The sequence below is a fragment of the Vanellus vanellus genome, assembly GCF_965231255.1.
Source record: "Vanellus vanellus genome assembly, chromosome: 13".
Lineage (NCBI taxonomy): Eukaryota > Metazoa > Chordata > Aves > Charadriiformes > Charadriidae > Vanellus > Vanellus vanellus.
In genome coordinates this window covers 20876480-20990074 of record NC_138918.1, presented here as the reverse complement: position 1 = coordinate 20990074, position 113595 = coordinate 20876480, and the positions used below count along the sequence as shown (strand labels likewise).

Here is a 113595-nt window from a genome sequence, read left to right as displayed (position 1 = left end):
CTTCTCCTTGTAATGATCTGGAGGTGGGCCTCCGTATCTGATAGTGTGTGGAAGATCACATCTGTTATATTTGTCTGACTGTCCCATATGTGCTTTCCATGTTTACAGCTGTAATGGGAAAGACTGTCATAGACTTGTTTCCTTAAAAAGTTACTGGAAGAAAATCTCTTGCTTGTCACATATACATGGTAAGAAGTCAAATATGATTCACAGTAAGGAGAAGTTGTGTGTGCAGCTTTCCTTCGGATGGAGTCTGTCTGCTAATTTGGAAGATCCTTGAGAATGCTGGGGGCTGTGAAGGGACAGTTTTGGTGGTGCTGTGTGTGACATTGGATGTGTTTTTTTGATGTCCAGGGTTTATTGCTGTCCTTCTGAAAATGAGTCTGAAAGGTTTTTAAATTTTGAATTTGTGAGTTTGTCAGTTTGCTTTTCTATTACATGTTTTTCCCGACCCAAGATGGGACCGACAGATGCTCTCTGCTACCCCTCTTCAAAGGCAGAGGAGGAAAAAGAGACTTAGGAGTTTAGAAGGAACTAAAGTAATGAAATACTAATAATAAAATAAAAAGAAATAATGAAATATATACAAAACCGTATCAAGCTCCCGAGATGACAATCAGGACACCGGCTGGGGCATTCCCAGCCTGGACTCAGTGATGGACGGGAACTGGATTCCGGATCTGCATTCAGGATCGGGATCACAGGCCGACGTCTGAGAGTCCTCCTCAAACGTTGGCCATTGAAGGAAGAGAGAGCTGACCCTTTGATCCCTCAGCTTTTATACTGAGCATGAGGCAGATGGGATGCAATACCCTGTTGGTCAGTTTTGGGTCACCTGTCCTGTCCGCTCCTCCCTGCAGGTGGGACCCCACTATGCTTTTTGCTTCTGACCCTCCAACGGGGCAAATAACAAAGTTGGTTGGCCTTGGGGGTTATAGCAATAAGTATAAGCAAGAGCCTCTCTGCATACCATGCCTGGGCATCAGCTATAAACAATTGGTCTTACCCCTCTGAGCAAGTGAACACTGTCTGCACAATATGCTGTTAGTTTCAGTAGTTAGAAGAGGCCCAGCTAAGAAGTGAAGTTACTGAACAAAATTGGTTGTGTTTTACCTCAAACCAGGACACATGGTTAGAATTCAATGCAGATCCACGGGAGATTGGTCTTGAAGCAGAAAAAGAGGGTTGTATGCTCCGTTTGGCTGGGTGTGCTTTACTATTGTGCCTGGTGCCAAGGCCTCTGTCAGTTCTACCAAGTGCCCTTTTCCTCCATTCCTAGTAATTACTGTGTGAAAGGTCATTTTTCCAGCTGGATCACAGAATCACAGAATAGTCAGGGTTGGAAGGGCCCTCTGGAGATCATCTAGTCGACCTCCCCTGCCAGAGCAGGGTCACCTACAACAGGTTGCACAGGACAGCGTCCAGGCGGGTTTTGAATGTCTCCAGAGTGGGACACTGCACAACCTCTCTGGGCATCCTGTTCCAGTGCTCCACTACCCTCAAAGTGAAGAAGTTCCTCCTCATGTTAAGGTGTAACTTCCTATACTCAAGCTTGTGCCCATTAGCTCTCATCCTATCAATGGGCACCACTGAAAAAAGACTCCTCCCATCCCTCTGGCATCCTCCCTTTAAGTATTTGAAAGCATTAATAAGATCCCCCCTCATTCTTCTTTTCTCTAGACTAAAGAGACCCAAGTTCCTCAGCCTTTCCTTGTATGAAAGATGTCCTAATCCCCTAATCATCTTCGTAGCCCTTTGCTGGACCCTCTCCAGCAGTTCCTTCTCCTTCTTGAGCTGAGGAGCCCAGAACTGGACACAGTACTCCAGATGCGGCCTCACCAGGGCGGAGTAGAGGGGGAGGATGACCTTCCTCGAACTGCTGGCCACACTCTTTTTGATGCACCCCAGGATGCCATTGGCCCTCTTGGCCGCCAGGGCACATTGCTGGCTCATGGTCATCCTGTTGTCCACCAGGACTCCCAGGTCCCTTTCCACAGAGCTGCTCTCCAGGAGGTCAGCTCCCAACCTGTACTGCTGCGTGGGGTTATTCTTCCCCAGATGCAGTACCCTACATTTACCCTTGTTGAATTTCATTAGGTTCCTCTCTGCCCAACTCTCCAGCCTGTCCAGGTCCCTCTGTATGGCGGCACAGCCTTCTGGCGTGTCAGCCACTCCTCCTAGTTTAGTGTCATCAGCAAACTTGCTGATGGTACACTCTATCCCTTCATCCAGATCATCGTTGAATATATTGAACAGGACTGGACCCAGTACTGGCCCTTGAGGGACACCAATTGTTACTGACCTCCAACTAGACTCTGCACCACTAACCACAACCCTCTGAGCTCTATCTGTCAGCCAGTTCTCAATCCACCCCACTGTCTACTCATCTAGCCCGCACTTCCTAAGCTTGCATGTGAGGATGATGTGGGAGACAGTGTCGAAAGCCTTGCCAAAGTCAAGGTAGACAACATCCACTGCCCTCCCCTCATCCACCCATCTAGTCACTTCATCATAGAATGCTATCAGATTAGTCAGACATGACTTCCCCTTAGTGAATCCATGTTGACTACTTCTGATAACCTTCTTTTCATCCAGGTGCTTTGAGATGATACCCAGCACAAGCTGTTCCATCATCTTTCCAGAATGGAGGTGAGGCTGAATGGCCTGTAGTTTCCCGGGTCATCCTTCTTGCCCTTTTCGAAGACTGGAGTGACATTAGCTTTCCTCCAGTCCTCAGGCACCTCACCTGTCCTCCAGGACCTTTCAAAGATGATGGAGAGCGGCCCAGCAATGACTTCCTCCAGCTCCCTCAGCAGTCTAGGGTACATCCCATCAGGCCCCATGGATTTGTGGATATCCAGTTTATCTAACTGATCTCTAACTTGCTCCTCGTCAACCAAAGGAAAGTCTTGCTCCCTCCAGACTTTCTCTGTTACCTGTAAAGTCTGGGTTTCCTGAGGACTGGCCCAAACAGTGAAGACAGAAGCGAAGAATGCATTTAGCAACTCCGCCTTCTCTGCATCATCTGTCACCACAGCACCTGTCTCGTTCAACAGAGGGCCCACATTTTCCCTAGTTTTCCTTTTGTCTCCTATATACTTAAAGAAACCCTTCCTGTTGGCCTTGACATCCCTCGCCAGGTTCAATTCCAAGGCTGCCTTGGCTTTCCTTGTTTCCTCCCTGCATACCCTGACAGCATTCTTGTATTCCTCCCAAGCAGTCAGCCCCTTCTTCCACCTGTTGTAAACTCCCTTCTTCCACCTGAGCTTTTTCAGAAGCTCCCTGCTCAGCCGTGCAGGTCTCCTTCTTCCCTTGCCTGATTTCTTTCTCTTTGGGATGCAAAGAGATGGATGTCCTTCTAAGACAGTGATGTAGAATTTCATTGTGGTTATGTGAAGTTTTCCCAGCCTTGACGAACCTTCAGATGGTATTGCTGGCTCTTGCTCTTATTTTGTTGACATTAAACTTGTTTTGAAAGTAGAGGATGGGAGGGTATTTTTGTCAGGGATTTCTGTCATGTCCAGTACATCTTTTCCTGTGAATTGTAGTTATTGGATGTAGATGTAAAGCTTGCATTAATGGTAGCAGAGTCATGTATCTTCCAAATTGTCCCTGTGCTGGGGAAGAATGATGGTGCCTTTAAACTGATACTGATGACTAAGTCTTTAACTGGGCATATTGCTTATGCTTTTTTGAACATTTCATGTTTCTTCAAATGAGTGTGATTGGCAGAGAAGTCTCTATGCATGTGCTTCTGTTGTGATCCTTCTTCTCCATGAGTAAAAGAATTTATTTCAGTGATGTCTGTCTGTAAAGTTAGCTTTGCCTTTGTGTGATGTTTGAGCATGTTGAAGCATTCTGCCTGCGCAGAGACAGGGCAGGTGGAAGAGTTCACTGTGGTATGTCTAACAGGTAGGTGTAAATGTTAAGTTTCTCCTAGTTGTTCTGTGGTTCCATATATGCGTTCCTGTGTATTTTCTTTTTCTTATTGTTCAAAGAGTTTACTCGGAGAACTATTTGCGCTTGGTGAGAACTCCTTCATGATCCTGCTGTGTACATTTCAGCAGCTAGATCCTCTTCTTGTATACTTACTGCAGTTGACATAATCTTAAGCTTAATGCCTTCACTTCTGTAGATTTCCCATTGCTTTCTTGTTCCCTCTTGTGTTTTAAAACAGCCTCAGTTTGGCTGATAGTCTTGAAAGTAGAAATCTGTTAACAAACATGAGGCTGGGGGAGCAGGTTCCATCCATATCTTGAAGGTGTTCAGCTGCCAAGAAAAAGACTTTGAAATACTTCTATTTCCCTAAAACGTTGCTGAATGAAATGCTCTTTTGCGTGTGGCTGATACATGCCTAAAAGTTGGATTTTACCCTTAGTGCAACTAAAGTCAGCAAATGCAGAGCATGGAGAGTGAGAGACTGTCTGCCAAACATGAAAACAGGTGGGTCAATGTGTTTTTGGCTGGGCAATGGTTTGATTTCATGCCTGGTACCAGGGACTGTACCACTGATGATATATACCTACCTTTGCTGTGCATAAAGGCCAATGTGATCCTCTGATAATAAAGTATTTGAGCATAAGTGTGTACCTAGAATGATGATGCATGGGTAGAACAGCTTATAATTCCTGTGTGGAACTTCCTTTATGTACCTCTTTGTCCCTGGAGCTTTGCAATGTAGAGCTTCTTCACAGTTGTAGTTAGACTTTTATCCAGGCCTTTTTTCCTGGAAGGTCATGGTTTATTTTCCCCGTTTCTGGGTTCTGCTTCTGTATTTGGAACTGTGAGTATTGTTTTGCAGCAAATACTTCCTTCAACCAGCTAAGAGAGAATTTAATGTGTGAGGAGAGAATTTAATGTGTGAGGACAATGAAGCAGGAGCTGAACCAGAATCTCTTCTCTTTTTTCGTTGCTTGAGAAAGAAGCTCATGGTGAAATGCTTACACTTAGAGCATTTTATTAGTAGGGATATTAACAGCTGATATAAAAAAAATCAGATGAGATCTGATGACTCTTTTGTGAAAGGAAACCCCCTACTATGTATTCCAGAGTAAGGCTTTTAAGGTTCACTTGGTGCTTGAGACCTCAGTGACTTCCAAATGTCAGAATTTCAATGCCTGTAGTGAAGATGGAAATGTCCTCTCATTGGCTTTCTTCTGCCAACATTTTATCTTTTGAGCCTTCCTTGTGTTGATTGCCAGTTTTGAGTTTTGGGTTTGGTTTTTTTTTTTTTTTCTTTTTCGGGGCTCCTATGTATGTATGTTGAGAGATATTATTTGTTTAGCCTAGGTAAGTAAGTTTTAATTCAAATAAATTACTTCGGGTTATACTATGGTGTGATTTATGCCATTTGCCTAGCTTTACTTGCCATGAGTAGCTAGATTTGCTGAAGCCATTAGGCCACAATTTTCTTAGTCATTTTCCTGGGAGCTGGTCCAGTGCTGTGATTAGTCTTTTAGTCTGAGGAACATGTTGATAGCACAGTGATGTTTTGGTAGTGTTTACCCTAGGTTTGCTGTGTTATAGCTGGGAATGTCTAAAAGACAGACATAAAAGTTCAGTTTTTCCTAGTTGCTCTATGAGGCCAAGTGTTGTTGTTCCATGCATTTTCATCTTTTTTATTGCCCAGAGAAATTACTTTGAGGAATTTTGGCCTTAGGTGTGACCCCTGTGTAGGCCTCCTGTGGACTTTTTACCAAGTAGATACCTCTCTTCTGTACCTATTGCAGTTGTTCTCAGATAAGAAGTTGTTTTGTGTGCAACTTTTCCTCCAACAGTGTCTTTCTGCAAAGGTCACTTTCATGTTGCATGATGTTTGGTCAGGGTGGAAAATTTTGTCTGTCCAGAGACAGGGCAGGCAGAGAATTTTTTTGTGGTATAATTTGAAGTGTCTGAAAGATGGCATTAAATGTTAAGTTTGTCCTGGTTGTTATTTGGGGCCCACAGTTGTGGTTCCATGCATTTTCCTCTTGTTTATCATCCAAAGAAATTACCTTGAGGAACTGTGGTTCTGGTCTTTGGTGAGGGCTCCTGTGTGTGTGAACGTCCTGTGAACCTTTTTGCAACCAGACCCCCTTCCTGTGTACCTTCTAATCTGACATACTTGGCACATAACCTGCGTACCTGACATAATCTGACATTTAAAGCCCTGATTCTTTCACTTCTGCAGGATTTCCGTTGTTGACTTAGTGGTTTTGGGGTGGGTTTTTTTTGTGGTTGGTTTTTTTTTGGCCTTCTAAAGCTAGTCCTCATTTTAGCTGCTAACTAAAACACTAAAAGATGTCATATAATTACTGGTCTTGGGAGAGCCTGGGGGAGCAGTTCCCATCCAAAACTTGAAAGTGTACAGATGTCAAGACAAAGACTTTCATGTAGTTCTATATCCTTAAAATGAAATGCACTTTTGTCAGTCACTGACATGACTGTTGCCAAGGCCTGTGCATTTTTTTTCTTTCCTAGTTTTCCTGTCCTGAAAGGCAATGATACTCCTCCAGCAATGAGGTATTTGCACAATAAGAGGGTATATAGAACAATGCCAACTGGTAGAACAGCTTATAATTCTTATATGAAACTTTCTTTATCCCTCTGAATCTCCCTGTAACATAGTGATGTAGAGATTCTTCATATTTCTTCATAATTCTTCATAACTATGAGAGGGTTAGAAGTAAACCTTCCAGTTGTGAAGGGCTGTAGAGGACAGGGGAGCTCTGGAGCAGCTGAGGTTCTTCAGCCTGGAGATCAGAAGGCTCTGGGCAGGCCTTATTGCACCCTTTCAATATATAAAGGGGGGTTAAAAGAAAAACAGAGAGACGTTTTACTAGGGCCTGTCATGACAGGAAAAGGGACAATGGTTTTAAACTGAAAGAGGGTAGTAGAGTGGTTATGAGAAAGAAATGTTTTATGTGGAGGGTACTGAGACGTTGAAAAAGGTTTCCCAGAGAAGTTGTGGATGTTCCATCATTGGAAGGATTAAAGGTCAGGTTTGATGGGGCTTTGATGAACCTGATCTAGTGAAGGTTGTCCCTGTCTTCCATCATCTTTAAAGGTCCCTTGCAACCCAAATAATTTTGTTGTGGCTTTGCACCTCCCTGTTGTCAGTCCCCAAGGTATGGAAATGCAAAAGAAGGAACTTTTGTGAATCATAATCAAAATAGTAAATGTTGTTCTGCTGTCTTAGCATAGAGCTATACACACTTTCTGTATGGTTATACCTCTCCCAGTGCGATACTTCCTCTCCATAAAAGAAAAATCAACAGTGGGATAAATGTCAGAGACATCCATGAGGAAACAGAAGAAATGCAGGGAAGATGGAAACCCTTTGCTGGCCAATCATGAAAGCATAGAAGTGAGTTTTCTTCATTCTGTTTCTCATTACTTATCGATTACTCCAACATCAGTTCTTCCTTCCTGGTAGTCATAACATGTAAGGAAAGCAGAATTGAAAATACCTGTCAGAGTGATAAAAAGCAGCTAATGTTGTCCCTAGTTATAGCACGGTTTCTCGCTCTTGTAGTTTTGTCTTGATCTTGTGAAGAGCAGCTGAATTCTTTTACTTATTGCTCTGACATGAATAATTAGTACCGGTTATTCATTGAGACTCAAGGAGATAACCTAAAATTACCCAAAATCTTATCTCAGTTCTAAAAGCCTTTGGAGTCGCAGCAAGCAAGTGCTCCCGCGCTTCCTGATTTTAAGAAATGGGAGACTCCAAAGCTGTTGGAAGCCAATAAACAGGCGACAGAAGCCCCGGCCTCGGTAAGCGTGGCCACCTGGCGGCTGCAGTGGCGTGGCGGCACCTCCGGGTGCCGCTGTTGGCCAAGGTCGAGCGGCTCTAGAGCCGCAGCCGGAGCCGGAGCCGCTGCAGCGTCCTGCCCCCGCGGGCTGCTGACTCGCCCGGCGGCGGCCAGAGCGGCAGCGGCCCGGGCAGCAGAGGCGAGAGGCGGCGCGGCGCGGGGAGCAGCGGCGTCCGAGTCCGCGCCGAGATCGCTGCCGTCCGGCGTCCCCTGCGCTCGCTGCCGAGCGGGTCCGGAAGGGAGCGAGGGCGGCGGCAGGAGGCAGGAACGCGGCGAGCGGTGCGAGAATGGCGGGCAGGCAGAGTCAGAGGTGCGGGCGATCCGCCGGGCGAGTGCTGCTGCTGGGCGCCTTGCTGCTGTGCTTGTGCTGCCGGGCGGCGCCGGAGCGCATCCGCTACGCCATCGCCGAGGAGCTGGGCAGAGGCTCGCTGGTGGGGCCGCTGGCGCGGGACCTGGGGCTGAGCCCGGCGGAGCTGCCGGCTCGCAAGCTGCGGCTCAGCGCGGAGAAGCAATACTTCACGGTGAGCGGGGAGAGCGGGAACCTGTACGTAAGCGAGCGGCTGGACCGGGAGGAGTTGTGCGGCGAGTCGACGTCCTGCTCCGTCAGCTTCGAGGCGCTGGTGCAGAACCCGCTCAACGTTTTCCACGTCGAGGTGGCCATCCAGGACGTCAACGACAACGCGCCGCGCTTCCTGCAAGACGTTTTCCATCTGGAGATCAACGAGTTGACTTCTCCTGGCGCTCGTTTTGCCGTGGGAGCCGCGGAGGACGCGGACGTGGGCAGCAACTCGCTGCAGGGCTACGAGCTGGAGGCCAACGGGTACTTCGCGGTGGAGGTGAAGGAGAGCCAGGACGGCAGCAAGTTCGCGGAGCTGGTGCTGCGCCGGGCGCTGGACCGGGAGAGCGAGCAGAGCCTGCGGCTGGTGCTGACGGCGCTGGACGGCGGCGATCCGCCGCGCAGCGGCACCGCCCAGCTCTGCATCAACGTCACCGACGCCAACGACAACCCACCCGTGTTCGCGCAGGACCAGTACCGCGTTAGCCTGCGAGAGGACGCGCCGCCGGGCTCGAAGGTTCTGAACGTCTCGGCCTCCGACGCCGACGCCGGCAGCAACGCCCACATCACCTACGGTTTCGGGAAAATGCCGGCCAAGGTGCTTCAGAAGTTCGTGGTGGACGCGGAGAGCGGGACGATCACGCTGCAGGAGGCGTTGGACTTCGAGGACACGCGAGGTTACACGCTGCTGGTGGAGGCGAGGGACGGGGGCGGTCTGGTGGCGCACTGCAAGGTAGAGGTGGAGGTGCTGGACGTGAACGACAACGCGCCCGAAATCACGCTGACGTCGGTGTCGAGCCCGGTGCCCGAAGACGCGCCGGCCGGCACGGTGGTGGCCCTGCTGAAAGTGCGGGACCGGGACTCCGGGGAGAACGGTCAGGTGTCGTGCGAGCTGTCGGGCGAGTCGCCGCTGTCGATCGTGGCGTCGTCGGGCGGGTCGTACAAGGTGGTGACGGCGAGCGCGCTGGACCGTGAGCAGGCGTCCGAGCACCGTGTGACGGTGGTGGCCAGGGACCGGGGCAGCCCGGCGCTGTCGAGCCGCGCGGCGCTGGTGCTGGAGGTGTCGGACGTGAACGACAACGCGCCGGTGTTCGAGGAGGCCGCCTACAGCGCGTACGTGGCGGAGAACAACGCGGCGGGCGCGGAGGTGGTGCGCGTGCGCGCGCGGGACGCGGACGCGGGCGCCAACGGGCGCGTGAGCTACTGGCTGGCGGGCGGCAGCGCGGGCGCGGCGTCGTCCGTGTCGGTGGAGGCGCGGAGCGGCGCGGTGTACGCGCAGCGCTCCTTCGACTACGAGCAGTGCCGCGAGTTCGCGGTGGCGGTGCGGGCGCAGGACGGCGGGGCGCCGGCGCGCAGCTCGACGGCGACGGTGCGCGTCTTCGTGCTGGACCGCAACGACAACGCGCCGCGGGTGCTGTGGCCGGCGGCGGGCGCGGCGGCGGGGGCGTCGGAGGGGGCGGGGGCGGCGCCGCCGTTCGAGGTGGTGCCGCGGTCGGCCGAGGCCGGGTACCTGGTGGCCAAGGTGGTGGCGGTGGACGCGGACGCGGGGCGCAACGCGTGGCTGTCGTACGAGCTGGTGCAGGCGGCGGAGCCGGCGCTGTTCGGCGTGGGGCTGCACAGCGGCGAGGTGCGGACGGCGCGGGCCGTGTCGGAGAGGGACGCGGCGAAGCAGCGGCTGGTGGCCGTGGTGAAGGACCACGGGCAGCCGGCGCTGTCGGCCACGGCCACTCTGCACGTGGTGCTGGCGGAGAGCTTGCAGGAGGCGCTGCCGGAGCTGAGCGAGCGGGCGGCGGGCGCCGAGTCGGCGGCGGAGCTGCAGTTCTACCTGGTGCTGGCGCTGGCGCTGCTCTCCGCCCTGTTCCTGCTGAGCGTGGCGCTGGCCGTGCTGGCGCGGGTGCGGCGGGCCGGGCCGCCCGCCGTGCTGCGCTGCCTGGGCGCGCAGCGCTTCTCCGTGGCCGGCGCCGCCTTCCCGGCCGACTTCTGCGAGGGCACCTTGCCCTACTCCTACAACCTGTGCGTGGCGCCGGCCCGCGCCGTGGCCGAGGGCGCTTGGCTGCCGCCGCCGCCGCTGCCCATCGTGCCCGCGGAGGAGCTGCTCGGCGGGGAGCCCTGCGGGAAGCGGAGCCCGAGCAGCAGCGCCGGCGCGGGAGAGCCGCCCGCCGTCGCCGACGCCCCTCAGGTGTGTAAGCCCGCTTGCTCTCGCTGTTTTCCTTGACCTCTTCTGAACCTCCCTCCCGATTTCGCTGGGTTTTCGCCGGGTGGTGTGCATGGGCAGTGCTGCTCCGTGTCGTAGTTTGTGGGTGCTCACAGGGTCAGGTTCCGCTGTGTGGTTTTGCCTACATCTCTTGTGTTTGTCTAAAATCGTATGAGTTAGTAAAGGTGGAGGCGAACCCTTACTGTGCAGAATGACTTCTGCTGTTTTTGCATGATGGGATCGTGTTTGACACTTGGTATTGGCGATGTTTCCTTTCTGATCTATTTTTCCTGAAGCTCTGTACTTGACTTGGTTGATAGCTGGACAGAAACCTGTTCGTTATAGCGCTTGCGATGTTGACTCCCAAAGGAAACATGCTTGCAGCTCCATCAATGGAAATGTGGCATATTCTTCATTCCTAGTGAAAGGAGAGAGTGTCGCCCATCTGTTTTGGGAATGCTGCTGCAGAAATGTTAATAATAGCAGGAAGGGTGGGGAGTGCTGATCCGTGTGTCCGTGAAGGAAGGAATGGGGTATCCTCCTTCCCCTCACAGCAGGAGAGAAGAGGCAGCGCATCTTGGTTCTTCGGTGCTCACAGGATCAGATTCAGGGGAGAGGTTTTGACTAGAACCCTCGAATGAGTTGGTCATGATGAACACCGCAATTTCAGGATTCTGTACGACGGAAAATGAGTGGGGAAAACGTGATGAACGTTTGGTTTTAGAGCTTTTCCCTTCCTGATGGCTTTTTCTGGAACTGCTTTTACAAATTCTTCCTCCCTAGTGAATGTTCCCCCTTCTTCCGCCGTGTTCCCTCTTATCTTTTGGAGGAAGGCAGGTGCAGCAATGGCTGCATGAACGGGAAGGATAAATTTTGTCCAGGCATGACTTTTTCGAGTTCTTTGTGCAGTTATTTCTCATTTTTTTCTTCCATGCTGGGTGGGAGTTCCCTCTTTCTTACTGTTCCTGCTCTGCCTGAAAGAGAGAGGTGAAGACGTAGAATGGGATCTCAAAAAAAAAAAAAAATCGCGTTTCGTATTTGAAAGCCTGACTTCTTTACCTCTCCCCTTTTCGCAAAGAGAGGGGCTTTAACCTGCTCGAGGCCATTGAGAGGGGAACACTAGTCTCTCAGACACGTTTTCCAGCAGTTGTTGTGTCTGCTTGTTTACCTAGCCTGAGGACATATGCAAAACAACAGTGAAGTACTCAAAACGACAGCAATTAGGCACTTGAATAAAGTCCATTTGCACATTTAGAAATGGCCCGTATAGGTTAGGGTGATCAGCTGTACTTGTCTTCTGCCGTCCTACACTTCAAAAGGGAACCCCCACATTAAAGTCCTTCACCTTTCCTTTTCTAGTAGGAGCTGTCTCTGGAGGTGTACCAACATTTTGGTGTAATTCAACTTCTCTCATCCAGTTCAAAAATAGTGTTGAGAACGGATGCATATCCGTAAACCAGAGGCGCAGGCAGAATTTCCAGCAAATCCGTGCAGCCATATGGCTGCTAACCTCTGCAGGTTACAACAACAACAACAAAACCCAACTTTCCGTCTATCGCCATTAATATTCTACAGGTCATATTACGAAAAAAAAATTATCTTTACATCTATTTTAATCAGCAAGTAGTTTTTTTCGTACGCGGCAGAAATACGGATTGTTAAAGAAAAGAATGGCTTAGAGAAAAGCTAATGAGGGAAGTCCCCGGTCTCCACGTGAGGGAGGATCTTCGTTGTTGGTTTGTTCTCTTGATTGGGATGCGGGGAATGAATGTGGCTGTATGCAGCCCTGTTGACCTGCAAAAAGGGTGAGGGAACGTCATTGAAGCCCGACTGATTCAAAACGCTGTGGAATTCGTTGTGGTGATTGTGCTTTCGGACTAATGGGATAAAGTCATAGTAATTTACACGTCAAAAATTAATAGTTATATTATTATAATATTATATTTTACATATAATATATTATAATATTATGATATATTATAATACATTGTAATATTATATTTTATTATAGTTATTATATATTATAATATTTGGGAATCAATGTGGCTGTATGATGCCCTTTTGATCTGCGGAATGATGTTTGGGAAGGATGAAGAATTCTGGTTGCAAGAAGACAAGGCAGGTGTAAGAGTTTGCTGTGTTATAGTTGGAAATGTCTAAAAGAGAGATGTAAATCTTTTTTATTTTCCAGAGAAATTACTTTGAGGAACTGTGGCTATGGGCTCTAGTGCAACCACTTTTTAAGCCTCCTGTGGACTATTTACCAAGTACTTAGCTTTCGTGTGTACCTACTACTGTTGTTCTCAGACAAGGAGAAGTTGTGTGTGCAACTTTACTTTCAATGGTGTCTGCCTGCAAAGGTTGTTTTCATGTTGTGTGATGTTTGGTTGGGGTGGAAAATTCTGTCTGTCCGGAGACAGGGTGGGTAGAAAAGTTTGTTGTGGTATAATTTGAAATGTCTGAAAGACAAGTTATGTTTCTCCTAGTTGTTAGATGAGGCTCACACTTGTGTGGTTCTATGTGGTTCCATGCATTATCTTCTTTTTATTTTCCAAAGAAATTCCCTTGAGGAACCTTGGCTTTGGTCTTTGGTGTGAGCTCCTATGTGAGCCTCCTGTGGACTTTTTACAGCCAGACACCCTTCTTGTGTGTACCTTCTAATCTGACATGCCTGGCACATAATGTGTGTACTTGACGTAAGCTGAAGTGGAAAACTATGATTCCTTCACTTCTGTAGGTTTCCCAGTCTTGCCTTGCTTGTTGTCCAGGTGTAAAGCTGGGCCTCTTTGTGGCTGGTAACCCTCAAAACATTAAAAGAACTCATATAATTGTTGGGCTGGGGAAGCAGTTTCCTTCTATACCTCGAAGGTGTACAGCTGTCAAGGCAAAGGCTTTGATATAGCTCAGTTTCCCTGAAGTGAAATGCTCTTTTGACTGTGGCTGACAGATGGCCAAAATATGGGATATTGTCCGTGGTGCAAGTAAAGGCTGTGAATGCAGCGCAAGGAAGGCAACAGGCTGGCTTCAAACCAGGGAAAGTGGTGGGTTAATGTGGATGAGCAATGGTTTGATTTCATGCCTGGTGCCAAGGCCTGTGCCATTTTAGTTTGTTGTTATCCTGGTTTCCCTGTCCTTAAAGGCAATGGTAGTCCTCCAGTAATAAAATGTTTGTGCTATATATGTGCATGTGGAATGATAATGTATGGATAGAGTGGTTTCTAATTCCTGTGTGAAACTTCCTTTATCCCTCTGTGTCTCCCTGTAATATGTGATGTATAGTTTCTTCACAGTTGTATTCACACTTTCTTTCAGGCTTCTGTTTCCTGGAAGGTCGTGGTTCATTTTCCCCATTTCTGGGTACTGCTATTGCATTGGAAACTGAGTGTTGTTTTGCAGCAAATACTTACTTCAGCCACGTGAGATAGAAATGTATGTGTGAGGAAAATGAAGCAGAAGCTAAAAGAGAATCTGCTGTGGTTTCTCAGGATTCTGAGCTTGAGAAAGGGCTCCCACAGGTGTGTAAGCCTCTGCGCTCTCGCTGTTTTCCTTGACCTCTTCTGAACCCCCCTCCCGATTTCGCTGGGTTTTCGCCGCGTGGTGTGGATGGTACCCATCCACGTCTTGGTCTATGGGTATGTCCTGGTTCCGGCAAGGATGGGGTTAATTTCCCCAAGGAGCCGGCAGGGGAGGCAAGTATTCCATACCACGTGACCCATGCCCCGCTGTAAAAGGAGCTAGCCGAGGAGGGGGAGTCAGTCGCCACTCGCGGGTGGGCTGTGGCGGTGCGGGTCTGGTCGGTGTGCTTCGCGGTGGTACTGTAATTGCGTTCTTATATTCCTTTACCAGTGTTATTGTTTTTCTTTTTTTTTTTTTTCTTTCCTTTGTCTCTTCTGTTAAATTATAATATTTCAACCCACGAGTTTTGCCCTTTTCTGCTGATTTTTCCCACGGCTGTGGGAGTCGAGCAAGCAGCTGCGTGGTTCTCTGTTGCTGGCTGAGGCCAAACCATGACAGGTACTCACAGGTTGACGTTCACCTGAAACATTTTGTTTACATCTCTTGTGTTGTCTCAAATCGTATGAGTTAGTAATGATGAAAGCGAATCCTTACTGTGTAAAATGAGATCCACTGATTCTGCATGACAAGGTCGTGATTGACACTTGTTGCAGGTGTTTCCTTTCTCATCCATTTTTCCTAAATATGTGTGCTTGGATGTGGTTGATTGCTGGAGAAAACCTGTTGGTTAATGCTTTTTTGATATTGAACTCCCAAAGGAAACATGCTTGCACCTCCGTCAATGGAAATGTGACATATTCTTCATCATCATGTGTCACATTCTTCATCATCAAGAGGAAGACTTCCCCTGGGTTGAGGAGGATCAAGTGAGGGACTAGTTAGGTCAATTAGATATTCACAAGTCCATGGGCCCTGATGGGATGCACCCGAGAGTGCTGGCAGAGGTCATTGCTGGGCCACTCACCATCATCTTTGAAAGGTCCTGGAGAACAGGTGAGGTGCCTGAGGACTGGAGGAAAGTCACTGTCACTCCGGTCTTCAGAAAGGGCAAGAAGGAGGACCCGGGGAACTACAGGCCGGTCAGCCTCACCTCCATCCCTGGAAAGATGATGGAACAGTTTGTTCTGGGTGTCATCTCAAGGCACGTGGAGGAAAAGAAGGCTATCAGAAGTACTCAGCATGGATTCACTAAGGGGAAATCATGCCTGACTAATATGATAGCCTTCTATGATGGTGTGACTGGATGGATAGATGAGGGAAGAGGGGTAGATGTGGTCTACCTTGACTTCAGCAAGGCGTTCGACAGAGTCTCCCACAGCATCCTCATAGGGAAGCTTAGGAAGAGTGGGTTAGATGAATGGACAGTAAGGTGGATACAGAGCTGGTTGCAAGACATTGCTCAGAGGGTTGTGGTTAGGGGCGCAGAGTCTAGTTGGAGGTCAGTGATGAGTGGTGTTCCCCAGGGGTCAGTACTGGGTCCAGTCCTGTTCAATATATTCATCAACGACTTGCATGAGGGGATAGAGTGCACCCTCAGCAAGTTTGCTGATGATAGAAAGCTGGGAGGGGTGGTTGACACACCAGAAGGCTGTGCTGCCATACAGAGGGACCTGGACAGCCTGGAGAGTTGGGCGGAGAGGAATCTTATGAAATTCAATAAGGGCAAGTGTAGGGTGCTGCACCTGGGGAGGAATAACCCCATGCAGCAGTACAGGTTGGGGGCTGACCTGCTGGAGAGCAGCTCTGTAGAAAGAGACCTGGGAGTCCTGGTGGACAACAGGATGACCATGAGCCAGCAATGTGCCCTGGTGGCCAAGAAGACCAATGGTATTGTGAGGTATATCAAGAATAGTGTGGCCAGCAGTTCGAGGGAGGTCATCCTCCCCCTCTACTCTGCCTTGGTGATGCTGCATCTGGAGTATTGTGTCCAGATCTGGGCTCCCCAGTTCAAGAAAGACAGGGAACTGCTGGAGAGGGTCCAGCAAAGGGCTACGAAGATGATTAGGGCATTAGAACATTTCTCTTGTGAGGAAAGGCTGAGGGACTTGGGCCTTTTTAGTCTAGAGAAAAGAAGACTGAGGGGGGATCATATCAATGCTTATAAATACTCAAAGGGAGGGTGCCAGGGGGATGGGAACAGTCTTTTTTTCAGTGGTGCCCAGTGACAGGACAAGAGGTAACGGGTACAAAATTGAGTATAGGAAGTTCCACCTAAAGATGAGGAGGAACTTCTTTACCTTGAGGGTGGCAGAGCACTGGAACAGGATGCCCAGAGAGGTGGTGAAGTCTCCATCTCTGGAGACATTCAAAACCCGCCTGGACGCGTTCCTGTGCAACCTGCTCTAAGGTGGCCCTGCTCTTGCAGGGGGCTTGGACTAGATGATCTCCAGAGGTCCCTTCCAAACCTATGATTATATGATTCTATGATCCCTAGTGAAAGAAGAAAGTGTTGCCCATCTGTTAGGGGAATGCTGCTGCCGAGATGGCAGAAATGGTAGCAGTAGTGGGACAGGTTAACTGTGTGTGAATGGGGAGTACTATCCCTGAGTCGTCACAGGAATCACGCAGTGGTATTTATTGGTTTTTCACTGGTCACAGGTTCAGGTTCAGCTGAGAGCTTTTGGCTACATCTGTCGTATGTGTTAGTAATGGTGACAAAATGTAAAATAATGGTTCTACATGATGGAGTCGAAAATTTTGGGAACGTTTGGTGTTAGATACTTCCTTCTTTTTTTCTGAATCCATTTATATGTTGGTTAATGCTGTTTCATGAAGGAAACATACGTGTGGCTCCATGAATGGAGAAGTTACAGCTTGTTCCTCCCTCCTGAATGTTCCCTTCTTCTGCCGTGTGCCCTGTCATATTTTTGGGGAACGCTGCTGCAGGAACGACAGCATCAATGGGACGGATGAATTTGGTCCAGGCATGATTTTTCAGAGTTCTTTGTGCAGTTATTTCACTTTTTCTTCTTCTCTGCCGGATGGTAATTCCGTCCTGTTTACCGTTCTTGATAGGTCCTTCTTACTCAGGTGAAGGTGTAGAATAGGGTCTCAAAGAAGAAAAAAAAAAAAAAAAAAACAAAACACAAAAGAAAAGAAAGCAAACGAACAACAACAACAAAAAGCAGACAAACGCGTTTAGTATTTCAGACCCTGTCTTCTTTTCCTCTCCCTTTTGCCCAAAGAGAGGTGATTAGACGTGATTGATGACGTTAACAGGAGAATGCTAAACTGAGAAATTTAGTCTCTCAGTCACTTTTTGCAGCAGTGGTTGTGTCTGCCTGTTTAGAAGAGGAGGGCTGTAGTCAGCCTAAGAACATGTGTAAAACGAGCAGAAGATACTCAAAACGATAGCAATTAGGTACTTGACTAAAGTCCACGTGCGCATCTACGCATAGTTTAGGGTGTGCAGCTATCCTTGTCTTCTGCCGTCCTACAGTATTTTGTTGAAAAGGTGTCCCACCAACATGAATATTCAAGACTTACGTGAATGCATTGCTGATAAGCGTCAATCTCTTACACCGAGCTTTCTGAGAAAATCAAAGCTCCTGTAAATGAACCTGATACCTCTCGTTCTCCAGGGCGGGGTGGGTCTGAATATATCCTTTTCCAGAGCAGAGCCTGTTATCTTTCTCTCCTGTTGTACCAGTGTTTCAACCATGACTGCTGCAATAGTTTCTATGTAGGCTGTGCTTTTGGACAAATGGGATAAGACTCGTAATATTCTACAAGTCACATTATGAAAAATTATAAAACTTTACATCTCTTGCCATTAGCAAATAATTTTTTCGCGAGCGGCAGAAATAACGCGGGTCGTTAAAGAAAAGAAAGGCTTAGAGAAAAGCCAATGAATGAAATCCCGGTCTCCATTTGAGGGAGGATCATTGTGGGTTTGTTTTATTGGTTGGCTGCGGGGAGTTAATGTTGTTGTAACAACGCACTTCTATCTGTAGAAAGAGTGAAGAAAACGTTATTCATACACTACTGTTACAAAACGCTGTGGAATATGTGGTGGAGATTGTACTTTCGAACCAATGGGATAAGACTGGTAGTATTATATACGTCATATTAAGAAAAACGAATAGATCTATCAGCATGACAAAAACAAGTTTCCCCTGCGGTATAAATACCAGGACCGCGGGAGGCGTGTTATTTCTCTCTGGTCGAGCCCGGCTGGAGATCACAGGTGGACGGGAAGCGATGTCTCCGGGGCGACTGCCCCTTCCCCGCGAGCTGCCCGTGGGAAAGGCAGGCGGGCAGCGCTGTGTGGCTGCAGTGCCGGGAGGAGGCTGCGGGCGCCGCTGTTGACCGAGGAGGAGCGAGAGGAAGGCCGGAACGCTGCCGGCAGCCCCGCCCGCTGCGGCCCGTTTCTCTCGCTCGCTGGCAGGCTGCTGCCTGGGCGGCCGGGCGGTCTGCGAGCGTCCCCGCGGTGCGGAGCCGTGCTGCAGCGAGGCGGAGGGGACAGCGGCAGCGGCGAGCCTGTAGCCGCACCGGGAGGCGAATCTGCGGGGAGCTGCTGGCGGTGGTGTGGTTCCGGCGGTGCCACGAGGAAGATGTGTGCGGCGGGGAGGCTTTGGGTCCGGCGGGAACGAGCCCTGCTGTGGTGCGTGGTGGTGGCGGCGTGGGAGGCGGCGTGGGGGCAGCTGCGCTACTCGGTTCCCGAGGAGCTGCCGAAGGGCTCGTTCGTGGGCGATGTGGCCAAGGATCTGGGGCTGGAGCTACCGGCGCTCCACGACACGGGCGTACATATCATAGACAGAGGTAGGACGCAGTATTTCGCTCTGCACGGGAAGACGGGACATTTAGTGACGGCGGAGAGGATAGACAGAGAGCAGCTGTGCGAGAGTGTGCAGCAATGCGTGCTGCGCTGTGAGGTGATCGTGGCGGGGGAAATGCAAGTTTACGGAATCGATGTGGAAATCACGGACATTAACGACAACGCCCCCAGCTTCAAAGATGATGAACTGGATGAGAGAATAAGCGAGATGACCGCCCCGGGGTGGCGGTTTCCCCTGGCCGAGGCTCACGATCCGGACATGGGAGCGAATTCCGTGCAGAACTACATGCTGAGCGGCGACGAGCACTTCTCGCTGGCCGTGCAGGCGGGCCCCGGCGGGGCTCAGCGTCCCGAGCTGGTGCTGGCGAAGGCGCTGGACCGGGAGGAGGCAGCGTTTCACGAGCTGGTGCTGAGGGCGATGGACGGCGGAGAGCCGTCGCGGACGGGCACGGCGCGAATCCACGTGTCGGTGCTGGACGCGAACGACAATGCACCCGTGTTCAGCCAGGCGGAGTATGCGGTGCGTGTGCCAGAGGACATGCCAGTGGGCTCCGTCATAGTCACCGTTACGGCCACTGACGCCGACGAGGGTCTGTACGGGGACGTGAAATACTCGCTGAAGAAAATCACAGAGAAAGCTTCGCATATTTTCCAGCTGGACGCCGAAAACGGAGCGATCTTGCTGCTGCGGAGCCCGGATTTCGAGGAAGGCGACTCGTACGAAGTGGAGGTGCAGGCAAGGGATGGCGGGGGCTTTTCCGACACGGCGAAAGTCGCAATCACGGTGACAGACGTGAACGACAACGCGCCCGAACTGACAGTTTCGTCGACGCTGAGAGCGATCTCGGAGGACGCCCCACGGGGTACGGTGGTGGCCCTGCTGCATGTGCAGGACCGGGACTCGGGGGCCAACGGAGACGTGCGGTGCTCCCTGGATGGCGGCGTCCCGTTCGTTCTGGAGAAGTCGTTTGAGGACTACTACCGCGTGGTGACGTCGAGGGAGTTAGACCGGGAGGAGGTGTCGGAGTACAACGTGACGGTGCGGGCGTCGGACGGCGGGTCGCCGTCGCTGTGGAGCAGCGCGGTGCTGGCGCTGCGCGTGCTGGACGTGAACGACAACGCGCCGGTGTTCGCGGAGGCGCGCTACAGCGCCCGTCTGCCCGAGAACAACGCGGCGGGCGCGCTGGTGCTGAGGGTGCGGGCGACGGACGCGGACTGGGGTCAGAACGCGCGCGTGCGGTACCGGCTGTGGGAGGGTCGGTTGCGCGGCGCGCCGCTGTCGTCGTACGTGTCGGTGCAGGCGGAGACGGGCGCGCTGTACGCGCTGCGGTCCTTCGACTACGAGGAGGTGCGCGAGGTGGGGCTGTGGGTGGGGGCGGAGGACGGCGGCGCGCCGGCGCTGAGCAGCAACGTGTCGGTGCGGCTGGTGATCGTGGACGAGAACGACAACGCGCCGCAGGTGCTGTACCCGCCGGCGTCGCCGCCGCCGGGGTCGGTCGGGGGCTGGGCGGGCGTGGAGCTGGCGCCGCGGTCGGCGGAGCCCGGGGCGCTGGTGGCCAAGGTGGTGGCGGTGGACGCGGACGCGGGTCAGAACGCGTGGCTGTCGTACGAGCTGGCCAAGGCGACGGAGCCGGGGCTGTTCCGCGTGGGGCTGCACAGCGGCGAGGTGCGCACGGCGCGCTTGCCGCTGGCCCGCGACGCGGCGCGGCAGAGCCTGGTGGTGGTGGTGAAGGACCACGGGCGGCCGGCGCTGTCGGCCACGGCCACGCTGACGGTGGTGCTGGCCGAGAGCGTGGGCGAGCTGCTGTGGGAGCTGGGCAGCGCGGCGGCGGCGGCCGGGGGCGAGGCGGCCGGCAGCCTGACGCGGTGGCTGGTGGTGGCCGTGGCGGCCGTGTCCTGCCTCTTCCTCGCCTTCCTGCTGCTGCTGCTGGCGCTGCGCCTGCGGCGCTGGCGGCGCTCGCAGCTGCTGGCGGCGGGCAGCGGCGCCTTGCGCGGCGTGCCGGCCTCGCACTTCGTGGGCATCGACGGCGTCCGTGCCTTCCTGCACTCCTACTCGCACGAGGTGTCGCTCACGGCCGACTCGCGCAAGAGCCAGCTCCGCTTCTCGGGCGGCAGCTGCTGCGACACCCTCCCGGCCCGCCCGCCGCCCGACGAGCCCGCGCCGCTGCTCGGGGAGGACCCTGCCGCCGCTCGCCGCGCGGACCCCGCCGCTGCCCCGGTGAGTTCCTCGGACCACGCGTGCTCCAAGACGCTTTCCTCTCCTGCTTCTCTGCCCTTTCCCACTCGCTGTCTTCCGTGTCCTGCGTAGGGAGGTTTAGTGACAAGGAAGGGAAAGCTTCGGTGTGCACCGCGCTGTGTGCTGGTGCCTCTCGCTCCAGGGAGATGAAGGTGGACTCGTTGCTCAGCGTTGCACTTGGTGCGGGAGTCGGGAGAAGCGCGGCTGCCGTTGGTTTGAGCTTGGTTAGAGTGGGGTATGTGTTCTTATCACGCGGCAGGTCGTTTCTCATTTTGCCCCCTGACATGTGTAATACCCACTTTCCCGTCGGTATTAGCTTTTCTGAACGGATGTATTTCAGTATTATCAAATGGAAGTTTAGTTTTCGTTATTAGCAGGGTCAGGTATCTTCCTGACTGCACATGTGCTTGATTAGGAGTATACAGTCTTGAAACGTAGTGTTAACGGCACTGTGTCTAACATAGCTGCTCATCGTTTCTAACTCTTGTCATCCTTTCTGGTTCTCCACCATAACGGGGTGAGCAACGAAACGTCCAAGCTTTGATCTTCATGCACCGGGTGGAGGAATGGGCTGGGCAGCAACTGGTCCCGTGTCGATTTCTGTCTGACTGTTGTGCAGATGAAAGTGAATTGTAAAATATTGTGACTATTATCTAGATTGTGTGGGTGGCTGCCAATGAAGGGCTACTGGAGGAAACGGGATATGTGTTTTGCCGATTCCATGTCTTTTAAGGTTCACGTATTTAAAGTGCATCTGGATGTGTCTTGGCTTGAAAATACATTCTGTTCTATACATACAAGGGCGGGATGGAGAAGTAAACGTAAGGACGGGGATCTTGCCCCTCTGCAGTTGTTCACTGACCCAGTGTCTCCTGCAGGACCGCTGCCCTTCTACTTTAAGACTCTCGATGATTCTTCTCTGAAGTGTACTGGGCAGAGAAATGTATCTTCCTTCTTAGGACCGAGATGTGAAGATATCTATGTGAAATTCGTGGCGTGTCCTGATGAATGCTGGAGAGAAGTAATCTGACCAACCGGCCCTTTGATGTCATGTGCTTGCAAATTTTAAGGCTTGAAGAACACCGTGCAAGTTGTGAAGGGTGAGAGATGAGAGTTGTGGGAGCAGTGTGTGGGGGCCACAACAGATATGTCTGCTCCTTTCCCTGTTCAGTGGCCAGCTGTAGTGTCATGCAATGGAAGTTTCATCTTCCCAAAGAACTGTGTCTAAAAGACATGTTATTCCAGCTGTTTTGGGAGCCCTGGGTGGTTCTTCCTCTGTTTTTGCAGGTTGTCTTCAATTCTTAACGGACAGTGAATTACGTGCTTGAAACAAGTACCGTAATGGTAGTTTTGGTAAGATCAAAGTGAGTATTTGCTACCTACTAAGTTATGTGCCTATTGTAAGTGCCCTAATCTAGTAGTATGTCCCATACATGTCTTTCATGTCGACGGCTATAAATAGAGAGACTTTCATAGTCATGATTCCTTAAAATGTTACCTGGAGAAATGCTCTTGCTTGTCTCACCACGCCTGGTGAGAAGACAAATATTATCCATGGTAAGGAGAATATGGCTGTGCAACTTTTCTGTGGGTGGAGCCTGTCTGCAAATTGTGAAGATCCGTAGCAATTACGTGAGCTGTGGTGCGTTTGATGAGAGTCTTGGGGTCCTGTGTGTGAGGAGGTACTGGTAGAAGACAAGGCATGTGTTTTGTTAATTCCCAGGGTTCATTGCTGGACTACATAACATGAGTCTGAGAGCGTCTTATTTTTGGATATCTCACGGATCAGATTCCAACTGGCCAAGCCGTGGGTTCATCAGTTAGCTTTCCTGTTACATGATGTTTCCCGTGACTGGCAGTTATTGAGCATAAACGTACACTTTAGGTTAAGGTTTGAGCATTCTTTGGTGGAGCCTGTCTGTAAATTGTGAAGATCCACGGCAATGATGCCAGCTGTGGTGGGTTTGAGGACAGTCTTGAGGTGATGTGTGTGAGCAGCTTGCTTTCCTGCTGCATGATGGTTCCCATGAAGGGCAGTTATTGAACATAGATGTACACTTTAGGTTAAGGTTTGAGCATTATTTATCTTCCAAGTTGCCCATGTGCTGGAGTAGGATGATGGTGTCTTTAAGGTGATACTTAGAGAAGTGAGTCTTTATTGGAGCTGCATATCGCTTATGGACTTGACAACATTTTACATTTCCTTGAGTTAGTGTGATGAGCAAAGAAATCTCTTTGCATGTGTCTGTCTTGTGATCCTTGTTCTCCGTAAGAAGTTGTGTACACAATATTTCTGTCAGAGATTTGATGTCTATCTGCAAAGTTATCTTCACTGTTCTGTGATGTTTGGGAAGGGTGAAGAAGTCTGGTTGCACGAAGACAAGGCAGGTGTAAGAGTTTGCTATAGTTGGAAATGTCTAAAAGGGATGTAAAAGTTCAGTTCCTCCAAGTTGTCACATGAGGCCCACTGTTTGGGTTCCATGTGTTTTCATGTTTTTTATTGTCCAGTTTTACTGTCCTAGTTGTTAGATGAGACCCACACTTGTGTGGTCCTATGTGGTTCCATGCATTATCGTCTTTCAATTTTTCAAAGAAATTCCCTTGAGGAACCGTGGTTTTGGTCTTTACTGTGAGCTCCTGTGTGAGCCTCCTGTGGACTTTTTACAGCCAGACACCCTTCTTGTGTGTACTTTCTAATCTGACGTGCCTGGCACATAATGTGTGTACTTGACATAAGCTGAAATGGAAAGCTGTGATTCCTTCACTTCTGTAGGTTTCCCACTCTTGCCTTGCTTGTCGTCCAGATCTAAAAGCTGGGCATGATTGTGGCTGGTAACCCTCAGAACATTAAAAGATCTCATATAATTGTTGGGCTGGGGAAGCAGTTTCCTTCTATACCTTGAAGGTGTACAGCTGTCAAGGCAAAGGCTTTGATATAGCTCAGCTCCCTGAAGTGAAAAGCTCTTTTGCCAAAAATATGGCCAAAATATGGGATATTGTCCGTGGTGCAAGGAAAGGCTGTGAATGCAGAGCAAGGAAGGCAACAGGCTGTCTTCAAACCAGGGAAAGCAGTAGGTTAATGTGGATGAGCAATGGTTTGATTTCATGCCTGGTGCCAAGGCCTATGCCATTTTTTTTTTTTTTTTGTTATCCTTCTTTCCTGGTCCTAAAGACAATGGCAGTCCTGCAGTAATAGAGTATATGCACAATATACGTGCATGTGGAATGTTAATGCATGGGTAGAGTGGTTTCTAATTCCTGTGTGAAACTTCCTTTATCCCTCTGTGTCTCCCTGTAATAATGTGATGTATAGTTTCTTCACAGTTGTATTCACACTTTCTTTCAGGCTTCTGTTTCCTGGAAGGTCGTGGTTCATTTTCCCCATTTCTGGGTACTGCTATTGCATTGGAAACTGAGTGTTGTTTTGCAGCAAATACTTGCTTCAGCCACGTGAGTTAGAAATGTACGTGTGAGGAAAATGAAGCAGAAGCTAAGAGAGAATCTGTCGTAGTTTCTCAGAAGACTGAGCTTGAGAAAGAGGCGTGTGATAAGGTGTTTACACTTATGGCTTCATATTTGTTGGAGACGAGCAGGCCACACAGTAGAAAAAAATAGCTGAGAGCTGATGACTATTTCTTAAAAGGAAACCCCCTTCTGTGGAGTCCAGAGTAAGGCTTTAGGGCTGCACTTGCAGCTTCAGATATGCATGACTTCCAGGTGCTCTCAGGGACGAATTTCAACAGCTGCAGTGAAGACCAAGACAACTTCCTGGTGAGTTTCTGTGCTATCATTGTTGGAAGGGAGAGATGTATGCTGACCTTAGTAGATGTCTCATCTCCTTGGAACAGTGTGTGTGATGAAAAAAGGGGAAGGATATACCCACTAAGCCATTAGTTTGATGACCCATTCTCTCTTGGATGACCGCTCCTCCTTTATTTTGGCCATTTGTCATTCATGTGCTTTAGAATCCTTCTGTTTCTTTTAATAGTGGTGAGCAGAAAAATGTACTTTCCTTCTTGGTGTGTTATAGTCATAGTGTATTATCCTCTCATGAGCTGTTTTTGCTAATTATGAGAGGGTCAGAAGTAAACCTGCCAGTTGTGCAGGGCTGTAGAGAAGACAAGTGAGGGCTGAAGGAGTTGAGGTTCTTCAGCCTGGAGATTGGAAGGCTCTGGGGAGACCTTATTGCACTCTGTCAGTATATAAAGGTAGCTTAAAAGAAGGATGAAGAGAGACGTTTTACCAGGGCCTATATTCTGGGTATGTCTCCTAGGTAAGGAAACGGAATTAAAAAACCCGGAGAGACTGCTAAAAAGCTCTTAAAGAATGCTGTAGTTGTAACATCGTTTCTTGATCTCATAATTCCGTCTTTTTTTATTATTATTTATTTTATGAAGAGCAGCTGCATTCCTCTATTGCTCTGCCACAAATATTTCTTCAGATAATAGTAACTGCTACTCAAGGAGATGACCTAAAAGGTATTTGACAGCTTATCTCAGCCTTTTGCGTCGCAGCAAGTAAGTGCCCCTGCGCTTTCTGCTTCTAATAAAAGGCAGAACCCAAAGCTGGGGGCAACCCCTAAACACGGCCCGACAGCCCGTTCCCCCGGGAGCGCGGCCGTCGAGCGGCTGCAGTGGCGTGGCGGCGCCTCCGGGTGCCGCTGTTGGCCGAGGTCGAGCGGCTCTAGAGCCGCAGCCGCGGCCTGAGCCGGAGCCGCCGCAGCGTCCTGCCCCCGCGGGCTGCTGACTCGCCCGGCGGCGGCCAGAGCGGCAGCGGCCCGGGCAGCAGAGGCGAGAGGCGGCGCGGCGCGGGGAGCAGCGGCGTCCGAGTCCGCGCCGAGATCGCTGCCGTCCGGCGTCCCCTGCGCTCGCTGCCGAGCGGGTCCGGAAGGGAGCGAGGGCGGCGGCAGGAGGCAGGAACGCGGCGAGCGGTGCCGAGAATGGCGGGCAGGCAGAGTCAGAGGTGCGGGCGATCAGCCGGGCGAGTGGTGCTGCTGGGCGCCTTGCTGCTGTGCTTGTGCTGCCGGGCGGCGCCGGAGCGCATCCGCTACGCCATCGCCGAGGAGCTGGGCAGAGGCTCGCTGGTGGGGCCGCTGGCGCGGGACCTGGGGCTGAGCCCGGCGGAGCTGCCGGCTCGCAAGCTGCGGCTCAGCGCGGAGAAGCAATACTTCACGGTGAGCGGGGAGAGCGGGAACCTGTACGTGAGCGAGCGGCTGGACCGGGAGGAGCTGTGCGGCGAGTCGGCGTCCTGCTCCGTCAGCTTCGAGGCGCTGGTGCAGAACCCGCTCAACGTTTTCCACGTCGAGGTGGCCATCCAGGACGTCAACGACAACGCACCGGCCTTCAGCAAGGCTACTATGGACCTCGAGATCAACGAGTTCACTTCTCCCGGTACTCGTTTTCCGCTGGAGATGGCCCGAGACGCGGACGTCGGGAGCAACTCGCAGCTGACTTACCAGCTCACTACCAACCCGTCCTTCAGTCTGGCCCTCAGGGAGAGCTCGGATGGAAGCAAGCAGCCGGAATTAGTGCTGGAGAAAGAGTTGGACCGGGAGAAGCAGAGCTCCTTTCAGCTGGTGCTGACGGCGTTAGATGGCGGGGATCCCGTGAGGTCCGGGACTGTCCAGATTCGCGTCAACGTGACGGACGCCAACGACAACGCGCCAGTGTTCGGTAAAAGCGTGTACGAGGCGCGAGTGCGAGAGAATCTGCCGGTCGGGTCGCTGGTGCTGCGGGTGCGAGCCACGGATGCGGACGCGGGGTCCAACGGGCGGGTCTCGTACTCCTTCGGCAACGTCCCGGACGACGTCCGCACGTTGTTCATTGTGGAGGGCGACAGCGGCGAGGTGAGGACGGCGGGACCGCTCGATTTCGAGGAGAAGAGCAAATACAGCTTCGGTCTGGAGGCGAGGGACGGTGGCGGGCTGACGGCTCACTGCAAGGTGCAGATAGACATCAGCGACGAGAACGACAACCCTCCCGAAATCACACTGCTGTCGGTGTCGAGCCCGGTGCCCGAGGACGCGCCGGCCGGCACGGTGGTGGCCCTGCTGAAAGTGCGGGACCGGGACTCCGGGGAGAACGGTCAGGTGTCATGCGAGCTGTCGGGCGAGTCGCCGCTGTCGATCGTGGCGTCGTCGGGCGGGTCGTACAAGGTGGTGACGGCGAGCGCGCTGGACCGTGAGCAGGCGTCCGAGCACCGTGTGACGGTGGTGGCCAGGGACCGGGGCAGCCCGGCGCTGTCGAGCCGCGCGGCGCTGGTGCTGGAGGTGTCGGACGTGAACGACAACGCGCCGGTGTTCGAGGAGGCCGCCTACAGCGCGTACGTGGCGGAGAACAACGCGGCGGGCGCGGAGGTGGTGCGCGTGCGCGCGCGGGACGCGGACGCGGGCGCCAACGGGCGCGTGAGCTACTGGCTGGCGGGCGGCAGCGCGGGCGCGGCGTCGTCCGTGTCGGTGGAGGCGCGGAGCGGCGCGGTGTACGCGCAGCGCTCCTTCGACTACGAGCAGTGCCGCGAGTTCGCGGTGGCGGTGCGGGCGCAGGACGGCGGGGCGCCGGCGCGCAGCTCGACGGCGACGGTGCGCGTCTTCGTGCTGGACCGCAACGACAACGCGCCGCGGGTGCTGTGGCCGGCGGCGGGCGCGGCGGCGGGGGCGTCGGAGGGGGCGGGGGCGGCGCCGCCGTTCGAGGTGGTGCCGCGGTCGGCCGAGGCCGGGTACCTGGTGGCCAAGGTGGTGGCGGTGGACGCGGACGCGGGGCGCAACGCGTGGCTGTCGTACGAGCTGGTGCAGGCGGCGGAGCCGGCGCTGTTCGGCGTGGGGCTGCACAGCGGCGAGGTGCGGACGGCGCGGGCCGTGTCGGAGAGGGACGCGGCGAAGCAGCGGCTGGTGGCCGTGGTGAAGGACCACGGGCAGCCGGCGCTGTCGGCCACGGCCACGCTGCACGTGGTGCTGGCGGAGAGCTTGCAGGAGGCGCTGCCGGAGCTGAGCGAGCGGGCGGCGGGCGCCGAGTCGGCGGCGGAGCTGCAGTTCTACCTGGTGCTGGCGCTGGCGCTGCTCTCCGCCCTGTTCCTGCTGAGCGTGGCGCTGGCCGTGCTGGCGCGGGTGCGGCGGGCCGGGCCGCCCGCCGTGCTGCGCTGCCTGGGCGCGCAGCGCTTCTCCGTGGCCGGCGCCGCCTTCCCGGCCGACTTCTGCGAGGGCACCTTGCCCTACTCCTACAACCTGTGCGTGGCGCCGGCCCGCGCCGTGGCCGAGGGCGCTTGGCTGCCGCCGCCGCCGCTGCCCATCGTGCCCGCGGAGGAGCTGCTCGGCGGGGAGCCCTGCGGGAAGCGGAGCCCGAGCAGCAGCGCCGGCGCGGGAGAGCCGCCCGCCGTCGCCGACGCCCCTCAGGTGTGTAAGCCCGCTTGCTCTCGCTGTTTTCCTTGACCTCTTTTGAACCTCCCTCCCGATTTCGCTGGGTTTTCGCCGGGTGGTTTGCACGGGCAGTGCTGCTCCGTGTCTCCGTGAAGAAAAAAGACATCCGGGTAAGTCTCGTTTAGAGTAGGCCTTTAGCTGCGGTACTGCCATGTTTTTCGGTGGTTACAATTTCAGGTTCAGCTGATAGGCTTTGTCTACATCTCTTGTGTCCTCTCAAATGGTATGAATTAGTAACGGTGAAGGTGAACCCTTACTGTGTAGAATGAGATCGTATGATTCTGCACTTCAGATTCTGGATTGACACTTGGTGTCAGAGATGTTTCCCATCTGATTGATTTCTTACGAAACTCTGTACTTGACCTGGTGGATAGCTGGACAGAAACCCGTTCTTTAATGCGTTTGAGATGTTGGACTCCCAAAGGATACATGCTTTCTGGTCCTTGAATGGAAAAGAGACGTATTCTTCTATAGGGAGAGTGTCGTTCATCTCTTTGGGGAATGCTGCTGCAGAGATAGCAGAAATGGTAGCAATAGTGGGAAGGGTGTTGAGTCCTGATCTGTGTGTCCGTGAAAGAAGGAATGGGGTATCCCCCTTCCACTCACAGCAGGAATTCAGTGGCGGCACATCTTGGTTGTTCGGTGCTCACGGGATCATGTTCAGCTGAGAGGTTTTTCACTATGAATCTCGAATTAATTGGTCATGATGAACACCGCAATTTCAGGATTCTGCATGACGGAAAATGAGTGGGGAAAAAGTGATGGACGTTTGGTTTTAGAGCTTTTCCCTTCCTGATGGCTTTTCTGAAACTGCTGTTACAAATTGTTCTTCCCTAGTGAATGTTCCCCCTTCTTCCGCCATGTTCCCTCTCGTCTTTTGGAGGAAGGCAGGTGCAGCAACGGCTGCATGAACGGGAAGGATAAATATTGTCCAGGCATGACTTCTTCGAGTTCATTGTGCAGTTGATTCTCATTTTCTTCTTCCGTGCTGGGTGGTAGGTCCCGCTTTTTTACCATTCCCAATCTGTCTTTCATACAGAGGTGAAGACGTAGAATGGGATCTCAAAAAAAAAAAAAAATCGCGTTTCGTATTTGAAAGCCTGACTTCTTTACCTCTCCCCTTTTCGCAAAGAGAGGGGCTTTAACCTGCTCGAGGCCATTGACAGGGGAACACTAGTCTCTCAGACACGTTTTCCAGCAGTTGTTGTCTGCTTGTTTACCTAGCCTGAGGACATATGCAAAACAACAGTGAAGTACTCAAAATGACAGCAATTAGGCACTTGAATAAAGTCCATTTGCACATTTAGAAATGGCCCGTATAGCTTAGGGTGATCAGCTGTACTTGTCTTCTGCCGTCCTACACTTCAAAAGGGAACCCCCACATTAAAGTCCTTCACCTTTCCTTTTCTAGTAGGAGCTGTCTCTGGAGGTGTACCAACATTTTGGTGTAATTCAACTTCTCTCATCCAGTTCAAAAATAGTGTTGAGAACGGATGCATATCCGTAAACCAGAGGCGCAGGCAGAATTTCCAGCAAATCCGTGCAGCCATATGGCTGCTAACCTCTGCAGGTTACAACAACAACAACAAAAAACAACTTTAGTGTTTAACTTTCCGTCTATCGCCATTAATATTCTACAGGTCATATTACGAAAAAAAAATTATCTTTACATCTATTTTAATTAGCAAGTAGTTTTTTTCGAACGCGGCAGAAATACGGATTGTTAAAGAAAAGAATGGCTTAGAGAAAAGCTAATGAGGGAAGTCCCCGGTCTCCACGTGAGGGAGGATCTTCGTTGTTGGTTTGTTCTCTTGATTAGGATGCGGGGAATGAATGTGGCTGTATGCAGCCCTGTTGACCTGCAAAAAGGGTGAGGGAACGTCATTGAAGCCCGACTGATTCAAAACGCTGTGGAATTCGTTGTGGTGATTGTGCTTTCGGACTAATGGGATAAAGTCATAGTAATTTACACGTCAAAAATTAATAGTTATAATATATCAGGATGACAAAACCATGTTTCCTATCCGGAAGAAATCAGACACCCACGAGCGGCATGTTATTTCTTTCTGTTCTTGATCACCTCGTTGGCACAAAGGAGAGATCGGCTGGAGAAAAGGCATGCAGGAGAGCACCGGTGGACGGGAAGCGATGTCTCCGGGGCGAGTGTCCCTTCCCTACGAGCTGGCCGTGGGAGAGACAGGCGGGCAGCGCTGTGTGGCTGCAGTGCCGGGAGGAGGCTGCGGGCGCCGCTGTTGACCGAGGAGGAGCGAGAGGAAGGCCGGAGCGCTGCCGGCAGCCCCGCCCGCTGCGGCCCGTCTCTCTCGCTCGCTGGCAGGCTGCTGTCTGGGCGGCCGGGCGGTCTGCGAGCGTCCCCGCGGTGCGGAGCCGTGCTGCAACGAAGCGGGGGGGATCACGGCGGCGGCGACCCAGGGCGGGAGCGAGAGCCGGATCCGCACCGGGAGGCGGATCTGCGGGGAGCCGCTGGCGGTTCCGGCGGTGCGGCGCCGGAGATGTACGCGGCGGGGGGGAGATGCCAGGGCCGTTTGGAGGGAGCCCTGCTGTGGTGCGTGGTGTTAGCGGCGTGGGAGGCGGCGAGGGGGCAGCTGCGCTACTCGATTCCCGAGGAGCTGCCGAAGGGCTCGTTCGTGGGCGATGTGGCCAAGGACCTGGGGCTGGAGCTGCCGGCGCTCCACGACCGCGGTTTCCGTGTTGTCTCCGAAGGTAGGACGCAGTATTTCGCTCTGCACGGGAAGACCGGACATTTAGTGACAGCGGAGAGGATAGACAGAGAGCAGCTGTGCCGGCAGATGGAGAAATGCGTGCTGCGCTGTGAGGTGATCGTGGAAGGAGAAATGAAGGTGTACGAAGTCGAAGTGGTAATCTCCGACATTAACGACAACGCACCCAGTTTCCAAGAGGCAGAAACGGAGCTGAGAGTGAGCGAGATGACAGCCCCGGGGTCGCGGTTTCCCCTGCGGGACGCGCAAGACCCAGACGTGGGTCTGAATTCCCTGCAGAGCTACGAGCTGAGCGGCGACGAGCACTTCTCGCTGGCCGTGCAGGCGGGCCCCGGCGGGGCTCAGCGTCCCGAGCTGGTGCTGGCGAAGGCGCTGGACCGGGAGGACGCGACGTTTCACCAGTTGGTGCTGAGGGCGATGGACGGCGGAGAGCCATCGCGGACGGGCACGGCGCGGATCCGCGTGTCGGTACTGGACGCGAACGACAACGCGCCTGTGTTCAGCCAGGCGGAGTACACGGCGCGTGTGCCAGAGAACTTTCTTGTGGGCTCCGCCCTCGTCACTATCACGGCCAATGATCCCGACGAGGGTCTGAACGGACACGTGAAATACAGTTTCCATAAAATTACAGAGCGGGCGTCGGAACTTTTTTACCTAGACTCGGAGACTGGAGAAATAAACCTGAAGGACGATTTGGACTTCGAGGAAATCTCTTCACATGAACTGGAAGTCCAGGCACACGACGGAGGAGAGCTTTTCGATACAGCGAAGGTCGAGATCACAGTGACAGACGTGAACGACAACGCCCCCCAGATTTCTGTGCGGTCGGCGCTGAGCGAGATCTCTGAAAGCGCCCCGCCGGGGACGGTGGTAGCCCTGCTGCACGTGCAGGACCGGGACTCGGGGGCTAACGGCGACGTGCGGTGCTCCCTAGACGGCGGCGTCCCGTTTCGCCTGCAGAGCTCCCGGGGCAGTTACTACAGCGTGGTGACGTCGAGGGAGTTAGACCGGGAGGAGGTGTCGGAGTACAACGTGACGGTGCGGGCGTCGGACGGCGGGTCGCCGTCGCTGTGGAGCAGCGCGGTGCTGGCGCTGCGCGTGCTGGACGTGAACGACAACGCGCCGGTGTTCGCGGAGGCGCGCTACAGCGCCCGTCTGCCCGAGAACAACGCGGCGGGCGCGCTGGTGCTGAGGGTGCGGGCGACGGACGCGGACTGGGGTCAGAACGCGCGCGTGCGGTACCGGCTGTGGGAGGGTCGGTTGCGCGGCGCGCCGCTGTCGTCGTACGTGTCGGTGCAGGCGGAGACGGGCGCGCTGTACGCGCTGCGGTCCTTCGACTACGAGGAGGTGCGCGAGGTGGGGCTGTGGGTGGGGGCGGAGGACGGCGGCGCGCCGGCGCTGAGCAGCAACGTGTCGGTGCGGCTGGTGATCGTGGACGAGAACGACAACGCGCCGCAGGTGCTGTACCCGCCGGCGTCGCCGCCGCCGGGGTCGGTCGGGGGCTGGGCGGGCGTGGAGCTGGCGCCGCGCTCGGCGGAGCCCGGGGCGCTGGTGGCCAAGGTGGTGGCGGTGGACGCGGACGCGGGTCAGAACGCGTGGCTGTCGTACGAGCTGGCCAAGGCGACGGAGCCGGGGCTGTTCCGCGTGGGGCTGCACAGCGGCGAGGTGCGCACGGCGCGCTTGCCGCTGGCCCGCGACGCGGCGCGGCAGAGCCTGGTGGTGGTGGTGAAGGACCACGGGCGGCCGGCGCTGTCGGCCACGGCCACGCTGACGGTGGTGCTGGCCGAGAGCGTGGGCGAGCTGCTGTGGGAGCTGGGCAGCGCGGCGGCGGCGGCGGCCGGGGGCGAGGCGGCCGGCAGCCTGACGCGGTGGCTGGTGGTGGCCGTGGCGGCCGTGTCCTGCCTCTTCCTCGCCTTCCTGCTGCTGCTGCTGGCGCTGCGCCTGCGGCGCTGGCGGCGCTCGCAGCTGCTGGCGGCGGGCAGCGGCGCCTTGCGCGGCGTGCCGGCCTCGCACTTCGTGGGCATCGACGGCGTCCGCGCCTTCCTGCACTCCTACTCGCACGAGGTGTCGCTCACGGCCGACTCGCGCAAGAGCCAGCTCCGCTTCTCGGGCGGCAGCTGCTGCGACACCCTCCCGGCCCGCCCGCCGCCCGACGAGCCCGCGCCGCTGCTCGGGGAGGACCCTGCCGCTGCTCGCCGCGCGGACCCCGCCGCTGCCCCGGTGAGTTCCTCGGGCCACAAGTGCTCCAAGACGCTTCTCTCTCCTGCATCTCTGCCTTTTCCCACTCGCTGTCTTCCGTGTCCTGCGTAGGGAGGTTTAGTGACAAGGAAGGGAAAGCTTCGGTGTGCACCGCGCTGTGTGCTGGTGCTTCTCGCTCCAGGGAGATGAAGGTGGACTCGTTGCTCAGCGTTGCACTTGGTGCGGGAGTCGGGAGAAGCGCGGCTGCCGTTGGTTTGAGCTTGGTTAGAGTGGGGTATGTGTCCTGCGTAGGTAGGTTTAGTTACAAAGAAGGCAAAGTTTCGGTGTGCACCGCGCTGTGTAGTGGTGCCTCTCGCTCCGAGGAGGTGAACTTGGTTGACTTGGTGTGAGAGTCGGGACAAGTGGGGCTGCTGATGGCTTGAGCTTCGTTAGAGTGGGGCTTTCTGTTCGTATCACATGCCAGGTCGATACTGATTGTGTCCCTCTTCGACTGTAGTACCGACTTTCTTGTCAATTTTATCTGTTCTGAACGGATGTATTTAATTATTAGGAAATGGATATTTAGTTTTCGTTATTAGCAGGGTCAGGTATCTTCCCGAGAGCACATGCTTGAGTAGGATGAGTGTCTTGAAACGAACTGTTAACGGCCTCTTGTGTCATTTTCCGTGACAGGTTAATGATTTGTACTTTTTATGCAGTCGTATTCCTTCTTTTTGTGTCATTACCTGCTCACGCGTGTAGGTGCACTTGATTTTATATTTTTTATTATTTATTTATTATTATCTATTATCGTTGAAAGCAGAGCGTGAGAAACAAAGTACTATGTATTCTTAGTACTATGTATTCTTAGCGTGAGAAACTTAGTACTATGTATTCTTACTTATAAGATGGGACTGTAACAAATACAAAATTATTTTTATAATGAATGGCATGTTGAGGTATTTTTCTCAAGTTCGTCTTAAATTCACTTAATTATCACTCTTCCCCTGTCACACATCGTTTTCACTTAACAGCCATTGTTTAGGAAGAATGTAAGCCTTTATTGGAAATGAAAGCAGAGCCATTTGGTCCTGCTTTGGGGCGGGTCTTAAACTTGTCTCACATATGAAAGTTCTTCACGCAGTGTGTTCCTCAGCCAGTAGTGACAGCAGTGTCAGTTCCGTGTACCAGAATACAGTGTGTTTTCCACGCTGGAGGTACTTCTTTCTCAACTGGGAGACCATTCCTGGTGTTCCTGCGAATTCTTTCTTGCTTGCGGGATTTTCATTGATTGGGTTAAAAATTGATCTCCATGCCCCGGATTGTGGAAGAGGGTGGAAGAGGAGTGCAACTACTTGTTGATAAGAGTTAAATTCTAAAATACATGTGTGTACGTGAGCACTGCTTGGTCGCCTTGGTAGTGAGCCACTGCTATGCTCTTGCAAAGACGGAGTGGAGTTGAAGAACCGCGTGTTTTGAGAATGAATGTGCTTATAGACTTTGAAAGCCTCTTCTTAGGCCTTTAAACTATGGGTGAAATGCTATAAAGTAGAGAATATTTATGCGGCTTCTGCTGGGGTGCTTTGCAGACAGCATGAACATTCAAGAACATTCAAGAAACGTCAAGATACTCTTGCTGTGAAGGGTCTTTCAATTGTGGTTTTTATGTCTCCTTACAGCTTGTTTCGTATCGTTATGGCTCCTGTAGCAGTGTTGATCTTTCAATGCTAAGTATTTACAATCGATGCAAACTGTGTGAGGAACAGAGTAGCATGAGTTCTTAGTAGCGTTACTGGTTAGAAGGGTTGTTTTCTCCTTCTATTTTGTGCGAATGACCTTGCTGACTGCGAGAAGCCTGTTCACACAGCAACATTGTGGACTCTTCTGCCAATTAATTCCCATAGGCTCGTTACAGTGCTAGAGGCACTTTTCATCTACTTTTCATCTCTTACAGAGAGGTGTAGGTAGAGGTAGCGGTGTATCTGCGGGTATAGTGACAGTATGTCCTAATGTCGTTATAATGTTTATTTCTTGCTCGGCAGTTACTCACAGGATTGGACTATTAGACATACAAAGGTATTTTCATTGTGAACAGCTTATTAGTAGAAGGTTTTTCTAAAAGTCTGTCGTTCGTTGCTTTATTTATCACTATTGACTTACAACACAAGATATTAATTTAACGTTAGTTATTTGAAATGCACATAAGCTGTACCTCAGTAATGCAATCACAACCATTGAGGACAGGTAAACACCTGCTCAGCAAGGGTAGCTTACTCTCTTGTATGTGTCGCTCCATCTGAAATATAGTGCGTCTACTTCTTTGTGAGAAAGGCAAGGAAAAGCCTGTTCTCACAGGGATGTTGTGGCCGAGCGGTCGTTTGCTGGTAACGGCTACAGGGGAAGAAGTTTGTGAAGGGGAAACTGAGTCCTGTAGTCTGTGTCTTTGTATCTTTTGAGGGAACAGAGAGGGTGGGATAATCGGGAACTGAATGATCACCAGGACCCTGTGAATAGACACAACAGTCATCCATGGAGTTATCTCTTGTTTGGAACAATAGGAGTTTTAGGAAAGTCTGCTGTACCTGTAGTTTCCAAACTCGTGAGCTGTGTAGCACTTGAAATGATTCAGCTGGTCATAATGTGCTCTCTCCCTGGTCATGAACAAAGCACTTTTTTTTTTTTTTTTTCTTGATTTGCTTTGAGTGTTGCTGAGAGGTGGTGTTATCATACAAACAGGCACTGAGGAGGATCAAGTACTTTTTCATAGGCATCGCACTCAAGAGGGTTTTATCCTTTCCATTTCCAGATCCCCCCACGTTTTGTGTAGTGTCGGTGCAAAGCTGTGTTTGCGTAAACTGCCTTCTTCAGTACTGCCGTTCTGAGTTTTCTTCTTGTCACTTTTTTTTTTTTTCGCTGTCTTTTTTTCTACAAGTCTCTGGCTGTCCTGGGAAAACTAGCTGATGTCGCATACACCTCAGGAATCACCACGGAGTAGTATACCACTCCTCTTTACAATTCTCGGAATACCACACTGGTAATTGAAGTATCCTGGGAGCATGGGTACCTTTTTGCTGCCCGTCCGTGTTATTATATCTATTTACTCACCCGTTCACTGAAAGAAGTAATTTTGGAGAAATGTATAAACAGGTCTGTCTTCCCAGTTCCAGAGCAAGAAGTTGGGATGATCTCCGTGATTTGTAAAATTGGGAGCATGTACCAATACTGCTGCTGTAGAGAATAATGCTTGCCATGTTCTCCTCAGTCACTCTGAGAGGTATAGAAAATAAAAAGGATATAATCAAGAATCTCCTCAAGGAAAACGGCGGGTGTGGTGCTTCTTTTCTGCCACAGCTTCTCCTCTGAAGTACTTTATAGCTGCTGCTTCTCAGAGCTCGTAGAAGTTAAATAAAAAACCCGGGGAAAGACAACCCACAGCAATAGCAGAAGCTGTTGGAATATCAGACATTTGCTGTACTTACCTGTACTCGCCTGTGCTCTGCTTCTCTGCGCTCTCCTCCACCACTCGATGGCGCGTTCCTCAGCAGCTTCTTCAACTCCACTACTGAACAGTGCTGCTTGGCTCGCCTTTCCGCGGTATGAGAAAACTCGCCAACCCGAATGCTGAATCGCGCTTTTTGGTAGCCGATGACGCCGACTCCCGGTAGCTGTTGACAGTGCGCCTCGGAGCGCAGAGACCGAAGCGGCGCACGGCATCGGGTGGCTGCGATGGCGTGGCGGCGCCTCCGGGTGCCGCTGTTGGCCGAGGCCGAGAGGCGCTGGAGCCGCAGCCGGAGCAGGAGCCGCCGCAGCGTCCTGCCCCCGCAGGCTGTTGACTTGCCCGGTGGCGGCCAGAGCGGCAGCGGCCCGGGCAGCAGAGGCGAGAGGCGGCGCGGCGCGGGGAGCAGCGGCGTCCGAGTCCGCGCCGAGATCGCTGCCGTCCGGCGTCCCCTGCGCTCGCTGCCGAGCGGGTCCGGAAGGGAGCGAGGGCGGCGGCAGGAGGCAGGAACGCGGCGAGCGGTGCCGAGAATGGCGGGCAGGCAGAGTCAGAGGTGCGGGCGATCAGCCGGGCGAGTGGTGCTGCTGGGCGCCTTGCTGCTGTGCTTGTGCTGCCGGGCGGCGCCGGAGCGCATCCGCTACGCCATCGCCGAGGAGCTGGGCAGAGGCTCGCTGGTGGGGCCGCTGGCGCGGGACCTGGGGCTGAGCCCGGCGGAGCTGCCGGCTCGCAAGCTGCGGGTGGCGTCTGCCGCTAAAAAGCAGCTGAAATACTTCGCGGTGAGCGGGGAGAGCGGGAACCTGTACGTGAGCGAGCGGCTGGACCGGGAGGAGCTGTGCGGCGAGTCGGCGTCCTGCTCCGTCAGCTTCGAGGCGCTGGTGCAGAACCCGCTCAACGTTTTCCACGTCGAGGTGGCCATCCAGGACGTCAACGACAACGCGCCGCGCTTCTTGCGAGACAATTTCCATCTGGAGATCAACGAGTTTACTTCTCCTGGCGCTCGTTTTGCCGTGGGAGCCGCGGAGGACGCGGACGTGGGCAGCAACTCGCTGCAGGGCTACGAGCTGGAGGCCAACGGGTACTTCGCGGTGGAGGTGAAGGAGAGCCAGGACGGCAGCAAGTTCACGGAGCTGGTGCTGCGCCGGGCGCTGGACCGGGAGAGCGAGCAGAGCCTGCGGCTGGTGCTGACGGCTCTGGACGGCGGCGATCCGCCCCGCAGCGGCACCGCCCAGCTCTGCATCAACGTCACCGACGCCAACGACAACCCACCCGTGTTCGCGCAGGACCGCTACCGCGTTAGCCTGCGAGAGGACGCGCCGCCGGGCTGGAGGGTGCTGAACGTCTCGGCCTCCGACGCCGACGCCGGCAGCAACGCCCACATCACCTACGGGTTCGGGGAAACTTCCTCCAAGGTGCTTCAGATGTTCGTGGTGGACGCGGAGAGTGGGACAATCACGCTGCAGGAGGCGTTGGACTTCGAGGACACGCGAGGTTACACGCTGCTGGTGGAGGCGAGGGACGGGGGCGGTCTGGTGGCGCACTGCAAGGTAGAGGTGGAGGTGCTGGACGTGAACGACAACGCGCCCGAAATCACGCTGCTGTCGGTGTCGAGCCCGGTGCCCGAGGACGCGCCGGCCGGCACGGTGGTGGCTCTGCTGAACGTGAACGACCCGGACTCCGGGGAGAACGGTCAAGTGTCGTGCGAGCTGTCGGGCGAGTCGCCGCTGTCGATCGTGGCGTCGTCGGGCGGCTCGTACAAGGTGGTGACGGCGAGCGCGCTGGACCGTGAGCAGGCGTCCGAGCACCGTGTGACGGTGGTGGCCAGGGACCGGGGCAGCCCGGCGCTGTCGAGCCGCGCGGCGCTGGTGCTGGAGGTGTCGGACGTGAACGACAACGCGCCGGTGTTCGAGGAGGCCGCCTACAGCGCGTACGTGGCGGAGAACAACGCGGCGGGCGCGGAGGTGGTGCGCGTGCGCGCGCGGGACGCGGACGCGGGCGCCAACGGGCGCGTGAGCTACTGGCTGGCGGGCGGCAGCGCGGGCGCGGCGTCGTCCGTGTCGGTGGAGGCGCGGAGCGGCGCGGTGTACGCGCAGCGCTCCTTCGACTACGAGCAGTGCCGCGAGTTCGCGGTGGCGGTGCGGGCGCAGGACGGCGGGGCGCCGGCGCGCAGCTCGACGGCGACGGTGCGCGTCTTCGTGCTGGACCGCAACGACAACGCGCCGCGGGTGCTGTGGCCGGCGGCGGGCGCGGCGTCGGGGGCGTCGGAGGGGGCGGGGGCGGCGCCGCCGTTCGAGGTGGTGCCGCGGTCGGCCGAGGCCGGGTACCTGGTGGCCAAGGTGGTGGCGGTGGACGCGGACGCGGGGCGCAACGCGTGGCTGTCGTACGAGCTGGTGCAGGCGGCGGAGCCGGCGCTGTTCGGCGTGGGGCTGCACAGCGGCGAGGTGCGGACGGCGCGGGCCGTGTCGGAGAGGGACGCGGCGAAGCAGCGGCTGGTGGCCGTGGTGAAGGACCACGGGCAGCCGGCGCTGTCGGCCACGGCCACGCTGCACGTGGTGCTGGCGGAGAGCTTGCAGGAGGCGCTGCCGGAGCTAAGCAACAGAGGCGCCGTGTCTGAGCTGACGTCTGATCTAAACTTCATTCTTGTCGTGGCCCTCGCCCTTGTGTCCTTGCTATTCATTTTGACAGTAATTTTGATATTTTTCTTTAAATGTCGTCGCTCGAGAAGCACTCCCGTTTTCATAACTTCTGATAAGGAACTTTATTCCAGCCTGGGCTCAAAAGCAGCATACAACTATTGCAGCAGCACGCTGCCCTTGCCTTACTCCTATGAGGTGTGTTTAGCCTCCGAGTCGGGCCAGAAGGACTTCACATTTGTCAGACCAGGGACGGTAGTGCTCTCTGACCGTCTCCTGGCTGGGGAACCTGGCTCAGGCACTCACACCCCGAAGGAACCTCCTAGCCCCGAGAGGTCGGCACAGGTGAGCTTCTGTCCTGGCATCCCTTTTTGTGGACCTGTGTGAATCTTCTCTTTCCCCTGTTCTGCTGTGGGAGATCAGTGGGCAACCATCAGAGCTCGGCGTCACCTCCCAGTGCACTGCTCAATAGCTCCGGAGTGAGGGGTGTCTGTGTGAGCGTGGGGGTATTTGTGTGTTCTTGACTCTTCCTTTTCACGTGCCCTGTCTTATCCACAAATTGTTGGTTGTGCCCCTTGAGGACCAAGGATGCTTGTTGAGTATTTTGTCAGTATTGCTCTCTGTCTGTCCTACTCCGGGTGCAAGTTTCACCGACTTGGTGTTGTGGTGTGGACATGGGATGGAAGAGGGGGCAAAAGGGTCGTGGGGTCTGAAGCTGAGACAACCGTTTTGTCTTGGCCTAGTGACTGCTTCATTTGTTGTCCCTGCAAGATTTAAGCACTTTCCGTGGTAACAATGTGTGATCTGTCCCGGCCTGTTCTCTCAGTGGGGGCAGGAACTCTGTAGTCCTCTGTTTTCCATTTCACCTGGGTTCTTTTTGTACTCTGAGCCCCTCAAAAGAAAGATGTTGTATACACCCGTGACCAAACATGTCTTCTTCATCTGGGAAGCCGGGGCTGGTGCCTCACTGTAGATCCAAGCCTGGAGCCTAGCTTTTGGCCAGCTGCTGCCACAGGTTCCTCTGGAGCCCCTGGCAGAGCCGGGAACAGCACCAGAGTGAGTGGCTCTCGCTGGGGTTTGGCTTGAACCCACCCCCGAAGGAATCCTTGGTGCAGGGAAAGGCTCCTTTCCCTTTAGCTGTTACATTTTTTCACTCCACTCCCTCCAAGTGGTGCTTTCAGAAGCTTCGAGGTGTCACCTTCAGTATTCGGGCTTCCCATTAAAGTGGAGGAGATGTAATATCTTCAGATCAGTTGAAATATGGGAGATTTAAATTTTCAGTCTTCCATGCCTTTCCTGAGATCTCTTTTCTGTACTTAGCTCTCTACTGCTTGGCCGTCCTACTGCTGCTGGGATTAAGCGGACAAGGTAATCTGAATACGGGTCGTGTGTGCACTCATATCAAGAGAAACTCCTTCAGAATTGTGTCATGCACGCTAGATAAGTTGCTTAGTAAACAGAGTTTAGGAAAGACACGACATGGAAGGTCGTTAGAAAAAAGATTCAGAGCTTAATTCAGAAAAAAAAAAAAGAGTGGCTGAAGACTGTTTTAAGATTTGTCTCGGAACGAGCTGTGGATTTTCTTCTTTTTAGATTATATGTAAGAGAGGTAATTGGGATTTGGTTGCGAAAGCACCTATGAGAAAAGAAATCTGCTTTCAGCACTGTGAGCCTGTAGACACGGTTTGTTACAGAAGCGCTCCAAAATGGACAGAGATGCGTAACTGTTCCTACTTACGCGATAATGCACCTGTGGTGGGTAAAGCATATTGTTTTCTTTCTCAGCCTTTAAATTGCTCTAGAACTAAATGCTATTAAAATCCAGCGTTGGATGACTAACTTTGGATTTTATCGGTGTGAAGCCCATACTTTTATCACTTTCTGTGGACTGGTGATAAGAACAGTAAGTAGCAATGGTATCTTTTGGCAACGATTATTCGGTAGGAAAGGAAATAGCTGTGCATGCAGAGAGAAAAGACTAGGCTGACCCGTTTTATACTGTTGACTCTTTTCATATTATCCTTCTGGGTGGATCCCGTGTGCTCACGGCAGTTGACAGGACTGTGCAGGGCGAGGAGACGTACCCAGATTCGAGGTCCCTGTCGCTGTGGTGTGTGTCGTGTCTCCCACCTTGGTGCGGGTGATTTGCAGCCCTTCCACAAGGCGCTCAGCCACGACAAGCAGCAGGGTAACAGATAACCAGCCGCAACATTTTCGAACCAGTTCTGTAGGGTGCGGAGAGCCTCGACGTTTCTTTCGATAAGCAAATCTGGCTCGGCTGTGGGAACACACCTGGTATCGCAGAACACCGTGTTTCTCGGCCACAGCCGAGTTTTGACAGGGCTCCCTTCCCATTGCACAGCGATGTCGGAAAACCCGACGTATGGCCAGTTGTTGGTGACAGCAACAAGCCCAAACGCAGCAGGCAGCCCGGGAATTGGCTGTTTCTCGCCCAGGCGCTGTCGGTGCCGTGGTGTACGCGGCGCCGTGACCTGCCGGGCTGTTGCTGAACGGCAACGGGAACCGCTCCTACCCCCGGTGAACCAGCACCTCGCAGACCGTGATTTCCCTGCGTCTGGCTGGTGGAAACAGGTATCGGGGAATAAGCTGGGAGGTGGCGAGAGCAGGAGGGCGTGTTAAACCGAGATTTCTACTATTTGTCGGGGAAGATGCCTGTTGGGACAGTGGTGGCGGTGGGAGGAGATGGAGGAGCGATGCTCCTGGGAATCCCGCAGCAGGAGCTCCCCCGTGGGGCGACTGTGTGCTGCGGCCAGAGGAGCTGCTCGTAACTCGGCAGCACGAAATCTGCGTCGTTTTGCCGGTGACGCTGCTTTGGTGGCACACCGAGGCGCGACGTCGCGGCGCCGTGGGATGTCAAGAAGGGGCTGACCAACCACATGGGTGGGAGGACCGGCATCCTGAAGGTCCCGAGGGACGCTCGGAGCTGGCGCGTTGTGCCGGGGTTGGATTTCCCCGGCGCCCTACGTTTCCCGGCCGACTGTCCCCACCCCTCGTCCCGCCCGCTCCATCTTGCTCCCGCTGCCTCTTTCCAACGAGATTTTCCCGGGGGACAGCCCCCCCCGCTCCCCTGTTTCCATATCGCCCCTTTTGGCGTCAACTCTACACCTTCCTGGCACGCTGTCCCCTGTCCCCCTGCCCGCCCTACGCTGCCTCTGTCAGCGTTCTCCCGGCACCGTTGTCCTTATTAGCTGGGTTTCTCGCAGGGCCGCGTTCTCCCTTCAGGGTCAGCCGGTTTGAGTCCCGCTGCCCTCTGGCCGGGGCCGCCGCGCTCCCTCCCGACGGTGCTCGGCGGGCGGCTGCCCCGCGGCGGGGCTCCGGCAGCACTGCTCTCTGTGCAGTTATTGACCGTGACTCTGTGTGCCGCTGTCGGCCAATGATGGAGCGGGGGGGATCTGGCGGCCCGGCCCCGTTCGGAGCCGGGATGAGGCGCAGACGGGCTCAGAGAGAGCCTGGGAGTGAGTCACGGCGGAGCCTGCACAGCGATGCCCGTCTCCCCCGCCGGCCGCCGGTTCCCGGGGCGCTTTGGGCAGCGGCATGACGGGGAGAGCTGAGGACTTCTAGCCGGGGCGGGGGGACGAAGCGGGGAGCGCGGCCGTCCTGTGCGATGAACGGCGTTGCTGTAAGGAGCCGCGGGGTGACGACGGGGCAGGTACTGAGCCTCTTGTTTTTGTTCGGCGTTTCCGACTGGGTTTCCGCCGCGATTCGCTATGCGATTCCCGAGGAGGCGCGGAGAGGCTCCGCGGTGGGGAACGTGGTAGCCGACCTGGCGCTGGACCTCGGGCGGCTGCCGGGACGCCGGTTGCGGGTGGTGTCCGGCGGCAGCAAGAAGTACTTCGGGGTGGATCTGACGAGCGGCGCGCTGCTGGTGAGCGAGCGGATAGACCGGGAGGAGCTCTGCGGCGCGCTCTCTCCTTGCTCCCTCAGCTTTGAGATCGTGGTGGAAAACCCGCTGGAGCTGTACAGCGGCGCCGTGGAGATCCAGGACATCAATGACAACGACCCGGTTTTTCCCAGCAGCCAGGCGCGGCTGGAAATCAGCGAGTCTGTGGCAGCCGGAGCGCGCTTCCCGCTAGAGAGCGCGCAAGATGCCGATGTGGGGGTTAACTCTTTGCAGACCTACCAGCTCAGCGCCAACCCGCATTTTGCCCTCGACGTGCAGACGAGGGTGGATGGCAGCAAGTATGCAGAGTTGGTGCTAGAGAAGGAACTGGACAGGGAGGAGCAACGGGAGCTGCACTTGGTCTTGACAGCGCTGGATGGAGGCAGCCCGCCACGGTCGGCCCACGTGCAGATTCACATTGATGTTGTGGACGCCAATGATAACACCCCAGTCTTCAACCAGTCCATCTACAAGGCAAGCGTGAAGGAGAACACACCCAGTGGTACCCTGGTTGCCAGGGTCAGTGCATATGATCTGGATGATGGGCCCAATGGAGACATTGTCTATTCATTTAGCAGCCACACTCCCGCCAAGGTACGAGAACTCTTTGCTCTGGACTCAGCCACAGGTGAATTGAGGGTCAAAGGGCAGCTGGACTACGAGGAAACAAAGCTGTATGAGATTTACTTACAGGCTAAAGACAAGGGTGCTGTTCCTGGTGTGGCTCATTGCAAAGTGCTGGTGGAAGTTGTGGATGTGAATGACAATGCTCCAGAGGTGACAGTGACTTCCGTGTACAGCCCTGTGCCTGAAGATGCAGCCCCAGGGACAGTTGTAGCTCTGCTGAGTGTAACGGACTTGGACTCTCATGACAACGGTCTGGTGAACTGCTTAATTTCTCCTGGGATCCCATTCATGCTCAGCTCCTCCCTCAAAAATTACTACACCTTGAAAACGAAAGCAGCTCTGGACCGGGAAAAGGCGTCAGAGTATAACATCACTATCACAGCCAGGGACTCAGGCTCACCACCCTTGTCTGCAGTAAAACAGATCCTGGTACAGGTGTCAGATGTCAATGATAATGCTCCCAAGTCTTCCCAGGACTCCTATGATGTCTATGTACTGGAGAACAACGTGCCTGGCATCCCCATCCTTAATGTGAGCGCCACAGACCCGGACCTTGGGCGCAATGCCCATCTCTCCTATACCCTCTTGCAGGGTGACCCCACTGTAGGCCACATCTTCTCCATCAACCAGGAGAACGGCACCCTCTACCTGCTCACCTCCCTGGACCATGAGGACCAGGTGGAGTTCAGCATGATGGTGCGGGTCCAGGATGGCGGCTCTCCGCCTCTGGCCACTAATGTCTCAGTCAGTGTGTTTGTCACTGACCTCAATGACAATGCCCCAACTGTGCTGTACCCTCACACCAACACCACTGCTACCTATACTGATGTGGTGGCACCAGGCACTCCTGCCGGGCACATGGTCACCAAGGTGGTGGCGGTGGATGCGGATGCAGGGTACAATGCCTGGATCTCCTATACTGTGTTGCAGGCCACTGACCCCAGCCTCTTCTCAGTTGGGCTGCACAGTGGGGAGATCTTCACGGCTCGTCAGCTCCGGGAGGATGATGCTCCCCAGCACACATTAGTCATCCTGTTGAAAGACCATGGGGAGCCTGTGCTGTCCACCAGTGCCACTGTCTCCATCTCTGTGGCTGAGATGGTCAAGGAGGTGCTCACTGACCTCACTGATGTGGCACCCGCCAACGATCCCAGGAAGCATGTGACTTTCTATCTCATCCTGGCTGTGATTTTGGTGTCAGCAGCTTTTTTCATCACCATGTTGTCAGTGGGCATCTTCAAGTGCTACAAGTGGAGGCAGTCAAAGGAGCTGTTCAACAGCTCCAGGAGCACCCTGTACAGGACACCAGGGCCCTTACACCACATTGATGCCGTGCGGGGTGGCTTCACACCACCCAACTTCTACCACCAGGTCTATCTCACCACAGACTCTCGCCAGAGTGATCTCCTGTGTAAAAAGCCCTTCACTTCCAGCCCCCTGGGGAGCCGCCAGAGCACCATGAGGAATGGTGAGCCAGGGCTCTACCACCAGATTGTGGGCACCGCCAGCCGGCTCCCCACGCCTGCTGAGGTAATGTAGCTCCTTCCTTGGCGTGTCTCAGTGCCGGGCAGAGCCGTGGTTCATTTGTGCTAGACGCATATTGTAGCGGATCGGAGTTGGGGGAAATATCCAGTTGCGCTGTGCCTCTAAAGAGTGATTAGCTATAGCCAAACAGATCTTCAAAGTCAAATAAGCTGTCCTGAGTGACAATGACATTTGCACTGTGGTGAGCAGGGTCAAGAGAGCCAGTTTGCTTGGGTTAGTGAAAATGTGTCTTTCGGATGCAGTTTTGGGTACACCTTGTGTGAGTAACCAGCGGAGGCTGAGATCATCTTGCGACCACTTGCAAATCCTCAGAAAAAAAGTTTGCTGCTAATGGTATTTCCTTCCCTTTGCAAAATGAGAGCTGAGGGGAGCGCTTGTGGGGTTGGGCACTGGGAGGGGAACATAGGCTCTCTGCATCGTTTCCCAGTGTGGGCTGGGGAGGTGGTGGTGCAAGTGGAGCTGGGAGCCACCAGCTGCCAGTGGAGCATCAGGGCACCGCTTCCTGCAGTGTAGCATGCAAAGCTGAAAGATGATGCTGGTTCCTCTGTTTGACAGACCATGGCCACAGAGCAGTTCCTCCCATCCATTCCTCACTTCTTGTTTGATTTCTGATGGTCCTGGTTTTGTTTCTGTGGAAGTTTTGCAAGGATGTTCGCCTCAGGGTGGGGGGGTGAGATTGCCAACTACCCCAGCTGCTTGCAGGTTCCGCTGAGCTGGACTGTGGCTCTGCACAGGATGGTGAGTCCTCCACTCAGGTGTTGTTTTAACAACCGTATTATAGACCCTGCATGATTTGTAATATGCTGTCTCCGGGTGATCTCTAATGTCCCGACTGAAAAAACTGCAGCCAGGAAGGCGTTTGCGCATGGCAGGCAGCTTCTGTGCTTCTTCCCCGGTGGGAATTATGCAGCTTAATTTGAGAGCTTTCAATTACAGGAACACTTTGATCCTCAGAGATGAGGCTGGGTAGTGGATCCAGCAGAGGTGGTAGTTGGAGGGATCTGATGGATTTCCAAGGTGATCGGTGCTGGTAATGTGTCCGTTCCCGGGAAGCTGTGAGTAGGAGAGACTGGTTCCTCAGAGCAGAAGGAAGTGAGATGCAGCGGAAGCGGTGCATGGGTGTGGGGCTGCGTGTGCCGCCTGCTAACTGTGGCCGAATCACAGGCAGAGGCAGAAACCTCCCAGAATTATTTTATGCTTTTTTTTTTCCTCCTTTTTTTTTTTTTTTCCTCTCGCATTGCTGCTGAGACTCAGCACTTCTGATCTGTGGCAGGTGGGAATGGCTGCGGCAGCTGCAGGAGCAAGTGCTCCTCTGCATTGTGTGGGTTGTGCTACAGCTGGGGACAAGGATGTCCCCTCCACCAAAGGGTCCTGGCAAGATGTCTCTGGGGGTGGGGGCAGTAAATGATTTGAGAGTGGGCTTGGAAGGAGGTGACAACAGGCAGGCAGTAAGCCCAAGCCCTAGCCATGGCTCCCCCCTGCTCCCCAGTACTACACTGGAAAAGCACTGGCAGGGAGAAATCAGCTGGGCTGGCTCTGGGTCCTGGACTTTCAGTCTTTGTGGTCAAAGGTGGTCCAGTTCAATACCATGGACCGTGTCAAGCCTGCAAAAGCTTTACACCTCTTTGATTTGCAGGGCAACAGCCAGACCCACAAACTGATGCACTGGGGATGGTGCTGGCCTCATCTGTGGCAGGTGGTATGTCCTGCCAAAAGGGTTCTTACCTTGCAGGATGTCCAGTGATCCCTTAGCTCCCTGCCTCATGTGGGTCAGAGCCTTTCCACAGGATGAGCTCTAGCCCTCTGGAATGGGGACATCCTCTCCATCCTAGACATCCCATACCCTTCCTGCCTTGCCACCGTCCCCATCCCAGACTTTGGCAGACCTGAGCAACAGCAGGATCCCTCATGTGAAGCCCATCCCTTGCTCCAGACCCTCAGTGACTGAGCCACCTCAGGACACTGAGTGGATTCTCCCAGACCATGTGGGCTTCACAAGGGGCTTCTGCTGAGGGACTGCAGCAGCACCAAACCCATTCCCAGGGGCGCAACACACTGTGTTGCCAGTGAGTGTCTGTCACCCAGCTGTGCTGTCTGGGCCCCTACCTGGGATGGTTCAGGGCACATTGTATAGCCAAGGTTACTGTGACAGCTTCCTGCTGGTGGCACTGTCAGAAGCCCTCGGGGAATGAGTAAGTCCAAGCAAGCATCGGTTTTTGCATGCTGAAGAATCCAGTTGTCTAGCGTTTTGTTGTGTTGGCCCTTTAAGAATGCCTTCTCCCCTCCCCCGGAGCAGGCAGTAGGTGGGACCCAGGAGGTGTTGTGCACCAATCACAAGGTTCCTTGCTCCATCTCTCCCTGACTGGCAGCAGGGTGGTCCTGCCCCATGGCTCTTGGAATGGACAGGGAGGGGCTGCAGAGAGGAGGGAGGCCCTCTGACGGCAGCACCTTCACCGTCTCTGTCCTTACCCAGAAGGATGGTGTCCCATAGTCCACCGTGCTGGGCATGGGTGCCCCCAGCTTCTCTTGCCTATTCCCCCAGGTCCCCTTGGTGCCCCAGTACTGGGGACAGGCAGGGTCCCAGGCAGGAGCTGGCTTCCCTGCCTGCAGCACCACTGTGGACCCCAGCCCCCTCAGGGTCTGCGTGCACCCAAGGGACGTCAGGGTATGTCAAGGACAGGACTCCAGGGCATGACTGCACAAGGCTTCTGCAGGGATGTGAACCAAGCTAACACCCTGCAGCTTGCCAACAATCCTCTAGGACAGGGAGATGGGGAAATGACTGCTCCGGTCCCCCCTGGGGAGGCTGAGACGCCTGCTTTTGCCCCCCTGGGAGATTTCTTGGCTGCAAAGCTGTGTCTGACGCAGAATTTCAGTATATGTGTCTGCCAGGTAGGGGGCTCGGGCCTCCTTGCCAGTCTGAAATCCTGACCCGATGTTGTGATCCGGTGGTGATGTAGTGGGCTTGTTGGCTGGCTCCATGTGTTTGCAGTGACTCGAGTACTGTGAAGGTTGACGCCTTCCTTGTTCTAGGGTGAGGAAGGAGTGTCCAGCCACATTTGTGTGGGGAGCAATTGCATTCTGGCTTTAAATGGCGCACCCATCTCTGCCTTCCCACTTTCTGCTTCCAACACCCATAGGGAGCTGGCAGGGGTGGTCGTCCCGGTCTTGGTGTGAGGTCTCCTGCCTGATAGTGGTACTGGTGGCAGTGATGCCTCACTTACAGAGGCAATCATGGGGTGCAGGCAGCAGCCAAAGCATTAGGGGGGGGGGGGGCGGGGGGGAGGGTTGGAGTGTGAGAGAAAAGGGGTGGGAGAAGAGCCCCTGGCACCTCAGGGCTCTAACAAGCACCTTTTCATCGGGCATGAAAAGTCGTTTGGCCCGCGTTCATGACAGCTGCCCTTTGTCTCTGGGTGCGATGTGAAGCCACCATTGTGGAAGGGGGAGTGCACAGGGAGGGCTTGTACCTAGCTTCCAGGCTGCCAGGACGTGCAGTTTCCCTGCGAACGGGAAGCGAGCTGTCGGAGCAAGTGACTCAGGCTGGCGGAGGGGAGGCCGGGGGTGGCAGCCCCGCTGATGCCAGCTCGGGGCCCTGCTTCCCGCACCTCCGGGGAGCCACCGCTGACCGCGGGGGGACGGAGCTCTCGGCCAATTGGGCGCTGATCTGAAGCAGGGGGCGAATCTGCTCTCCCCCCCCCCCCCCCCCCTTCCACCTCCGCGCTGGGGCTGTGTGATTCAGTTCCCCTCCCCCAGCCCACCCCCTCTGTTCGGAGGCTGACAGCCGGAGCCGCAGCCTGCCGGAGCCCCGGAGCTGCTTTCCAAGCCGTGGAAGAGAGACCCAGGGATTTTTTCCACAGCTCCCCAGCGCTTGCTGCGTCCCGGGCCGGGCACGCACGGACATGGAGAGCGTCAGCCTCCAACGACCCGCCTGGAAATGGCAAGTACTGAGTTTGTTTTCACTCTGCGGCTGGGGCTGGGTCTCTGGGCAGATCCGCTACTCGGTGGTTGAGGAGTCAGAGGTGGGAACCGTGGTGGGGAACGTGGCCCGAGACCTGGGCTTGAAGGTGGAGGAGCTGCCGGGTCGCAGGCTGCGCCTGGGCTCAGAGGAGAGCCTGCGCCACTTCGCTGTGCGCCTGGACAGTGGGGAGCTGGTGGTGAGCCAACAGCTGGACCGGGAGCGTCTGTGCGGAGCAGCTGCCAGCTGCGTGCTGTCGGTGCAGGTGGTGACAGAGAACCCCCTGCAGCTCTTCCGCCTGGAAGTGGAGATCCTGGACCTCAATGACAACTCCCCGAGCTTCCCCACTGCTCACCGCATCCTGCGTGTCGCCGAGTCTGCCACAGTGGCTGCGCGCTTCCCCCTGGAGAGTGCGCAGGACCCTGATGTAGGCACCAATGCTGTGGGCTCCTACCAGCTGAGCCCCAACTCCCACTTCTCCCTGGACGTCAAGCAGCAGCAGGATGGCAAACTCTTCCCGGAGCTGGTGCTGGAGCGTGCCCTGGACCGGGAAGAGCAGCCAGAACTGCAGCTGGTGCTGACAGCCATGGATGGGGGAAGCCCAGCCCGCTCAGGCACAGCGCAGGTAACAGTCCTGGTCCTGGATGTCAATGACAACGCGCCTACCTTTGACCGTGCCACATATAAGGTGCAAGTCCCAGAAAACATGCCTGTGGGGGCCCTGCTCCTCCGGCTCAACGCGTCTGACCCTGATGAGGGCCCCAATGGGGAGACGCAGTACTCCTTCGGGGTTCACACCTCTGACTCGGTCCGAAGGCTCTTTGCCCTAGATCCCCGCAGTGGTGAGGTCCGGGTGACTGGGGCCTTGGACTTTGAGGAATCCCCTTTCTATGAGATCTATGTGCGAGCCCATGATGGCGGGGTCCCAGAGATGGAGGGCCACTGTGTGCTACAGGTGGAAGTGAAGGATGCCAATGACAACCCCCCAGAGGTGCTGCTTACCTCCCTGCTGAACCCGGTGCCGGAAGACACCCCACCAGAGACTGTGGTGGGGCTCTTCAATGTACGGGACCGAGACTCAGGGGCCAATGGGGATGTGAGCTTGGAGATCTCCCCTGATGTGCCTTTTGCTATCAGGTCCCTTCCGAACCACTTCTCCCTGGTCACCCGGGACAGCCTGGACCGAGAATCCACCTCACAGTACATAGTGCAGCTGATTGCTCAGGATGGTGGGTCTCCCACCCTCACCACAACACTCACGCTGCTCCTCAACATATCTGATGTGAATGACAACCCTCCGCACTTCTTGCAGCCTTCCTACGATGCCTTCCTCCCAGAGAACAACCCGCCTGGCTCCCTACTGTGCACCGTCTCTGCCTCAGACCCTGATGACGGGGATAATTCCCGGCTTGTTTACTCCATAGAGAGTGGACAAGTGCAGGGTGCCCCCATCTCTTCCTTTGTCCACATCAACCCTGACAATGGTAACCTCTACGCTCAGCGCACCTTTGACTTTGAGCTGCTGCAGGTTCTGCCAGTCTCTGTGGCTGTGCGGGACTCTGGGTCCCCCCCACTCCATGCCAATGTTACTGTCTACATCTTCGTGCTGGACCAGAATGACCACCCCCCCACCATCTTGCACCCTGCCAGCGACAGTGATGTCCTGGCACCCCAGAGGGTCCCGCTATCTGCCCCACCGGGCTACCTGGTCACGAAGGTGACAGCAGTGGATGCAGATGCCGGGCACAATGCCTGGCTGTCATACCGACTGCTGCCACAGTCCACCGACCCCTCCTTGTTCCACATGTCACTATACACTGGGGAAGTGCGGACAGCACGTGCTCTCCAGGACACTGACATGGCAGTGCAGCAGCTCATTGTCCAGGTGACGGACAATGGCAACCCACCGCTCTCTACTAGTGTCACCATCACTGTGGCCCTGGAGGAGGCAGCCCTGGAGGAGAGCTACAAGCCTCGGGATTTTCTAGCTGGTGCCAAGGAAAAGCCAGACCTGACCCTCTACCTGATTATTGCGCTGGCAGCCGTTAGCACCGTGGCACTTGCCACTGTCACTGTCCTGGCTGCCCGGTGCCTCCGGCGCAGAGGCCATGCTGCCGCCTCGCCCTGCTGCTGCTGCTGGCTCAGTGAGTCGCCCTCCCGGGACTTCTTCAAGCACTCCAGCCCCAAGCTCCAGCTCAGCTCCGACGGCACCCTTAAGTACATGGAGGTCACCCTGCGACCCACCGACTCCCAGTCCCAGTGCTACAGCACCTGCTTCTCCCCCGGCTCCGACCGCAGCGACTTCACCTTCCTGCGGCCTTGCCCGCCCCCCGCCACCCTACCGAGGGAAACCGGGGCTTTCCTCTCCGCTACCGGTACGCTGCGGGACTCCGGCCAGGTGAGAGCCTAGGGGCAGGGGAAGGAGGTGCCGGAGCGGGGCTGGCCGGGACCTCTCCTTCCCCCCCGGGCCGCTCTAGCTCCCCCTTCGCGGCGCGGGGGGCGCGGGGACCGCGGCTGTCGCTCGGGGAAACGCCGGGCAGGTTGGCGGCAACCACCGGCGGGTTGCGATTGGCGCCCGGTGTTGCTGTCCTGGGAAAGGAGCGTAGCGATTGGAGAAGCGGCGCGGCGCCCGGAACCAATGGCGAGGCGGATGCGCGGAGCACCGGCGCTCTCTCCCCCCCAATCCCCCCCCCCCGCCGCCTCCCCGCCCCCGTCGAACCGCGTCCGCCCCAAACAATGAATGGGAGCGGCGAACGCTGAGCGCGGCCCCGGAGCACGGAGGGCATCGCTTCCCGGCCGGCCACCCGGCAAGGATGCCGAGGGCAGGGAAGGTGGGCCGGTCCCTGGGACTGCCGCCTGTCTTCTCTTTCTGTTTGTTCTTGCACAGCTCCTCTGCTCAGATCCGGTACAGCATCCCAGAGGAGCTCACCCGGGGCGCCTTCGTGGGCAATATCGCGAAGGACCTGGGCACCGATGTGGCGAAACTGGCAGCAGCTAATCTGCAGGTACTGTCCGATTCGGATTCCCAGTACTTTTCGGTCAATGTGAACACTGGCATTATAATGGTCAGTGAACGGATAGACAGGGAGCAGCTCTGTGGGTCGAACCCCCGCTGCTTCCTCCACCTGAAACTTGCCATTGAGAACCCAGTGGAGTTTTATCGCATCGAGGTGGAGATCCTGGATATCAATGACAACCCCCCGGAGTTCCCCAGTGACGAGATTTCCTTGCGCATCTATGAGCTGGCATCCTTGGGTGCTCGATTCCCCATCCAGCCTGCCCAGGACCCCGATGTGGGCACTAACACCTTGCAGACCTATCACCTGAGTGCCAATGAGAACTTCAACCTCAATGTGAAGGCACGCACAGATGGCGGCAAGTTCCCTGAGCTGGTGCTGGAGAGGGCCCTGGACCGGGAACTCAGAGCTTTCCACCACTTGGTCCTGACTGCTGAAGACGGGGGGTCTCCCCCCCAGTCCAGCAAGACACACATCACTATTCAGGTCCTGGATGCCAATGACAACCACCCGGTCTTTGACAGACCATCATATGGAGCCCGCTTGGTGGAGAACTCGCCGCTGGGCACCCTCGTGGTGAAGTTAAATGCTACTGATGTGGACGAAGGGCCCAACGGAGATATCCGCTACTCCCTCAGCAGCCACAACTCAGCTGCCTTACGCCAGATCTTTGCTATCGATGAGCAAACTGGGGAGATTCGCATCCAGGGCAACCTGGACTTCGAGGAGGCAACAGTATATGAGATTGAAGTGGAAGCCAAGGACATGGGATCGCCCACGATGGAGGAGCACTGCAGCGTGGTGGTGGAAATCACTGATGTGAATGACAACGCCCCTGAGGTCATTCTTACCTCCTTCTCCAGCTCCCTGAGTGAGGATGCACCCCCTGGCACAGTGGTGGCTGTAATACACGTCAGAGACAGGGACTCTGGTGAGCAGGGCAAAGTCCAGTGTCATGTGTCTCCAGATCTTCCCTTCCAACTGCGTAAGGACTATGAACATCAGTACTCGCTGCTAACCAGCACCCGTTTGGACCGGGAACATGTTGCCTACTACAATGTCACCATCTCTGCCTCGGACCTGGGCAGTCCCCCGCTCTCCCGCCACACCATCTTGCCAATTGCCCTGGCAGATGTCAATGACAACGCGCCCCAATTTGAGCAAGCGTCCTACGAAGTGCTGGTGGCAGAAAACAACCCAGTGGGCAGCATTCTGGTTACAGTCACTGCTGCTGACCCTGACTCAGAACAGAATTCCCGCCTCTCCTACTCCATCCTGCGAGCTGGTGGGACAGATCCAGGCCTGGATCCAACTCGCTACCTCTCCATACATCCCACAAGTGGGCAGGTCTCTGCCAAACTCCCCTTTGACTATGAGCAAACCACCTATCTCCAGTTCCACGTGGAGGTCTCTGATGGTGGCTCCCCAGCCCTGAGGAACAGGACGCTGGTTCATGTTTTTATAGTGGACCAGAATGACAATGCCCCACGGGTGCATTTTCCCAGGGTCGGGGAGGATTCAGCTACCCAGCTCCGAATCTCCCCGTCCACCACCCCTCCTGCTCTCATCACCAAGGTGGTGGCAATAGATGCGGACTCGGGGCGCAATGCCTGGCTCTCCTACCACCTCGTGGAAGCCACAGACCCAGGGCTTTTCAGCGTGGCCCTGCGGTCCGGGGAGATCCGCATCATGCGGGCCCTACAAGAGACAGATGCCTCTGCACATGAACTGCTGGTGGTGGTCCGGGATGCTGGGGAGCCCCCACTGTCCACAGCCGTCACGCTTGTGGTGTTGGTGGAGGAGAAGGGCCCAGAGGCCTTGCAGGGCTCTGAGGCTCGGGGCGCCGATGGTGGGGGCTTACCCTCGATTACGCTTTATCTGATTGTGTCCCTAGTGCTCATCTCCACCATTTCACTGGTGGGACTGGCAGCACTGGGTGTGCGGTGCCTCCGGCGGGGCTCTGCGCCTGCCAACCAGGGCTGCTGCGTGGAGAGCGTGAACACGCTTCAGCCCCCTCCCAGCCACATTTTTGGGCACTTGCACTATGAGCCTAAGCAAGGGGACACGGTGATGGGCGTCCAGGTGACGGCCACGGCACCCCCAGCCCCGCGTTACCGCTCCTGCTTTTCGCCGGTCTCGGACATCAGCGAGTTCATGTTTGTGAAACCCTCCGGTGCCAACCCGCCGGATCCCACCCTGCGCAGCGAGGTGAGCTCGGGAGCGTGTCCCCCAGCCTGACCGCAGCCCCGGCGCCTGCGGGGCTCGGCACCGGAGCGGCTCGGGATGCCGCTCCCCCAGTCGGCTTTGGGGGGGGGGTGGCCGTCGGTGCCTGCTGCCAGCAGCCGGGCGGGATGGAGCCGGGGTTCCCGCTGCCGGGAGTCCCTGGCGCCCTCCCGGCGCTGCGGGGGCGGAGTAGCAGCGGCGGGGCGGAGGGATGGGGGGGGCTACGGCGTGCGTATTTTGGGGAAGGCGGTGGAGGAGAGAGAGGAGGAGGGAAAGAAAAAGGAGGGGGAGGAGGAGGAAGGAGGGGGCTGTGGAGAGACGTAAAACTGTCACTCGGTCCATCACCTCCGCTCGCCGACTTTGTGTGTCTTTGCGTGCCGAGGAGCGGCTCAGCCGGCCGGGCTGCCATCGAACCCCCCCCCGCCCCCTCCATCCCTCCCTGCCCGGCTCCGGCGGCTCCGGCGGCGGATTCCTCCCTGCGCAACCCGCCCGGACCCCCCCCCCCCCCAGCCACGGGGCGCTGGGGTTCCGGCGCGGCGGCGGTTCCCGGGGCCGGCAGCGAGGGCGGGGAGGCGGGGGAGGCTGCGCGGAGCCGCCGCCGCTCCGCGCCGCTCCGCGTTGCTCCGTTCGTACGCCCGGTACGGGATGCTCGGGGGACGGAGTTTGCCATGGCAGCTCCCGCTGCTGCTCGCAGCCTTCTCCTGCCTGCCGGCTCCCAGCAGCGCCCAGCTCCGCTACTCCGTGCCCGAGGACCGAGAGCCGGGCTCCTCCGTGGGCGACTTGGCCAAGGACCTGGGTGTGGAGGTGCGGAGCCTGGCCGCCCGCAACCTGCGCCTGGTGAGCGAGGGTGGGCAGCAGCACTTCCAGGTGGACCTGGCGGCGGGTGTGCTGCTCCTCGATAGCAGGCTGGACCGGGAGACACTGTGCGGGCAGAGCCCCACGTGCTCCCTACACCTTCAACTCGTCATGGAGAATCCCCTCCAGCTCCACCGTGTTGAGGTGGACGTCCTCGACGTGAATGACAACGCGCCCCAGTTTCCCAAGCCGGAGGTGGTCTTGGAGATCACTGAGGTAGCCAACCCTGGGACTCGGCTACCTTTGGAGGTAGCAGAAGACCCAGATATGGGCTCCAACTCCATCTCCACCTATGAGCTCAGCCCCAGTGAGCATTTCGCCCTGAGTATCAATGTGAGAGGAGATGGAGTTAAAATGCCTGAGATCGTACTTGAAAAAGCACTGGATAGAGAGAAAGTGGCTGTTCATCACCTAACCCTGACAGCGCTGGATGGAGGGAATCCAGTGAAATCTGGCACTGCCAAGGTTACCATCCATGTCCTGGATGCAAATGACAACCCTCCTGTCTGCGACCCACCCATATCCAAGGTATATATGGAGGAGAATGTGCCAGTGGGCACTCTGGTCACCAAGTTGAATGTCACCGACCTGGATGAAGGTCCCAACGGGGACGTGGAATATTCTTTCAAAATTAGCAATAATGCACCTGCTAAATTCACCAAGCTCTTCTCCTTAGATCCCCGAACAGGGGAGATCAGAACCAAAGGCCCACTGGATTATGAGGAATCTAGTGCTTATGAGATTGCGGTTCGAGCCAGGGACAAGGGATCTCCAGCCATGGAAGGACACTGTCACCTGCGAGTGGAATTAATTGATATCAATGATAACAGCCCAGAGATTGTGCTGACCTCTCTCTCCAGCCCAGTTCAGGAGGATGCAACCCCGGGCACTGTGATTGCCCTCATTGGTGTGAAGGATAGTGATTCTGGCAACAATGGGCAGGTCCGTCTGCAGATAGCAAAAGAGCTCCCGTTCAAACTGGTGTCGTCTTTTAAAGAGCATTTCTCACTGGTCACAAATGGTCCCCTTGATCGGGAGAAGGCCAGTGGATACAACATCACGGTGAAGGCTGTGGATTCAGGGTCCCCACAGAGGGCCACGCAAAAAACCTTTTACCTCCGAATTGCTGACGTGAATGATAATGCACCAAATTTCTCCAGCCCTTTTGATACAGCTCATGTTCAGGAAAACTCCCTTCCTGGAACTTCTGTTTTTTCAGTGTCAGCATCTGATCCCGATGAGGGTAGCAACGCCAAGCTGTCTTACTCCATCCTGCACAATGGGATGCAGGATGTACCCATCTCAACCTACTTCCGCATAGACCAGGACAACGGCACTATCTACACTGTGAGAGCTCTGGACTATGAGCAGGATAAGGTGTTTCAGGTGCCTGTGGAGGTGAAGGATGCTGGGTCTCCTGTACTGAGTAGTACTGCTGTGGTCCATGTGTTTGTCCTGGATGAGAATGACAACGCCCCCACTATTGTCTATCCATCTGTCCCCAAGGGCTCTGCCTTCCACCAAACCATCCCAGCCTTGGCTGAACCCGGCTATCTGGTCACCAAAATTGTAGCTGTTGATGCTGATAGTGGCCATAATGCCTGGCTTTCCTACCAGCTACAGGAGACTGCTGAGGCTTTTCCTTTCCAAGTGGAACGCCGCTCTGGAGAGATAAGGGTTGCACAGGCTCTCAGGGAGTCAGAAGATCCCCACAGGCTGGTGGTAGAAGTGAGGGACAATGGGACACCGTCCCTCTCGGCCTCGGTGGTAATATTAATTTCTCCAGAGGAAAACAGCATGCAGGACTTTGCCAAGTCCTTGGATCTCCCCAAATCTTCTCCCAAGGATACCAACATAACGCTTTACCTCATCATCTCCCTGGTGTCCATTTCCCTCGTGTCCTGCGTGATGTTTGCTGTGGTGGCTGCCCGGTGTCTAAAAGCTGGTGCTGCCAGCTGGACCTTTGTGGGTTGCTGCCGAGGGACTGGCCGCAAGCCTGCCTCCCATTTCCGCGGGCAGATGAAGCCAGATGGCTTCATCAAGTACCTGGACGTGGGAGGAGCAGGCTTGACCTCCCAGGCACAGAATTACACCTCTTGTTTCTCGCCCATGTCTGACCAGAGTGATTTCCTCTTTGTAAAACCTTTCAGCCATTCTAGCACTGCAGAGACCGTGGCTGCCTATGAGCAGGTGACCAGCACCTTAGTGAGTCCCTGCGATGGGGTAAGAGATGGGTGTTTCTTACTGTCCTGCCTGCTAAGCGCAATGGTCCATGATATCCTGGCTAGGTGGCTGTTCTCTGGCTGTCCTTCCACCTAAGAAAGTGGCTTCAGGGAATGTATGTCACTGTCACCTCCTGGGAGGTGGCAGGTGAAAGCTTTGGCTCAGCTTGGTGGAGATGGGGGAATGGGCTGGGCATCACTGTAAAATCAAAGGCTGTGTGTTTGTAGAAGTGGAGAGTTTTCCTTTGGCCCTGTTTGTACTCTTTTCTTTTTAAAGTGATTCTTAGCATGGTCAGGAACATGGTTTTTGGTGTTTAACTTTTCGATTTTCTGTTTAACCCCTTTATTCTATGTGGCATATGAGCCATGACATGGGAGGTTATCTGAAAGCAAAGTTTGTTGGTGTTTCTTTTGCTCTGTGTTAGAGCTGTACTGTAGAAATTTCTCATTTCTTGGCTCCCCAAGTGTTATTAATTACTGATTGTGTCCCGGCAAGGGATCATTTTCCAGCTTGGTTGTTTCCAGTGAGGGGCTGAATTCACTATTCAGCACTGAATGTAGTGACATTTCTCACGAAGATCCTCGTGACCTTATGTGCCCTTGGGCTTGCAGAGACCTAGGCGGCGGCATGCTTTGAAAACTTTAGCCACTTGTATTCAGATGTCTAAATATGGATGTAGGTGACTGTATTTAGCTGTTGCTTTTATAACTTTGGGATATAAAAAGTAAAGTAATTTTTTGTCATAAATGCCTGCCCTAAATTTGAAAGTGGTAATTACAACAGGAATTCAAAATATAGATTGGGAAGGGCTTATCTAGTGCAGGATTGTGTGTCAGTGCGTGCAAAACTGTGTATCTGAAATCTGGAGTGCCAGCATTTAAGCAGCTTAATTTGCGTGCAGCAAGGGTAGCAGTGGGGACTCTATTTTAAGGGAGTAATTTATTCTAATATATTCTTTCATGAGAATCATCAAAGCTGTAGAGAAATTAGTGAAATCACATCTACTAAATAAAAATCTAGGTCAGCTGTACCCGTCTTCACTTTTCCTTAGTAATTGCATGTACAAGCAGAATAATCCTATAAAAGTGATGTTCCACTGTATGGACTATAAACTGCTGATTTCTAAGGTAACTGAGGGAAATGTTGTCCTTTCCAGGTAGTATGTTAACATTCTGGAGTTAATTAAGATGATTATGATTTTTCGGAAGTATGTGTCTTCCAGACAGAAAACAGTTCTGCTATTTAGTGCCCTTCACAAAGGCGTGATTCAAACAGGAATATACAAGCCTGCTTCTTGTCCTTCCTCGTTTACAGAGTATTCATTGTCTGCTGGTAAAATTCTGCGATTCTGTGATTCTGTAAAACAACACGGGCAGAAAGCGATACGAGGGCTTCCTAATGAAGTTACAAAGTGTGCTGCTGTGTCTGAAGTTTATTGTGTCTCCTAAACAAATAATATTTTTTTTTTCTTTTGCTGTCGGAAGTTTATTATTTTGTCTGTGGACAGAAAAATATTGTAATGGTCTGAGGCCACAGCATCTAGGAAAAGTAATTCAAATATAATGTGTGAAATTAAGATCTCAGGGAGGCCTTTTTCAGGACAGAACAAGGACAGATTAGGAAGGTCTGTTATCATTTTACCTTCTGGCTTTAAGAGCATCTTTCTCAGTTTCAATTAACTCTGCCACCCCCACCCCCTCACTCCTCCAAGCTCATTACTTTGGTACCATTGCTCCTGCTGAACTGAAGCCCTTATCAGTTTATTTCATGCTTCATTTCTTTCACAGCCTGGTTTCCTGAGCTGCTTTGGAAGATTATTCGCTGAACAGTTTTTGTCATGCTTTTTTGGTATTCATGCTGTTTCAGAAATACGCAGGAAGGGGGGGGGAATCTTTCCTTTTGTTCTAATTGATTTTCCTTACTTGGAAAGAACACGCTGATATTCCAGACTGAAATAATCCAGGATCAGTTCGCTTTCATTTTCAAAGGCAAGAATAGAGGTATTAAAACTCTCCTATTTTCTCTGCAGCAAGCTCAGCCTAACACAGACTGGCGCTTCTCTCAGACCCAGAGACCTGGAACAAGTGGGTAAGTGCATCTTTCTCTATTTATGTGTCTGGTGAAGTTTTCTTTCCTTTGTGTGCCACTTTCAGTGCTGGAAAGTCCTCGACTGCCAGCTCTGAGGATGGGTGTTCCCTGTCATTGGTAGAAATGTCCAGCCAGAGTCAGAAATAGGGCTGTTTCTATGTCAGCTCTGTTTGATGATGGTGTGACAGCTGTTGTTTCCAATGGTGTGCCTGGTTTTGGTGTCTGCAGCTCAAGAAGGACAGTCAGGAACAGTGGGGATCTCCAAGTTGTGAGATGCTTAAAGAACTGGAAAACATGCTTCACAGAGAAAGGCTTCTTCTCTAAAGTGGATTTTGAGCATTTAGACTAGATTCTCAGTCCAAAATCTTGATTCCTCCCCTTGGACAGAGGCTACTGGAAATCACTGTGTGAATCCATTTACCAGCCATGGAACCTCGAGCTCTGTGCTGCTGAAGTGTATTGCCTCTCTGGCTTGAGCACCAAGTGCAAACCACTGTGTAAGCCCCTGTGCCAGCCAGAAGTTGAGTGGATGAGTCCCAGGTCCCCAAAGGCCCCTCTAGAGAAACATGTCCCAGCTACATGTTACTCAGCAGGAGCAGATACCTCATGAAATACCACAGTATGTGCTTTCCCCTGTGGCTTAGTCTGGCTGAATCAGGGCTGGGAGCCCCAGATCCAATTCCATTTGTTGGGGTGTTTGGAACCTTTCTTTCATTCCTTGGGAAGTGCCATCACTAACATGGGGTGGTTCATCCAGGTGAGGAACCCTCTGCATGCTTCCCACTGGAGCTGGGCAATAGGACAGAGGGAGGCTAAGGAACAAGAAATTAAACCTAGTGAGTCAGGAGGCTGACAAGAAGGAGGTCTCCTAAGGTCTGGTCTTGCTCTCAAAACCACAGCTGAATTTTTGTCAATTTACGTGCAATGCCAAAAAGATAAGAACCCCTGGCAGCAGAGCAGAGACCTGCCTCCCAAGTGAGTACCCCTCTCTTGACTGTGCGTCCTCTTGCCTCTGACCCAACAAAGTTTGCTTTTATTGGTACACAGTGAGAAAGTGTTGACAATAAAACGTTGAGCAGGTGCTGTGCGCCTCTCCTGTCTTTATTCCTGGTTCATAGGCGGGGGCAGGGATCCTCTTCAGAGGGTGAACTTCCTTGAGTTCCATCAGAGTAAGAAAGGACTTAAATTGGGAGTCCACCTTCCTCTGTGAATACCCCAACCAGAGGTTATTGTGTATGAGGAAACTGGCTGCAAGATAATTTAGATGTGAAAAGATTGTGTCTCTTGGGATATATCCAAGGATTATACCCTTGGAGCAACCAGGAGTAAATTTGGCTGCTGTGCTTCCTTGGCTGGCTGGCTCAGGCACCGTATCTCTGTAGAAAAAAGCGGAGCTCATGTGTCTGTCCTTTGTTGTTCCTGGGGGCCACTTGGGCAGCTCCCGTGAAGGTTTAAACAGTGCCACAGGGAGCATTGGGTCCTGGATTTTGGTGTTGGAGCTTGCAGTTAAACATCTGCAGCAGCAGCAGCAGCTGGTTGTGGCTGAGTCTTTCTCTGGGTCTGGCTGGATAACTTAGCTTAACAGAAAATTAATAGACTACTATAGCTAACTTGCTGCAGCAATTAAACTTTGTTATTAGGCTCTTCTAGCCGATAAAGGCAAAATGGAGTGAGGGGTTGATGTAAAGTGTATAAAGCATTCCCACTAGAAAAGAGCCAGGGACTTCAACAACAAGGCTATCACTGGAACTGTTTTGTCAGAGCTCTGTTGCATTTCCCATCACTGACAACATTTTAATCAAGAAAAATCTTTCTAACCGTTTACGCTCTAGTTCAAATGACAATTAACTGGAAAGATGCATTAATGCAGAAGTGCACTAGAGCAGCTGTAATAGTTTTGCTACAAGAAGTGAGTAAATGAGCCCCAGCACAGCATTGCTCCCTCTTCTAGCATCATGCCGGAACTCTTCAAGGCACAGCGCTGATGCACTGCAGACCTACTTAACTCAGTGACAGGGACCTTTTCTCAGGTCATGGGACAGTCACCCTCACCGCAGCCTCTGCCTGAAGCTCTTTACAAGCTCCAGCCCCCTCCCAATGCCTAAATGGGAGCAGCAGCATGTAGAGTGGGAAGAGACAGGGCAGGAGGAAAGGCAGCCTTTCATTCGGGGGGGAGCTGATGTAGCACCACATGTTGGTTCTGCTGCACAAGCTGTGATGTTACCCCTGATGGTCTATGTGACCAATGGTAGTCCCTGAAAAAGCCACCAGCAGCTTGTGTTAGTGCCTGTGGTGGAAGGGGTTCCCATAGCATGGGCTGCTCAGGCTGGCCCTGGGTTTGGATAGGGGCTTTGCCCAAGCACGGACTGATACTGAAATAACTCAGTGAATTTTAATTCCTGCTGTTTTTCCTCACCTGCCTGTGCGCAGAGTCCACATTTGCAATGAGACAGGCTCTTGCTGACTTTTTTTTTCTGTTTCCTTTATCCTGTTTTAAATTAAATCAAGGGAGATGTTTTTATTCTAAACCCGTGTTACAATACTAAAGGATGGAAATAGAAAGTGCTCTCATACGTTCAGTGCCCAGCACTGACATCTCTCTGGTGATCAAACAAGCAGATCCTGGAGAGCAGTCTGATCCCCGTTGTTCTCTTCCCATGCTCTCCCCAGCATTTTGGTATGTGGTGTGTGAATTCCCCAGGCACTGGGTGGTAGTAAAGGTATTAAAGAGGGTGCAAGGGCAGCTGCCCAGGCTCTGACCGCTGTTACTCTTTCCAATGTTTGCTCATGTACAACTGTGTCTGCTGTTGACAAGTGAACCACTCTAGCACCGTTAGCTCTACGAACTGCAGGGCTCTCTGCTTGGCACGTGGGGAACACAGGCCACCTTTTAGCTGAAAACAAAAAGAAGGGATGTGCTCTTAACTGCATTTGCCTGACCCAAATTAAATAGCAATGAAGATGAGGCAGCTTAGGCTAGTGGTTTGAATGGATCCCGGAGGGAGTCCGATACGGACCCAAAGCCAGAGAGCAGGCTTAAACCTATGTTGTGATTTCCCCTTTGCTGTCTTCCTGGGATTTGGAGAAAGGAACAATCCTGTCTTTTCTCAGCATAGCCCTGCCCACCAAAACAAAATCCCACATGTCTCCGAGCACTTGGAACCAGGCAAAACTCAGGGTAAGCTCAGCAAGGCAGGGACCATCTCTTGATCTTGTACATTGCTGCATTCAGAGCACTGTTACGGGACAACAAAGAGAATTTGTTCTTTGTTCTGAAACACAGGAGAGCTCTGGTGCACATGCTCAGGAAATAAGAGCTCAGACAATATCATTTTAAAATGTGGTAGGGAGTCAGACCTGAGTAGAGTGATTCTCAACTAATCTTGTTTGGGAGAAACAGGAGGATAGATTAATTCATGTAATTATGTTTGTATTTTGTTTAAAAAAACCCCACAACAACAACCAACCCCTGTGCTGTCTCTGGGCAAATGTAAATGAATACAGAATGATACCGAGCAGCAGATGCTATTCCCAGACAAATCAGATCAGTGGCTATAGTGGAGATTACAGTGTTGAATTGTCCAATGTACAGTCCAGCAGCATTGCAGGACATCCCTGTGGGACTGTCAGCAAGGGTTTTCCCTGGGGGGGGGGGGGGGGGTGGCGTATGGAGGGAGAATGCAGAGACTGGGACTGGTACGAGAAACCCATGTCACTGCTATTTCGCTAGTCACCAGAGGTACTTGCCTGGCTGGCAGCTCTTTGTTTTGATCTCTGTGTGATGGTTAATTCAAGAAAACACCGGGTTCAAGTCAGGATTTCCCTCTTGGAGGAGTGGGGAGGGTTCTGTGTTGTTCACAGGTGGGCACGGGAGGGTGGGACATCCTGGGGTGGGAAGAGCTGGTGTGTCCTGGGCAGCTTGTGGGAGGAGTGTGGACAATCTCAGGCCGTGCGTGTAGGCTAGAAGGAGATCCCAGGCAGGAGGCACCCCAGGGACTGTGGTGGGGCACTTACAAGGAGGTGGGGAGCAGTGTGAGAATCTCCAGTCACACCAGGGGAGGGAAAGGCAAAACATTCAAAGAGGATATAGAGTGCTATTTCACACCCTGCCCCCCATTTATTTTCTCTAATCCTTAATCTCCCTGTGTTACTGGTTTCTAACTGGTTGCGAGCCAGGCTCCCCCTCCCAGGCTGAACACGGCCAATAGCGATGTTCGCTTCACTCGCCCATTAAACAGCATCAGAGCAGCCCTGTCTGACCCTGGCCATTGTCCCCCAGGCTGTGCAGAGGGAGGGAGAGCGCAGCAGAAAGGGTTTGGGGCTGACAGTGGAGATACTGCAGCAGCACCCACAGAAGAGCTATGAAGGAAAGGAAGTTTTTTTCAGTCTTTGGTTTGTTTTCACGCCTGAGCTTCAAGAGTCGGGCTCACAGGACTGATGGCAGCCTGCCTGTGCATGGTGGGGGATGGGGAGAGGAAAAAAAGTGTGCCAAGGATAGTCCTTAAACGTTCTCAGGAGTGCTTTTGGTGCTCAGAGCATGCAGGTACTGCCAAAGGGAGGCTGCAGCTTGGGGGGCTTCTGGTGTGTTTTTGGGATGTCACGTGACAGCAGCACCCCAGTGTAGCAGGACCTGCTCCCACCAAGGGGACCCTGTATGTATGTATCTGGGTGGGACACCCCAGAGCACACAGCAGCTGGGGCAGAGGACAGAGGCAGAGGGGGACGTGGACATTCATGGGCTTACGCAGCACGGGGGTGGATACACAGCAGAAAGACAACTGGCCACAGATGCAGGATTCAGCAAGTCCTTCAAAAAAAAACCCCAAAACTTGCTAACCCAGCAGACACAGGGGTGTCTGCGGGTGTTGTAACCCCATAGGAATTTACGTTGCAAGTTTGTGTAACATTATAGTGCATACAGCAGCAAGTGCTATAAGGCACACGCACCAGTGGAGATGTCTGGGCAAATACTGACAGATTTACCTTCTCTTCACTCGGTCATTGAACATGTTGTGAAAACTGGCACATGCTGGGCAGAGGCGACAGCCAAGCTGCAGCCTGCAGCAGTCCTCTCCCTCCCCTCCAGTGCTACTGCTGAGTTGCAGAGACGGGTCCCTGTGGCTGTGACCCCTCTTTCCCACTCAGGACCCACGTGGCTCTTCTGGCATGTTTTCATAGTATCACAGACTAGTTTAGGTTGGAAGGGACCTTCAAAGATCATCCACTCACACCCTCTCCCCCCCGCCATAGGCAGGGACATCCTTCACTAGATCAGATTGTTCAAAGCCCAGGGTCCAACCTGACCTTGAACACTTCCACAACTTCTCTGTGCAGCCTGTTCCAGTGTCTCACCACCCTCATCGTAAAACATTTCCCTATGTCCAACCTAACCCTACCCTCTTTCAGTTCAAAACTGTTGCCCCTTGTCCTGTCATGACAGGCCCTGGTAGAAGGTCTTTCTCTCTCATATAAACCTCCCTTTAAGTATTGAAAGGTATGATAAAATCTCTTCAGAGCCTTCTCTTTTCCGGGCTTAACAACCGCAACTCTCTCATTCTCTCTACATAGCAGAGCTGTTCCAGCCCTCTGACCATTTCTGTGGCTTCCTCTGAACCCACTTGCACAGGTCCACATCTGTCTTGTGCTGGGAACCCCAGAGCTGGATGCAATGCTCCAGGGAGGGTGTCAGGAGAGCACAGTAGAGGGAGAGAATCACCTCCCTCGACCTGCTGGCTACGGTGCTGATGATGCAGCCCAGGACACGACTGGATTTCTGGGCTGCAAGCGCACAGTGCTAGCTCATGTCCCATTTTTCATCTACCAGTACCCCCAAGTCTTTCTCCACAGGGCTGCGCTCAATCCATTCAGCCCACAGTCTGTGCTGATACTGGTGATTGCCCTGATCCAGCTGCAGGACCTTGCACTCAGCCTTGTTGAACTTCATGAGACTCATGAACTTCATGAGACTGTCCTCCAGCCTGTACAGGTCCCTGGTATTTCCCACCATGATATATGTTTTTGCTACCATCCTGTGCACCCTGCAGTGAGGCGCTCCCTACACTTCTTTCTCCATTCCCCACCGCATCTCCAGCATCCTGCTTTCTCTGAGCCCCTCCCCAGCACCACTGCCATCCCACACAGCATCCCAGGGTGCACCCAAGTCTGAACCAGCAGCAAAACAAGCAGCTTTTGCAATTTCCAGCCACCCATGTGATGATGGGCAGTGACAGGCGAGCTAGTGGGCCAAGCACGGCTGGTAACTCAGCCTTTCCCTAGCAGGAGACATCATGAGGGTCCTTCTCTGTTGATTTTTCATACAAGTCATAGAAGAGTCAGAAACTTCCACCTGGCCGTTGGATCTGGTTGAAACCACTCAACAGCTTCCAGAAGCTGGGAGTAATTGAACAAGCATATGGGCAGTGGGGGGAAACAGGCCGAGAAAGGGAAAAGCAGACCATTGTCAGGACAATGTCACCTGGAGAATGTGCTACTGGGACATGCACCACAGCTGGTGGCATCACAGTTCCTGGGGAAGGCCAGGAGCCCTGGGAGCAACTGCTGGCACTTCTGGTCTGTGCAGACTTCCCACCCTCAGGTCATTGTTGTCAGGGGCAAGAGGAGCATCAGAAAGAACTGACACCTTGGGAAGTTTAGGAAATAATTATAATCCTTGCGTTTCCATCCCAAATACTCTCAAGGGTTGAAGCCAACAGTGGTATTCATTTTGCCAAGTCAGGGTCCACATGTTTTTCAGGTGAATCAAAAGAGATATAACAGTCTTCAGGCTAAAATTACTGCTTGTTCTGGCTCATTTGCATTCATCTGCCTTTGAAGATGCTTGAGTATTGAATGATTCCTCCAGGGCTCCTGCAGCACACGGAGTGTGGAGCTGCTCTCGGCTGCTCTCAGCTGCCACCCTGGGGCCTCAGAAAGGTGTGAGTGGAGCCTGGCAGCCTGAAAAATCACAGCACTCTCTGGCAATCCCTTTGGGGTCATTGCTTTGTAGGAACAGCCATAATTGAAGTGGCACAGAGCTCCCCTAAGATTGAGAGCTGCTGCACTTTAATGTGGGCTGCGGACCCCTGAGTGAAGATGGAGTTGTGCTAGGAAAGGAGCTCTGCTCTGAAGGTTTTCCCCCCTGACAAAACCTATGGGGCTGCAGAGCTCAAAGCACCAGCTTGTGCCAAGTCCTGGGGAGCCTGGGAGAGAAGTTGCTTTTTTTGGGGAAGTATTTGAGGCAGTTTTTCATGCCCTATGATGCAGCCCATGCCACCCTCCAGCATGTTTGTGTGTCTTTTGCCCAGTAAACACCTTGGAGGAAGCCATGGACGGGCCAAATAGTTGCATATGCCAGGTTTGGTGTTGCCCTGGTGGGTCTTGAAACAAGAAAGGTTAAAGACCACTTGGTGGCTCACGACTTTGAGGTGCTTGAGCATGTCCAAAGAAAAGCAACGAAGCTGGTGAAGTGTCTGGAGTACAAGTCTTATGAGGAGTGGCTGAGGGAACTGGGGTTGTTTAGCCTGGAGAAAAGAAGGCTTGGGGGAGACATTATTGCTCTTTAAAACTACCTGAAAAGAGGTTGTAGAGAGGGGGAAGTTGGTCTCTTTTCCCAAGTAACAAGAGGAAATGGCCTGAAATTGCGCCAGGGGAGGTTTAGGATGGATATTAGGAGAAATTTCTTCACAGAAGGGATTGTCAAGCATTGGAACAGGCTGCCCAGGGAAGTGGTTGAGTCACCATCCCTGGAGGTATTTAAATGGTATGTAGATGTGGTGCTTAGGGAATGGTTTAGTGGTGGACCTGGCAGTGTTAGGTTGGTGGTTGGACTCAATGACCTTAAATGTCTTTTCCAACCTAAATGATTCTATGATTCTATGACTGTGGTTTCATATCAAACACTGCAGAGAAAACACTGCTTTAAAGCATTGCGAGGCTACTGAGAGCCTGGCTTTGCTCTGAGCATGGGCTACAGCCCCACACTGCAATTTTGGAGTGTATTTGGGGTGCTGGGACAGGCAGGAACTGTTTTGACGCTGGGAGCAGGAGTTGTCCCCGGATAACTGATTTCCTTTCCCCTGCTTCCTGCAGAGCTGAGCCGATCCTGAAACTGGAAGCTGAAGGTTTTGTTGCAATGTGTCCCAGTTCCACTCCACCTCCCCTTCCACAGTTAGGAGACCACAGAGCTGGTCCCCTGTGCTGTGCACGATGCCAGTGAGCACTCCTGTTTGCAGGGTTCACCCTTTTGGCCAAAATCATCCCAAATCTGAGCAGCTTCACTATATGGACTTTTTCCTAGGTCACATAGCCCTCTTCAGCTGAATGTTTCCTTCCCTTATTGACCATCCTGGGCCAATAATCACTTTATCTGCATTTGTGATGGCCCTTGAAGTCTGAGCCACCCGGCTCCTGCCAGGCGGGACAAAAGCTGGAGAGTCTTTTATGGAAAAAGGGAAATATCCTAGCGATGGGACGCGCTTCTCATTCTGGAAAGCCCCCAGAATATCAGGAGTTTCATCACCACAGTGTTATGTATAGAAATGCTATTTTAGGTAAATTAGCAGGTGCTACGTGTATCAGTTTAGTTTTTCTGTCTCCATCTGCTTCCTGCGCAGCTGAGCGCATGCCATGGCCGGCTGTGGAGGCACAGGGATCCGACAAATAGGCACAATAACCTTTCCAAAGAATTTCTCAAAATATCCTTCCCTGCATGTTTAGAGCATGGACGGCGGCAGGATGGGCTGGGTGAAATAATACTGATTTCAGCTCCAGCTCATCCAGGAGGGCTGGAAGAGTCCCTGGGAGGGGGGGATACTGCCTCTGGTCCCCAGTTTAGAGACATCATGGCCTTTTGTTCTGCCTCCACCTGGCAGAGCAGTGTCCCAACAGCTCTACTGGCTGGAAATAACGACTCACGGGTGCTTTGGGAGGCTGCAAATCTTCCCCCTGCTTGCCTGCTAACATTGTTCAATCCCATCTTTGCAAAGTCATGATCTTAAAGCTGGGCCTCATCCAGGTCCTCTCCAGCCCCTGTAATTGCATTACAGAAGCGGCAGGGAATGTGTGGAGCCTAGGGAGCGTGGGGGAAGGGCCAGCAGCATCCTCTGTTAAGGAAGAGAGAAGGGCAGGAAATTGTGGCAATTTTGGAGCTGGTTCTATTTTTCTAGAGGCTGGGGGAGGTGGTGGGGTGGTGGGCTGGGGCTGTGGGAGGCTGGCGTGAATGGTGGGACAGAGGAATGCTGGCCCTGGGGCTGCATCTCCAGCCTTGGGGCTGCGTCCCCAGCACGCCTTGAGTGCAGCGGAGACTCGGCACCGGCAGGGATGGATCCGTTCCCTTGTGCTTGTCACTTTGCCAGCCGAGAAACGCACAGGCTGAGATTTTACTTCTGCTGCTGCCTCCGTCTGGAGCTGTGTGTAGGAGGTGGCAGGAGGGGGGAGGGAGGGCTTAGAGGAAACTGGGAGAGAGGAAACAGCCGTGTAGGGGAGGTTAGGCACAGGGGGCAGCCTGGGAGAACCAGGGGCTGCCTGGGAATGGGGCTGGAAGAATGGCCTTGAAGATACAACCACCCCCCCACCCCCCCCCCCCGGTCCTGGGAGATGAGATGGGAGGGGAGGGCAGAGTGCTGCCCCAGCCAGGCTGCTGGGGGAGGTGATGGGAGGGTGGGAGCAGCAGCCAGAGCTGGGGAGAAAACAGGAGTGAAAGAGCTGTGAGGAGAAACAAACCCCAGCTACATCCATGGTGTGGGAAAGCCTGGGAGCAGCCATGGCCGTGGGGTGGGAGCAGTGCTGGCTGGGGGGCTGATGCCATAGGAGCCAGAAAACCCCAAATGAGAGAGGAGGGAGGATGCTGAGGGTGCCCCAGGAAATTCTCCAGGCCAAGCACTGCCCGCAGCCCTGCCAGGCATCCCCAGGGTGCGTGGCTCTCCTCCATGGGGTGCTGGGCTGTCCTATCCAGCCCCTGGGGCTCTGACAGCACCGGTCTGCCACGAGTAAACTTCTTCAGTTTGTTGTGGTGCTGCTACAGCTTGTGTTTCCAGCTGCAGAGTGAGGAAAACAATTTTACAGGAATCCACTGGGCAGTTGTGCAAATAAATGTTTGCAAGGCCTTCGGCTGCCATAGTGATGAGCTCCATAGCAACCCGGCAAGGAAATGAATAATTCTGTGCTCGAAGTGCAAGCTAAAAAGGGATATGGTGGCAGGGGGGAGTGCTGCAAAATAGCTGGTGAGCAAAGCACCCGGGTCCACCCTGCGCTGCTCAGGTGGATGTTTGTGGAAGCCCTTGATAACGGGGCAGCCTGACGATGCTGCTTGCAGCGGGACTGTGTCAAGGCTGCAGGGCAAGCCTTTCATTTCAGCATTCCCTGATTTGCCCATAGCCAGGTTTAATGAAGGCATTTGCACATTGTGTACTGGCTGTACCTGCCTCTGCTGGCATAGTCCCCATCCTGTGCTGCATGTCCACCATGCCTTGAGCCCCCTAAGATGCTGCATCCCTGGGTTTGCCTCAAACATGGGTTTGCTTCCTTGCTTCCAGTCCTAGCTATGCTGGAAACGTTCCCAAAAATGAAAGCCAGCTCTTTTCTGGGCTTTGAAGTGTGGAGTAGAATTGAACAGAAGAAAAAAAAAATCTATCCAATGGGGGATGGGTTTTTAGAAAAAAAAAAAACTATTGAGTCAACGGCATTTGTATTAAAAACAGCGAGTCCTTGGAGTCATTTCCATAGGAACCAGCCCTCCCATTCCTGGCAGATTCCCCATAGCAGCGCCCAAGGCTGCGATCGAGTGGGGAGCAGTGCTGCAAGCAGGGGGCTCCGAGTTCTGCCTGCCCCAGGCAGGGGGGAGCAGGGCAGGGCAGGCTGCTCACTGTTGAATCAGTGATTCACAGCTCTGATTCACGTTTCCATCCTATAGTCATGGAAGATGGCCAGATCTGGTCATCAGCTGTGTGCCTTTTTCCAATGCAAGAAGTTATTTTTGGGTGCTTTTAGATTACAGCACTTGTTTTTTTCTGTGCCTTTGAATTCTGGATGATTGCACTGCAAGTAATTGAGGAACTTGAATTTCCTGCTTAAAGAAGTGAGCTCAATGGTGTTTTTTGCAACTCTAAGGCATTTCTAAAATAGCTTTTCTGTGTGGCATCATGGGGATGAGCTTTGAGCCTATTTGTGCAAGATTTGGGAACACTGGGTGCAGTAGGTTTGCAGAAAAGGACCTGGTTGAACATGAGTCACCAGTGCACCCTTGCTGGGATGGAGACTGACTGTATACTGGGTTTTACTGGTAAGATTGTAGCCAGCAGGTCAAGAGAAGAGATGGTTGCCCTCGATTTGGCACTTAATGGGACCACACCTGGAGCTCTGTGCCTGGTTATGGGTTTGCAACGGCAGCAAAGACATGGCCATAAGGGAGCCACTAAAAGGATCAGAGGTCTGTGGCAGGGGAGGAGAGGCTGAGAGAGGTCCTTCAGCTTCAAGGTGTGACAGCTAGAAGAGTCTCATTGCTGTCTTCAGAGGTGCATAGTAAAAGGACGAGGATGAACGGGCACATGCTGCAACGAGGCAAATTTGGAGTAGATGTTAGGAAACATTTTTCACCCAAGGGTGGTCAAACACTGGAACAGGAGGCCAGAGAGATGGAGAAATATCACGCTCAAAACGTGACTGCTCAGAGCCCTGAGTGTCTAATAAAAAGTTGGATCCAGCTGAAAGCTTGGCCCTGTTTTGAGTGTGGTCGTGGACCAGAGACCTTCCAACCTTCATTTGTCTGAGTGCTTCATGTGCCTCTTCATCTGAATCAATCTGTGATTTTTTTGATTCCACAGGTCATTAAGGGGATGTAGGGCTTTGGCTGTCCCCCTGACACTGGGGTATAACTGTAAGGCAGGGGCCAGTGAAGTCCACCATGTGAGTTCAGATGTGTTCATTCCCTCTCTAGGACCGGAAGAAAGGAAAAGGGTCTGAAACACTGCCTGTCTCCCCATCCTCTGGGGATGAACCTCTCTGCTCACTGGTGATGCAGGGTAACCCTTCCCTGGTGACACACACCTCTAAAACATGAGGTCAAACCTGAACAAGATCCACACGTTTCTTTGTACAGCCACTCCTCTTGTGCCATGACTGAGTCACTCAGCCCCTTCCCAGGCTGCAGGGACTGACCATGGCCCTTCTTCCCCCCCTTTCCAACCCAGCCCTGTGCAAGTATTGTGCTCAGTAGTAGCCAGCTCTCCTGTCTGTGCCTGCCTGCAGTCCTGAGGCCAAGGGTCATTGGGGTGGAGAGCGAGGACCACCCAGTTAGGGAGCTCAATGAGGCTGGGGATCCTGGTGCTACCTCCCAGGTGAATACCCTGACTGCAGGGTGAGCCTTTCCTTCCATGAGTTCCCACTGTCCTAGGGCACAGATGTATGGCTTTGACAGAGGCAGGAGGAGCTTCTGTCCAGTGCAGCCCATGTCCTGAAGAAGTGGGAGGGGAGGAAGGAGTCTTTTGGGAGGTGGAAAATGTGATGCTGACACTGCCACGTCAAAGAGGGAGTTGAACCTGGGCCTCTGATTTCAAAACAGAGTTCAAACCACTGCAATAATACGATTAAAGAAAAAAAAAAAGGATTTGACACTTCCTTGTGCTTTCCCTTTCCCCATTCTTAGAGATCCCATCAACATGCTGGGGCAACCCTCAGAGCCAGGAGCAGTGGCTGGGAGGCACCAGGGTGTTGCTGGCCAGCTTTCTGCAGCCCTGAAAAGCCTGGGAACCTCAGCTGCCCTCCAGGGGGGCAACTAGTGGGGCAGGAGCTGCTGGGGTTAACTGGTGGCTGAATGGATTGAGGTTTGTAATGGGGTTTAGGTTCCTAAGTCCTTTATTGGATCTAGCCCGGGGCTCTATTCCCAGCCCTGCTTGTGACATTAACAGGTCACTGCAGCCCCGGGGCTGTGCCTGCCTTTGTCCTCTCTGCCTGGACTGCCTGCATGCTGCTCACTGGCACGACACCCAGTACAGGGCAGCGGTACCCAAGTCCAAGGAGTCTCAGCACAACCATCATGAAAGCACTGAAATCAATTTGCGAGGCGAGCAAGCCTCGCTTCTGGCCTTTTTGAAACTGTGCCACCACATACCTCGCGGAGGATGGATATAAATAGTTTTTGGGATGCCCTGGGTTGCAGCAGACGGCAGGTATTTTAGAAGCAGCGCTGCTGGCAGTGTCATGTCAGGGCAGCCTCTGCTATATTAGGGATTGTTTGCACCTTCCACAGATAAATCAGTGTGAAAGCACTGTCGTGTGCCTGGCTGGGGATAGATCAGACAGGTAGTGCAGAAGGGGAAGGGTTGGATGGTCATGTGGTCTTGGCATTCCCGCATGTATTTGGGCAAGTTGCTTAAGACCGGATTTTCAGCAGAGTACTGGAGAGTGTCCATACACACATCCTTTCATGCAGATCTTGTGTTTCAAAGGAAGTTTGCCCATATATACCCCTCACTGTGTCCATGCCAAACTGTGAGACCAAGCAAGGCTGTGTGGGGCCTGATCAGAGCTCACCGGCACCCTCATCCATCCTGCGCATCTGCAGTTTTTCTTCCTGTGTTCAGGATATTTGCACAGGGAAGATGGGAAAAGGTCTTGTGCATTCAGGGCTTCCCTTCTTGCAGAGCTTTGATGCAGCTGGGGCAGTAGCTGCCCACGCTCCAAGGTCACCATCAAGAATGTGCCTGTGGTTCTGCCCCATTTCCGAAATGGCCATATTGAGCCTGTCCTGTGTGTGAGGGATGCAGCAGGTGCAACCATCGGGGGTGCTCAGGCAGCGGGATGCTCAGCATGGTGGTAAAGACCCCATCTGCCGCCCAGCATGCAATGTTGTGTTAGCAGTGGCAGTGCCTACGCTGGCATTTGCAGCATGCAGGGTGCTGAGTGTTCAAGCATCGAGCTGCTGCCGGGATACACCAGAGCTGGAGGAGATCTCGGCTGCTTGAGCGTGTCCAAGCAGGGCTTTGGGGTCTGAGTGGGGCGTTAGGGTCTGAGCAGGGCTTTGGGGTCTGGGTGCAAGGGTCCATGGCAGTAGAGGTGGAGGCAACCTCTGTGCCTTGTGGCCTGGTGGTTTGAACAGTTGCCTGGGAAACAGGCTCAGTTCTCTCCAAGGGGAAGGGCTTTCCACACACCCCCTGCATCCCAATCCTGGAAAGCTCCCAGCTGCAAGAGCGGAGCAGCCCTCGTCCCAAGTGAGCCAGTGCACAGCCAAGGGGCAGATTCTGGCATTCCAGTGGGCAGCAAGAGCTGCGGGTGGTCAGAGCACTCAGCTGGGGGAGGAGAGACCGGTGGTCTGAGCAATGGGGTCACTTAGGGTAAGAGCAGAGGAGGACACAGGAAGCTGGTGAGATGCTTAGGTCTCTCTGCTGGAAGCAGTGAGGTGCCGGGGGGGCTCTGGGAGCACAGCCCTGACTTCTCTGGAGAGGAAGTGTGAGCGGTGAGCAGTGGCCAAGCACAGCTGGCACCTGGCAAATGTGAAAGCGGGGCTTGTTAGACTGTGCACAGACTGCTGATTGTACCCTCAGTCACAAACCCTCCTTAACCAAAGCCTGGTAGCATCCTCAGAGGTTTCCCAGGCAGATCTGTAGTGCTCGCCCCCTCCCCAGTCCCAGGGAACCAAGGTGGGCACCCACCTTTCTCCCATCCCTGTTGCTCTACCTTCCCCAGGACTGTTTGCTGCTGGCTCTGCAGAGCTGAAGGTTGCTCCTGGATTCCCTTTAGAGCAGTTTTCATGACTCTGGGCAGCTGGCTCCATACTGATTCCAAATCCCATCACATTGCGGGGTTTTCTCACCCTCGGTTTCACGAATGAAGCTGCAGACCAGGGTTGTAGCCTGAAATAGCTTGAAAGGGTCACCCACTGACATGGCCTGCAAAAGGAACAGAGGACCTGGTTGTACAAGGGTGCATGCAGCTCTGGGACTTCAGAACCAGCATTTTCTGTGGTATTATATTGGTGGGAAGGCACCTTTGGGGATTTTGAGGTGATGAGGTGCTGGCTGTCTCTGAAGTCAGCAGGTGTTAGGTAGGTGTTGCTGGAAGCACCATTGAGCCCTCAAGTGCTTTTGGTATTGATGGTTATTCTTCAAAAGCCTGGAGAGGGATGGAGACCTCTGAAAATGTTTTGACTCTTGAGTGTTATTTAGTAGAAGGATTTAAAGCCTGAAAATGCCTCCCTGCCAGTAGACAAGCCTGCATCCTTGGCTTCTCATGCTCTCTGACGTGCCTACTCCTCCTCACAGAGCTGCAGTAACTTGCTGTTTCTTTTCTTTTCCTGTAGCTCCCAGAATGGAGAGGAAGGTGGAGCCTGGCCGAACAATCAGTTTGACACAGAGATGCTCCAAGCCATGATCCTGGCTTCAGCAAACGGTTGGTCTCCATTGCATGTGGGAAAAGCACAGCACTTGCTCTCGTGCAGACGTCTCAGATGCATGCCATTAGATAAGATGATGGTGGGACTTACGTATCTGGGTTAACTGGGGTGTCTTCAAAAGTCCTTCTTCAACAGTTGCTGGTGGAAAAGCACTGCTGTCTGTGTTACCCTGCAGATGAGAGGGGTCAGGAAGGATTCAGGCAGAGGAGATACCAGGTGGCCATCAGCATCAGGCATGCTGTGGACAGGGGTACCTCTTCCACCCAAACTGTGTTATCGGTGTACTGGACAGAATGTTATCTGGCTCGGGATGTGGTTGTGTTACATGAAAGAGCTGGTCTTGAGATGATGTTTTGTGAACTAAAGGACACAGTAAATGAAATATCTGTTGTGTTACAACTTGCTGTAAGGTGAGGAGGTAGATTTGCTTATGGTTAGAGGCTGGGACAGGAATACAGTAAATGCCTGACTCAGTATCCCCAACAAACCTCATGTCCAGAGACACCAGTGTGTGCTCCTTGCTCATGCTGGGTCCCTCCACCGAGCTGTGGGCTTACCGAGTTTTGCCCTACCACCAGAGCTGGTGGCTCTTTGCAGTCATAATCACCACGGTTTGGTTTGGGGTCATTTTGGGCTCCTTTGTTCTGGTTCATGGCTGTGCCATGTTGCAGGTGGTGAGCAGGAAGGGGTGTTCCTAAGCACCCGTGGTCTCCATGGTTTTATATAAAAGAAGTGCAATTATCACTCTGTGCAGCACTATGGATAAAGAGGCTGGTTTTCATACAGCCTTTATTTATAAATACCTCCAAGTTTTTTTCCCCCTTGGTTTAAAAATAGAAGCAACAGCACAGCCATAAAACCCCGTGCAAAATGCTTAGGATGTTTCCTTTGAGCTGTTGGGAGAAAAGGAATCTGGGGGAGGAGGGATGGCTTTGGTGTTGCTTTCTTGGAAAGCTGCTGCAACTGAACTTTGCCGCTCTGCAGACACCAGGCAGCCCGGAGACACAGCTGCCGTGGCCAGGGAAGGGGACGAAGTTCTTGCGCAAGGGAGTTGTTTACACTCAAGGGAAAGAAACAATGTGAAAATGTGTCTCTGCTCTGAAAAACGACTTTGGGAAAATAGCCTGTGGGGTTGCATATGGTTATCATCACCCCGTGCCTCCAGATCCGGTTTCCTTACGCGCAAATAAAGCTGTTTTTCTAACTGCTGCTCCAGCAGCCCCCAGGATCAGAGAGCTGAGCGGGTCCCTTCCAGGTTAAGCACCGACTTCCACGTAACCCTAGCCCCTTTTACAGCAAATCTCCCCCAATCCACAAGTCTCAAACAGTCCTAACCTCTCCCACGGCTTCAGTCTGCCCAGGGGGTTAGTTTAAATCAGATCCATCCACTAGATAAGGGCTTTCCCTGCTGCAGCCCCAGGGAGAGGATGGCTCCACGCACTCCATCCTTTTCTTGCCCATGCCAGTCCTTTGCTGCGCTGGCTGGGGACATAGCACAAGCTTTTTCCACCAGCACGTCTCCCCTGGTCCCTGTTCCCCCTGCCCCCTTTTCTGCTCTCACTCATTAAGCTAATAGTGTTGATTGCAGCAGGCTTTAAATAGGGGCAGTGCTAATTGCCCGTTAAGCTTTGTGCTGCCCATTGTTGCGTAATGTTTCCTGGTTATTTAAATGATCCTTATCTCTAACTGTTAACTGCTGAGCTGTGTTTGAGCTCCGAGGTGGCAGGTGGGACACGGTGACAGAGGTGATGGCACTGAGCCTTTTGCTCATCCGCTCCTCCGAGGGTGAGCTGCTCCCGCACAGAGTGGTTGGTGGTCGATGATGACTTGCACCACACCGCATCAAGCCCATGCTTGAGTCTGCGCTGAGCAGAGACCAGCTGGGAGGCAGAAAGTCCTCCTCTCCATGAGCTAGGGAAGCCCCCCGAGAAGGGGCTGGTGATGCCCTGCTTGTGTTCTTACCCTGTGCCGGGGTGATCCTTCACTTCAGCAAGAGGCAGAGCTGGCCCTGCCTTGCCAAGCCTCTCTGCCCATCCGGTCCCTCTGTGCTTGCCCAGTGGTTAAATCACCCTCCCAAGCTAGAGTGCCTGGGGAGCTGGTTTTCCCCCAGGGCTGTGACCCTGCTGTAGGGCTTCTGTCTCCCTTCCTGGGCTCTCTTCCTCCAGATCTTCCCTCCTCACAGCTGAGAACAACGGGAAAAGCCAATGTTTTGATCCATCTGAAGGGGCAGAGGCAGCTGCTAAGACGGACCAAGGAGCACATGCTCCATGACACCAGACACTAAAGGGCAGACATCCTGTCCATAAAATACTCTGGCTTCCAACAAGAATTTATAGAGGTGCTGTGAGACGACAGGAGACCAGACAGGCAGCCCGAGGAGGTCCTTCTCCCCAGCTCCACTACCCACGGGCAGGGGCAGTCGTTCTATATTCGGTTCTCCTGAAAGCCCCACCAGCAGCTGCAGCAGCACATGCTGCCTCCGGCTGGCCTCTCCCCCTCTCTACTTGCAAGGGCGATCGAGCTGCTAGCTGGTTACTTTTTGCCGAAGTCCAAATTCTTCTTTTACTCCTCAGGACCATTTTGGATAATGGTTGGCTGCTGGTAAAGGCTGAGCGTAACCTTTCCAGCAACAAGAGCTGAAGCGCCCTCCCTGCTTGGCAAGAGCAGCTCGGTGCCCATTTATCAACTTCTATTGTCCCTGTTCTCTCTTCTTTTCAGCCTTAATGTCAATGTTACCTAGAAACAGCTCTTTGCTCATACCCTGGACCAACTGGCAGGCTGGGAACTTCGCGGGCGGCTTTTTCTCCCCCGGGAAAGCTGTGCTGTGACTGCAAACTAGTTCATGGGGACCAGTTGTTGTGGATGCCGCTGGGAGCCCCTGGCCTTCTCGCTGCCCTAGTGCAGCTGGGATGGTTCAGGGGGGAAGTAAGGCAGCGGCACGCAGCAGGGAGGGCACAGGAGAAGGTGCCCAAGCCCACCAAGCCTCCAGCTGGGCTGTATCCATCTGGGAGACCCCAGAAAAAAATTCTCCTCTGCTGCCAGAGGCCATAGTCCACCTGTGAGCAAGTCCCTGGCTGCAGCCTGGCCTCACAGCACGTCTCCAGCCGCCCCATGAGGGTTTGTAACACCCTGATGGATATGGGGTTGAATTGGTTGTTAATGAAACAAGCTGCTGATGAGGTGAGCGAGGATTAGTGATAAGTATCACTAACTGTATACGCACATCTCCTCTATCCCTCCCCCAGACCAAGGTCCTCAAAACCCTACCAGGTCTGGGACCCATTTAATGGGGAACTGTAGAAAAGTTCTCCTGCCAGTGAATGCAGAAGGCAAAATGGCATTTCCCACAATGTTTCGCTGTGTTTCTACACCATCCTGTGCATCCCCCTTCCTCGCTGCACAATATCCTGCCTGTTTTCAGACTCGCTGTGTGTTTTCCACTGCCTGCTCCAGCAGAGCAGCTGTAACTTTTCAAACTGCAGTTGCTTTATACTTCCGACCTCTGTGAGGGGATGTGTACACAGCAAAATTTCAGGGGGTTGGTGGGATGTGGCCCAGCTTTTTGTCTAGCTTTCTGGCTGGGTTAGCCACCCCCGTCTGCTCAGGGGAAAGCAAAGGCAACACGGAGGCGTGCACAGATACGGTCTGGAGCGAGGGGAAACATGAGAGGACCAGCCTACATTCTCTGCTCGTTGTTTTTCTTTATTCCCTCAGTCTCTACACCTGTGAAAGGAGGGAGTAGCACTCCCGGACTCTGCCTTGGCCCCTTCAGGTGCCCTTGCTGGGTTTCTCCAGCCTCCCAGGAGGGCATGTCCATAGTCACATGCATGAAGCAGTTAAAAGGCTGAGACGCGATCCACAGTATCCAACGCAGAGACAGGGTTTTAGCAAATAATTTCTGAGCAGGGCTGTGCAAGGATCCCACCCTGAGTCACGCACAGGCAGTCATGCTGGAGCAGATCGCTCAGTGCCTCATGGCAACAGCATCGCTTGTGCCCTGCCGTCCCCCCTCCCCACGCTCATTTCTCCCCCTGCCTCCGAGCATCCCCCCAGTCTCCATCTGGTCTCTGCCTTCCAGCAGTGCCCCAGCATCCCGGGGGGCTCTGCGCCCTTCCCCGCCCCCGCGTTTGGTCTCTCCATGCTGGGGCTTTGCAACGCGGCAGGAATGAATTTGCCTTCCCCTCCCCCTGCTCCCAGATCCGGACCATCAGATGCGCTTCAGCATTGATATGCTTCGTGCTCAGCTTCCTAGAGCCATTTTGTGGTACTGCAAGGGAGGGATTTTCTTTATTCTCTCATGCTCTCTGAATAAACCTGGCTGGAGAAATACTGGGGGCAGGGTTTTAAATGCAGCGGAAAAAAAAAAAAAATATTGGATTTCCCTTAATGCATTACTAATGGTTGTGGATGAACAATATGTTTGTAATGGCCGGCTTTCAGAGTGGGGGGTGGTGTGTTTTTCTGTGGAGGCAGCAGCTGGGGAGGGGGGCAGAGCATATGGTATCGGGCAGGCAGGGAGGGCCAGGCAGCCCCGTGGCTGCCAAGGGCAGAGGAGAGGTTGCCTTCAGCCCCAAAACCCAAACCTTTGGCAACAATGTGAGATGGAAACAAGGGATTTCCGTGCCGGCTGCACTGTGTTCCCCAGCATGCACGTTGTAGCCGTCTTGTGGAGCGATAGGGCTGAAGGGTAGTGAGGGGTGGGGGTGAAGGTTGGTGGCACTGAGATCTGGGTTTGACACCCAGTGAGAGCATTTCAGGGCTGCTGGGGCTTGGGGTGGGCCCTGACTGGCACTAATGATCTACTCTTCTCTTTTGCCCCAACTTCTGGTGTCCCCCACAGAAGCTGCTGATGGCAACTCGACCCTAGGCGGCGGGACGGGCACCATGGGGCTGAGCGCCCGCTACGGCCCCCAGTTCACCCTGCAGCACGTCCCCGATTACCGGCAGAACGTCTACATCCCGGGTAGCACCGCCACCCTCACCAACGCTGCTGGCAAGCGCGATGCCAAGAATGCTGGCTCCTCGGGAGGCAACAAGAAGAAATCCGGGAAGAAGGAGAAGAAGTAGAGAAGAAGAAGGAGACCTTAGAGCTACAGGGCAGCCGGCTCCAGCACTCCCCCAAACTACAGCCCAGGCCGGAGGACGAATGTCAATTTTTTTGTGATGCAAAAAGTAGGAAACACTGCGAATGTATCTCCTCATCATCAGAGCTAGGAGCAGGGTCTTGCTGCTGTTAGATCTCATGATGAAAACCAATCCGGAAGCTAAACCGAACGCAAACAAGTGCCCTGTGAATACTTGCTAATGTTTTATACGATCCCTCGGGTATTAGAATATGCACGGGCAGAAGGTCTTGTGCCACGTCTTTGGATCCGATTTGCTCCCAGATAGTCTGAGAAAGGCATAAGGCTTGTGCTTGAGTTTGCCCAGTGTAAATAATTTTAACATGGATCTTTTAATTTATAGACCTTTGCTCAGTTTTTTTTGGAAAGGAAAAGGCAGTTTCTAGCTTAGAGCCCATGCTCCAGATCTTTGCTTTTAAACTTTCCATTAGTAAAATTCACCCCCAGTTAATGATAGTGATGGATTTGTTGCTGAGAAGTTGGTAGGGAGTGCTTCAGTTCCTGCTTACCTGTTACCTGGAAAAAAAAAAAAAAAGTAAGTGTTTATATTGCATGAGTCAAAGGGAATATGGCAAAGCTGCATCCTAAACATTTTTTTTTTTTAAAGTGCAACCATCAATGGCCTGAAATATGAGACAAAAAGAAAAACAACCCACCCTCCTGATGTCTGAGAGGTAGGGAATTCAATGAGGAGCATGCCGAGGTGTGCGGCAGCTGCCCCAGTGGTTCTAGGGGTCTCCGAAGAGCAGACACATCTCATCCCTTCTTTGCAGTAAATATTTATATGTACAGTCAATGTTCTTCTGGAATTAAAGGTAAGAGAATCTTGCTCCCCTGTGGCCAGGCTCCTTTCAGGCAGCCATCTGGCCGAGTCCCCACCAAAGGGACTGGGGGGATGATGCTTCATGTTTCTGCACACCGTGTCTGCATGCACGTCCTTCACCTCACACCTGCACTAGCGCAGTTAGCTCCACAGACCCACAGAAGTCCTCGCATGCCCACGTAGTGTGGTGTGAACATGCCAGCAGCTGCCCAAGCCTCTGTGCTGGGGCTGCCTTGGGGGGAGGTGGGGGGGTGGGGGGGGGTGGGATTGGTCAAGTGGGATGGGGAAACTCATCACTTCTTATTTGGGGTGTAGACTCCAAATAAGGGGGCTATATGGGGAGAGCTGCCAGCACGTGGCTTTGGTGCAGAGTTGGCAACCGAGTAAGTGACAGTTGGTTTGGTGGTGCATGGGGACCAGATCTGGAGGAGGGACCTGAGAACTGAGGGTGATGCTGCGAAGCTGATGAGCCAGGGCAACAAGGGGGTGGGTCGCATGGTACCACAACAGGCCAGCCTGGAGGAGGTGATGCTCCCACTGGCTTTGGGCTTTCCACCCCGTGGAAGGAATCAAAGGATGAGGAACAGAGTTTCTCCATGTGCCCATCACCCTTGCACCAGCCTGGCTTCCCATTTCACAGCAGCTCTGAGCTGTCCCAGGAAGGAAGAGAGGGGCTTTATGTAGCCAGAGGGGGGAGAGGAGCTGCAGGGTGGCCAGGAACAGGCCCCCGGGTTTCCCAGGGTATGTGTGTTGTTTTTCCCCTTTTTAATCACTAACACATAACTCACCCAAGCAGATCCAGCCCTCTTGGCCAGGCTCCAGCATGGCAGCGGCCACCCCACTGCCCCCCCTTCCCCAAACCCAGGGTAACAGGAGCATCCGCCGTGTTTTATCCAGATCCGGCCACCTCTGGCGCTAGCTGCGCTGGGAGCGGTTCCCACCCTGTCCCCTGCAGCTGCCACCTGCCCCCCTCTAGAAATGCTGTAGCTGAATTGTAGTCTTTATATTTCTTTTTAATCTTCAATCTGAGGTAGCGTAGTGAGTGTCGTGTATTTAGTGGCGTGTTATTTTTAATCTCGGTAACTACTTTGTGGACATCAGTATTTTCAATTTTTCTCTGTATCTTCTTTCCATGTGGTCTGTGCTCCGAGTGTACGTGAAATGAAACACGTTTGCCCTTTCAATGTGTCTAATATTGAATTATACTTATATATTATATATATGCTTATATCCTTCTTATACCCATATAGACCAATGTCGATGTGTTACACGCAAGTTTTATACTCTAATATTTATATTGCTTTTTTTCTTTGGGAAAAAAAAATAATAAAATGGTTTCTTCTGAATAAATGGTATTTATTTCTGGTGGGAAGAGGGGGGCACAGATGGGGCCTGTCTATCCCGATGATGCTGCTGTGCCGAGGCTGACGAGGTTGAGCCACAGCCTGGCTCTGTCAGCAGGGATGCTCTTGCGACACCGCTGTCCTTGAGTCCCTCAGGCCTTTGGGCTGAGGGTGACATGGCTGTGGGTGGCACCAATGTGTTCCCGGCTGGCATTTTTGGGGAAGGGCAGGGCAGACCCTGTCACACCCCACTGAGGAGACTGTGGCGATCACAGCTACAGCTCCTTCCCCAGCCCTGAGGGGATCCAGTTGCCCTTCCCCATCACTGGCAGGGATCCGGTCACCCTTCCCCAACCCCAGTGGGGATCAGGTCACCCTTCGCCACCACTGGCAGGGATCTGGTCATCTTTCCCCATCACCAGCAGGGATCCGCTCTTCCTTCTCCAACTCCGAGGTGATCTGCTTTATGGGAGGAGGGGTCAGGCACAGTTCCAGGGCCCCTCTGGCCAGGACAAGCCCCCCCACCCTCTCCCTGCGGGGGGGTCTGACACAGGCAGTGGAGAAATGTCCCGTGAGTCGGTGTGTTGCAACTCTGCAGAGGAAAAAAAATAAGCTGCTGCTGTCCAGATGTGAGGGGGAGGGTGGAGGGGGCGGGGGCAAAGCAGCCCCAGGAGACAGACAGACAGACAGACAGACACACACACAGCCTGGGGGCAGGGGGGTGTGGGGCTGGGGCTGGTCCCCCGCATTAGCAGCACGCAAGAGGCTCCAGAAGTGCAGAGCACGGCCCCAACCTCACCCCCCCATTCCCATCCTGCACCCCCCAAGTGCCTTTGTCCAGGGTGCAGCTCTGTAACCTCCACCCTGCCCCCAGCACCTCCCGAAACTGCCGTCTCACACCAAGACCACCCCCCGAAACCCCCCTTGCATACTGCCAGGCACTCCCCAAATCCCCCTGCACCCCACAGAACCCCCACCCCCTCAAACACCACCACCTCACCCCCCATCCCCCAAATCCTGATGCATTCCCACAGAGACCCCATGCACCTCTTATAGGGACACCACCACCAATCCCCCTCCCAAATTTCCCTGCACCTCACAAAGCCAACTCTCCTTCCCTCCCTATGCCCGTGGGGATAGCCCTGGTCTCACATGCACACACACGCACATGCATGTGCACACATGCACACCCACATGCATCCACATAGCAGGGGGTTCCAAGCAGAGCATCCTCCTTTGGGGAACACAGGGAAGGGCACGGGGGTCAGGGCAGTGACAGGGCAGGGGCCTGGTACTGTGGGGCCCCTATCACACTGTGCCCTCTGCCCCCAGCCCTGGGGCCACCATCCCTCACATGCTGGAGCACCTGGAGCTCATTAGGGGCAGCTCCAGGAGGACGGTGATGGGGACCAATCACATTGACCCAGCGCTAATGGGCAGCAGGGCTGACCACATCCAGGTGCCACCCACGGGTTGTCCCCAGCACCTGCCTCAGCCCGGATGATACTGTCTCAGGGCACCAGACATCACTGCCTCCTTTGCCAGTGATGCCACCGGCCACCCGGAGCAGGGTGATGGGGGCTGTGGGTGGAGGAAGAGGGGATGGTCAATCCCGTGGGTCCCCTGGTTGGGTGATGACCACCTCTGGCGAGGACCAGAGTCTTTGCAGAGCTGCAAGTGTGGGTCTGGCTTCAGGAGTCAGCCTCCCCAGTGCCCTGAGCCCTGTGGTGTCCCCTTGTCCCCAGCTGCTGGTGTCAGTGTAATGTCAGATGTATGCAGTGTGACGATGCATATTTAGTTTCATTTTTTTTTCTCCTCTCTGTTGCACTAAATTCACCCAAGGACGCTGCCAAAACCAGGAAGGGAAAGGCACAGAGACACAAACCCAGCTAATTAGTGCTGATGAAGGGAACCCGGTCAGCCGTGCTAATTAACAGGGACATGCGGGAATGGGAACATGTTCATTGTAGCATGGTTAGTGGGAATGGGAACATGTTCATTGCAGCATGGTTAGCTGATGGAGGACTTCCTGAGCAGAGGTGATGAGAAAAGGGAGGCCAAGGGAAACAGAGCCCAGGTCACAGCCCACATGGGGGGATTAGAGGCATTGCTCCCGGGAAAGGCAACTTGACCTTGGAAAGGAGGGGACCATCTTGGATGTGGGATGGGAGTGAGTGAGCGGGTGGGGGGTGCACCATGGCTGGAGTGGGACCACAGATCAGAGCCTGTGTGCCTCGTGGTGGCTGCTGGGAGGGGGGGGGGGGGGGCTGAGGAGCTGTATCCCCCTCCCAAACCACCTGTGCATGGGGTGTGCATGTGTATTCACCAGCAAACTTTGAGGTGGCCCAGTTAGGGAGCAGAGCGGGACCTTGGGTCCGGGCTGGGGTATCAGGCAGGTCAGGGTCCATGTTGGGATGTTCTGAACGTCTCTCAACAGCCAGGAGTATCCTCTTCCACACTGGTGCCCTCCTGCTGTTGCTTTGCTCTGCTTCTCCTCCTCCTCCGTCTCCTTCTTTCCCCCTGCATTGGGAGCAGCTCAGTGCTTCTTCCCGCCATCCTGCTGTTCCTTGTCACCCTCACAGGTACATCCATGGCACGGGACCAGAGGAGCTCTGGGCTTCTCTGCAGGCAGCCGAGCTGGAAGTCCTTGGTGGTGCAGGAACAGGTCACACTGGGGCTGGAGCCCATTGTTCCCTTTGGGGATTGTCCCCATCTCACTGCTGGCTCCTGGGGAGGGGGCTGGAGCCTGTGGATGCTGTGGGCAAGGACGGCCCTGCATCACCAGCTTGTGGGGACCTTGCTCACAGCAGTGACTTTTTTTGGCCAGTTGACCTTGAAAACCAAAGCAAAAACATCATCAACAACAACAACAAAAGGACTTGAGCAAACTCAGTTTTCCACTGGATCTCTGAGCTGAGCTGACCTGTGGTCGCTTGGCCCGGGGATGGCTGGGTGGGGAAATGTCATCCTGCCGTGCTGACGTGCTCCTTGGCATCAGGTTGTGGTCATGGGCTGAGTCCCATAAGGCAGCTCCTCCAGCCATGACCTCACCCAGCAAAGAGTAGGGGGAAAAAACTCACCAAAAAGGCTGACTTTTCACACAGTTCCCATTTGTCCGCTCCTTTGGGGTACCCAAAGGCAGGCGGGAGGTCAGACACAGACACTGGCAGCTGGAGGGTTAAATAGTACATTTCCCTGCCAAAAGCTTGCAGCTGGATTTGGAGCCTGCCCTGAGCAGAAGGAAACCCATGGAGCTGGCGGCACTGGGGGGGCTTCTCCTCCCATAAACACATCAGTGGGGAGGGCAGCTGATGCTGTCAAAAAGCACTTAGAAATCTTGGTGCTTGGAACAGAAAAAAGGAACTCAGCGGGACAGCGGGTGCAAACAGGCCAGGCGAGCAGAGTGGTGGTGTGGTGGGGAAAGTCCTTCCTGCAGCCCACGCCGCCCAGCTCCCCACCAGCCCCTCTCCATAACATCCCCTGGGATTTTATTTCCCCCCTGACACACCTGGCTCCTCTCACAGCCTCACATTCCCGGGTGGGAATGAGAGGTGTTTCGCCATCCTCCGCATCCCTTCCTGCTCCATAAATCCACTTCCCAATGTTTTGATTTTTTTTTAAATTTTTTTAACAGCTTAAGCCCAGAGTGCGGAAACTGAATAAAATTTGCCTTCTGCTGGCTGAAACCTTGTGACTGAGGTGAAGGAGAGGGTGGAAGGAGGGCACTGCCTGCCCTTTCCCAGTCCCGCCAGGGCTTGGTGGCTGCCAAGCAGGGTTAGCCCTCAACCACTCTCCAGGGAAAAATAGGATGTGGTGGGCTTTTTGCCCTTTTGCAGCCTGTGTGACCTCACAGTGGCCTCTGCCATGCAGTGGCATGAGCTGCCTATCTGTCTATCTGTCTGTCCTTCCCCGTGGGGCAGAGACAGCAGAACCCTTGCCCCGGCCATGCTGGTGGCTGGGTGCCAGAGGACCTTGGCCATGGGATGGCAGTGACAAGCCAAGACCTGAAGTCATGGAGCTGGGGAGAGGGAAGGGGAAGGAGAGGATGCCAGGTGGGACGAAGGCAAACCAGGCGGAGTGGGGAAATACTGAAGGCACTGCTTGTGCTATACTGCAGCTGGAGGGGCTCAGGTCCAAGGGGACACTGCTGTCCCCCCCAGTCCCAGGAGCCCACACGCTCTGCTGGAACTTGCTGGAGCCCCTGCGATGCTGTGGGTGGGACCTGCCAGGGTCACTGTCGCTGAGCTGCTGGTGGAGTTGGCAACCCATGCACTTGGTCCCTGGGTCTGATGCTCTCTCTGCAGTCAGGGACATACCTCCACTCCCCCGGAGCCCAGTGCTGGACCCCCCCAAACCCGGCCTGGAAAGTCCCTTGGGGCACACAGCCAGGCAGGGCTAATTCCCTCATGGATGCACTCAGCCCCCATTGAGTTTGGGCAGAGGCAACATTTTGGGAAAACCCCAGAAAATAAAAAAAAGTAAACCCAATGCACTAATAGCCAAAATGTCCCTCCAGCAGCGTGCACCACCATGGGCAGGGGCTCCCCATGCCCAGTGCTGCCTGCCTGGCCCTTCTCCCTTTGCCACATGTCAAAAGTGGCCATGCATGGGGAGGTTTTTGGCACCCTCTCCAAGCGAATGGGCAGCAATGCTGGCCCAATGCTGAGCCAAACCACCCAGGGCTTTGCTGGAGCAGCTGGGAGAGGGAATGCTTGTGTTGGGGCATATTCCCTGCTTGCAGGGGACAGGGACATGGGTGGCATGGTGCCAGGTACATCCCGCTGGCCAAGGTTTGGAAGCTGCTGCCAATTTCAGACTGGGGAGCAGATACACGTCTCGGGGACCTCCCCTTCTCACCCACAGGGCTCACGACACACGAGATTTGTGGGGAGCTCTCCTGGGTGAACCCTGAGTGACACAGCCCTGCTGGCACGGGGAAGGGAAAGCAGCCGGTGAAGCTGTGCCATACTAGAGGGAAAGGGGCCATCCTGGTTCCAGAGAGCAGCACCCACCGTTCACCCCAGTGGCAGTTTCATGACTGGTCCCCAGGATGTAGATGGGTGTTAGGGCCGGTGGGGTGGGAACCCTGCCGTCCTCCCCATCACCTCTGGACCAAGGCACAACAGGGGGAGGGGGGTGTCCCCGTGAGCTGCAATGAGGCAACAAGGGAGCTTGGTTCCCCTCTCCAGAGATAACGAAGAGAAGGAGGGTCTTTGCTCTGCAGAGGGAGATGGGACAGGTGCCAGAGAGGGAGAGCAGCCAGATGGGAGGAGAGGAAGAGGAAGAGGCGGACAAAGCTGCTTTGTGCAGGGCAGCTTCTGGGGTTGGGGGGGGGGGGGGGGGTGTGTGGAAATGGGGGCATGAGGGAGGTCCGTGGGTGCCAGATGGAGGGGGGAACAGGCTGGGTCCCTCTGACCCCCAAAGTGGGGTGCATGAGATAGCCCACTGGGGCATGGGAAGAAAATATTTTTTGTACTGTTAATAAATAAATAAATAAAACTTGTAAAAATAGCACATTTTTCATCTCTACCCCATCCTGCTTTAATTTCTGGTTTAGTTTGTGCTTTACAATGTACATGTTAGACCAGCAGTACGTGTAGGTAATTTATAAATCAATAAATATATTGGGAGGGATGAAATAAAGCAATTTGGAGCCCGCTGCTCTACACAGTGCTGGTGGTACCTCATGTTGTGCAAAACCAGATATCCTCCCTCCCACTGCTGGAGCACCCCAGGGTCATGCTGCACTTCTCCAGGCTGAAGCTCACGTCTCTGCTGGCCCCTGCAGAGCTTTGGGATGTCCCCACCCCCCAACTGAGCATCAGTCCAGTGGTCTCTCTGAGGCCACCCCAGGCTGCCTTTCCTCCATCTCCCTGGTCCCTCTGGTCAGGCCCAGTGCCAGGTTTGGACAATTATTTTATTACAGCTCTTTTTTTTCCCCATTTTCATAGGACAACACAGGTGCGATGAGCCGTGCAGTGCCCTGGGAGACCCCGCTCCCTGTCCGACTACCCCAATTCAGGGCCTCCTGCTCCCCAATTAGCAACTTGTCATTGACAAGCTCATCAAAAGGCTGCTAAAAAAAAAAGAAAAGAACCGAGATTTTACACAAACTAGGACAATAATCAGGTCTCTGCCCTCATTTTTAAATTATCACAGCAGTCCCCTGTGTCCATGTCCACAGGGACCAGCTCCTGAAAGCCCTGTATAGCTAAGTCCGGCTGCATGGCCCCGTCTCATGCCCACCGCAGCAACAGGGACACGTCCAAGTGGAAACAGGCCTGGGGAAGTGACAGGGATATTTTGTGACACAAGCATGGCTGCTGGCTATGTTCCCCCAAGACTGTGTCTGTGGGGGGACAGGAAAGGCACAGAGGAGGACCAAGGATGAAGAGGAGGTGCTGGTGGCAGCTCGCTGCAGCAGGAGGGCCTGAAGCAGCTCCTAGAGATATCAAGGACCCCCTTGGTGATGTCCCACCACCACCTTTCTACAGCCGCAGTGGCAGGGAGGGGAGCAGGGGATGCTCCCCATCACAGGCAGGGGGTAAAGGCTGTGCTGCCCTGGGCAGGAGGGGACAGGGCTGACTGCAGGGGGAATTTGAATGCCCCATGGAGTACCTACCATGAGATGTCAGCAGGACTTCAGCAGCAAAAGAGCTGCTGCAACGTGAGCTTGGCCCCAGGACAAGGAACACAGGCCAGGCTTGGTTGTCCACAAGTGAAGGATGCGGCCTTTCACCCTCAGCTCCAGCTCCACCCACAGAACCAGTCACAAGGACAAACTCTTCCTGGACCAAGCCACGGCCACTAGCACGTGGCAAAGCATTTTTCCCTCTGAAGTGGCCATCTGGGAGAAAGTGTCCTTCAACCCAGCAGAGCAGCAGGGAGCTGCAGCCCGGCTGATTTCTGGCTGGGTCGATCTCTAAACTTAGCCGGCGGCCAGGCTGGTGCTGCTCATGCGAGAGCAAGGGCAAGGAGGACCCCTCATCAGGGTCACCAGATGGGACACTGCTGTCACAGAGCTGTTACATGGGTATGTATACCATTGGGGACAGCCTCCAGGGAGGTTGTGGAGTCTCCTTCTCTGGAGACATTCAAAACTCGCCTGGACGCCTTCCTGTGCAACCTCATCTAGGTGTTCCTGCTCCGACAGGGGGATTGGACTAGATGATCTTTTGAGGTCCCTTCCAATCCCTAGCATACTGTGATACTGTGACAAGAACGGCTTGAGCAGTTTGACCAGGGCTCTGCTTACTCTTTTATCCTTGGGGAATATCCATCACAGCAAGTATTTGGATGGTTAGGGTGGCTCCCATCTTCACTAGCTTCCCACCTGCCTAGCTTTTAACCCCGGGTGACATTTGAGCAGGTGGGACACCTCCATCCCCAGAGCCCACTCCACATCTGGGCTTCAAGGGGACCAGACCAGATCTGTCACTGTGGTTTTTTTGTGCAGGAAACAGGACTTGCAGCCTCCTCCTGGGATGTGCTGGCAGTACCCAGTCCATCGCAGGCAGCTGTGATGCTGCTCCAGCTCCCCAGCAGCTCCCCCTTGCCCGGACAAGGTACCCGCTCAGTGCTACAAGGCACCAGGTTCATCTCCACACCACCAAAGTTATGATACAGAGGCAAAAAAAGTCAAGATCACATTTTTGTGCCAAAAATAATGTTTATTTCTCCATCTTTTGTACATACAAACTGTCACAGTAACACAGTACTACTGGAGCATCATTTGCCTACAGCTACAGAGACACGAAAAAAGGTTTTATATCAAGGGAACCGTTAAAAGAAAAAAGCTCTCAGGCAAGGTTCCAGGCTGGCCCGGGTGCAGCTCACGTATCCTGATTTCTATTTAATTTTGCAGCTTTCCAGTGCTGCTAAAAGCAGCCATGGGCATTTGGCTGCGCAAAGGCAACTCCTCCATCAGCCCGGCAGATCCCGCCACCACCCCGATGCGAGGGTAACACAGCTCTCAGCCCTGCAAGGAGCCCTGTGACACCCCAGGCATTGAGAAGGCAGAGGGACTGATGCCTGAATTGTCCTACTTGCCCTTTTTGACTCCCTCATCCCTTCCCGGGGGACAAGGGGCTGGTGGGTGGCAAAGGGGTCAAGCCTGGCTTCTACTGGGCTCCTGGACCACCCAGGTTTGAGTGCGGGGAGTCCCTGGACCACAGCCAGCAGCATCCTGTCCGATCAGCTGCATGAGGCTGAACCGGAGCGACTCCTCTCGCCTCCTACAATCAGCATTTTTCTCTTTCAAGCACACACCTCTTGCGCACAAGCACGTACCTACCTCTTCCCAAGGGCCCATCTGCAGCCGCTCACACGCTGTTGTTCTCCCCGGTTCATGCACCGCTGGGTTTGCACGCCGGAGCCGAGCACCTGGGATGGGAGCGAGATAATAGACACGAAGTGCGTTTGAAGCAGGGAGCAGACATCGTGCCCTGCACAAAGAGCCCCGCTGAGTGCAGCCACAGCCATGAGGGTGGATGTGCCATGTGCCACTTGGGGGCTGCGGGGCTGACCTGGCACAGGGGTACAAGCTCTTCTCGGCTCTCCCAGCTTTTTATTAGCGCTTCCAACCCGTGATGTGATAACATGCCCCAGGAACACTCGAAATGCTATGAAAAATGGAATTGTGTTATTATTGAACATAAAAGTACATTAAAACTAAAAGCTGCAAAGCCTCAGTGTGACCTCAGGAGGGACTGGTGCTCCCAGAAAAGAGTCTGCCCTGTTCTGGATGACCCCAGCCATGCTGCAAGGCCACCAGACCCTGCTGCACCCCCTGTGCTGGCTCACCCCCCTCCCTGGGTGGCTCTCCCAGATCAGAGGGTGCCAACCTGCCTTCTCTCCGAGAGCATTCCCAGCCACCCTATTTCCTTCTCCACGTTCCTGGTACCCCCAGTTCCTACGTGGGTTGGGATCAGCCTAGCTCCTCCAGCAGGGATGCAACAGCAGCCAAGCTATGCACCGGTCCAAGATCATGCTGGGCTGTTATGGATCACTCCATTACTTCAATGTTACAAATATTTTAAATTAGAACAGGAAAGTAACTCAACACCTGGAAGCTGCAAGCTGGGGCAGAACCATTCCCACTGTAAACTATTGCACCAAGAGCCAGCACCCGGCAAGGCAAGACAATAACTGGGGTCCCTCCAACACTGGGCTATGTGTAGGGAGGGCTGTGGCTCTACCCTCCGTCCCTGCCTTTCTGCCCAGTCTGCTCCACCACAAGAACTGCAGACTATGTCCCTCCCTTCGGCTGAAGTCTTTGACCCTTCAATTGTCTACAGGATCAGACCAAAGATTGGACAGAAGAGCTAGAATGACCCAAACCAGCCCCAAGAGCAAGAAGAAGAATAAATTACCCTTCATAGGCATGCACAGATCCTATAATGAAACTTTGTTTTACTTACTGAAAGCTCTCACAGGTCCAGGAGTTTTCTGCCTTTGTCCAGGGGCAATGACTAGCTCGAGCAGCTGATGATCTCCATGGTCTCCTCACGGATGCCTCCATCTCTTACCTTCTCCCCAGCTTTGTGGGTCCTGCATGGTTCTGAAAACAAGGTGTTGTTAAAAACATGGGGGAGAAGCACCTCCAGGACAGCTCTAGTACAGACCACCTTCCTCGGGGACAGTGGCCAGCTGGGCTGTAGGAGGTACCTGACCTCAGGATACCAGGGAATGGAGAAGTTCCCACCAGGGCTGCAAAATGCACCACCACGTTAAGGGTTCAGGCCTCTGCCAGTCTTCACGGCAAACACCAGAGAGCAGGTGTAGCTCCCCAGCGGGCAACACCGCGACCCCAATGGGGCTCCCCACCTCAGGACACAACCTCCTTAGGAGGCCACTGTGCACCCCACAGGAGAGCACAGCAGCAGCGTAAAGGAAGATACTGCCTGCTAGGCTCTTCAGAGGGGATTACAGCCTGAATCTCTCCATGCTCTGCACTTTGGCCTTATCCGTTTAAGCCCAGCGTTGCCTTCCAGATGCAGCCGAGTGCTGGTGGCCCAATAATGAGGCCCAGACAGCACCTTCCCTTAAGAAGCCTTTATAGCTTAAACCCTGAGCTCATCCAGCTCATGACGCCACACTCAAGCCCTGAATTAGAGCAGCCTCTGAGCGCCAACTGGCAGCAGGACACTTGGTGGAAGAGGGCACTGGGTGAATGTGGCTGGTTGAGCACCGGCACAGCAGCGGGCAGGATGCTTTGGGGCAGGCACCGGCACAGCCATGCAGTGCTGCCTGCACAAGCTCCTGCCTTCACTGCCTCGGCAGATGTATTTTTTATGATTGGGAGGGGACGGCAGAAGGGAGGGGACCCGCTCAGGAATATAAAGCAGCAGCTGAATTACTGCCCAGACGCTGCAGGCATGAGAAATTAACTCTTTCAGGACTGGAAACCTTTTGTGCTGTCAACCTACCTCCTGAAATACCAAGGGCAGGCACATGAAACTGTGCAGAGGAGACAAGCTATAGGCTCCTGTACAAGATTTAAAAGTCTTTTGGAGACTGCTAAATAACTATTGCAAAACCCTCTCTCTGTGGACTGGTGCACCCCTGAAACTACCCCTCACCTCTCCTTGCTCTATCTGCCTCTCCCTGCGCTGCTCTCTAGCCACAGCCCCACCAGCAGCACAGCGGGCAGGAGACATTACTTGTGGGTCTGTCCCTCACCCCCCCCACCAAACCAGAAAAGCAAGAGAAACATGGGACATGGACAGGACAACCCTTCTGCCCTGTGCACAGCAGGTCTGATGCACGCAGATCACATGCACAGCCTGGCTGGGAAGGGACTAACAACCCCCAAACCCAGGTAGCGACCATCTCTTTTCCCTTCCAGGTCTGCTAGCAAGATGTCCCCTGTGCAGGGTGGGTATTTTTTGGTGCTGGACCCTGGTGTGTGGACCTCTGGGTGGGCTCAGGTCGCTGCTGCTGGGTTGCGCGAGAGCTGCTTTCCCATCTCGGTCCAGCAGCGGGGATGAAGCATTTGGTTTGCGCAGACAACACAGGGAGCATTCAGAGCTGCCAGGCTTTTGTGCACTGATCCCCTCGGGGCTACAGCAGAGAGGAGGAGGGAAGGGGTGAGACATGTCCCCCCAGCTGCCAGCTGGACCGTAGCATAGCTAGAGCGAGCTGAAAGAAAGCAGGAGCCTGTACTCAATACACTTCTTGTCCTCCTTCCTCTGCAAATCCTCCTCTGATCCAGCAGCCCCTTCTCCCCCCCAGGCCCTCACCCTGCACTCAGACTCTCCACCATGCCCCGACCTTTCTCCTGAGCCCCAACCCACAGCAGCAGCTTCTTGCTTGCCCCAGAGCAGCCAAACCCCTTCCCAACACAGCACGAACCAAGCAGACTGCTCCCTCCCTCCGCCTCCGGTCCTTGCAGGTCCCAAATAATTCCCTCACGCCCCCACTGACGCTCTCTCATCTTTCTCAGCCAGTGAATTTTCTCACATCCTCCCACCTTTCTTCTTCCATAAATACCTTCGGTTGCTTTTTTTAACCCATGGAAAGCGTAAGCATCTGCAACATCCTGTAAAGAGGGAGGGCTGTGAAACTACAGCTTGGCATTTAAGCCTGCCCCCCCCCCAACCCCTGTTTCATTCAAGCTCTTGCGGAAGAGACACATCTCCAGTTTATAATTTCACATGCCTCCTTCATGCCCCTTTTCTGGATTAAGCAGCCGTGGGTCTACCCAGTCATCCTCACTGCCTCCCTCTGCACCTTATCTAGTTTATGACATCCCTCTTCAGGCAGGGGAACCAGAACTGCAGGCAGCACGACACATCTAAAATAATAACAAATAAAAGCCACTGCAGTGATTGCTTTTTCTTCCTCTCCTTCATTTCCCAGGGATTCCTAGATCTTGGATGGAGATTTTGGGTTTTAACTACTGCATAGCACTGGGGTGACGTTGCCACAGACACCCCATAAACCTCGTGTTTTGCTCTAGTGGCAATGACCAGCTCAGACCATACCCCTGCCCACAGAGATAAAAGGGAAAGGCACACAGGGCAAGACTTTGAGATGCTATAACCCACCGAGCATCCAGGAGAGATCCTTCTGCAGCCCTTCACAGTTAAGTCTTTTTTTTTCAACTGAAATATTGTCAGAAATATCGCTACGATTCATGGTCTTCCTGATGTATTTTTATTTCCTGCCTTTTAGCCTGCTATGTAGCAGGTTTAGTCATTCCACAGGAGCTTAGCTTCTTTAGGAGACCCTAAAGAGACTGCAAGAGACCCCTTTGGAAATCCAGGTGGGCTTTATCAACTTGCTTCTCAAGCCATCTTCATCGGCAGTATGATATTGGAGCTACTGACCATTAATAGTATTTTGAGCAATAAGTATTTATGGCTTGACTGAGGGACCACCGGGTTGGAAACCGGTGCCCAAAGACATATTTTTTGGTGATCCCCAGCAGATCTGATTTCAGATTGCAGTGGTTTTACAGAGGACTCGCAAAATATTTCACGCAGTCTTGAAATTTGCTGCCTCCTACCCACAATACACAAATTTTCGCTCTGCCATGACTGCACCCACCAGCAAAGGCTGTAACCTAACCCCTGCTTGGTTTGGGGTTAGCACCACCTGGGAGGTCAGTAACAACTGGTGTACCTCAGGGGTCAGTGCTGTGTCCAGTCCTGTTCAATATACTCATCAACGACATGGATGAAGGGATAGAGTGGACCACTAAACTGGGAGGGGTGGCTAACACACCAGAAGGCTGTGCCACCATACAGCATGACCTGGACACACTGGAGAATTGGGCAGAGAGAAACCTTATGAAGTTCAACAAAGGTGGGCAAGTGTAGGGTACTGCAGCTGGGGAGGAATAAGCCCATGCATCAGGTTAGGGGCTGACCTCCTGGAGAGCAGCTCTGTGGAAAGGGACCTGGGAGTCCTAGTGGACAACACGATGACCATGAGCTAGCAATGTGCCCTGGTGGCCGAGAAGGCCAATGGCATCCTGGGGTGCATCAAGAAGAGTGTGGCCAGCAGGTCGAGGGAGGTCATCCTCCCGCTCTACTCTGCCCTGGTGAGGCCACACCTGGAGTATTGTGTCCAGTTCTGGGCTCCCCGGTTCAAGAAGGACAGGGAACTGATGGAGAGGGTCCAGCAAAGGGCTACTAAGATGATCAGGGGACTGGAGCATCTCTCTTATGAGGAAAGGCTGAGGGACTTGGAGCTTTTTAGTCTGGAGAAAAGAAGACTGAGGGGGGATCATATCAATGCTTATAAATACTCAAAGGGAGGGTGCCAGGGGGATGGGAACAGTCTTTTTTCAGTGGTGCCCAATGACAGGACAAGAGGTAACAGGCACAAACGTGAGCATGGGAAGTTCCATCTAAACATGAGGAGGAATTTTTTTACTTTGAGGGTGGCAGAGCACTGGCACAGGCTGCCCAGAGAGGTGGTGGAGTCTCCGACTCTGGAGACATTCAAAACCTGCCTGGATGCCATCCAGTGCAACTGCTGTAGGTGGCCCTGCTCTTGCAGGGGGGGTTGTACTAGATGATCTCCAGAGGTCCCTTCAACCCTGACCATTCTATGATTCTGTGAAATATGAACATCTTCCCACAAACCAGACAACAGCCTGTGCACCGGGGCAAGGAGTAAGGTGGCTGCTCTGTGCACCACAGCTTCATTCTGAGGAATGAAAGACTCTCGCATCCAGCTCAATCCTTTCTCTCTTTCCTTTGGATGCCTGGGATCCAGCAGCAATAGATTTGTGATTAATTTTCTGCCTTCATTTTGCTGTGTGGTGGGGAGCAGATGGTATATGCATGACGTTGAGGTGGCAGAAAAGGACACCAGTTGAGTCACTTCAACCACAAACCAATTTTGAATCATCCAGCTGAAGCTCTGAGGGTAGGACAAGCAGTGAGCCAGACCGGAGGAGGACACTAAGCTATTGTGTGCAGGCCCTGCCATGGTCCGCACGCCTTTCTCAAGGAGCTGGCTGTAGGACTCCCCTTTCGCTGACCTCGCTCCCCAACAACAGGCCCTTTAAGCTATTAAGCAGAGGCCTGGTGGCTTTTCCCATTCCTTTATGGTCTAGGGATAGAGCTGCTTGTGGCTAAATAGACGCAACTGCCTGGGCAGGACAGGAGTTGGAGATCAAAGCTGACAAGACTCACACGCTGAGCTCCTGTCTTCCTCAGCAGCCGTGACGGGGGATGGAGAAATGTCTTGACAACTGGTGATGGAGAAGGACAATGCATCCCACTGGGAGAGCTCCTGGGGATGGCAAAGCATCATACAGGAGGTTCATGCAGAGGATGACTCAGAGAAGCACTGGCTCCCGCAGGATCCTCTCCAAACATATGCTGTCAGTACACCATGCAGCAATGCCAAAACCAGTACAGGCTTGGGACCTGGTATGGGTTAATCCCAGTGGGCAGCTCAGCTGCTTGTTCACTCCCCCCCCAGTGGCATAGGGGGCAGAATTGGAAGGGTAAGGGCTGACATAAAGGTGGTTTAATAGGTAAAGTAATAGCTGAGTGTGCAAGCAAAGCCAAAGAAGGAATTCATTCACCACTTCCCATTGGCAGGAAGGTGTTCAGCCATTTAGCAGCTGGTGGTGTTTAGCTGCCCACCAGGGTTAAACCAGGACAAACACGACTGAAATCACCTTCTGAAAAGAGGCAAAAAAAAAAAGGGGGGGGAAAACCCAGAGACCAGAGTAAGGAAAGCCCTTGGTGAGAGGCAGAGTTCAGGCTAATGTCCCTGGGACCCCCCCACACTCCTGCCCCCGCAACAGGAGCCCTCCTGGCCCTTGCATCCCTTAGGCGGCGAGTCAGGACCCCTTGTTTTTGCAGGTGTGGAAAGGGAAATCCTCCCCCTCCAAGGGAAACTGAGTCCGAAATGGCTGGAAAGGCAGTGAGTGTCCCCCCGGGGTTTTGATTACAGCAGGAGAGCTTCCTGCAATCAGAACACACAGTCTTCCTCCGGGAAAGGGCCAGAGGTATGAAACCAAGTTGGGGAGATGTCAATGGGACACAGGGCATGCCGTCACCAACAGCCGAAGTGGTGCACAGGAGAACACGTAGTGCTGTGGCCGCACATACCTACAGGTTTGGGGCTGCTGCTGTGAGCAGCCACGGTTCCATCACCGGTGGAGGACCACAGGTGCCCTGCATGTCCAACAGCACCAAGACATGTCTGCCACGCAGACACCAAGCTGACCAGGGTCTGATGGGGTGGCAAGGTTGGCGAACCACACATTAGCCTTGGACCCTGCTGAGGCCAAAAGGCAGAAAAACCCATTACTTTAAATCCCAGCCCCTTTCTGAGTGGAAAAGATGAGCAAAGATCCCACTGCTCCTGCAGGCTGCTGAAACTGAGTTAGAGATTTCTCGCCATGCTTCTCCTGACTCTTCTCCTCCTGTATATGAGACCAAAAACTTGTAGCTTTTTCTCTTCTACATCTCTACTCTGTTTTTCTTTTTCCAAATGCTTGGTTTGAGAGATCCTCCTCCCCCACTCTTCTAATCTGGTCACCGGCTTGCGGCCACCTCTGTGGCACTGATCTAGTGCCACGTGTCCTCACTCCCACTTTGGGTCCTGTTTTTCTCTGCTTTCTTTTCCACCCTGAGCACATCACAACCCCTCTACCCAGAAACTCCCATACAGGGAATACTTTCAGCAGCACATAAGCTGCTCTAACATCTTCACACTGTTCTCCTCAAACCCCGTCATTTGTGAACTTGCTGCCAAGCTGTCTCCCTTTCCAAACTCTCTTGATCTCTCTTCCTTCTGCCTTTAGCGTGGCATGAGCCCCTTTTCCCTATCTTTTCCTGTAGCTTCTGGCACCTGGGGCTACCTCCATATATCTTACTTGACTCTTTCCATGTCTGTGAGTCTTTGTGGCAGAAGTGTAACAGCCCTGCGCTGCCCATACTCATGCATGTAAAAGGTACGATTCTGCTTCCTCAGCCTGGAAGAAGACTTATTAGTAGGGCCTGTTGCCACAGGACAAAGGGTAACGGTTTTAAACTAAAAGAGATTAGATTCAGACTAGCTATAAGGAAGAAATTTTTTACAATGAGGGTGATGAAACACTGGCCCAGGTAGCCCAAAGACGTTCTGGATGCCCCATCCCTTGAAATATTCAAGGTCAGGTTGGATGGGGCTTTGAGCAACCCGATCTAGTTGAAGATGTTCCTGCTCATTGCAGGTGGGTTGGACTAGATGGCCTTTAAAGGTCCCTTCCAACCCAAACTATTCTATGATTCTAAGAAAAATGCTGGTGTCCCAGTCATCACTGGGCAGGAGAAAAGATGATGGCAGGCAGGAGTGCACAGTGGAAGGTGCTGTGTAAACCAGCACTAGTGGAGGGGTGGAGAAGATATTTTGGATATGGATTAAAAGGACGTAACACATCAGCAACTACAGCAATACCAGCTGGGTATGTGAACCATGCCATGGTTTCCTTGACAGCTGAGAGGAAGGAACAAACACCAAGTAGTAATAGTAGGCATCGTTTTTTTTCTTTCCCTTACCAGCCTTGGAGGTCCCTGCGGGAAGAAGTGCAGAGGCAGCACAGCCTGGCGAGCAGCACCTACCCCGCTACACTCCCCTGCTCTGGTGGGACAGGCTGCTGGACTGCAAAGCTTCCTGTAAAACATCCATCATTCCAGCCCCGTTAGCCACCTGCAAAGAAAACATGGGACCCCATGACACCCATGTGGCAGGAACAGGAAACAGAGCCCAGCATCTGGACTCCTTCGTGGAGGCTTTGTGAGCAACAGCCTCCCACCCTACTCCGCTACAGAAAAATAGCATTTTTTGCCTCTTGTATCACGGAAATAGACAATAAATATCCCATGTCCTGTTCCTCCATGTCTCTCAGTTATGAGGTAAAATCCAGCGGTACTCTCTTCCCTCTCTGTATGCTCCGAGGGAATGTTTTCAGGCCCCACAGGTATGATGGGGAGTGGAAAAGCATCCACCTCCCCCCCTCTGGATGGCAGGGAATGGATTAGGACCCAGACTGCCTGGCAACACCTCCCTCCTGGGGGAGGAGGGAGCAGGGATGGCTACGCCAGGATTTTGGGGCATGTTGTCTAAAGCTTTTCACTTCCCCAGAGATCCCAGCTGTTGGGTTATTTGCTGCTGATGGAGGCCTCTCTGGTTCCTCTGCTGATCTCCCTCAGGGTCTTCTCCATCTCTGCTTGGCTCAGTTGTCTCCTTGCTCCTCTCCAATGAGCATCCTGGGTTGCTAATGCCACCCTGCCCCTCTAATCTCCCTTTCACTCTCGTGATGGTGCTCAGGCCACTAAGGAGATTAGCCTGGCCTCAGTTGCTCGTCCTCCCTAGCAACAGGGATGTCACCTCTCGGGAAGCCATGTGCAAGGGCGACACATGTGCTGCCACCATCCCAGTGGCAGTGCAGCTCCGGTGCCCTCTCCTGTCCAGCCACAGACCCAGAGGAGGTGCCCAAGCCACAGCATAGGATGAGGTATGCTGGGACAAGGCATCAGTAGGACATTTCCCCCCCTCTCCCCTGGGGTGGGAACCTGGGAGACCTGCACCCATCCTCACTTGCTGTCCCCTCTTTTTTGTGTGGGAAGCTTGAAAACGAGATGGCCAGGATGCTCAAGCAGAGGACGGAGCCCCCCTGCACTGCTCTGGGGCACAGCTTTGTGCTCCAACAGCGCAGCAGCAGATTTTAAAAGGCCATTGAAACCCCAGCCCTAAATAAATCAGCACATTCCTGCTGCCTTTGCAAAGCCAACCATTCGTGACAGCCTTTAAGAAGAGCCTCCCGGGACTGCTTGCTGCCCTGTGCATCCTCCCTCGGCCGTCGGCGTGGCGCTGAAGCAGTTAACACTGAATGCACGGGCTCTCTGCAGATCTCTGTTTCCGTGACAACAGCTCCCAATGAAACCCAGAGCTATAAAATCCCATTAAACATCCGCAAGAGCCTGCCTGTGCTGCCTGCACAGGCTGCCACCTGCCGGCAAACCCCCCTACCAAGCTGACTCACATGCCGGGGCAGAGCTGGGTGGCACTCAGCACCCCAGAAACACGGCTGAGGGGAGCAGCACCAGCACCAGCATCCTAGCAGGATGCCTGGGGCATGAAACTTGGCTACCAGACCTGGCTTTTTGGCTAATGAAGGGAGGCTGTAAGGATGGAGGGTGCAGGTATACACCCCACAAGTCACCAGAGCCTTAGGGGTCTCCTTAGGAGGGCCACAATGCCCATCACTGTGACTTTGGCTGGCAGAGATGCTCCTCTGGGACCAAACCAGCCCAAATTCACCCAGAGGGGCTCTCAAAGTTTTGAGGACAGTAAGCCACTGTAATCTATTACAGTTTTCTAGCTTCTGACACTTGTTTCATCTGCTTGTGCCAAGGCCAAGTGGAGGGTCTGGGCTGCTATGAAGGGTCTGTGAGGATGAGACAGGGCAGCGGCCCAACACGGATTTCACACTGAACCCAGCCCAAGCCAGACAACAGGACTGGAAGGCTGAGGAAGGATGCTGGGACACTGGTACTTGGGGTCCCTGCCTCACTTCTGTGCTTCATTTACTCCCCTCCAGCTTTAGTCCACTCAAGGACTTCTAAATACCCCATATACTTGACCTGATTTGAGAAGTTCAGGCTTTTCTCTCTCTGTGCTTCCACCACTCCTGCAATAGGAAAAGGCATCAGAAGGTCAGTAGGAAGTTAGGGGGGTGCTACACATTTAAGGTGCTGATCCTGATGGCAGAGCTCAACCGATCCTGCTGTGGGTAAGAAAAGCAGCACTGAATTTGGGCTGGTATCACACAAAGGGTGCTCTGGCTATTGGGCAAACAGGGGTCTGGCACTCAGGAGGTCCTAAGGAGTTACTGCTCCTCATGGGGGAAGTGGTCCAGGAGAGAATGGGCACCATCCTTCAAGGGGAAGCTCAAACAACAGCCGCAGGGACAAAACCATTCCCATGTGCCTGGTGCTGGGGCTCAGTGACCTTAGATGAGAGAACCTGGACACGTAGTGTCCAGGCTTATTATAATACAGCTTATTATACAATATATAATAATATATAAGCCACATATATAACAATATTAAGCCTAATTACACCATAAGGCTCTTGCATCTGAAGCTGATTGCAGGACTGCTCAGCCACAGATATTTTTTCGTTGCATCTTCCCCTCAGATGTACCCTAAGTCGCTCCCCTGTGCTCCTGGATGCAGAGGTGCAGCTTTTCCTTCCATTTGCAAGTGCTGCCACAGCACTTGGATCCTAGGAAAAAGCCTCTCCTCTGCTTGGGAAAGGATGGGGCAAAAAGCAAGCAGGGAGCAAACAGTGCTGCCTTCATCCATCCCCCCGCCCCCCCCCCCCCCCCCCCCCATCATCTAATTCCATCGCCGGGTACAGGAGGGAAAACATTCACAGGGACTTGCAGCAGCAGGAGCCCTAAAAACTGGCATCTGTGGGAGTCAGGGGAATCCAAAGGGGCCATGGATGAAAGCTGACACAGAAAGAAAATGCTTTTTTTGAGCTATAATTGCTGGCACAGCTGCTGGCCAGACCCCCTTCCAAAAACTGAAACATGCCAGCAAGGGGATGGAAATCATTAACTTGTTCGTTTGCGTGATTTAACCATTTCTATCTTCCCCTGCCCCTTCAATAAGCTCAGATTTCTTAAGATTTCCAGCACCCCAATGCTGCAGTGCCTGCCCCCCCCGCCCCCCCCCCAACCCAGAGCAACAGGCAGGGGTTGAGAGAAGACCAGGCTCCCTCTCCCCTCCTCCTCAAATGCTTTTAAAGGCAGAAACCATGGGCACACAGCTTTTCTGCAGGAGTAGATATCCAGGAAAGAAGCCAAACAGCACCCAGGAGAAACCCAGAGCGGTTTGATGCTCTTTTCAAAGCACGGTGGCTCAGAAAGCCCACAGCCTCAGAAGGGAATAGGAAAAAAGCCTAAAGTCTTGCAAATGAAGCAGTTGGCTGAAAACTCCAGGGTGATCTAGGAATGATGCTGAGGCAGGGTGGGGACCTCTGTCAAGATGAGCTGGGACACAGCCCTGCCAGACACTGAACATGCATTTAGTGGGCTGGCTAGTTTTGCTGTGGGACACCAAGCCTTTGAGGTTCCTGGGCTCAGCTACAGAGACGGCGTGGGTCTGCAGCCTTATCTGTGCGTGCTCTGGATCAGGACCACCTTGTTAGAGACAGCAAAGCAGCAGGAGGGAGGGAGGGAGGGAGGAATGTGAGAGCTTGCAAAGCATCTCACTGCGGGAGTTCAAGCTGCCAGGAGGAGGGGACGCGTTTCAGGAAACCCAAAGAGGCAGGAAACCAAGGGAGAGGGACAGTAATTGAATCCATATGTTGAAAGTGAAGAATGCATCTGGTAGCAGACTAAGGGAGAAAGCCCATGCTGTGGGGACAGCACGGGGCACTTGCAGAGTCACATCAACCTCCTGGACCAAGCAGAAGGCTGGATTCAAACTAACCACAACTGCTGAGATGGGTTACTTGTCACTTGTGCAGGCTTCCAGGTCTGCCCCCGTAGTAGCTACAGGTCAGGAAGATTCCAACCTTAAACTTATTAACATCCTAATATAACAGTTAATGCTGCAAAAAGGTGAAGGAAATGGCTATCTTGTGACAAAGTGACAGGGTCAGTTCTACAACCGTGTCGCTGAGCGTGTACAGAGCTGGGAAGGAAAGTGGACAACAGTAACATCAGAACATAATTTTGCCATTCATCTGGCAAAGGGAGGGATGTCAGGTCCACTCTGCTCCCAGAGAGCAGTACAGCTGTGGTGCAGGACTGCCTGCTCTTGAACGGGCTCACTCAGAGGTAAGGACACAGGAAGGGCAATGAACGAAGAACCTGAGTCCGCACGATCATCGCAAGGCTGTCCCACTGGTTTAGGTACTCCCAGGTTCAGGCTACAGTGCTGGAAACGCTCCTAAGACTGTTTACGGCCTCCTCCTTCCCCCCCCTCTTTTAAAACACATTTGCAAAGAAATCTGAAACGTATGTGGTTTGAATAGAGAAGCCTAATGCCAGACTCCTGCACTAACAGAGCACAGCATCCCAGTTTGGGAAGGGGGGAAAAAGAGCTCTGACATTAATACCCACCGGGCAATCCAAGAAAACAAGGGAGGAGATGGAGCGCAGGACTGCAGCACTGAATGGCCATACAGGCTTCGGATGTGTTGTGCAAATTGCTGCGTTTTACATAGGCAAAAAGTCTCTCAAGAAGGCCCTCAGCTTTGGTAAGGTTCTCTGCACCTTCGTAGGCTTTGCACATTGCTGAAGATGAGTTTACTGGGACTTGTCCAACACCTATGTTTAAAGCTCTGCAGGCAAACCTGCAAATTGCTGCTCTCAGGACTTATCCTCTCAGTAAAGAAGAGAGTAACACCACTCATGCTGTCCCAAGTCTCCACCCTTGGGAATCCAGCTCCGGAGTGTTTCTCTTTTCACCTGTACCTCTCCGCACACATTATTAGTAGGACTTTGCATCCAGTCCAAAACTTCTGTGGTCTCAAAACACCCAATTGCATCTCATACCTGCATTCATGTCTCCCAGCTGTTCTCTGCTGCTGTCACTCCTGGCGTTTCTTCTCTGCCTCCTCTTTCACCAGCGTTGCACGGTGCATCATCTGTTGCATGCCGTTTCTGATTCTCCATGACAGCTTGCTGCAGAGCAGGAGAAACAGCTGCTTAGGGGCTGTAGGATGGTTGGGTCGGGGGAAAAAAAAAAAACCCAAAACCACACCACACAAAAGCAGTTAATATCCCTCTTTGGAAGAGAGGGAGTAAGAAGCATGGCAGATCTATGCAATGAAGGAAACACTTAAGAATTAAGAGAAGGAAAGGGCATCTTGCTCACTAGAAACCTATTTCTAAAGTTATTCAGTTCTGTGAAGATGCTATCAACAGTCATTTTCTGGGGGTCAAACAGAAAGCATTGGCCCAGTTCTGTATAGAGGTCTTCCATGCTTGAATACATCACTTGCAACTTCTCATACTATGTCTTGGCATCCTTAACAAAGCTGCGAAAGCCAGAAGTCAAGGACCATGAATCAAACATCAGATGGAAAACGTCAGAGCGAGCAAGAGAGCACAAAGTACTGCAACACCCAACTTTATCTGTGGTTCCTCTCCACTCAAAGAGACACAGACACCACCATCACCAGACCGTGATGCTGAGACGAACCCAGCCTAACCTGCTCAGTGTTTGGGTGAGGCTTATGCCTCCTACAAAGGCAAAACAAAAGAATACACGGTTGGCAAATAAGCAGCATCTTGCTTATGCTCCGCCTCGCTGGCTGGATGGCAGCCCCATGGCACACGTCTACAAGCACCTCCTGCAAAAGCAAGATTTCATGGGACAACCCCAACTGCTCAAAGTCCATCACAGCACCGCAACACCCAGCAACTTGGGGTGTCCCTTGGCAAGCACACACGATGCACAGCAAACTATCAACCTCAAAAAATCAGCCCAGAAACCCCAGGAAAGCAGTTGGGTAACTCACTTTTAGACAACAACTGAACAGAGCAGCAATCCCTTTGGCCAAACTTGTCACGGAAGCTCAGAATGACAGAGATCCCCTGCTGATGGCAAACAGCTTCCCTGTAGCACCCCAAGTTTCCCCCCACAGCTGTAGGGGAACACCCCGTGGTCCACACCACGACAGAAATACCTTTTCCCACATGATGGGCTCCTCTGCTCCCTCCCTCCCTCTCCAAACTTTGCTGAGACCCATGAATCCCTTCTGCCATAGCTCACATCCACTTTGAATTTTTTTTTTCTTCCTAAAAGCAAAGGGATATTGTCATTTTTTTCCACAAATTTGTGTCACTCTTATCTGCGTTGGTTGGAACATTCTGATTATTATACTGCACATTCAAAATCTGTCCTTTTGTCATGTTTAAGCTTTTCTTCAAGTTCTCAGCAGACACTAAAAAAAAAAAAAAAAAAAGAGAAAAGGACAACATAAAAATAGAGAAGAACATTCCTAAAATATTTGCTTTAAGCAGGAGCATAGTTTCTACCCTGCAACTGTCATCAGGGCTCCAGACGTACTCCCTGAAAATGCCTTTGACCTCACTGCCAGAAGAGTGGCTCACACCCCCACCCCCCTTGTTTAGATCCAGTCAAATCACCCCCATGTACTGACAATTCCCTGCTTTGGGCAACACCTCAGTGCTCCCTCAGCAGCAGATCTCCCAGGAAATCCGGTCCTTTCTGCTTTTGGATGGTGTGTGTGCTCAGACCAAGGGCAAAGCTCACTCATACATGCCATCACGTGCATTTCCCAGGCAGCTGGAAGATTTCTGCGGTGCAAATACAAACCAAGTCATACCGAGCCAACACCAAGGCTCTCCCCTCTATTTTTTTGGCAGTGTTTTGGTGAGGGGTGGGACACGACAGGAAAAGGTCTGTGAACTTCAACAATCTCCGGTCTCTGAAATGAGATTAAAAGGTGACTTTGGACCTGTCATTTAAAGCTGTTTAAAAGACCAGCAGCCCCAGAGAAGGGTGCAAAGACACCGTGAAGAGACTTGCCCAACTCTAGTGCAGCATAGCGAGATTGGCTCAGCAGCCTGGGACAAGGGATGGAGCGCAGTTATACTGGAGATGTTACTGTAAGTTAGAAGCTGGCTTGTTAGCTGAAGGTAAATATTAGACCAGGTAAGACAAAGAGCAGAGCACTAGGGGTGCGTGGGTGGGCAACAGTCAGGCATTGAGCAGAGCTTTCATCATCTTCTGTCCGGGGGACGGATACATCTGCAGTCCACATCCTGCTGCTGCCTCCTGCTTTTCTTCCTCCCTGGACACTGACTCAGCACCACCAGCCTTTTATCACAGGACAAAACAATAGGTATCCTTCCTTCCAGGCATCACATCCGCTCATTTCATCCATGTTTCTTTCCTTCACCACCCAGCACAGTACAGCACAGCCATGGCTCTAATAGGAAAAAGTCTTCCACTGTAACACCACAAATAAGGCATCTTTGGGATGCAGCCTCAGACTTTGCAGCCACAGCAATGAGCACAAACCGTCTTTGTTCAGAGCAGCTGAGATCCAAACTTCTATTCCCAAGCCATGGCAAACATCTCGGCTTCACTGGGATCTCTTCTGATTCCAGGACTTTGTGTCTTGGAACTGGTCATGAGAAAAACTGGTCAGGAAAACAGGACCGTGCAGAAGGCGTTGAAAGCACAGCCAGGGAGTATTTCCAGGTCCTGGAAATCATGGAATCACAGAATGGTTTGGGTTGGAAGGGACCTTAAAGATGACTGAGTTCCAACCCCCCTGCCCTGGGCAGGGACACCTCCCACCAGCCCAGGTTGCTCCAAGCCCCGTCCAACCTGGCCTTGAATACCTCCAGGGATGGGGCAGCCACAGCTTCTCTGGGCAACCTGCGCCAGTGCCTCACCACCCTCAGAGTCAAAAATTTCTTCCTAATATCTAATCTAAATCTCCCTTCTTCCAGTTTGAAGCCATTCCCCCTTGTCCTATCACTCCATGCCCTTGTGAAAAGTCTCTGCCCAGCTCTCCTGTAGCCCCTTTAGGGACTGGAAGAGGCTCTAAGGTCTCCCCGGAGCCTTCTCTTCTCTGGGCTGAACACTCCCAACTCTCTCAGCCTAACCTCACAGGAGAGGTGAATCATCTAGGTGTGTTTTCCTAGCCATCCAGATGCAGGTGGCTGGGAAACAAACGCAGAGGGTACCAACCAGTTCCCCGAACTGCCCACGGGAAAGCACTCACCTTGCAGAGAGCTGTTTTCTCTAGTTCTGTACAGACCCTCTCCGGAGTCCCCAGGCTACCCCAGAGCAATGTCTCCTCGGAGACCCACACGTTAGGTCCTGCTTTTAGCTGAAGAGGTTGAGGCCACACACCATATCATGCTCAGGCCCACTCTACCAAGTGAAAAAAATAAAAATTAACTTAATTCTTAGTGCCAGAGGCAGTAAGCGAGTAGGTGCATGATGCATGCAGGCATCAGGACTGGCAAGTAGCACTCTCTTTCTTTGCCATCACCAGCTCCCACTTGTAAGATCAAATGCAGAAAGCATTAAAGTGATGCCTACGGTCCCACAGATTCAGACCTATTCAAGTGCTTGTTTCCTGCTGACCTGAGCCAGAGTCCAGCACAGTGACAAGCACAGAAATCAGCAGAAGGATAATGCAGGGAGATGTTTAAACGGAGATGAAGAGATGCTTCCCGAGGTGAGCACCAACCGAGCGTCAAGGGACAGTCACTGAGCACGTCTGGGCTGCAGGGTCCTGCAGCAGGACAGGCAGATCTCTGAAGCAGCTTGCTAGGTGAGATCTTCTACTGTTTGGACTCCCACATGACTGAACACGGGCAGTTACTGAAAAACAACTGCTCTTTACTTGTGCTGCTTCCCAACCTGTACAACCACCAGAATGATTTTCTGAGCAGGCGGGCTCTGTCTCCAGACCAGTTTTGCGTTTAGATCCCATCCTCAGGCAAGCTATCGGGAAGGAGAATCATAGAACGGTTTAGGTTGGAATGGAACTTAGGGATCATCCAGTTCCAAGCCCCCTGCCCTGGGCAGGGACACCTCCCACCAGCCCAGGTTGCTCCAAGCCCCGTCCAACCTGGCCTTGAACACCTCCAGGGATGGGGCAGCCACAGCTCCTCTGGGCAACCTGGGCCAGGGGCTCACCATCCTCACAGTAAAGAATGTCTTCCTGATATCTAATCTAAATCTCCCCTCTTTAGAAGACCTCAGACTGAGTGTGCGCTATGGCCAGGGCTGGGCCATAAGGTTATCCAGAAGTTGAGAAGGAGGAAGAAGGAGACTAAGCTGAGGTTGCAGACACTAGACAGGTTACACACAACCGGGCACAGGAGGACATGCTTCCAGAAAAAGCACTGGCAAGGGCTGAGCAATGGCAGAATCATCATCCTTCCTGGAGAAGGTCCTTCTAAGCCCTGAGTACATCTTAACTGTAAAAATGGTACTCTGATCAATAAAAGTAAAAAAAAAAAAAGTTACAGGAACAGCCATCCTTCCGGTACTTCTCAAACTTTATAAAGGCTCCAGTGTAGTAACAAGATCAGATTTATTTTCCATTCCCCTGTTTCTGACAAGTGGCAGTGCTCTCATTTGAAGTCACAGTCTTAACTCCGAGAGAGCCTGTTGCTCCTCAGTGCAGGATTCATCAGACCCGGGGTCCTGCTCTTCCCATTCCCCACCTCACTCTCTTCTTGCCTGCTATCCCACAGCAAGGCTAAACAGCATGGTGAAAACTTAACGGTTCCGCTAAAGGAGGATTTTTAGACCTGATAATCTGAAGATTTCTTGCACTGAAGAAAGGGGGAAAAAAAAAAAAAAATCCTGATGGGAATTTCCTACCAGCATTGTGCAGCCAAATTTTTACTCTTTTGGAATTAAACGTGGCAGGAGAATATGACTTATTCTGTTGGAGTTTTACCAGCTGCTTTTGCATTTCAAAAATCAGATTTCTCCTATGTCTCATAAACAGGACAACTCAGACCTTCTCAAAGTGTTTGGAGAAGAAAAACAGGGAGCTCTTAACTCTTTGCTTTTTTTCTTGCCTTAAAAAACAAACAAAAAACCAGGGATGTTGGGGGGGTATAAACCCAAGTAACCACACACTTTATAAAAACTTGTACACAGGGAACAAAGACAGGGACCACGGATTTTTCTAGAACACAGATATAAGGACAGATATCATTTGGATCTTAAAAATCCATCAAGTCCAAAATTTACTCATCTAGACTCTCCTCAAATCAAAGTGAGATGATTAAGCTGCCTTCTCTACAGGAACTGATTTAGGTTATATGGAAACTTAGGTAATAAAGCTGGTACTAAGCAGCCCAAAGAGAATTACTGCTGTCCAAGCAGGTTAAAGACATCCATAGCCTTTTTTGACAAATTAAGCGCAGAACTTAAATTCATCACTGGTTGGTTGTAAGGATGCTAAAAAACATTATGAGCAAGCGGGATGAGGAAGAAAAGGGGACTACAGAAATAAAGTGCCTACTATAAGACAGGGTGTGTAGCAGACAGGCCAGGCAGAAGCGAGTTTCGAGAGTTATTTTCCTTAAGAGCCTGTAAGGGCTCACAAAACGAGACCTAAGACTAATCCTGAGCCCACACAGTGCCTTAACCTGTTTAGCTCCAAGCCTCTCCTTTATCTCCCCTAAATAAGCACCCCCCCCCTCCCTGCAACCCAGGTCTCTTGTGCTGTGTTGCAGTGGGAAGCAATTAGAATAGAATAGTTAATTACCACTGATGGGAGAGCTGATATTCCTTTTCCTGCCCCAGCGTTGTGCTGTGATCTGTGACGACCTCGTACCAGGGCCCTCAGCAGACAACAATAGGAGACAAGGGTCATTAAAGCAACCACTAAACATCAGCCAAGGATGGGCAGCACTAAGCTTAATGGGCAATTAGCGCTCCAACATCTGCACCTAATCAAAGCCTGCTCCAATCAACACTCTCAGCCCAAGGAGTGACAACAGGGACACTGAGCAAGACCTGAAGAGTCCAAAGAGTTACTGTAGGAAAAGTATTTGGGGGACTCCTTGCTGCACTGGAGAAAGTGCTTATTCAAGGAGACTTCTGCTGTTTCTCATCCCAGGTGGCCTCTGGGGAGAGTTTTCCCTTTTCTCTCCCATTTTTTCCCCCTCCCAACACCCTCAAAACGAACTTTTACTGCCGTAGTTGATGTTTATCACCAGCACCAGATCCTGACAATAAATCTGTGTCTGTCTCGTCTTTTGTGCAACACCAGCCAGAGAAGACACAGAGACACTGCAAGGAGCATGAAGTGGGAGATGGATGGAGTGGGGCATCACAAAAGGAACAAATTAGTGAAAAATGCTATTTTGCTGTCAGGGGAAGATGCTGATGTGATCTCTATTTGCCTGACTAGAGGAAAAGTCACTTACCAGAACCCCAAACCGCTCACGCTCTGCCAGACCTGCGTTTTTCTGAGCTTCACCAGCTGTGGCAGCAGCTTGAGCAAGTTCCACAAGAGAAGTGCACAAACCAGTGGGACAGAGCTGCGTGGACCAGCACCAGGGCAAAGTCTCTGAGATGCAGGGTACTAACGGCTCCCTGACTATGTGCCTCTCCCATCCTTACACGAAAGGGCAAGCATGGAAACCCACCTGCACCATTCTAGCGCTCAGCACAGTCTTGCCCAGCTCCAGGACCACAGACTTGATCTTTTCATAAGGCAAGCAGAGAAATCCCAGAAAAACATCTGCCAGAGCCCAGGAAGAAGCACGGGTCAAGTTTTAGGAACAATCCCCTGATGATCACCAATGAGAAACTGTTTCTGGCTTGTTCCTACTGGCAGAGGATTGTCCAAACTCAACAAGTGCAGCCCCTTCCCCTTTTTTCTGTGGAAGTTCTTTCTTCTCTTGCCCTCCTGGTCTTTGTTTTTGGAGCACAGCAAACCTGGGTAAGCCGTGAGCTACTGAAGGAGTTATCCCTTGGGTAACCACACAGGTTTTCTTCACACAATGGCTGACCAGAACTGCCCTCCTAACAAGTACCAAAGCTGTGGCTGCTACATGCAACAAATGACTTTACAAAGGGGTAGGGAAAGATCAGAGCACTGCTCTCCCTGGTGTTCACAGATATGGACACAGGCGACTCCCACAAAGTGCGAGATAACCTCGCTAAAGGCATCTATTGCCTTAAAATTAACGCAGAGACTTCAGGCCTGACAATATCCACACTATCCACCTGCACATCAAAGCTCAGCGTGAGACAATGAATGCCAAAGGATTTGTGGAGTGGCACGAAGGGAAGTGTTTCGGGAGACATGTTTGCAAGTTTGGTGCTGGAAGAGTGACTGAAAGATGTCCAACATCATCACAGTCCCTAGACTTTCTTGCCTTTTGTTAACAGCCCCCTCCTCTGCATCGCACCGGAGTCAAGCTGTCGCAGACACCCTCCTCTCCGGGAGCGTGAACAGTCCCACCAGCACTCCTGGGGCTCACACAGAGGAGCGCAGAAAGGGTTTGCACCCTGTCCTGCGACTCCCACTTCCTCTGCCAGCTCCACACCGTGAGAGGGACAACGCTGCCTGGATGCCTAAAAACTCATTGCTCCCACCGCAGGCTGGAACAAGCCGGGGGGGGGGGGTCTGCGCCTGTCCCAGGGTGACCACAAAAGCCAAGACACCCCTTTCTGCTGTCCCCCAACCGGGGGGAGGAGGAGAAGCTGCACAGAAACCCAACCCTGACCAGCTCCGCTGGGTGCGCACCCTTCGACACCATGGGCAAAGGGGCTGCAGGAGCCCGTAGCACCCCCACAGCACTGTCCCCCCCCCCTGCTCGCCCGTCCCCAAAGCTGCACGCTGCCTGGTAACAAGACGGAGGGGGACGAGCATCGCTCCCTCGGAGCTGACCTATGGCTGTGCCGCTCCTCCGTGCCTCCTCCCGCAGACCCGCTGACGCCCCGGGCCAGCGAGCAGACAGCACGGCTGCTGCCGGCACAGAATCGCTGACCTATTTTCGTATATGCGGGCATGCACAAGATCACAAACAAAGGGCGTTTTAGCTTCGGATATTTAAAGGAAAAGACACTCATCTGACTACCCTCAGAAACCACAGCGGCTCTTGTGACGTTTGTTATCTTCCCAAGAAGCATCCTTGTGCCTGGCTGTGGGAAGGGAAAAAAAGAAAAAAACAACCACAGAGCATTTGGGTGAAAGTAAAGCAAAAAGCTCTATTATGCTGCAAAATCATATTTCTAGGAAAGTGACAAAAGGGGATGCAAGAATTTGAGAATAAACAGGGCCCAGGACTTGAGAAGCACAAGAGTGATCAGGACTCACCTACGTGGAAGGAACAAAGAGTGACTGAGCAGTCCTGCAGGGATATCCCCCACCTCCCTGTCGCTGATGGATGAGCTGCTTGTGCAGACTCATCTGAACAGGCTTTAAACAAGTCAGCTTTCCCAGGGATTTTTGTTCAAGTTTGCTGATGGACTTGGACCCAATTACAAAGCATTTAATCCGCACCTCCGGCAGGTTTTGGAACTGGCAACTTCAGCTGGTTTGAAGTTTATGTTACATTTATGCCAGCTACTATCTCCGCGCGCATACCTGTAAGGGTGAGGACTTAGCAATTTGGTTCTTAGGTATTGGAACAACAGATGTCACAAAAGAAAACCTTTAAAGTGCACTTTAGCCCACAAAAAAAAAAAAACAAAAAAAAACCAACCCCAAACAAACCCAGAAGCCCTATAGAGGTTCACAAAACTGTCGCCTGCTACCTGCCTTTGATGGAAGGGCAAAATGGGCTGTGCTCCTCACAAAGAGGCGGTGACCAGGAGCGGACCACAGGCGCGTGAGTCCATCTCCAAACCTGCAGCATCCTTGTTTAGTTGATTCAGGGAAGTTCACTGTTGAAGAAGCCTCCAGCAGTTTGGTTTGCCGGCTTGCTTCATATCCTGGATTGGGAAATGCCTGCCGGCCCCTAAGCACTCTGCTGCACAACACGAAGGATGCGGTGACGAATAACACAAAAATGGTTGCTACAAATAGAGACGCTGACAATAGTTACTCAATATCACACGCTGGCAGGTCTCCTGGGGCTCTCCACACAGCTGGGAAAGGTGCGGATGCCAGGAGTTGTTGGTAACGACCCTGGGGCAACACCCCCCCCCCCAAAACGTGCACAGGCAGGAAGGAAAAAATGGAGCAAGAATAGATCTCAGCATCCTGAACAATGAAAACAGGAAAGTCCCTCTTGTCTGGGGAGCCCGGACAAGTCCAGGTCTGCAGCGAAACCTTAGCTCCATCCTGCTTCCAGGCAGTCGCGGGGGGCGGTGTCTGCTCAGCCTCCTACAGAGATGTGGCTTAAAAAAAAAAAAAAAAAGGCAGCTGGAGCATCCTGTGACAGCGAGGGATGGAGGGAGGGAGGGGGGGGTACCATCCAGCCTCGGGGGCTGGCGAGGGTGCTCCAAGCAGTATTTCAG

The 113595-nt window shown here is 53.4% G+C and overlaps 5 protein-coding genes and 1 long non-coding RNA gene across 9 annotated transcripts; 5 read left to right on the top strand and 1 right to left on the bottom strand.

Moving 5' to 3' along the window:
• Positions 1-8080: 8080 nt before the first annotated feature.
• On the top strand, positions 8081-10564 carry LOC309677430 (protocadherin gamma-B5-like; the record flags this gene model as incomplete). Its single annotated transcript, XM_082490227.1, has 1 exon — positions 8081-10564. The coding sequence occupies one exon, from the start codon at positions 8081-8083 to the stop codon at positions 10562-10564; it is 2484 nt and encodes an 827-aa protein (XP_082346353.1).
• A 7738-nt stretch (positions 10565-18302) lies between these two features.
• On the top strand, positions 18303-81495 carry LOC309677152 (protocadherin gamma-C3-like; the record flags this gene model as incomplete). 4 transcript variants are annotated; one of them, XM_082489900.1, is made up of 5 exons in its annotated part: positions 30994-32772; positions 33187-33441; positions 59901-59959; positions 75252-75340; positions 80185-81495. In XM_082489900.1, 5 exons carry the CDS (start codon positions 30994-30996, stop codon positions 80409-80411), a joined length of 2409 nt encoding a protein of 802 aa, XP_082346026.1. In that variant the 3' UTR covers positions 80412-81495. The 4 variants fall into 4 exon arrangements, with proteins under 4 accessions (XP_082346025.1, XP_082346026.1, XP_082346023.1 ...); XM_082489899.1 differs by lacking the exons at positions 30994-32772; positions 33187-33441 and adding an exon at positions 18303-21054; XM_082489897.1 differs by having other exon boundaries at positions 30994-33441.
• LOC309677366 (protocadherin gamma-B5-like) lies at positions 24775-28521 on the top strand (the record flags this gene model as incomplete). Its single annotated transcript, XM_082490163.1, has 2 exons — positions 24775-24843; positions 25760-28521. The coding sequence occupies 2 exons, from the start codon at positions 24775-24777 to the stop codon at positions 28493-28495; spliced, it is 2805 nt and encodes a 934-aa protein (XP_082346289.1). The 3' UTR covers positions 28496-28521.
• Positions 37394-39912, top strand: LOC309677365 (protocadherin gamma-B5-like; the record flags this gene model as incomplete). The annotated part of the gene is made up of 1 exon (XM_082490162.1): positions 37394-39912. Exon 1 carries the CDS (start codon positions 37426-37428, stop codon positions 39910-39912), a length of 2487 nt encoding a protein of 828 aa, XP_082346288.1. The 5' UTR covers positions 37394-37425.
• Positions 49498-58490, top strand: LOC309677364 (uncharacterized protein; the record flags this gene model as incomplete). The annotated part of the gene is made up of 5 exons (XM_082490161.1): positions 49498-51951; positions 52454-54778; positions 55469-57853; positions 57937-58018; positions 58483-58490. The coding sequence occupies 5 exons, from the start codon at positions 49498-49500 to the stop codon at positions 58488-58490; spliced, it is 7254 nt and encodes a 2417-aa protein (XP_082346287.1).
• Positions 81496-99206: 17711 nt separating the features above from the next.
• LOC309677212 lies at positions 99207-104288 on the bottom strand. The gene is made up of 3 exons (XR_014269669.1): positions 104160-104288; positions 101233-101279; positions 99207-99295 (listed from the first exon to the last, which is right to left on the bottom strand). It is a non-coding gene; the product is annotated as an uncharacterized lncRNA (long non-coding RNA).
• Between the last annotated feature and the right edge of the window lie 9307 nt (positions 104289-113595).